At 37.0% G+C, this 115,942-nt stretch overlaps 6 protein-coding genes, 1 long non-coding RNA gene, 4 other non-coding genes and 1 pseudogene across 11 annotated transcripts; 8 read left to right on the top strand and 4 right to left on the bottom strand.

The window, feature by feature from the left end:
- Positions 1–12,287: 12,287 nt before the first annotated feature.
- On the bottom strand, positions 12,288–20,942 carry LOC145780549 (beta-1,3-galactosyltransferase 1-like). Its single transcript, XM_082592176.1, has 8 exons — positions 20,935–20,942; positions 17,663–17,848; positions 16,860–17,053; positions 16,426–16,536; positions 14,932–15,052; positions 14,035–14,121; positions 13,573–13,688; positions 12,288–12,997 (listed from the first exon to the last, which is right to left on the bottom strand). Exons 1-8 carry the CDS (start codon positions 20,940–20,942, stop codon positions 12,852–12,854), a joined length of 969 nt encoding a protein of 322 aa, XP_082448302.1. The 3' UTR covers positions 12,288–12,851.
- A 6,465-nt stretch (positions 20,943–27,407) lies between these two features.
- On the top strand, positions 27,408–27,967 carry LOC145781422 (core-binding factor subunit beta pseudogene; annotated as a pseudogene).
- Positions 27,968–32,774: 4,807 nt separating this feature from the next.
- Positions 32,775–34,928, top strand: LOC145780548 (protein O-linked-mannose beta-1,2-N-acetylglucosaminyltransferase 1-like). Its single transcript, XM_082592175.1, has 2 exons — positions 32,775–34,760; positions 34,878–34,928. Exons 1-2 carry the CDS (start codon positions 32,775–32,777, stop codon positions 34,926–34,928), a joined length of 2,037 nt encoding a protein of 678 aa, XP_082448301.1.
- Positions 34,929–35,441: 513 nt separating this feature from the next.
- LOC145780512 (uncharacterized) lies at positions 35,442–41,645 on the top strand. The gene is made up of 3 exons (XR_014290661.1): positions 35,442–38,339; positions 39,131–39,274; positions 41,255–41,645. It is a non-coding gene; the product is annotated as an uncharacterized LOC145780512 (long non-coding RNA).
- Positions 39,315–69,239, bottom strand: LOC145780511 (E3 ubiquitin-protein ligase TRIM9-like). The gene is made up of 12 exons (XM_082592130.1): positions 69,014–69,239; positions 67,604–68,557; positions 55,299–55,394; positions 53,855–53,977; positions 48,606–48,716; positions 47,619–47,772; positions 47,163–47,305; positions 46,609–46,747; positions 45,171–45,295; positions 42,167–42,345; positions 40,679–40,859; positions 39,315–40,493 (listed from the first exon to the last, which is right to left on the bottom strand). Exons 1-12 carry the CDS (start codon positions 69,122–69,124, stop codon positions 40,200–40,202), a joined length of 2,610 nt encoding a protein of 869 aa, XP_082448256.1. The 5' UTR covers positions 69,125–69,239; the 3' UTR covers positions 39,315–40,199.
- Positions 69,240–73,638: 4,399 nt separating this feature from the next.
- Trnac-gca (transfer RNA cysteine (anticodon GCA)) lies at positions 73,639–73,710 on the top strand. Its single transcript has one exon. It is a non-coding gene; the product is annotated as a tRNA-Cys (tRNA).
- Positions 73,711–74,966: 1,256 nt separating this feature from the next.
- Trnac-gca (transfer RNA cysteine (anticodon GCA)) lies at positions 74,967–75,038 on the top strand. The gene has a single exon. It is a non-coding gene; the product is annotated as a tRNA-Cys (tRNA).
- A 240-nt stretch (positions 75,039–75,278) lies between these two features.
- On the top strand, positions 75,279–75,350 carry Trnac-gca (transfer RNA cysteine (anticodon GCA)). Its single transcript has one exon. It is a non-coding gene; the product is annotated as a tRNA-Cys (tRNA).
- Positions 75,351–77,822: 2,472 nt separating this feature from the next.
- Positions 77,823–77,894, top strand: Trnac-gca (transfer RNA cysteine (anticodon GCA)). Its single transcript has one exon. It is a non-coding gene; the product is annotated as a tRNA-Cys (tRNA).
- Positions 77,895–80,606: 2,712 nt separating this feature from the next.
- LOC145780781 (regulator of microtubule dynamics protein 2-like) lies at positions 80,607–87,771 on the bottom strand. The gene is made up of 8 exons (XM_082592418.1): positions 87,527–87,771; positions 86,708–86,872; positions 86,312–86,398; positions 84,838–84,979; positions 83,963–84,126; positions 83,385–83,536; positions 82,737–82,891; positions 80,607–82,151 (listed from the first exon to the last, which is right to left on the bottom strand). The coding sequence occupies exons 1-8, from the start codon at positions 87,616–87,618 to the stop codon at positions 82,023–82,025; spliced, it is 1,086 nt and encodes a 361-aa protein (XP_082448544.1). The 5' UTR covers positions 87,619–87,771; the 3' UTR covers positions 80,607–82,022.
- Positions 87,772–87,774: 3 nt separating this feature from the next.
- Positions 87,775–92,763, bottom strand: LOC145780782 (YEATS domain-containing protein 4-like). Its single transcript, XM_082592419.1, has one exon. It carries the CDS (start codon positions 90,752–90,754, stop codon positions 90,071–90,073), a length of 684 nt encoding a protein of 227 aa, XP_082448545.1. The 5' UTR covers positions 90,755–92,763; the 3' UTR covers positions 87,775–90,070.
- A 4,983-nt stretch (positions 92,764–97,746) lies between these two features.
- Positions 97,747–109,763, top strand: LOC145780985 (uncharacterized). The gene is made up of 8 exons (XM_082592675.1): positions 97,747–98,481; positions 99,022–99,508; positions 99,982–100,174; positions 100,406–101,073; positions 101,522–101,604; positions 103,747–103,854; positions 104,148–104,342; positions 107,562–109,763. Exons 1-8 carry the CDS (start codon positions 97,882–97,884, stop codon positions 107,742–107,744), a joined length of 2,517 nt encoding a protein of 838 aa, XP_082448801.1. The 5' UTR covers positions 97,747–97,881; the 3' UTR covers positions 107,745–109,763.
- The last annotated feature ends 6,179 nt before the right edge of the window (positions 109,764–115,942 follow it).

Below are 115,942 nucleotides of genomic sequence, written 5' to 3'. Positions count from 1 at the left end.
CCACAATGGCTTCAACAATAAAAGTTACCTTTTTGCAACTGAACTCTGAAATCCATTTAAAACTGTAATTTAGTTTTATTTATAGCTTGATATCTAAATACTATAGATATTGGGAGATAGGGTCATGCGGGGTCAAACGGGACACTTTTTCAGTTTTTTGAATGCCACATATAACCTATGATGAAATTTAAAAAAAAAATATTTACCACAGAGCATTACACCTTTCAGCAATGAAATAAGAGATTTTTCAAAAAAATTGAAAACTTGCAAAAACATAAAAAAATGTGCTAAGCTGGGGTAGGTGTGGCCCGTTTGACCCCATCAGCTGTGGGGTCAAATGGGCCACAACTTCTAAACGTCTAAATGGTAAGGAAAGAACTTTAATTTTGCTATTTTATCACATACCTGTTGGGTGGCATGTATTTTGTTCAAGTGATGCTCAACAATTTTAGCAATAAAGGCCTTCTACGCCTTTTTCAGATAAAAGTAGAACACATAATTTGCACTGCTCTTTTTTGCAACTAAAATTGAACGATATGAAAAAGGAAACATTTTACAAATGATAAATTTTAAACGGGCAGTCATAAACAGAGTAAAAAGGGCCAAGTCAAACAGCAGGGTCTATAGTTGACAATTGAAATAGGATACTATACAATAGGGTGATTCATAAATTGGGGAAAAGTTAAAAGTTTGAAATTCAAGTCTGACACCCTCTCGCATCGTGTCAATACCTGAAAAAATAATCCTGTCAAATTTTTGGGGAAACTGAAAACATTTTTAAGGTTGCTACCTACTTTGAAAGCTTCACGGAATACACTAATAGCAACACGGGATTACATGATAGGAATATAATGACAAAATTACTCAAAATTAATTAGTTCAGTGTTGACAGATGCCCAGAATGTTATTAGTTATAGTTATTGCATCAGTGTAGACTTATTCCTATCTGGATACAGCTGTCTGAAGGTTTAGACTGTCATGAGGAGGAACTGCTTAAAATTGCTCTTTGTCATTGGTGTGCAGAAAATTGTATTCGCACATCATGCTCAAATTTGTATTCGCCACACCACATTCAGTTATGTCATTCACAACTCTCATGCCAAGTAGAATCGATTTTGTAGCAATGTAGGTGTCATTGGGTTCCTAAAGAGTTGGGTCTTGACTCAAAAAGTCAAAATGCAGTTCAATAATTTTTTAAAATCGTGTGTTGTTTGCTGTGATGAAGTCCTGCAGTTCTTCCCTATTGACAGTCATCAAGTCCACAATGGCACGTTTAGAAGGGTTCTCAAATCTTGGACTTTTCAAAGCCTTTACCACTTTCAGTTTTATGCTTTCTATTTTCTTTTTGCTCAAGAAGAAAAGGCATGTCTAGAGCTAATCATGCAACCAACAGCTAAGTCTAATAGTAATAATAGGCCTGTTTACCTAAAAAATACCATATAAATTAAATAGAATTAAAAAAGTTATGCAAGTGAGCTATAACTTGTCAAAAAGCCAATGTGGCCCATTTGACCCCATTTTATTCAAACAGAAAAATTACAAAAAGTAAAAAAGTGGGACTATTAATATTTTCAACATACTAATTCGGCATTCTGGGGTGTATGCTGTTCAGTAAATTTTCATTCCAGCTTAATTAGTTTTTGTGGTATACCAAAGTTTTTTTGGTAAATTTTCAAATTTTAATATTTTCACATTTTTTGGCCACTTTTTGCATCATCTAAAGTATATTTTCCAAATGTAGATCTGTGTTTGTTTTACATGATGCAAATCTATGGGAAAGCAGCTTTAAAATGAGCTACTAACTTCCGATTTTAGAAAAGAATAAGTAGGAAAAAAATGTGATAAGTAAACAGAGTAACAGAATGGCCCGTTTGCCCCCGCGTCCCATTTGACCCCGCTTGACCCTATACAGTTTGGAAAAGTTTCAGATCAAGGTTAAATCAAATTTAATGTCAAAGTCTGAATGTTTACTTTTTAATTATATAATACATTTGTGATAGGTCAGGTGACTCAGGTTACAACATAAATCAGTTTCTGTTGAGGAGGAAACATATATATGTATATATATACTATAAAAAATCTTTCTCATTGTCTAGCACAGTGGTTCACAAACATTCATTGCTGGTAGCGCCCTTTAAAAGCTTATGAACACTCAAAGTGCCCTAGTAAAACAAAAACTACCAAGTGTTTCAAATAAACAAGAAATTGTACTACATTACAATTAATACACAAAAAAATGGGAGAACTTCTAAGGCACCTTTTCAAAATTGAAAGTTTTGCAAATAGTAAAGCCATCAAAAACAAGAATTTTCAAGGAGATACTGGTGTCATATTTATGCTATTAGTCGGTTCAAAATGAAACAAAACCAAATGAATCAACTAAAAAAAAGACTACAACTCTTGTTACACTAATTCCAGTCTTCAAAATTAGCATATGTTTACTTCGGCAAAAACGTTGCCGAGGCCAAACGGCAAAAGTTGAAATTGCCTCGACAATTGCTGTGAACGTTTAATACGAAAAAATTGTACCAAAACATGTAAAACGAGAAGCGAAAAATATACTAGAGTAGTCTAGTGGTCAATCACGGCCGCATTGTTTGATTTGTTGTGATGTAATAATGCCAAAAGTAGTGATAAAGCGAGCAACGCGATACGCACGCTGATACGATAATTCACGTTCTATAACAAGGGGGGGAGTGGGAAAAGTTAATTTTGAGTTGATTCAACTTTCGAGTCAGTACAAATCGATTTTCTTTTTTCGGCGGGTTATATTGCGTAACAACAATGCCCAAAAATAAATTTACGTTTGTTTTACATTAAATCGACATCTAGCGACGTTGAATTATCATAAAATAATGTTAATTGCTCAACCAGGTACCAGTAACAAATTAATAGCTCAAAGCGAGAAGATTGCTTCGACTTGTGTATACACTAACATAGCTCCATCAGGGTGTTGACTAAAGAACAAATCTATGGCTGTGGCATAACGACTGGAAGGAATGTCTAGGACTCTAACCCTAACCTTACAAGCGCTCGTGTGGCCTCGGCATTTTTATTGCTGACACTAATGCGCCATTTATGCATCTGCGTCGACAATCACCTCGGCAATTGCCGAGGCTAATTTCAAAGACTGAATTCTGAAGGAAGGAAAATTGCAAAACTGGCAACTATGGAAAATAAAAATTTAAAAGAAGGTGATTATCTTTGTTACAAAATAATATCCCATGGATGAATGTGGAGCCATTTTATTACATCACAGAATATTTCATTCATTTTCTTATAAAATATACCTAACCTATGCATGGCATGAACTACTGTTTTTTCACAAGTTAACCTTATAAACAAAACAAAACATAAACACAACAGTTTTGACACATTTACACAACTGTGGCAAAACCTTGCAGTGCACTAAAAAAGCGCTCAGTCTGGAACCGCTAGTTAATTCACCATAAGTGAATTTTAACATAAAAGTACAAATTTTGCAATGAATTTGTAAGTATTTTTCATCACTACAGCCAATGAGAGAAACACACTAACAAATCGACGGAATGGCCCGTTTCGGTGAGTCCGATTCGGTGAGTCCGATCCCTTAACGGGGGATTTTTTCAATTTTTTTTAAATTATCGGGTACCGTAGCCTAATTATCATTGCCGTTTTAGGGTTAGGGGTTAGAGGTTAGGAACTCACCGAATCAGACTCACCGAATAGTAGCAGACCCCAAATCAAGGTTCAATTTTTGGGAGGCTTACAGACAAGCTTTGTTTCACAACTACTACGTATTATGTGCAGCTCCTGCGAGCTTTCTTCGAGGTCATCCACCCTTGTTTCGTTAGAATTCTGGAGTCTATGTGATGGGTGCATTGTGCAACACCAGGCGTAAAGCGCACTTGTGCGTTTCGCAACGGAATTCAAAGCACTGGATTATTAAGAATGCTTACACACCCTGGCAATTGTGTCACACATACATAGTTTTGCGGTCTCCTTACATTGTGTGTTCATAAAGAGTGATTGCATTGCTCCCAGCAGTGCATTTTAAATCAAAACTGGGGTTCCTTTTATGTGGTTGCAACAAATGCAACAATGGTATATGACTAACCAGTCTTCGAAATTAGCATATTTTACTTTGGCAAAAACGTTGCCGAGGCCAAATGGCAAAAGTTGAAATTGCCACGACAATTGCTGTGAATATTTATTGCGAAAAGATTGTACCAAACCATGTAAAACGAGAAGCGAAAAATATACTAGAGTAGTCTATCACGACCGCATTGTTTGATTTCTTGTGATGTAAAAATACCAAAAGTAGCGATAAAGTAAGCAACGCGATACGCACACTGTTACGGTAATTCACGTTAAATAACTCCGAGGGGGGGGAGAGTAAGTTAATTTTGGGTTGATTCAACGTTCAAGTCAGCACAAATCGATTTAACTTTCCCGCCGGGTTATATTGCGTAACAATAATGCCAAATAAAAAAATTACGTTTGTTTTACATTAATTCGACATCTGGCGACGTTGAATTATCATAAAATAACGTTAATCGCTCAACCAGGTACCGGTAACAAATTAATAGCTCCCTGCGAGAAGATTGCCTGGATTTTCGTATAAGCTAACATAATTTCGGCACAATTGGGACACTGCGAGCAACACAAAGTCTGTTTGATAAAAAACTAGTCAGAATCGGTATCATCAGATGCTGTATCAGCTGGACGAGATAACGCAAAGCGAGACGCAACAAGGAGTAGATGCTTACAATAATTTGACGTCTACTGGCGTTAAATCAATGCAAATAGGGTGATATTTCTATAAAAGATTCAATTCTCCCAGCTGGGCACGTGTATAAGCGCCGGCAAAGTAGGAAGTAACCCAAATAAAACATCCAGCTATAGTAAGATTGAATCAACATCCTAGTCTGGTGTAGTCTAAGAAAATTAGTTTTTTTTGTAATCTTGTGGTCCTTACTGCTTACTAGCGCTCGTGTGGCTTCGGCATTTTTTTTGCCGACGCTAATGCATCATTCATGCATCTGCGTCGGCAATCACCTCGGCAACTGCTGATTGCCAGCACTAATTTCGAAGACTGACTAACCAACTAACTAAGAAAAACTAAAAAAGTCAGTTTAGACTTCACATTTCAGTAATTTAGTGCAGCATAGCATTGTTATTATTAGTTTCTGGTTTCAAAGCTGTTAGCCTTTATATATATAACTGGTGTTGTCTGTTCAATGTTATAGTTCTTGGATTCCGTTATGCTTGTTGTGTTACACCTTCGTCTGGATTTAGAATTTATAAATGTAACATTGAAAACCACCATGTCCTGATCACCTCTCGACACCATTGTACCCAGACAAGTTGTCTTAACGACGAATGTGTATGAGCAGGCGTCTCATCATGCAGTACGCCATGTCCGCTATGTTGTACGTATTCACAGGACAAAATGCAAGAAACCACTTGCCGTATTACTTTATTATTGCCGTATACTTAGAAGGAATGGATCAGTTTGAAACTATTTGTCAAACTAATAGAAATTCACACTCAACCTAATTTAACATTAACAGTGTAACATTTAGAAATGTTGCAATGACCTGAATCAAAATGTATTCAGGTCAGTGCAACATTTTTTGCATCTTTTAACTTGATTATGATACCACTTTATTCAAACGAATGGTGGGATAGTGCAGCGGGTATGGCATTGGCTTTCCAATAATGCAAACGTGGTTCAACATCAAGCTTAAGCTGGTTGTTGAAAGCATTGTTCACCTTTACCCAGGGTAATAAACTGAATGGGCATAGTTGCTGAATAAAAGGCAGCCAAGAGAAAAGAACTGCCCGCCTGACTCCCATTACTGCTGAAGGTTTAGTGTGATGAGAATCCTATCTTCTCATTCTATGCAGCTCAGTAACTGAAGTGAGTATGAAACCAATACTACCTAAAGTAAATGAGAGCAATTTAACTTCATTTGAATCAGAGATATGAAATTGAACTAATCTTTATCTCACTAAATAAGCCTATATATAACACACATACTTTACAACTTAGTGAAACCTCATTTCAAACAGAAATTTATTTATGAGATTGCCAAAAACTTTTTAATTCTGTCAAAATTAAAAAGGAAATTTGTTGAAAATGAATTTAATTCAAAACAAAAAAGTATTCTTAATATTTTGAAGTGATAATTAATTAATTAAAAATTCAATTTTATTTTTTATTGCTGGCACGAACATGTGGAGAACGATAAAATAAACACACGATTTTGACACCAACAAACAAGAACTTAACAAAACCAAAAGATATAAAATATGGATAAAACAGTGCTTGGAAAACACCATCTTAAAAATGCACAACCACCATAATAGAAAAATGCACAACAGCCAAGATAAAAGGAAATAAATCACTGTGATTGTTTAGCTTTCTATAACTGAATTAGATTATAATTTGATTTAGTTTAGCACTATAATGTAGGCTACTCAAAATTATCCAATATTATATCCATCCCTTTTGTGTTTTTTGTAGTTGCACTTAATTAGACCTGATACTAAACGATAGGACATAGAAATGACAGTAATAATAGACATCATGAGATATGAATTTGTACAAATGCTTTTTTATGTCAGACTATATTGTGTCTTTGCAAAGGATAGCCTACCTCACACTTGTTCATTAATTTAATTATAGTTCTTAAATGTTCTTTTCTTAAATGTTCTCATATAAAAAAGATTTTTAAAAAGTAATCAAAACTGAAAACTCTTGCATTCTTGTTCATGACAAAAACAAAACCAGGCTATCAGTGAACGCTGGACAAGTTCCAGGCCAGTTATCATGTGCAAAGTTCTCTCAGTCTCACTCAGAGACTCGACCAAAAGTTGGTCAGCTCAACTCAACCAAAACGAATGTTTCTTGCCAACGGTGATTCCATCAAAAAAACTAAAAAGGAAAACCTTTCGCCTTGTCAACTACATTTCCGAGATAGTTTTATTCTTATTTACAAATTAATAAAACTGTAAAGAAAAATTAAATTAACATTCTTTTAATACTTGACGTGATTTTTCATCAGTTAAATGGTTGAAGTCAAACGCTTTTTTTCATCCTTGTAAACCATTTGAATAGCAAAACATCAAATATGTTGCTAAATGCCACATGTAGCGCGAGCGCCCGAGAAATCTCTGACGTCATGCGCTTCGCTCCACTGGCGTCAGGTCAGCACCCTGGAATTCATTGATTTGGAAGAATACCGCATCTCGCTTAGAAATTTGAAGAATTGAATTTAGGGGATTGTAAGCACTGGATTTTTGTAAGAATGCCTAACTAATCACATTCTGGCTAGTGCTTCATACACACGTAGATTTGCCGCTATGTTACATTGTGTGTGTAGTTGTGTTTGGCGATTGCAATGCTTACAGTGGCGTTTTCCCAATCAAGACTAGGGTCCTTTTTAAGTAACTACAACGATGATTTCTGACTCACTTTTTAGTCTTTTTCTCGCTTACTCAAGAAGAACTCTTAATGTTTGAAGTCAAGTTGGCAATGTAGGACGACAGAGCGTTGTGTTAATTTCTGGTGGTGGGGTCAGTATCGTTGCGGTGTTTTTTAATTGGTGCTATTGTTGCCTCGATTCTGTCGTTTGACGTCCAGTTTGTTCTGTTGGAATGAATCAATAAACGAATCAATAGAGAAGATCATTGTGTCCTGATCACTCCTCGCCATAACCATGCCCAGGAGTGTTGTCGTCGCATCGACGACTGTATAGGCTATGAACGCGGGCATGCTAACTGGCAACGTCCTCTAGTCTACACCACACATTTAATCGCCGTAGCAAAAACCAACAATATATTACAGTTTCAGTTTGTATTTATTTCTGACCATCATAACAAAAAACAATATAGCCTATGCGAAACAAAGCAGAGCAACTTAACAATTAACATAGCAAAATCTACCTTCAACAACCAGGTAAAGTCGAGAGTCAAACCAGCATTGCATGATTCGAAAGCCAAAAGCCGGGAAGCCGCCCCGATAGCTCAATTGGTTAGCGCGTCACTTCTGGAACAAAGAAGCTTCAAGATCAAGCGGCGCTGGTTCGACTCTCCGGGTGTGCGCTTGAGCAACGCACGTTAAGGACTTCTCTCCATTCAGCGGCATCTAATGAATGGAATAGTTCCCCGGCAACAAGACTTCAACAATCGGAAACTTCACTCTGTCAATCTCGGTGACCGGGCCTGCGTCAGTGATTCAAAGCCTCTACAAGTATGCGAAACTGCCAGGATTAAGCTCTGCAAGAAGCTTTCTTAGTCCGAGGATAAAGATTCAATCAATTAATCAATTAATTAATTCTTGACAAATAAATGACTAGCCTACTTGATTAGACTATTTACCGTTTTTGTGCGAATTTGCCTTAATTTTATTGTGGACCTTGAGTCATTAAAAAAAAAATTGCAAGGGTACCACTACACATTTTTTTTTTGATAAAGTTTGAGAGCTACTGCACTAGCCAATAATTTGTATCTTCTATGATTATATTTTAGATTTTTAATGCCTATGTTTTGTATTTTCAATTCCCAAGTTTTGGATCTTCTATCAACTTGTTTTGGATCTGCTATGTAGGCTAAGCTAGGCTACAAGTTATGCAAAAGCGGTGAGATGGCGCAGTGGATAAGACTTTCGCTTTCAAATCATACAATGCTGGTTTGACTCTGAGGATGAAACAAGCTTTGGATCTCCTATGGCCATGTTTTGGAGTTTTCATGCAAATGTTTTGGATATTCTAGGAATATAGGTCCATACAATGTACTACCTCCTTTTCCCATGCTTTGGATTTCCTTTGTAGCCTATATGTTTTAGATCTCCTATAAAGTAGGCCTATACAGTAGGCTACACATGTTTTTAATCTCCAATGCCTAAGTTTGGATATTTGATGCCCAAGTTTTGGATCTCTTATGCCAGTACCTTGAATCTCTTGTGTAGCCTACATGTTTCGGATCTCCTATGCTCATGTTTTGAATATCCTAAACCCAAGTTTGGATCTCTTATGCCACATGTTTTTCACTACAAAATCACAACAACGCTAAAAAAATCAATATTACTTGGAGGGAAGCATGACTCAATGCCCTCCCCTGCGTACGCCACTGCCTATAGACTTGGTTTAGATCTTCTATGCACAAGGCACAAGTTTTGCCTAAGCGGTGGAATAGCGCAACTGATGGGAAGGCGTTCGCTTTCAAATCATACAATGCTGATTCGACTTCCGACTTAACCTAGTAGGTCAAAAACACAGCTCACTTCTACCCAGTGGCGCCGCCAGACCTTCAACAATGGGGGGGGAAAAATATTGACAGTGCAGAGAGTAGCGTAGTCAGAAATTGTGAAAGGGGGGGTGTTGACGGCCGGCGAGCGATGCCCGATGGCGTGTTCGCCGAAGGCGACACTTAGCGGTGGGGGGTCTGGGGGGCCTCTCCCAGAAAATTTTGAAAAATTGCTTTCAGTTTGGTACATTCTGAGAGCATTTCCAACAAAATTGTGGGTATGAATATTCCTGTACAATAATAATAATCATGCTTTTATTTGCGCCCATTGCGATAACATACAGTATACTGCGATCACAGATGCGATACAACAGACGACAGGAAGCAGCGAAGTGACATATAGTCTTCGAGTCAGCTGCTCCCCTTATTTTGGCTTGCCTTTAAGTGTCTTTCGCCATATTTTGTGTCTTTCTTTTAGTGTCTTTCGCTCCCCTTATTTTGGCTTGCCTTTAAGTGTCTTTTCGTACAATGGTGCTGTCTGGTGGCATAGCGAAAGGATAAAAACAATTGCTGCGCGGAAACAATCGGCCACCCCCACTAGTGGGGAACAAACCGACGATGGATTATGATAAGATCATGTTTTCTTCGGCATTTTTCGGAAATAAAGCTAAGTCTCTATGTTTTCTTATTGCTAATTCCTGGCTGAGATATTTGAATGTTTGGTATTGGCAAAATTCGCTCTTTTAATGCAGTTTCATTTAAAATTGGGCAAACTTTGTTTTAGAGACATAGGTTGATTGCTTTTTTTTGCGAGATTATTACAGTTTTATTATTTATCAATTTTCTCCTTGGTTGATCTAAAAAGCGATCTTTTTCCGGTAAGTCACTAACTTTTATGCTTTAAAGTCAATCCAAAGTTTAGAAAATGTAACGTCATACATCTTGATGAGTGTCAAACAAAAAGCTTTGAGAGAATGAAGTTACTTTATTTTTGATATATTCAAGTTTTGTATAACGAATCGCTGTTTAGATGTTAATCTAGATCGAACAAGCGATCTCATCAGTCACAGATAGCTTGCATCCTTGCACAGTTTGACGTGAAATTACATCACAGGCTAAAGCTTTTCTCGCAAACAATGTATTTGCAGTATTAACATCCGTAAATTCAATTTGAAAGGTTGAAACCCCCAACCCCCCCCCCCCCCCTGGCTACCCCACTGGTGCAAGACAGTGATATATTATTTAATTTCTCTTGTTTTCTACTGCTATTGTCTACTGCAATATAGCCTACCAATATTCCCACATTTTTGACATAATCTGTTGAAAAAAATAAAATTCAAAATAAATCACAGTTTGATTCCGTAAGGGACTTGCAACTGCCATAGCTAGCGAAATTCTGCGTAGCTTTTTTCCAGATTGCAAAAACCATTTTTTACAAATGCACTTTCTGATTATCCAACAGTCTGCTGTTAGCTAAATATGCCTCATGATTTTGACTAGTCTGTTAGTTGACAGAGAAATTATCAAATACTGTACTGAAACGCTGTGAAAACGTTTTTCCATGCTTGGAAAATACAGATGTCAAAACATAGTAGATATATCAAACGCAGGGGCGGTTACATGCGTATTGCGTAGCCTATGACATTGTGAGAATTGAGGCTAATAAAAGTTAATGGAATAAATATACTGTGACGGCTACCGGGCGGAGTTCAATTGCAATAAATACTCAGCGGTGTTAAATGATTTTTTATTCTTAATATTTCTTCTTCCTATCCACGAAGATTTCATCAGGGAAATGCACAATATCAAATGATAAGTTTAAAACACAACATTAGAGAACAATTTTTATATTTCTTATTAAGATGCCACAAATGCAGTATGACGGAACAATACAGTTAAAGTCAACATGTTTCTACGTTTATTAGACGTAAAAACAATCTTCACTAAAAATAAAAATAATCAATTAAAACGCCAACCCCATAAAGCTAAATCTGCTGATTTTATATCGATTCAACGCCCTACAACGTTAAAAATGCACAATCTTGCTTGCGGGACGCATCAAGTGTTCCAATTTAAAGGCAATAAGCAACGCAATATCCTCAGAAATAAAAGAATAAGAAAAGAATTTTACTACAAGTGAAACGTATTTTAACGTCTAATAAACGTAGAAAATATTGACTTTAGTTGCATTATTTTTTTAATATAATTTTTTGCTCATTTTGTGTTTTAAACATTATCGTCATTCTATTGCGCATGAAATCTTCGTGGATAGGATAAAGAAACATTAGGAATAAAAAATCATTTAACACCGGTGGAGCATAATTGCAGTTTAATGGAATAAACTTTAACTAATATTGATTGCTTGATTGATTGAATCTTTAACCTCGGACTGGGAAAGCTTCTTGAAGAGCTTAATCCTGGCAGTTTCGCATACTTGTAGAGGCTTTGAATCACTGACGCAGGCCCGGCCACCGAGATTGACAGAGTGAAGTTTCCGATTGTTAAAGTCTTGTTGCCGGGGAACTATTCCATCCATTAGATGCCGCTGAATGGAGAGCAGTCCTTAACGTGCGTTGCTCAAGCGCACAACCCGAGAGTCGAACCAGCGCCGCTTGATCTTGAAGCTTCTTCGTTCCAGAAGTGACGCGCTAACCAATATAAACAGGACTATAACATACCAAGCTGTTGAAAACTCGACAGGGAAAGCAAAATGTGGCATCCTTAGCTTATGAATACTCCAGCCAGAGATAGTCATCAAGCCACTGGTTACTTACTGTATTACTTTAGTAGACTTCGTTGAGTTAAATCTACATTATATTCTTGAAACATTGAATGACCCACTGCTGCATGCACTGTCACCACTTAAGAACCAAGCAAGAGCCAATCTCCTGAACAGCCGGTAACAATTGTTACGTGACAGGCAGCAGGCGAAGTACGTGAATAGAACCACAAAATCGTAATAATAACAGCAGCAAGAAGAGCAAGTTTAAAATAAAAGAGAAAGTTTTTACCCCCCTCCCCCCACCCCTTGCAACTTGAGTTGACTTCAGGTTGGGATCCAAATATTAAAAAAATAATAACAATATGTAATAATATAAAAAAATAAAAAAATGATGCCCGAAACATTGGGGGGCAGCTGCCCCGCCTGCCCCCCTCTGCCGGCGCCACTGCTTCTACCCAGGGTGCAGATGACTTGGTATAAAGAGAACAAGTTTTGGATCTCCCCTAATAAGTATCTCCTATGCCCATGTTTTGGATCTCCCATGAACATTCACGAAATAAAAATGTATACAAGTACGGTACTACGGTACATCTTTTTTTAATAAACTGTTTTACAGCTTTTGAACAACTTACAAGTCTGTTACTCTGTTGAATATAAGTTGCAACAACATTTGAAGAAGGCAATTGTCCCCTTTTTCTCTCTCTCTTTCTCCTGACTATGCCCTTGCATGTAGGCTACGTGCAGTATGAAAACAACTATGTGCTTTCGATTGGTGTCAAACCGACTTCTCTTTGAATGTTTTCCCAGTGCTCTCACATCTCGGACACACAGTAGAACCTTTCCAAGTCTTTTAAAAATTGTGAAGTATAGCGTAGAAATCCATTGCAGATAACGATTTTTAATTTCTTTTTTCTAGATCATTCCACGCTTCTTTCAATTTGTCATTTGTCGGTTTATTTTTGGGCCATCCCAAATGCTGGCAAAGCAGTTCTCCATTCGAAATTTTTATTGGCTGCAAATCACCGATTTTTTCGCGTAAAATCCCTGAAACAAAACAGAAAAACGTAAGCAAAAATTAGTTGGAAACACAGCTTCAACCTTGAAACATCAAACTTGTAGTCCACAGCAGCCAATGTCTATTTAAAAATGATAAATATGAATGCAATAGAGGTTACAGCTGACTGAGACCAGACTACATGTTGTAGGCAGTGCCGGTCTTTGGGGTGTGCAAACCGTGCGATCGCACAGGGCCCGCAATTTACTCAGAAAATGCAGTAATTTTTGTCATTTCCAATGGAAAAATAGAACCATTTCAGGCTACAGTAATATTCATACCCAGATTTTTGTTGAACATGCTCTCAGAATCTGGGAGAGGCCCTCCACACCCTCCGCCGCTGGGTGTCGCCTTCAGCGAACACGCAGTCAGGCTTCGCCCGCCGGCCGTCAAAACCTCCCTCTTTCCAAATACCTAGCTGCGCTACTGAATTAGATCATTGTCATTCGGGCCCGCAAAGCATATTCCGCACAGGGCCCGAAATACCCGAAGACCGGTACTGGTTGTAGGCTACTTTTTCCACTAGACTTTATTTCAAATGTTTGCCTCTCCAAACTAGTTTTACCAGTAAAAGTTACGTCTTCCAGATGTATGAGATGGGTATCCAATGACGTAAAGTATAAGTCATTGACAACTCGTTGTGACATCACAAAGCACCATCCAAGGCAAGACAATGGATACCTACGTATACATAATAAGACTAGCATTATAAAACGAAAGCAATATGTCAATTACAAAGAAGCAGAAAAAAATTCAAGCCATTAAACCTTCACTAGTTAAGAAAACTATTCAGCATGTTCCACATTAAAGTTAATGTCGCATTATTCCGAAGATGAGTTGGAAGTTTAGTTTTATTTGAATAAGACCTTTCGGATAATTCTACTTTTAATGTGAAACGGGCTGCAAAGATTTGTTAGAGAGTAAGAATGTTATAGTAATAAGTATAGGCTATCAACAAACCACAAATCTTGATAAGAGAAAAGAATGTACTTTTGACGCAACACTGTGAGCACTAACTGATCCTTACTGGTTCCCTTTGTAGTCGTCACGTGACATTTCCCACTTGCCCTCTCTCCTCACTTTGGGCATGAAGATTTTTCCACAATGAAGTGACCTAAACAAGAAATGGTTGGTTGGATGGGCTTAAGTTAAGCCGAAAACGTTTGAATGTTGAACTATTTGTAAATATGTAATATACTGTCGTAATGCTCAACCCTGTGTTATTGTTGTGTCTTGCCTGTATTTGAATCTTTATCCTCGGACTGACAAAGCCTTGATTGGTTATTCCTGGTAGTTTCGCATACTTGTAGAGGCCCTTGACGCAGGGCCGGTTACCGCGATTGGCAGAGTGAAGTTTCCGATTGTTAAATTATTGTAGCCGAGGAATCATTCCATTCACAAGGTGCCGCTGAATGGAGAACAGTACTGAATATGCGTTGCTCAAACGCACACCCCAAGAGTCGAACTTCAGCCGCGTGATCTTGAGCCGGGCGTGTAACCACTGAGCTAACGGGACGGACAAACAATTTATCAAATAGTTTACTAATGTACAATCAATATTGACCCAGAAAATCGTTTATTTCTCCACGTTCAACGCAAAAATAAACCTAATAGCTGAATGGATGGTTTGTAGAGTAAACTCATGCGCGCAAGTAGGATACTGACTCTGAATGGCTTCGTGACCGAGCGGTGAAAGCATTTTCTGAGGCTCAAAAGGTCGTTGGTTCGATATCCATTAAGAACACAAGTTTGTAAGACTCTCAATGACATTGTTCAAAAATTAAAAATACTCAGTGGACAGGTAAGTTGATTTTCTTTTTATTCCGCCCTCTAAGTATAAATCTTCACCACTCCATGCATCAGCCTGGATAAAAAAATTAAACTCTTTTTGCTCCATTGTTGCTGAATAAAATAACAGTCGTACCTTTCCGCAGATTGACTTAGTAAATGCTTCACGATTCCCTTGACATCAGAAAACACGTCATCATCAATATGCATGACGTATCGAGCGTTTGGGCAAAAATACGTCACCCATTTCAATTGTCCTGATAGCAAAAACGTAATATGTAAGTGGAACTTAAGCTATAATTAATGCGAGGCTTTTTTCGTTCTATTCTGATTTTGACAAAAAACTGGTACCTTTGTACAAAAAAAGTTAGGCTATAGATATTGCTCTTATCAGAGAGTCTGAGATCAACGGATGCAAACGCAAGAAAGCTAAGTTATATTCTTTTAGGTTCGTCAGGGATCTATTCAAGACATAGCAGCCTTCTTTCTATGAATCTTTGGTTTTAGAGCGTCGGCCAAACTCTTGCACCACAAACCTCCACGATCGACACCACACTATGGCTATCCTTATGGAACCTATCAAACTTTAAGTGAACTTATAGAAAAGTTTTTTTGTTTTAATTGTGGGCGTTATATTATGACGACAGTGCTCGTAGTAAAACACACAGGTCTGAAATAAAAATTTTGATTTTTTTTTTCTTGAAAGATATTGCAAAGATCACTGTGATTTGAAAGTCGAACAAATTTATGCAGTTGTCCGTTAACAATTTCTTTTTCTGGAAATTGCTTCAGTTTGTCAGTCTCAAAAGATACAAAACTACAGTTTTGATAATGAAGTCGAACTTTCGTTTAGTTAGATCAGGGGTCACCAAACTTTTTTCTCTGAGGGCCGGATTGCTGCAAGATTAACAGCTGCGGGCCGGATGTAAATTGCGAAAAGATATACAACTATTTAGAATCACCATTGACTTGAATTGAGCACAATAAATAACAAAGTCAGCGGTGGAATAGCAAAGTTGTGATGAAAATCGAAAGGTTGCTAGAAAAGTTATCCCCTGCTGTGATACACTACACTTACAGGGTTGAAAAAACATTACATTTTTCCAAATTTGGCCAAGGCTGTCCCCATTTGTGGTGGCCTAATGATAAACAGCAACGTCAGTCCTTTACAAAAAGTCTGGTAACTTTTTTCCTTAACAGTTGTAGTGCAGATGTTATTTCCGCAGCACGTGGCGGGCCTGATGAAATCAGTTTGCGGGCCAGTTCCGGCCCGCGGGCCGTAGTTTTGTGACCCCTGGGTTAGATTAAAACCCTGCTTTATTCATGTGTTTATATATGTTGATTATTCTACGGCTATACACATAGTTGATTTCAAGATTTATTGTGTTAATATATAGTTAGATTAATTGCTCCCATCTATGCATTTTTTTTCTACAAAATTGTTATGTTTGATGCACTTTTGATATTCTTTATTATGATAAGTAGGCTAGTCTCCTTAGAACTTCAGAACAAAGTTGCTACGGTTCCTTGAGTTTTAAGTGTAAGATTTTTATAATTCTCTAGAAAGCTCTCCATGAATAATCTAGAATAATCTCCTGTTTAGAACTTCAGAAAAAAGTTGCTACCGTACCTTGAGTTTTAAGTGTAAGATTTTTATAACTCTCTAGAAAGCTCTCCATCACTATGTCTTCATAATCTTCATATTCTTGCAGAAGCTTTTTTCTCGACTTTTGATCGTCAGCTGAAAATGTGACAAAAAGCATATTAACATGTAAAATTGTAGCCTATATGGCAAAACTTCGTGAGCTTTATTTCATGTAGGTGTAGCAACGCATAACAAACTAGTCAGTAATAGCAAAACAAGACAACACATGATTTTGCATTCTGCTATTGTCATTTAACATAAAAATATAAAAAAGTAAACTAAGCGTTTGCTACTTGACGGCATCCATGGAATCTTCATGCCTTTCAGAGTTGCCAGGGTTTCCAGGTAATCTTACAAGATTTCAGACAGCATTGAAAAGGAAAATGCAAATGAAATGGGATTTCAAGTAGTTCACTCACCAACAAAAAACACATATTTAACAACTTTTCCAAATGGCAATCGAACAGAAGCCCATGTTTGGCGGATTAACTTCCTTCTTTCGAACTCCCAACTGGCACTTGCAACTGTTACTAAAAGATAAATTTCTTCAAGACTCTCAACAAATGTACGTGCTGTGTTTGACGTGCAAGTTCGATGAGGATTCAACAGCCACCTAAAATACAAACAATCTCTTTCTCTCTTTCGAGGTAGTCTAATGTTTTGTAGTTTCCAGGCATAACAGTTCAGTTCTACACTTTGTAGTTAAAAATTTGAATTCATTAAACAAAAAGATAATTTTTGCATCTATCTTGAAGTAGCCACATGCTTTGAATGAGCGTCAAACCAACCTCCTTTCGTGTCCCGCTGACGCATTCGACATTTGGTCACACAGCCCACAGAAAATAATCGTTATAATAGAAATTATTTGAGTTCTTCATGACACAAGATAACCTAGGAAGAGAAATAGACCAAAATAGAAAGCAAAAATGACATTTCCTTGAATAATGCAACTATAACATGAGATAGTTTAACTAATCTTTATGTAAAACTTTACATTTTTTTTCCATTGAAAACTTTTTTGTTCTATCTAGAACCAGGCATACTCTCGTTGGTTTCAAGATTGGTTTAAATGGAGGAAAAGACAAGGAAGCCAATCTTTGTATTCACCTTGGAGTGTGCCATGATGTATCCTCTCAAACACAGACACTCTCTTCTAGAGTCGTACCAATTGGCTTTCATCGCTCGGCTATGCAGCCGACTATGACAACAAAAACTGACTTACTCGTAGTTGTGCTTGGAGATGTTGGATTGCTTTCGAAAAAATTTAAGCGGAATAACTGATCCCTTTTTCTTTTTGTTTTCGAAAACCGGACGCTGCGGCAACGGATAAATTCCGTCACGAGTGATGTATTTTACGTGTGCTACAATTCCGACTTCAACAAACTTTGAATTCAATTTCACATTTTGTCTGCGCGAAAAACATGAGGTCTCTCAATATCCTTTTCAATATCCAATAGACCTATAAAGGCCTAAAAGATCTAAAACATAGAAATACAAGTCAGTTTTAGCTTTCCGATAAATAAGCTACTGTAGTAAACTTAAAAAATTCGGACTTAGAATTTTATATAGCCTACGTCTATAAGCCAGCTTGTCCTGATTTAATTAAAAGAATTTCGTTTTGGGCTATTTTCAAGTTTCATAAATTTTCTAGTTTGGCCTGACAATTTTAGGTTTTTGGCTTAAAGTGTCAAGCCCAATTACAAGTAGCTTATAATTATTATTATTATTTATTTGTGTCAGACAAGGTTGTCCATATTAAAACCAAAACACAAAAAGACAAGACGTAAGGAGTCACTTGGATGACATGTGCAACTTAAAATATGTCGTTTTATAGAAAGCGTCTGAGGACATTAATGCTATGATAAGAGAATTGAAAGATTTGTAACAACGTTGCACAAAGGCATAAACTGTTTTCCGCAATAGAGCATCAAAAGTTATAACATTTGCATTAACTTGACGTTCACGTGCACTAGTAAAGCGAGGCATATTGTGTAGAATTGGAAATGAGTCACTATAGCAGGGGTTCTTAAACTTTTTTTAACGCGGACCCCTTAAAACAAAAGTTTAGTTGGCTTGGGCTCCCTTTGTGGCAATAAAATTAAATTGAATTGGTACCAAATTTATGTTTTATAAAATTTAAGAAATAGCGAATGCAGATTGTTTTTCAATATCTTCGATTTAATTTAATGAAGGAAGCTGCTGTTTGTCTTCAACAAGAACATGAAATTGTGGCTTCGCCTTTGATTGGACAACAGCAACACGCATGTCATCCTTTGCATCCAACCGGACCCGTCTCTTTGTTTTGATACTTACCAAGGATGAAAATCCTGACTCACATAAATATGTAGTCGCAAAAAGGATTATAGCAGCCATGGCTCTCTTTACCAAAAGAGGATATGCTTGCATCAATGAACTCCAAAAATCGCCAATACTTTTCGAATTGAAAGACAATTTTAATGAATAACGTAATAAACGTACGTAACAAAAAAAAACAGTACCGGTAGGCTACAATACGATAACAATTATCCGGAAAAGCCAAATTAGAAATCATCAGCGTTGTTTGAAATTAATCTCCTTTCTGTTGAAAACTGTATTCCATTTTTGAAATTATACACTAAGATTTCCATTTGGCCTTCATGGACCCCCTAAAACTAGTCTGCGTACCCCTTGGGGGTCCATGGACCCCAGTTTAAGAACCCCTGCACTATAGGCAATTCTAATCCGATTGATCGAACAACGGCGATAATTGTGCCAAAGTTGACAAGCATAAAAAGATGTACAGTAAGAGCGAAACAACACATTTTTTACTTTTCGTGAACATTTGCTATATTTATTTTTTAATTTATTTACAGTACAATAAAGAGATTTAACTTGTCGCAGTATGTCCTTGTCATCCGATTATGAGGACGTAGTCATCTGATAATGAATCTGTGGTAGCTAACGTTAGCTAGAATTAAATCTAATGCATCCAATAGCACATTTAGGCTGCTGTAGAATTTGTTTTTGTTTGGGAGTGGGCACCAGAGCATAAAAATGAACAACGATTCTAATCAAAATGAGCCATGAGAAATTTGAGCTATGAAAAAATGCCTTCCTCGATAATTTTGCAAGTAGCCTATATTCATTTCTTTAATAATTTCTTTTCTGAAGAAGCATCTTGTTATTTTTACAAGTTTATGTTTGTTTCAAATGTTTTTCACAGTAGATTTCATTGGTTAATTTAGTTTTCACTTGTTTGTGCTTTTTGCGATACTGAAGAAGTCGTCTTTACGCTGGCGTAAGCTTTATCAATGAATTATACAATTTTCCGAACCTGATTTACTTATTGTTTTGAGTTGCCAAGATGATAGATCTATTTACACATTTTGTTGTAGGCTACAGGCTGGAGTGGTAAGCTTAGGTCAGTGCTCTTCAACCTTTTTGTCTGTGGTACACCTTTTTTCAATTTTTAATAACTTCGTATACCTCACAAATAGCAATGTTTAATTGTGCATAGGAAGTAAAAAAAAACTAATAAATAATTAATTGTTTGTTAAAGTGATCATAGTAGTCTTGAACTGGGCACAAGAAACTACGCATGCAAAAGTGCAAAAAACGTCAAAATTGAAGTTGATTAATGGCTAGCTTGTTGCATTGTTTCGGCAAGTTGGACAAAACGTGGTGTTAGCTCTTTCTCTATTCCTTCCCGCATTAAAGAATCAATGTCAAGTATTTTGATTTAAATCAGTCCGTAGTTCCAATAATTCCTCATCCTCAGTTGATTCGTCATTAAATGGTTGGATAATCCACGAGTTTGCATCCAAACATTGTTCGTTATCTTCACGAAAATACGTACTCAAATTGTCGGCAAGTAATTTCAGGTGTCCAACAATAAAGGCAGACAAGTTATCTTCAGTACAAACGTCCTCAAACTCACAGCTAGACTCTTTCATGTATTGACTTAATACAGGAAAGTCATTGAAGTTCCTCGACAAAGCATTCTCTTTCCAGAGTGCAATTTTCATCTTCAGCGCATTGATTTTGCTAGTTGACCGAAATATATCACCCACTCTCCCCTGAAGACTGATGTTCACTTGGTTCAAACGATCAAAAATCGACGCCAAGTATGCCAGTTTTGCAATCCAGAATATGTCACGAAACTTGGAAGGCCTTGGGTTTCCGTGTTCAATGTAAAATGCCCTTAATTATTCGCAAAGTTCAAACACATGGTAAAGAACTTTCCCTCGCGATAGCCACCGTACCTCTGTTGTGTCTTCCACTATCACAGATCTAAGCTGTATACCCTTCGTATACCCTTCTCCAGCTGTATACCCTAGTTTTGATCTGGTATACACTTGGGTATACAGTATACCCGGTTGAAGAGCGCTGGCTTAGGTCTATTGTACAACGTATCCCACATAAGAAATCACGCTCCGGCATAAATCGATGAATTAACTAATAAAAAAACTATATAAAATTAAAGAATTAGGTTAATATTTGCTCATTTTACCTTACCTTCCCATCTTTATAATTACGATCATAATTCCAAACGGAATCAGCACTGCACAAATCATACGAAAACATCTTTTCAACTGCATTTCAATATTGTAGGCTATAGTCTGTACAAATCTTTTTACTTCTTTTAAGACTTGCTGCTATTGTACATAGTTCACTTCTGATGCTATTACTGTGGGAATCATATTTAAAGAAAGCAGGTTTGGCCTTAAGTTTCAAGCTTACTTTTACACAAGTTCGACTTTACAGCACAACGTTGGCATGTGACCACGCCATTGATATAAGCAAATTAATAACATACAAGCTATCCGCACTTATGGCCACTTTCTGATGTGAAGTTAGCTAACGTAGGTACGTTGCAAAAACATTTACAAATGTTACTCTGAAAGAAACAAACTATGATTTTTCATCTTTTACTGGATTGATATAACATACGCTAAAATTATCTTTAATAGAAAATTGTGAAAAATTATATTTGTCTCAAGCAGTTCCTAAGCTTTATTGTGTTTACAGGCTGCCACGTTCTGTGATTTAGCTTCGGGCGAACTATAGTTCGAAATAATGTTGCACTATTGACAGGTCATATCGAGTGGATTTTTATCGAACTTTTTATGAAAGGAACTTTTTCTCCAAAACGTAAATTACGGTTTACGGAAAAAGTAATAGCTAGGTTGACGTGACGTATAACAGAGGAGAGTATTTCAACCGAAACTTAGGCTCTCCAGTTTAATTTAGTCGTCTTCCTTTGTTTACACTTCCGGCACAGACAATATGGAAAAATTAACCTTTTAGCGAAGTATAGGCGTACGTGGCAAACGCATTCACTTGTTCTTTCGGAATTGCAGGCAATTTTTGCAACAAAAAACAAATACTTCAACCTGTTTTTGGGACAAAGATTAATTCTAACGATAATTTCTGCTATTAAACCTTGTCCAAGACAGGAAAGCAGCCTCTTCCTTTTTTTGTCGTATGCAGGCTTACGCCCGGTAGATAAAAATTTAGATGATGTAGAGGGAAAAGCAAGGAAGCCAACCTTAGAAGTCCCTTCCTGGCAACCTCAATTAAAAAAAACAAAAAAACTTTGATGCTAGACAAAAATAAGGCAGTTGCATCAGAAATGTAGTCACTGGTTCGTTTCAGCCATGTGTATATTCAGGCCCCAGTGATACCTGTGGTCATGTGAATGCTTACCGTTCCCCAAACGGCGAATGCTGCCGTTTTTACACGTCGCATGACGTTGAAACGATGTAAAAACTGCAACTTTTGCTGATTGAGACTTGTACACCATACCTCTCTCAATTTCAGTGTACAAACTTTGTGCACAATCAGATGTTTTTATTACAATTACGACTGAAGTCACAAAATTTAATAACTTATCATAAATAGAGTTAACGATGTCGTCACATAAGCATAGAGCAACACTTACGATTTTTCCAAGCAAAAAATTAGTCATTTTTGGTGTAAAAATGAGTGTGTGGACGTCGTCTCAACGCAAACTTTGGACAAACGCTGACATTTAGCTGAAACATCACGAAACATTAGACCACGTTGTAACCTACGTAGCTTATACACTACAGGCTAGGCTACTTTGTATTGATAAGACACTTAAAGACATTGAGGCGGTCATATGTCACAATGATAGCCCACATTGCTTTCACATAGCCTACACTAAATGTAAAATGTTGGTATAACTCTGTGGTATACACACAGGTTGCAGGTATAACTCTGTGGTATAACCTATGACCATAGGCTTACCACCCAACATATGACGCAGTAAGAATGTCAAATAATGATGGTTAGTTTCAACCGATTGCCTGCTTACTTTGCTATTGGTGATCTTGCTTATCTTCATGATCTATCTAACTGTCTCGATTCGTTGTCAATCGCTTGATTGCAAAAACAATTACTTGGGCTGACCGATAGGAAGTTGACAACTTTGTAACTGTTGTAACTTACACAGGTTCTGTTTGTCAATTTCACTATACTGACACAATTTTACTAATTCTTATCTTTTGACTAGTTTCTGTCAAAGAATTTTGACACAAAAAATTGTTTCCGATATGAGAACCATTTCAATTCAATTTATTTTTCTTTGTCGGAAAAAAACAGCAATGATAAAGTTACCAATAGTTTACGGGAACAAACCAACAAAAGGAAACGGCGGCAAAACCACAGAAGTTTATAACGTGCATGCGATGTAAATTTAAAGCATACGTCGATGAAAGTAAAGTTAAGCACGGCCACCAAACCAAACAGTTTAAAATAGATGAATTAGTTGAAAGAATCAGTAGGCTCCACATACCTAAAGCAACTAGAGGTGTGGCAGTTGATGAAGCCATGCGGGGACGACTGAATCTCACAACCAATATAAAAAAAAGAAAAATCAAAAACACTAGCATTTAATAAACGTACGGTGAGCTTATTATACAAAAAACTATATAAGCCTACAGTGTTTCGTTTGTAAATAAAATGAACTTTTCGCAGCAACGACAGTGGTGTTGTTTTAAAACAGGAATCGATAACTGATGGGTTCAGGAATATACACTAATTATTATTTGAACATTATATTATAGTGATGATCAATTAAAATGGTCTTGATGGCATGCGGGTGACTTCGGTATCGGAGAGGGATGGACTTTCTTGGCGTTTTTCAAATAAATTTCCAACCAAACCGCTGGAGAGTGATGCAGCTTCATTGTTGTAATACCGTATTCTTTACAAACAAATCTATACAACAAAGTAACGAGAGTCAAAAGGTTCTTTGAATAAGTACAATATACGTAGTTCGGTTAATTAAAGGGCTAAAGGCGTATTGCGTTAGTAACATATTAGCATGTAGGCTAATAGTAGCCTATTGAAATTAAATAATTTTAGGTGGTGGTGGCAGACGCACGACAGTGACCGTGATTGTTGTAATAAACAACCACAAGGCTACATATAGCCCAGTGATTCCCAACACATGGGTCGCCACTCGCCACCTAAAGTTGGGTCGCCTGATTATTTTTTTGGGTCGCTTGTTTTTCAGGCATATTGTATCTTCGACGAAAAAATAACAATAAAAAAAATTTAAAACGTGAAGAGATCGATCTCAAAACTGGAAAATATAAACACAAGTCATGAAGCGTTTTATGTCGAGACATCAGAAAGCTTTGTAGCATGATCGTAGTGCATGAAGTTTTACCAGTTTTCGTTTTTATTATTGTTAATATTATTATTAAATGTAAACCCAACAAAAATTTCAGTCTCAAACATAAATTAACTTGCCAAAATTACGGGATATACATTGTAACGTGCACTATGTGTCACGAACACTATGTAGGACAAACCATGACAAATTTTTCCACACGTTGGGCCACACATAGTCTGATGTGGTAAAACGCATCAAAAACAAAGTCCCAAGTGCTGTATGGACTCATTGCTTTCTTCACAGTGAGGTCTTTGCTACAAAAAAGCTGTCTCAAGAGCTGCACGAAGTGTTGAATGATGTGAAGTGTGTAAACTTCATCACAGCAAGTCCACTAAATCGGCGTTTGTTTTCGTCTTTGTACACTGACATGGATTCTGATTAATCTCAAGCATTGCTGCTGCACACAGAAGTGCGATGGTTGTCACGAGGTCGTGTCCTGAATCGAGTTTTTAATTTGTGGGAGGAGATTGCTATCTTCCTGAAGCAAAAGAACTGTGTGAGATTAGCCGAGAAGTTTTTGCAAGAATATTTCAACGCAAAAGTTGCTCACCTTGCCGATATATTTGACTCTCTGAATTCTCTAAATTTACCTATGCAAGGCAACGGTTTAGCGGTGATTGATTGCGCCGCCAAAGTTTCTGCTTACTACAAAAAACTCATATTCTGGAAATGTTATGTCACCAGAGATGAGTAGGCTACGATGTATTTCCTCAGCTAACGCAATATATTTGTGGCAAGGAAGTTGATATTAAGCAAACCATAATTGGACACCTGGAACAGTTTGCCAAAAAGTTTGTGCACTACGGTACTATGGAGAATCTCTAACACTTAGGCTAATAGCCAAAATGATTGGATAATTGATCCATTTGTTGGAAAAGATCTGCCTCAACTTCCCATCCATGTTGCAGAACAGTTTATGAACATAACGACAAAAGCAGCAAATCGTATTTCTTTTGCGTCCTTCAAAGACAAAGACCCCAAAGATTCTGCAAACATCCACTTTTGGGCTTCCATGTAGGCTACAAAGTGTATCCCACAGTTTCACGTTTAGTGATTCAAAAACAGATTCCATTTACAACAACTTGGCTTTGTGAGACTGCATTTAGCGCCATGTGTGTACTGTGTAGGCCTATTGAAAACTAAACAGCGAAACCGGCTGGAAGTTAAAGCCGACAAGTGGCTAAGCAAAATAACGCCTCGATTTCAAAAACTCACTGACAGCAAGCCAGCACAGCTATCTCATTAGTGATTTGATAAACATATTATTTTCGGAAAAAGTTACTGCTTTTGTAGTGCTGTTTGTTTGCCACGCCATCTTGTATGGCTTTTAAAATACTACGACAATTTGTTTGGGTTGCAAGATTTTACCGAACTGAATTTTTTTTTTAAATGGGTCGCCTTAAAAACGAGTTGGGAACCACTGATAGGCCTATAGCCTGCTGCAGACTTTTTTTTGCATTAAAACAATGAAGAAGAGAAACCTTTTCTGATTGATTTTCTAAAAGCAGTGAACCACGTTTATCAAACCATTTATTACTAAAGCAGAAAAGCATCGCAAAACATATGATAGCTAATAGCTATGTCCGAACATTTACCAGTGTTTTCAACGGAAGGTAGCTGTTGTAGGGAAGTGCTGAACCAATCGGACCAAGAGTTTATTTCATTCTTTATAAACTCTGTTGATTCAAATGAAAAACTTTTATTGTTTCTTGCACTATCATCTATGACAATGGTTCTCAAATTTTTTGTCTTGGCGGACCCCTTTTGGTACTTTCGTTTTGGTACCTTTTGATACGAAGCGGTCACGGATCCCTAAAAAAAATTATCTGAAGTGTTGGTACCTTATATCGCATCTCCAAATGGAATCAAATGTTTTATAAATGGAATCAATTGCTCTATTAAGAAAAAATTGCTATGCATTTGTAGAACGTTGCAAAAGATCAATTAATCCACTTTTGCGCAATGTTATGTCTTCTGATTACTACTTTAATTCTACATTTTATATTCACTACAACAGTATTTTGTACGTTGATTGATGTAGCCTGCTTGAGTGCTTGATGTTGTGTTAGTCTGATATTTTGTGTGATGACTGTTAAAAATTTGAATTCTATGGACTTTGAGTCTGATTGCAAATAAATAATATAATAATAATAATAAGTTCCGAGGCGACACACTTAGAAGAATTTGCTGAACGCACAACGCACTTATGACATTGACGAAAGTATGTTGTGAGCTATATAATTATGTTGGCACACAGGATCAAAAACCAGTACCGGTAATGTACCGTCAAAACTCTCCAAAGTGTATAAATGGACATAAGATTTCAAGATTTAAAGATTTAATTTGAAAGATTTAAACCTTTCAAGGTTTTCCCACCTTTTTCCGTTCGTTAACGTGCTGGTAGGTTTATATCGATTTTTGTAGTTAGTATCTTTTTCGTCCCGGACGCGTTAATGACGAAAAATAAAATGATTGATTGATTGAAATATTTGGCAACTCTGGTATGAGCATTTGGGATTAGCGTTGCCAGATTAAAAAAAAAGTTTATGCAACTTGGAGAATTTTAGATTGCTGGAGACTAGAATCTGTGATTGTAAAAATGTTTAAGACTAAAACAATGATAATTAATAAGCTACAGTCTATACTTGTCAAGAAATTGAGAGTCAACGGTTGCAAGGAAGAAAAATTGTTTAAAAATTATGGTCATAAGGAAAAACAAAAAATACCACCAAAAGTGTTGAAATTTTTTTCTTGAGAAATGCACTGCAATGATAAAAGTCTAAAAACAAAAGATTTGGTAATTTTTAAGGTTGCTGTCGGAAGATTTATCTGTAGCATTTGGCAACACTAATCTGCAATTTGCCATGTTTCCATTTTCTAATTTAATCAATGCTTGTTCGCAAATGGTTCAAATCATAAATCCAGAGTTCTTTTGTCGCTGACATACCAAGTTAGTTTTTTATTCAAAATCAAACTTTCATCAGCTAAATTTTTTTTTCTTACAACAGTTTGTCAAACACAATTATTTTGTTATCAGTATAGCTTACTCAGATATACACTGAGGTACCGTAGGCTACAACTTTAGAAAATCTCAAAGATTGATCACAAAAGTACGGTATCCTGCTGTTGCTTGGATTTCATGAGATTGATTTGGACAAATTTGCACAGAAAAAGTATTACATTGAAGGATGTTTTTAAATTTGCTACACTTTTTGATTTACATGTTTGCAAGATAATCTATTCTTTGAAACAATACCGTATTGTTCAATGTTTTGTCTCTATCATTATGTTGTATGAAATGCCACGGCTTGTATCAGACCAGAGGGCTGCGTTCGATTCAAATGACATTTTTCGGCGTTTAAGCGGTGAAACGGAAATAAAATACACTGGGTATAAAGACAGTTCAGAGGAAGAAAGACGTCAAAGATTTACAACAAGTTGTCAAGCTGGAAGAATTGAAATAGCATTTGTAAACTCGGGAACAAATTTTATGCTTCAGTGTTTTCCTTTGAATGTTGACTATACTCAAGGTGTTATTCCACCAAAAGAATATGTAAACTTTGACAGAGAACCAGGTAAAGTACATATTGTGTCTCCATTTATTTTAAATGGTGTATGTGTCTGCTTGAAAGGTTGGATAAGTTTGCACAAACTTGATGGGAGAGGTTTTATTGAATTTGATGAAGAACACGCACAAGAAATTGCACAACTGACTGGTGCACCGAGCCAGCATGTAAGCAAACCTGTATCATCTAAATTACCAACTAATAAACATCCATCTACAAGCGGACATCCTGATCAAGTGGAGAAACGGCCACGTTTGCATTAAGTAGCTTTTTTTTTAATTTTTAACAACACAAAGGTTTTTTTGCTCCTTTTAAGACTTTGCAATCCCTAAATGTTCTGTGATTTTAAATGTCAAAAAGTGTCAAAAGTTTAATGAATATTGTAGTGAAAGGGTGTGCATAATTTTTGTAAACAAAATAATTAGTCCTTATTTTGCTTTCTAATTACTGTTACACCTATATTTGTTTGCTGCATAGCCTACTTAGTGTTTAGGCTACTTGTTGAGTACAACAGTAACAACTGCTGTACAGAACAAAGGGGAGAAAATCATATAGCAGTATAGTGTGTAACATTTTTATGCATGTTTAGAAATTATCATTTTATTTGAACAATATATCATCATATGTGTATATATAACAGATCATTTTGTCATGAAGTGTAAATTTTCAACACTTGCAATGGTGCTTTTTATACTGCTATTACGCTCGGTTAAGTATGGGTTTTTAGTTACTGATCTCTGTTCTAAATCAAGATTTTGCTAACCAGTTTTGATGGTTTCACCAGATTGTTCATGAAAAATAAATATATATAATTAGTTAAGGATTATTTGTGTTTATGCCTGTATCGCAACCAAATTTATCTGTACAGTATTTATAACAGACAGCAGTTTGTATTATTTTGGTGTTTTCTATGTAATTTGCTTACAGATCACTTCAATTAAATTGCTATTATTTTATAACTTGAGATGACAGCATGACACCAAGGTGCTATTTTGTTTTTTGAACAAATTAGTGTACTAGTTTTTGTCTTTGACAGTCTCTCGATTTCTGGACAGAAACGTTTAAAAGTGGTACAATTTCAGCAGTCAAACTTTTGGAAAGTAAATGTTTTTTTATATTAACATGAATCAATGCTTTCACATATAAAGTTTCACACTGTTTTTTGCCGTACGCATAAAACTTTGTTTCCAATTCATTTTCATTCAGTAAAAGTTCCTTTTTATTTGCCTCAGAGGCAAGATGATATGTGTCTCAACAATAATGTACAGGTCTAATAATTTTGGTTGCTGACTTGATGACTATGTGTTACTTTGCTGCTTCCAGTTGCCTGCTGTTTGCGGTACTATGCAGCCTTGCAGTACTATGTGTTATCTCATTGGGAACAAAGTAAAGCTGATCCTTCTTATTGTCGAGCCATATCATGAATAGTGTAAAATAATATTCCTGTATTTTTTGGATATGTTTGAAGGATTTCGGGATTGGCAGAACAAGTGTTTTTGGTCAACCTTATGTTTGCACAATTAGTCATGATTTTTAATAAATTCTGAAAGAAAATCTTCGTTGACACAAATCATTGTTTTAGTCTTAAGTGTTGTTTTGTAGAAGTTTAGAGATTTCACTATTTGACTGTGAATTTTTAGGCTTGATAACTTACTCAGTCAATACCAGTTATGCTGAATAAAGAATTGTGTAAAAATGATTTGATTAGTTATTGGTAATTTGATGAAGTGTCATGTCAACATAAGTTCTTGGTTTTTAATTGTGTTTTGATATAACTGGATAATGGATATGAATATTTTCAAACATATATATAATATACAGTATTTATTTGAGCATATGTTGCACAAGTGTATACTATATAAGTCGTATTCCTAACTTAAACGATACAACATTTCTAACTCACACTTTGAAACTATTCGTGTAAGTCACACTCCATCTTTGTGATTGAACATTTGGTACAAAACTTTGCATCATATACTCGAATAAATAGGGTAACTTATTAACTGCATTTACATGTTTGGAGATGTTTTTTCATTTAAAAAAAGTGCTAGTCACTTTGAGAAGTTGTTTATTAAGTACGGTATAGTTCAAATATCACTACAGGTTTTTAAAAGTTCTACTATTCATATACAATTATACATCACAGTGTTTATTGACAGTATATAATTTTATATGTCATGTTGAATAAAGTTCATTGTTCGTCCTTCTATTTGTGAAACACTGGTTTTTAAAAGCAATAAAAATTGACAAGAATCTAGAATCCTTTATGTGTTAAAAATACTGCAATTGCAACATTTTATATGTTGTAATCATTGTAATATGTTGTGTTCCCTGTCATTATGTAACTACTAATATTGTTTGTTCAAAGTCTGCAATATATTTACTGAAAGATTTTTCCACAAACTAAAATCCAGTTTATTTTTAATGATAATATTAGAGATTATCAGAGATAAAAAAAATTTTTATTGATTATTCTAACAATATAAATTTTCTGTTGGTTATTTTTTCATACCCATAAAAACACAGTGTTAAAAACTTGTTTTATTTTTATTTTTAGAAGAGATTGACAAAATGTGTTCATAGTAACAATTTTATACAATCTCCTGTTTTGTCAAAAATTTAGAATTTCTGCAAATCGATTTTTTTTTATCATCATTGGCCTACTTTATATGGTGCCTTGTCTACATAAAAATGTAAAATATTGGTTTATCAGACTGGATTTTTTACGTTGCCCACACAAGTTTTGCTTACTCATATTGCATACCGTATACAATACATGATGGTGATGTTATATTAGCTGACTTGCTTTTGTCATCAATGCCAACTAAATGCATTTATTTGTTTTCAAAAAAACTTTGCTTTACTGAATTTACTTGCAACCATTTTCAATTGCATCGCAAGTACTAATCATCCGACAGCAGAGAAACTCGTATTTTTGAGTGACTTTTCGAATGAAACAAAGGAAAAAGTGTCTAAAACTTTGTTTTTAGTTGTGCATATTTTCTTTACCTAAATATAAATATTTAAGTATAAAGTTACATAAACATAAATGGCTGTTGCTACATCATAGCCATTGGAAAGCGTAGGATATTTTCTGAATAAAGTTTTTTGCAATTGCGTTTATTAAACATTTTGCAAGTGTACTATAAATGCTTTTTCTATTCTTTTGCCCCACAAGACCATAGCATGTGAGAATGTTACAAATTGACAGTTTTCTTGGTTGAATGTAAATGCCCGCCAGGGCTCTTTGAAATGAATGTTTCTTTGTCTTGTTATTGTTTTGAATTATTTTCTTTTGTTGAGAATTTTCAAAAACTTCAAGAATAATTCATTTCCTTCTGAATAAAAAACAGAAAATATTTATTTCAAATTTGCAATGAATGTTCAAATTTTTTCTTGGCCCTTACAACCCTAAAGAATCATTTAGTCTTGGAATATTCGGGATATCTCAATTCAGAGAACACCTATTCCGTGATTTTTTGAAAATGCAGCGACGGTTTTTGTTTTTTAGAGAATTTGTAGGGATCATTTAGTTTGGCGGCTTTTATGTTTACCTTCCCATGCAAACGAAATGGTTTATGCTTAAACCAGGTTTGTTTTAAACTGCCACTGCATTTTAGCTCAGTTGATTATAATCATAAAGCGCTGTTTGACAACTGTTTTTTTTCGTCGAGATTTTTCAGTGATTTGTCCAAAATCTCTGAAAAAAGGCTGTCTCCGAATCGGAATCTCCAAAACCATATCTGAAAATCATAAATAATGCTTCGAAGAACATTCTTCAAATCAGATTAACAAATTACAACATGCTTTACGCATTTCTTGTCACAGAGTCACTGGGCAACAAAAAACTACCAATTTGTGCCTGTCAAGCATTGCTTTGTATATCTGCTGTAATCTTTGTATAATAAAAAACTGCTGCCGTGCCTTTGAGCTTGGTTTGACACTGTTGGCTTGTTTCAAAGATTTTCAGGGTAAAAGAATTAAATTGATATTGCAAAGTGAATGTGTTACAATGGTGCCATGGTCAAGAACTGCAGTGCTGCAGCTGTATAAAAGCTTGTTGCAAAGAGGCTACAAAGAAATCAAGTACACTGATAAAGATTATTACTTTTTTCTTGTTCAATCTGAGTTCAGGAAGTACAAAGATGTCACTTGTCCTGAAGTGAAACAATTTCACCTTGATAAAGGACAATACTTTTTGGAAAATCGCAGAGGAAAACTTCTGTAGTGCACCTGGAGTCTTTCATTTGCAATTCTCTTGCAAACTTTTAAATTGTGCAAGATATGGTTATATGAAAGGGGTAGTATATCTGCACTGCATGACAACAGTACTTTGTTATACAATATGCAAATTGCTTAATAAACGGTTATCACTGATTTTTGGTTAAAGCATATGATTGCTAGCAGAAAGTTTGTTACATTTTGACAGCATTATTTTTTTGTTTTTCAATCAACAGTCTTCATGTGCTTTGGAACCAAACTAAATTCTTCTGCCCATTATCCAGTGCAGTTCAATATGTGCTACGACCATGCATGTTTTTCTGTATTAAAGTTGTAGATACGTAGTTTGTGAAACACTATCGGGAATTCATCCTAGCTTAACATGACGTGATCATGATCAGTAGTTTGTTTCCTTGTCAGGTTTTTTGTATTATTGAGCTCCAACGATTTACCTTTTTTTTCAAAATTATTCCAAAAGTATAGGCTATTTTTTTGCTTTTTATGTTATGCCACATAGCCTACAATTGCTTGTGTAGAAATATCCTTACTTGTTTTTATACTCCGTTGTATAATAATTATAAGTGGGGTTTTTGTGGCCATGGTTTTGTGTGAAAGTAGCAAACGAATTACTACCGGTATGGTTTTCACAACTTTGTGTATACCTAGCTGCGGATCCTGTTTTATTATTTCACTGAGCTGGTTGAATTTCTCATCTAGTGGAAGCAGCTGCATTCCTTAAATCATATCATGGTCTGCCAGCCGTATTGTGTTGTGCTGAACGTCAAACAATTGCCTACAGTCTTTTTCTTTTTAGGTTGCTAATTACCTCAAACAATTTTATGAAATGTAAGCAAGTTGTATTCATAATGCCCGAGACAAAGCCTTTTATGTCAACTCCGAACTGGGCAAACCCTCGCTATGATGGAAACTCCCGAAGGCGAGTGGATTACTACGAAGATGTGCGACATGCTGTCCTGTGGTTTTACAAGGCATGGCGATACCCCCTGAGGAATAGATCTATCATGCGATTCTTCAAAATTAGCATCATTTTTGCACTTTTTGTTACTTGCGTTATAAATTTAAAGATAGCTATTGAAGCAAAATTAAGATATGAGCAACATAAAATATTATTTGCCGATCCGCTTCACAGAGATGCGAAACCTTTCCATCACACTGAAGGCGTGTTTGAAGAAAAACAAAACATTTACAGCAACATGGAAATTGGTGTTGTGTCAAGTAAAGATTTGGTGGAAATAAAATTGAATAACACCATCATTTTGTCAAAAAGTTCATCTGAAAACGACAGAGGTTTGCATGTGATCACCTTAAATCAACTAACAGGTGCAATTACAGCTTCACAGTTGTTTGATACTTATTTAGAAGGCGAAGATGATGCTCTTTTAACGTTTTTAAACACCATTCAAGATGAAAACAGAATAATTATTATTGCTGTCAAAGATGAAGCATCATTTCATTTAGGAAAAAATGCTAGGGAGCTTTTTAAGAAACTTGGAAGCACGAAGATCGACCAATTGCAATGGAGAAGCATGTGGGCTATAGTAACGGACAAAAGAGGACGTGTATCCGCTGAACGTTTAAAAACGGCGACAGACAGTGCGTCCTGGGCTGATGACGTCAGGTTAAAGATCCTTTTAAACCCTTTTCCTGTGAAGCGCTTCACTTGCTCTTGGCCGTCGACTTCTGAGAACAAAAAACGGGAAGAGTTTTGTACAAAATTTGACGGTTACCAGGCATTGTGTAATTGCGAGATTCCGTCCTTGTTTACCACTGCCAGCAACTTCAGTGATAATTTAGTTTACAACATACCTGTTGCAGTGATAGCAAGCAACAGACCTCATTACTTATACAGAACACTATCTTCTCTTTTATCTGCAAGCGGGGCGAATCCCAGCAAGATCACAGTGTTCATTGACGGCCATTTTGAAGAACCAATGCAAGTAACTAAATTATTTGGTGTGCAGGGAATCTTTCATACTCCGGTTGGCGTCAAAAATGCCCGCATTTCTCAGAATTACCTTTCTAGTTTATCAGCAATTTTTGGACTAAATCCTTCTGCCGAATACGCCATTATTTTGGAAGATGATTTGGACGTGTCGCCAGACTTTTTCAAGTTTTTTAGCCAAACCATCGAGCTGCTGAAAATCGACCCAACGATCTACTGCGTATCAGCTTGGAACGACCAAGGTTATGATCACTCGTGTCGGGATGCTCAACAGTTGTATCGAGTCGAAACATTCCCTGGTTTAGGCTGGATGCTTAGTCGAAAACTGTTTAAAGAAGAATTGGAACCGAACTGGCCCGAGCCAGAGAAGCCGTGGGATTGGGATATGTGGATGAGACAGTCTGAGATCAGGAGGGAACGCGAATGTATCATCCCGGATGTTTCCAGGACGTTTCATTTCGGGACATCGGGAGTCAATATGAACAAATACTTCCACGATTTATACTTCTCTAGACATAAGATTAACAAAATTCGAGACGTAAAGTTAAAAGATGTCAAGTCACTTACCAATGACAATTATGAAAAGCAAATGCACCAGCTCGTGAGACAATCTGCCTTGGTAGACCACAACAAATCTCCTTGCGATGAAAATTTCATGTCTGATCTATCACATGCATCAGAAACCTATGTTGCTTATTTGAAGGTACACACTGTGAAAGAAATCGGAGTTTTTCAAAAACTTTTTAAATGTCTCAAGACCTGGGACTTGGACGTGAGAGGGTTACATAAGTATTCGTATCGGACTTACGTTAAAAGTAGGCACATTGTTTTTATTGGTTACCCTGTTTCACCTTACAGCATATACAAACCTGTTGATGTAGAACCTATTGCAATTATTCTTGAAGATGAAAAGCCTGTGTAATGTGATAACTAGGGCGATTTTTTTGTAACCTAAACAATTCAAAAAAGTAACTTTATTTTTGCGAAAAAGTAACCAAAAAGTAAGTTTATTCAACGAAAACAAGAAAGCAAAAGAAAAAACAGCAATTCAACATAAAAAAAAACATTTAAATTAGCTTCAATTTGTGCTCAGATTATAGTTGCACAGTCAAATTACATATATGTAATGTTTTACATTCTCTGGCAGAAAGTTTCTGTCGATCAAACACTTAAGCTGTTGCAGAGAAAACAAGTGGTTACATATTAGTTAACACAATTTGTTTCATCGAAAAATTACTTTACGAGTTTTCGGGAATACACGTGACACGAACGAGCATGGGCTCGTGCAAACCTAAAATCCGTACCATAGTAGAAGATATACACAAGTCTTGGCATTAGGCCTACATAGAATGTGAATTCATCTCTACAGTAGCGATGAAAGATAAATAAATAAGGAAATTAGGCAAAAAAGTATGCAAAATAAAGTGACCTAACAAATGAAAAGTAACCTAAAAGCACAAAAAGTGACTTTTGGTAACTTATAACTTCTTAAATATTGACCCCACAACTATGAAATTTTGGTTCTACATTTCTTTTGTTAATTGGTACAACTAAAAAAAAGTAACTTTAGTAACAAAAAATCGCCCTAGTTATAACTCGTCCTGTACTGCGATCTTTTAATATTTAAAAGACCTTTAATCACACTTGAACATAATTATGTGCTTCTCGTTGTTGTCTGTCTATTTTTCCTTTATAAAAGTACTAGACGTAAGATGTTTGCCAAACCCAACTTTTGCCAAACCCAACTTTCTTTTCAGAGAAAGTTTAATTTGTAGTTAGATTCTCATTATAGTCAAGAAGCAAAAGAGTAAGTTTGCTTTATTTTAACATCAGTGGTATGTGCCACATGTGAGACATGGTATCTTAGTCTGCATCTTTTGTATCACTTGAAAAATTGTTACCGTTCTGTTGTAGTTGGACATTGTTAGATGCGTTTCCAATTGTTTGCTTCGTGGGGTTCTTGAAACTTCACGAGGCTTCAACATTTCTGTTTTGATTATTGTCTTGTTAAACACAAATCATGTTTTGATTTATTTCATTATTTTACGCTTTTCTTACAATAATATTGCGATGAGAACTTATCATTGCGAACACTAAAACTTGTGTACGGTACGCCATACGCTGGGTGGATCGTCCCATTTCCAGCTGGTAACAGTTTTCTGTTTTATAGCTCCGACGTTAAACCACGTGTGTAAAGCTGGGAGGAAATCCAAATAAGTCTTGCTTTCGTGTACCTTTGAAAATGTTGCTTACTTTAAAGTTTAGCCGATCGCTTCTGTGTCATATCTGATCTGTGCTTCACTTTGCCGCCGAGTAAGGCAAACTCTCACACGCCGACGAGAAAAGTTTTTCAAAAATGTTCAACCTCGACCTATAAAAACTGGAAGACTAGTTTTGCACTACTTGGGAAGCAGTGTAGACTATTCAGGTCTGCTACTATTCGGTGAGTCCGATTCGGTGAGTTTCTAACCTCTAACCCCTAACCCTAAAACGGCAATGATAATTAGGCTACGGTACCCGACAATTTAAAAAAAAAATTGAAAAAATTCCCCGTTAAGGGATCGGACTCACCGAAACGGGCCATTCCGAGACTATTCAGTATTAAAAAGCAACTGCAAAATTTTTCAGGGCCTTGTTTGCGTTGTTTTTACCTGAGCTAGCGCAAACACGGAATTGGTAAACAGATTTAAAAAAAAAACACAATTTATTTTTATTTTGGCTGCCGGGAAAAAGCTCTGGTAGGTCATGCTTGGTAAATAAAGGAGTTTAGAGGCCTGGACAATCACATTCGAACTCACGGTAACACAACGTTCATTTACGTTTTAACTTCATAAAGCACTACAACTTTACTTAAAAGACAGTATGGCGTCTACTAATACTTTCACCACTTTTACTCTCATTCGTTGTACTGTATTGCATTTTTTATACAGTTGCTCATTCTTTCTGTAGTGAGTTTCATAGTTCTTGTTCTTAATCAATGTGATAGCTTTTGAACTGAACCATATCACGAAATCGTTGTTGGGTGCTAAGTTTGATTGCCGAATGTAATAGCGTAACTTACTGAACCAATTAAGCGGCGATTATGATCAATTTATGAGACAGAAGGTTTTGAATGTGTAGCACAAGTCTTTGTTGTGTCAAAATACTCGATATTCTACGTAATTTAGAAACTAAGACAAAAAATTCTTCATATCATTTTATGTTCGTCATTGACTTGTGCTGGAAGAAAAATATTATCTTAGCTACAATAATCGATTTACCAACACACCAATAAACGGGAGAAGTTAAAGAAATTGAGAAGTATTAAATGTGGTCAGACTAGATCATCAGTAAGATACACGTCTGCAGCTAACACGACTAAAATAAAGATATTTTCCTAAAGATTATTGTGCAATAACTACAATTTGTATCAAATATACGTCAAATATATGTACCACATTCATATTTGTAAACGTGGCATTCATGAATTGTATTCTCAGTGTATTTTAACGTACGAATTTGTCTGTTCTATGCTATTGCTAACAGTGCTGATGCCGCGTGTGCTAAGTCAGCTCTGCTAAGATACTGTTATTGACAATAGGTTTTTCTTTGATGCAAATAATTTAAAATTTTATAGGAATATTAATATTATATTGTTGTTGCTAATTGCAATGGTTTTTACTTTCGAAAAGTTATTTCTTGTTGTTTCGTGTTGTAATATCTTTAAATTGAATGAAACTGTCTACCAGATGTCTGTTGTGCTTTGTGAAATATAGTTTGTTAATTTGGACGTACTCAATTCTCACCAAGACAGCAATTCAACCGTTTGTTACATTGATTCAACGTCTTTCCTGCCAGCAATCGTTGCCAATTTCACATCGTTTTACCGTCAAGAAACGGTGAAACCATATAAAACGGCAACTTTACTGGCTAGGATGGAAGCAGGTGATGGATGAGCGATGACGAAATCTTGTTACCACGATATCTACTGTAGTCCGGTTCTTGCACCTAGAACTGTTTGTTGTAAAATATTTTCAAACTTTTACGGTTTTTTGATTTTACCTTATTCATCTTAAAATGGAACACGATCTCTACACACACAGATAACTGCAGCTAACTCATTTTGTCTTACATCATATCAGGGTTGTTCGTTATAAAAGAGGCTCATGAAACAAGGGCTAAACATACATTGTAGTTTAATTTCACTTCTAATAAAATTCTACCTACTTTTAATGTTGGAAAGAAATTTTACTTATTTTTTTACTTGATGTTGTATTGTGTCTGTTAATATCATTACGTTCTATTGACCTAAGAATGTTGTGCTTGTATCATGGCCGATTGGAAATCGTATCGTTAGAATGATGATCTCGTTCCTTTAGATTTAAATATAAACTGTTTGATTGAACTGGTTTTTGTCTTTTGTGTATGTCAAGATGAATAAACTTTGCGGCTTCTGAGAAAGGATCAATATGTTCGCTATTTGGGCAAGGTGAGTGGAGGTATTATGAGCTCCTAATTTGTACTAAGTCCGTCCGCGCATTGGTTGAGCGCCTGAAAAGATCAAGCGGCACTGGTTCGACTCTTGGGGAGTGCGCTTGAGCAACCCATTTCAGGACTAATCTCCATTCAGCGGCACATAGGTGGGTGCATTAATTTGCAGACAACAAAACCTTCAACAGTCAGAAACTTCTTTCTGTTGTTTCTGGTTACCGGCCCTGCGTCTAGACTAGAGCCTCTACAAGTATGCGAAATTGCCAAGAATAATCTATCAGTCCGATGATAAAGATTTGAAACCAAACCGAGCTGTCATGTCTTCACAGCGGCGATTGTAGTCTGAAGACGGAATTGGTAAGTTACTGTACAGGTAAATTCACTGAATTCTTTGTCAGGTTTTAATTTCTGACGAAAGCTGTTGGGCAAATTAAAGTTGGACATAAACGTTTATGTGCAATAACACATAGTTTCTGAACCGGTAAAACCACTGGTCTAAGATATTTGTAAATCCCGAGTTTAATATCCTGGTTTTGATACATGCGACTGTTTTAAAATAGCTGCTGCCATTTATAGACTGGCAGGTTGCAGCTATGCGGCCAAATTGTACATCAGTGCTTTAATCTTGCATGTCAACTTTTGCAAATTATTGAGAGGATTTGTTTATGCTAGGACACATTACTCGAGCCATGAGCGGGACTTTGTTTCAAAGCAGTATGCGGTTATATTATTTAGTCTCGTGCAGGGCGTTGGTTCGACTTAATCTACGGATTCAGTATTTATTTGCAGAAAATCTTCAATGTTGAACTTGCCCTGATTTGTGCTTGAAGATGGACACGAAGTTGGCCTTTTTTTACGTAATATTCAAATTTTTTACGAGCAAGCATAAGCCTGACTATGACGTTGATTGGAATACATTGAAAGTCTCTGCCGGTAAGTGTGAGGTAGATTACTTGATTCTGATTGTGTCCAAAGCATGTCGGTTAGAAAAGACTCAATGTGGCATAAATTCTACGCCAAGAAAATAACTGTCTTCAAAAAAATTTAATTTGAAACGAGTTAAAAGCATAAGCCAAACAATGCCACGGTATAAACGTTTTCGGCTTCACCTCGAGCCCTCGTCAAGCATTTGAAAACCTGCTTGCATTGTACTGAAATAACACGCGGTGATTTATTGAAAATTGTTTTTCCGGGATAATCCCTAGGATCAAGTTTGCTCAACAAATTCCCTCCACTACCATATTTGTATATTAAGCAATAGATTGAGTTTCGCGTTTAGCAGCATGATCGTTGCTTACTGCAAGTCGTTAATATCTATATTGTGAAATTGTAAATTAACCAAGACATTGAATATTTTGTGACGCGTGTAAGAAGCTACACAAAACCGCAAAGTAATTATCCATATTCAGTCATGTATTAAGATCTGTTGCTGCTGAGCAGATTTAAACAGCCTATTTTTGCAAATGTTTGTGGGGTGGCGTATGCAACAAGTAGGGAAATTTCTGTTCTAAAGATTCTGTATATGCCTCAGAGACTATTCACGTCAGCTTGTGTGCCTGTCTTTGCTGTTGGCATAATACTAAATTGACATAAAATTGTATTAAGTTCTAAACGAAGGTTTGAATCGTATCGCACTGCCATAGTGGTGACCATCTAGTTGTCTATAGACATCACATGTACAGCGCATGACACAAACAGATGCAACAATCTTTCTGGTTATGTCCCAGGTCCAATCCACCATGCAGCCTGACTCTTGGCGCTAATCTTCATCCGATGACGCTTCATCGATGATGTGGACACAAACATAATCGCGTATGCTAACTCCACAACATATGTGGATAAGAATGCTTTTCCAAGATCACTTTCGTGAGAAAAAAGATGAAAATCCTCTTCCTGGAGTGGGTTCCGATGTGGTATTGTCTCCATCGCTCTTTTCGCTCACATTCCCGGAGGAGTTCCCTCTCCTCAGAGGGGGTGGTGGGGGAGTCCCTTCTCTAGACGTTTTCATGCCATAATTCGACGCACTTTTCGTCAGTAGCAAAGGAGATCTCTTCAGATTCGTCTCAGCGTCAGGGATACTCTTGGCACGGTTCCTGTACAGCTGCGCCGGGTGCATCGCAATGGGGGAACGAAGACCGGAGTGAAGCGTAACCTGATGTAAATTAAAGATAGACATCGGTAACTGTCACCCAATCATGCGTCATGTCGAGCGGCACACAGCTTTAAAATTCTCCGCCAATGATTAACAATTATAAGTGAACGTTTATTGGCAATGTCGCTCAACCTTTGGTTGCGAGCCGAGTGAGATTTTTTTGTTATCAGCATTACAAGTCTTACCTGCACGTTCTTATTGATGCTCAAGGCCGGATAAAATACCAGCATCAGATTGTTGCTACTTTGCATGTGAAGGAACAGCGGCTGCCCTTGCGGTTGGCCGTTTATATAAAAAGTCACACTTTTTCTGAGAAGATCTAACAATACACCGACCCTTGAGCCAACTTCTAGCCCGATATCGGTCCTGCAAGTTAAACGAATGCATAATTATGATCGATGTGGCAAGTGAAGTTTAAACAACTTTATTGGACGTTATTTTACATTGCGAAGTGCATTAAAAACCACAAAATTTCCATCATAAATGCAGCGAATGGTACTAAGCCTCAGGCGAACGGTTGAACCGCTTTGCATGCAGCTATATTTGTAATCATATTTGTATTAAGTCGCTTTTCATCGTCACCATCGCGGCCTTTCTTGTGAAATGTCTTGTTTTACGTGTGAAATGGCTTAGAGCTTTGCCAAGATCACTAGGTTTTCTGCCTTAAATATTTAAGGCTTTAATATTTCCTGTACATCACACGGCTTTATTTCTGTGCAACATTAAGATAATGTCAAGTAAATGAATGAAATCTTTTTCAGCTTCCAAGGAAAGCTGATAAGGAAATCCAAATATACAAACATTTAAGATATAGATAATTTCAGGGGAAGGCCACGTGGAAGCAAAAAATCTGCGATTAAACTTTTTTGTATGAAAGTATACAAATTTGATGATGTTTTTTCTTTTGTTACTGCTTCTTTTTGCAATAAATGTTTAGAAATATTTTCGTGATAAGTTGAATACTGCCAATACGTACAGTTGTACATGTGATCTTAATATACTTATACACGTTCTACAATACCCTGTGGCTATGCCATAAACATACAGAACTGCTTCATCAATGTAAGCTTGTGCAATTGGCTACAGATTACATGTAAGTGCGAAATTGTGTGTTGCTTAATGTTATTCGATGTAGAAAGATCGTAACGTGGTCACAAATAAATAGAACATTTCCTTTTCAACTGGCTCATCCAAAAACCAAGTTCTTGTTACCCATGTTCAGCTGAGTGGGTGGCAGAATATCGAAAGCGAGTTCCAAATACTCGACATTGCGTCTATAGAACACATGACTACTTTGTAGTTTCGGGAGAAAGTTCACTTTCTTGTATCACTACAGGGTTGAGCATCATAAGGATACATTACCGTACGCATATTTACAAATGGTTTGAACAGTCGAACGTTTTTGTCTTAACCGAAGCTCTCACCAGGAATCTGAAAGTATTTTGAGGGGTCAGTCTAACTCTAAGTCAAACATTCTACTGTTCAAATTATTTGTAAATATGTCTAATGTATTCTTATAATGCTCAACCCTGTTGTGTTGGTGTGCCTTGCCTGTCTGTGGCACATAACTGTTTTGTGACGAATGAGTCACATTCTTGATATGGACATAATCAATCTTCCTTGCTTTCCACTACTGGTAAGCCTGGATCAGAAAAGCAGGAGATAGAACTCACCTTTTAATGTGCTGGCCATCGTGGTACAGCCAATTCCTTTCCCCATCCACGTATATCGCCCACCCTCGACTGTCCTTCCCTAGCATTGAAGTTTTATCGACATCCGAAAGCGCCACCCCGAACGAAGGGTCAGGATGGGCGTCGAAGCGATCGATGGAGTATTCCCAGTAGTGGACCCCCTGGAAAACATTTACATTATATTCATCGCGAAGACGCTCCGGCAGGAGGCAATATCAATCCATAGTTAACTTTTATCGAAACTTCGTTACCTAGGCTACTGCACAACAAAATTGAAATACGTAGCCAACATCTCTATTGGTGCATTGTCTAACAGTGTTCAACTCAGAAAACATTCAGTTATTTGAGAAGTAGGTGCCATGAGGGTTTTCACGCATTTCAACGATCGTTATTATTTTGTGTTGTAAATTAGTTTGCAATATGACGGCACCAGGGCCTCCGAGAGAAATCAGCACTGGTCGGGAAACAATACGAATAATGGGCCCCATAATATTTTTTAGTAAATATTGCGTTGCATGTTCGTGTTTAAGCTGAAATTAGCCTACTTTCTTCAGCATAAAAAGAACTTTGTTCAATATAAAAATCATAATAATCACTGGATTACACTTGCAGCAAAAATGCCATTGAGGCAAACTATTTTGTCTAGAAAGCTTCGTAAACACACAATACAGGCAAAGAAAATAGTTCAACCAAGCATTTAATTCAGGAGTGTCCAAACTTTTTCCCACGCGAGCCAGATTTGATAATAAGTCTTCGCGGGCCAACAGCCACAATAATTTTTCTGAAAACTGCAAGTTGAATTTATATGATTTTTTTGTGTCTGCAGGCCAAAAATAACACATTGTACAACAACAGGCGCGGGCCATACTAAAACGTCTCGTGGGCCGGAGTTGGCCCGCGGGCCAGACTTTGGACATCCCATTTTTGTAGCCTACAAATGGTTAAATTTGTCCCATATGCCCGCAACTGCACAACAGGCATATACGATGAAATTTTCATGGAACTTCAAACTCATCGATGATATGTTTGAGTTTGTTGATACATTTGTCAATTCCAACAACCAGCTATCGAATCCTTTGCAATGTACGGTAGAATACATTTCCTTCGAATGATTCATCTAGTTAAGTGGAGTTATAAAAGCGTTCTGTCCTCAGGAAAAGAAATTCATTTTCTTTTAAATTTATAATTGCCACTGCAACTTTACCTTGCGAGTAGTAGCCTACTTATATCAGCCTTCTCTTACTTAGATTACATCTTTCTTAAATTTCATTAAATTCATCAGTGAATCTTGTTTAAGACCGTAATCCACATAATGCAAAGCAGTCACAAATTTAAAACTGCTAGTTGTAGGCTACTTTAGCATTGACTCAGCTTCCGATCAAGCTCTTGTTCGTTCCAACTTGATGCATTTAAGAAACGTCTTCAGAGCTTCAATTACAAAAGGCAGGGCCTCCAAGAGCCCTGCCGGGCCCCGGTGCAGATGTTGCTGCCGGGCCCCCCAGCGCGACATGTCGCGTGATATCTCACCAATCACAAGCAAAATTTGCGGTGCGCGTTCTTACAAAGGATAAATTAGGTTAAAGTATTAACACTCCATTATTTTACAGATACACACTAGTTATACACAAAGATAAAATTCTGTAAAATGATAAAACACTACATAGTGTAAATATAGCCTCAATAGCGTTGTCAGATATGGAATTCTGCCCTAATTTGAGGAAAAGTTTATAGGCTAGCTGTTGAAAACAAAAACTTGTATTTTGGATATTTTGTTTAGTCCTGGGTTACTCCAAAAATGATAAGACATTTGAACAACGCTGTCTGTAGGCAAAATTATGAATTCCAACTAGATTTAAGCAACAACATCCATAAACAAAACACTCAAATAAAGAAAAAACTCACTATACCTTCCAAAATCACATCATGAGAATTAAGCATGGCCAACAAAAGACTACTTGACCACACGATAACAGCAGATCTTTTAACTATGACAAAATTACATCCAATTGCAGCAATAAGTTAATAAAATCAAAAGTTTTAAAACTGTTCGGCCACACTAAAAGATCACAATTCGGAATCAGCAAAGTTTGCACAGAAGGCAAAGTAGAAGGAAAAAGAAAACGTGGCAGACAACCAAAACGATGGCAAGACAACATCCAATCATGGACCGTACTCAACGTGGCGACACTGGGCGAGCTGGCTCAAAATCGCCACTCTTGGAAGCAAATAACTCTTGTTGATGCGCAATCTGCTGCAGGCGGAGATGATGACTGATGATGATCCATAAACAAAAAATATACAGGATTTACTTTCTTTAATCGTGCTTGGACTGATACCTTTAACTTTCCCAGATAACTTATGTTGGATACAACATCCTATGCCTGGCCAACGCAGATTTTGAAGTTAAGGTTCAGTTGTCAATCAAAAATAGTTCCCGCTTAGCTAAAACAGCACCAGTTTTCAAGTTGAAACTATCAATACAATCGAAACCGTTCAGTAATACAGAAATCATTTCAGCTTCAGATTTTACGTCTTGAATCTGTTCAACATCGCCTACCTTAACGCGAAAATGATTTGTTCTTGATGAGAACCATCGAGAGTGACATTTACAATGATTGAGAAATACTTGGAACTACGCACTTCATTTAAGAATTTGTTGATTATTTAGTTGGTACATTTTTACTTTAGTAGGTACTAAAAATGGGCCCCCTCAAAAGTGCAAAAACAAAAAACTACTCGTTTTTCCTTTACAATGTTTTGCTAGGGGGGAAACTGGCCAGACTTCCCCCCCCTCTCGGAGCCACTGGACGGCACCCAGCGAGAAACAAGAGATGACAGATTAAAGGAGAAAGCACCAGTTCGCCACATAAAATCCAAAACAGATTTTCACGGAAATAAAAGCAAAAACTCATAACTGCGTAAATAATAAAAGAATGACTGGCTAAGTTTATCTCTCCACATCGTACGTGGGATTGAGAAAGCTCACCCTTGAAAATCCAACATTTCCCAAGATCACTCGGTTTTCGCAGCCATCTGACGTAACAGTGTTGTTTCTCGCTGACAGCTTGACGTCACAGTGAGACTGGGCTGCTTCAAACTGGAAAGTCGCCACTGAAGTAAAAAAAATAACAAACGTTTGTTTGTTTTTTCATATATTTACCCTGCATTGCGGGAAAGCAGACTTGAGCGCTATGCATCGGTGTACGCCTTCCGACGCACACCTGACCCACGCGGCAGCCGACGACAATGTCTGTTTCCGGTTGTCTACTCTACTTATGACTTAAATTTGGTACTACCCATTACTCGAAATCGATCACTGGGTAGAGGCAATTATCGTAAAGTTTCTTGCCCAGAGAAACAACAGCAAGTGCGGGCAGGCCCGTAACTAGCTTGGAGCAGCAGGGGGGGCAAAAAGTATTCTAGAGGGGGCCCAACTTTTACTTTCCGTATCATGTACGAAAACGACGTTTGTACACAATGTGGGTATATTTACGCAAGAACATTAATCGTAGGCCTAATACAACGTTTAGATTAAACTAGTTTATCATAGAACCAGTCAGTGGCGTAGCCAGGAATTTTGAAAGGGGTGGGGGTTGACGGCCGACGGGCAAAGACCGACGACGTCTTCGCCAAAGGCGACACCCAGCAGCGGGGGGTCTGGGGGGCCTCTCCCAGAAAATTTTGAAAAATTACTTTGAATTTGGTGCATTCTGAAAGCATTTTCAACAAACATGTGGGTATAAATATTCCTGTAAAATGGTGCTGTCCGGTGGCATAGCAAAAGGATAAGATCATGTTTTCTAGGGCATTTTTCGGTAATAAAGCTAAGTCTCTATGTTTTCTTGTTGCTAATTCCTGGCTGAGATATTTGAATGTTTGGTATTGGCAAAACTCGCTCTTTTAATGCAGTTTCGTTTAAAATTAGGCAAACTTTGTTTTAGAGACAACATTCTACCACACCCTTAAACACACAATGTTTACAATTAAATAACACAAGAAAATTGAGTATAAAACTGAAAAGTCAGCGAACAGAGCTAATTAACATAATTTTTTCCAGGGGGTGCCAACATTTTTGCAGGGGGGGCGAAGCGAAGCCCCCCCTGCGCCCCCCCCCAGTTACGGGCCTGAGTGCGGGTGGCTGGAGTCGAACATGCAGGCTCTCGACTGCGAGCCCAACGCGCTAACCACTCGGCCATTGCTGCCATTGCGTAATCATCCTAGAGTAGCAATGTTTTAAAAACTGCATAAAGTCGGAAATGTGAATCTTAACTTGTGAAAATATACCTCCTTTTCACAACAAACCGTTGTGGAAGAAGTCAAAGTACAAACAGCTCACACCTTTTCACGAGTGACATGGAAATCATGTTTTTTACTTGGAACTATGAATCGCTTCTAGCTGCCACATTGCCACACACATAGCCTACCTTCAGATGTTTGTAAATGTAATAGATCACTATACGGTCCATTTCCGGCTCTGTTGTATGCTCTTACTCTTGCTCGGTAGATGCTGTTGAAATGAAGGCCGTCCACTGTGCACACTGTTTCTGTGCCCGTATATACTTCCTGTGTTGCAAGTGGAGGAAATATTAAGATCTACTTGCTGTATAGGACTAAAGCGGATTTGATCCAACAACCTTCCCAGGAAAGTAGGTAGGCTACCGCAGTGACATAGCTAAAAAGAAAATTTTAATAGAGCCAAAGCATCTGTTCGGGGCAAGCGTCATTCAACATGAATTATAATAGTATTAAGACGTTATAATAGTATGTAAACATATTTTGGAGAGGCGATTGCCCCCTCTTGGGCTACTGTTGCTTATTAGAAACAATCAAAATAAAAATAAAACTTTTAACGAAAAGTAGAAACTAGCTTACATGTTTGCTTTTTCGGTATTTGCCGGTATGCAGGCAAAAACAATTTTGCCCAACGCAAGTATAACATCTTTCTAAACTGTCCCACAAATTTATTTCAGCTCCATACCCTGAATGGTCCATTGCTCCCGTTATCCATTTCCAGCTTGTAGCCCTCCACCGAAGGGATGCTTGCGGGTATGGTCCAAGATAGCGTCACGGTGTTGTTCTTGCTGCCGCATTCCTGTCTTTCGATAGATGGCTTTTCAGGAACTGAAAGAACAATTGTCAATGTGCTCTAAATTTTGATGTAAAATTTTAAAAGAATACACTCAAGGGAGTTAATATTCTGGAAAAAAATAAATTTAACCGAGCTGCATCAAAACACCTTTTTGTGAACCGCTTTTCATAGAGGTTTCTATTACCGTACATGAAGAACGTAGATTTTCAGCTAGGAGTCCTAAATTGAGATAGGACGTTATTGTTGCTTTCCAAATCGCATTGGTTATTGCTTGTATCTGTCAACTGTCGTACAACTAGTGGACGACTGCGGGTATTTTATAAAGATCAACCTTTGACGATTTACCTTTGATTTGAACAAAGTCTAATTTATCCACAGCAAGAGCAAGAGAGGACGACTGCAACTCCAGATCAAAATCGCTTTTGGCGCGAGGAATGAGAGTTCTAGAACTCCATTGCTTCTCTGTGCACGTGACTCGCTCTGTCAAACTCTGGGATATCTGAACATGTGATAAAGATTTTTTAGTCTGCGTAACAGTTTAGCGATTGTAGACCTAAAATGATGATGAGCTTCAGCTCTTCAATGACCACTCCTTTCAGACTGCGCAATGAAGGAACGCACTTCAAAGGTAGCTTTTTGCCCAGCGACCCACCTTGCGGATGGCATAATTTATAGACAATTCGAAAACAAAAAAGTTTACACCGTCAGTCCTGGTATCTAAGCTTTCATCAGTAGTACAAAGCTTCTAGATTCAGTCTATAAGTTTGCGAAACAGCCGGATTTAGGTTTCAAAAAAACCTTTCAGTCTGGGATATGAGGATACTCACAATCTAAGCTTAATATCTCAGGTAGCAAAGTCGACGTTTTGCGTTGTTTCACCGTCTAAAAAGGTTGAACCACCGTCGTATTTGATGGTTGTGACTTCAATGCATCTTTTTGTGCAAGTAAACATTTATGGCAATGTACAAACTGACAATGGAAGCCAATATGACTAGGTAGTTATTAGTGATGTTTCTACTAATGGCTTAATGCCTTATGGCTCAAGAGCAATGGATCTCTTGTTCTAATTTTCTTAATTTGTAGATTGAGTGTGGGAATATTTACTCTCTGACTGAGAAAGCTTCTTTGAGAGCTTAATCCTGCCAGTCTGCATACTTGTAGAGGCTTTGAACCATGCACAGCGGAGACATTACAGCTGTAAATTCAGAAATTTTTAATTTGATAAATCAAAAAATATCGGTTTTCATGCAACAACTCTTGATGGCTGAGTTGACCAACATGTTCACTTTTATACAATACGTGCATCCGCTAGACGGCACTAGAATATCATACCTGCAGAAAAGCAGCCACATCATTGTCCTTCATCACTTCAATGCAATATTCGAGCAATCCAGTCGTCTGCTTCAATTTCAATGTACATTGTTGTAGCTGCTCTCGTACTGCCTGTGAAAAAAATTTCAATTGAAACAATGCATTAAATTCCAAGTCCCATAACTTCTTATTTTTCTGAACAAAAAATTGAAATCGATAGAAAACTTATGTAGCCTGCTCAAGGCTTTCAAAGTCAGTGTGAACTCAAATAAAACTTTCTGGTTTGGATCTCCGGTGCTGTGGAAATGCGGATACTGTTTCAAATTACTGTTAGTTAAATTTCTTTTGTCCAACTAAACTTTCAATAAAGTTGTAAAAAAAAACAAAGCTTAAACGGTACATTGATCGTTCTTCAACTGGCTTCACATTCACAACCGGAAATCAAAAACTTCTTAATTCTATAATAAATCTTTTTAATATATTTTTATGTGAGTTGGGATGAAGCATAAGGATTACTGAGCTAATCATAGTACCATGTTGTATGACGGGATAAATTTATTGTGGCTTAAAAGGAGTTTAAAATTCATATTTTACTAAACGCACGAACAGCAAACAATCGGTAGGCTGCCCACAACAATGCAAAGTAAGCTCCAATAAATTATACAAATAATCTGTAAAATATTTTTCTGAGCCATACATTACACAATGCATATAACATTACTCATACTGTCACCATGGGTGGGAGCTCTGAGACAAAGAATCAGACCAGACGAATGTTATGCTGTCTGTTTTTCTTACAATTTTGGTTCCGAATCAGTTTAAGAAAATCGATTTAAAACCGAATAATTTATCTTGTACAGTTACACAGTGAATTCTATCCTGTTTCAACTGACATTAACAAAATGGAAAGTCAGTTTTCATTTTCTCATCAGAATGATCTTTTTTGAAAAACAATTGTAATGCGAACAGCTTGGCCAATAGAGATCCCTTAATCTGGATTATTGGGGTTAGAAGGTCAGCCTATTCAGTTCAATTGTGAATGAAATGGCAATTTATTAATGCTCGTGGGTATTACAATATCGATAAAGGACGAAGTGCGGACATTTTAGCTACGTTCTGATTGACAAAGTCTTTCTGAAGCGTCGCCATAGCATTAAAGTTCCACACCCACTGTCAAAGACTAGCGACTATCCTCATCTTGTACTTTGGTGTAGTCCTGTAAGTAACTTCTTTTACGTGATGTTTGTTAGTGAGGAGAAGGAGTTTATAAGATAAACATATATGGATAATTATAACTGCAGACAGTGCACAGTGCACACCGTTTTTCCGGCCTCCTCAGTGCAGTAGGTACACTGGTGTGGCCATCAGGGGCGCCGGAAACGGGGGGCAGGGGGGCGATCGCCTCCCCTTCCCTCAAAATTTCTCTGGGGGGGGGGCAATGGAGCCCTTTTAAGGTCATGTGAGCTACTGCACATTTTTCAATATACCGTAACAATTTCTGCTATTCGCTTTTAGCTTGATTACAATCTTTCATTTTTGCCTCAAAGTAATATTCACACACAAAATTCTGTATCACAGTAGGTTACATGATGCCCTTTCGTGCTATTGTTCTTTGTATACCGGTATGTAGTTCTTCTATCATTACTCGATAATGAGTTATTGTGTAGGTCCCAACATAATTTATTGAAATTCTACCACTCTTATGCTTCTTCAAAGACAGTTTTGTCACAACTATGTTTGATGTTACCACCAGCTGTGAAAATCAAACGCCAATGATTCGAGGCACCACGAACGACCGTTTTGCATTGCATAGAACCAAAGGTAGGGCCAGATGGTCGGGATATTGTTGATGGCTGACTTATGAGAAAAGAAAATGTTCGTCGTGGTCTTGATTTTAGTTACAAAAAAGATCTGAGTGATACAGAATTGTAGGAAAGTTAAGGAATGGTTGCCTATAAACGTCTTAGCATAGCAAAAAGTGTGAGAACCTGGAAGTTAAAATTGTTTAGAAAGAAAGAGTAAGTAAGCCGTTATGATATAGCGTCAAATTAGGAAAGGTAGCTGAACCCAGTTTTAATGCCACGAGGCGAGTAAAAATGTGGCTTCGTACCACAATGACATACACAGTTTAAACAACCGAATGTTTGCGACTATTCACAAACAGGTGATGTGCACCATTGACTTAGAAGCTGTTGCAAATGAGCTTATTCGAGCAACCGACGCGCGTAAAATGTAGGCCTACTTTGGATTGGTTTGATATTTTTCCATATACAGTGGCCTATACAAATTATCCCGCGAACACTTTTTATACTTTGCAGCAGATGGTGACGCTATGAACGTGAGATTTATCTTTCGTTTCTTCTTGTTCAAGCTTTTTCAATATATTTCATTCATTTATCTTCATCTGTCTCACATTTCGATTTATATGGCTAATAGGGGGAAAAAGATTAACCAACTGCCCAGCATTATCGCTAGATCTTAAAACTTAAAAAAGTGCCCTTTTTCATAATCTTGCCCCCCACCCCATTCAAAAATCGTTCCGGCGCCCCTGGTGGCCATAGAGATATACATTTTCCCATTTGTGGTACCTAAGTTCCAATAAATATAAAAATAAGAAACTAAGCAGACATCATGCGATCTCAGCAGCAGCCTTTTTGGAGTGAGAGTTTTCGTTTTTAATCACTAAAAACTTCCATACAACATTTAAATATTTAAATGTTGTATGGAAGTCTACGCACTGTACTCATTGTCATTATTTCTGCTCGTAAACTAATTTGTTTCTTAGCAACCAAATAACATTTTTAGTCATTTTTTTAAAGTGAACTGGTGTAAATTTTACTGTACTATGCTGTTGATAAAAGTTGTACTGAAGAGGATTAAATACCCGAAATCGCGCGATATGCAACATAAGAATTTCTAACTGGAAAAATGCAACAAAAGAATTTCAAATTGGACTTTGTCTCACTTTTATGCATGCACCGTACTCTAAAAGGTCGTCGTTTATATTATAGTGTTCATATTTTTCTCAAACATTTAAATATCTTGCCATTGTAAAATATTTATCAACACGTTACTGTAAATGTAGGTTTTATATTCAAGTGATAAACAAGAGTTTGTTTACTTCTGTATGACAAAAGATGTAAAAATTGGGCCCCACTTTTACTTAATGTACATCTGACATAAAAAGCACGAATTGTCGCGGTTGATCTTGCTAGCAAATCTTTTCCACGCTTTTAACAATCAAGAAGAGTCTACTTTATCCCCAGAAAATTAAACATCTGTGACTTGAGATTGTGTGTAAATAAGCACTTAAACGTTTGGGAAATGTATGAAATAAGACGTTATTTCTTCGACGAATTAATGTTCGAGAGCGTGCGGACGCTGACGATAAGCAAGATATTTGCGCAATGTGCGCAGGAAAGCGTTTGATGCCAGGGAATGTTTTGTCAGACTGGATTAATTGGACTAGACACCAGCTTTGTAAAATCCATACGGACCGCTTTGGATGTAAACATTTATCAAAAAATGAAAAGGACCTTTAGTCAGAACGCCCTTGCATTAAAAACTGCTTTTTGCAAATAGTTTAGTCGCGTTTTTGGTGTGCACTGATAAAATGTTTTTTTTACGTACTCGTTGTGTATTATGTGACATATAACCATCTGCAATTACTTGTGAATAATTGTGTGGAAAGGAAATGGGCCATAGAAGTTTAGGAGGCAATAAGTAAAAGTGCAACACATGATCAATCATCACCAGATGATGTTAACAAACGAGAAGAGAAAAAGTTCAATTTGAGCATCACCTGCGCGGGGTGATGATGGAAGAGCAAGGAAAAGTAACACTGCACACAAAGTTGCTAATCACCATTTTAAACTGGAATGTTTGGACAAATAACCTTGCAAACAACTTTAATAGCATTTTTTTGTTGATTTATGCTAAACACACGAAAGTCACAGAAAACTTTTTCGGAAATGAAAAACGTTGACTAATATTTTGAAAGATTGCAAATGAACTAAATCTGCTTATTTAAGCAATTATGGTTTTATAAAAGTTAACTTTTCAAAGCATGGTCGATCAGAGTGATGTTAGCAACCTGATAGCAAGGCTTAGTGTTACAAAAGCAAATGAATAGGAAATGTTGCAATGTTACATAAACACATCAATCAAACCAATGGACAAATATGCCTCGACTTTTAGCATACGCTTCATTTAAAAATAATTTCAAAGCTTAAGCTGAATTAGACAAAAGCTTTTGTATTGTCACATCAAATGCAGTTATTAGGTTGTCTTGTGTTTATAAATGAGAGTCTTTGCCAATGGCAACATTGGAAGTCGAAACTGGACTGGATTTTTCAAATTGTTGGTATCTAAAGGGTAATTTAAATTTTTCTAATTTTTACAAAACCACAACGTAAAACTAGTGAATTTGACAAAAAAAAAAAATTTCTACGACATTTTGCTGCATGTTTTTCAGCATGTGTACATTTGGCTATCGCTGCAAAGTAGATAAACATAACTTTGATTAAGTCAGATCAAGCATAAGCTTTTTCACAGGTCCGGAAATCCAGACTTTTTATCTTGTGTTTATTGCAGATGTTTCAGATATAAGGGAAGTTGGTGGACGATTGAAAAAATTTGTCATATTGCAAACTGCACTTCAAAATGCGAAATCACAGCATATTTTCCTCACCGGGCTGCATTCATCATTTGCAGTCGACAAATACGCTTTAAAAAATAGCTACTTGTATTTCAAACGGATCATTTTCGCATTCACTAATCGCCATTCAAGCATTGGCCGTGAGTCAAATCGATTTGTATGGGATAGTTAACGTTTTGCCAGCGAACTATAACGTATGTTACTCTATTCATGGTAAAAATGCCGAGACTATCTGAAAACAGACAAAAGTTACAGTAGACAAAACGTATTAGGTTTTGAATACAATATGTTTGTAGCAGTGTGCGTGCTATCAAAGATATATTATAGTTATAGTATATAAATATAACGTCCGCGTTTTGTCGCTTCTACCTTTTTTTAGACCTCTGCTATGGTTGGCACATATTGTTTTTCATTGTGATGGTCAGAAATAAAAACAAACTGAACTGCACTGTATATTGTGGTGTTAAAATGGAGTTCGAATTTCATTTGACAAATTTCCATAAATGAGATTCGAAGAAATTAAATAGAGTCTGCAAATTACAAAGTCAATTACAATAGAATGGACCTTTAGAATGGATCATAATAATGTAAAAAGTGCACCCTGCAATTTTACCTTCGATTTCATTTCTTTTTCTCTGGAAACTCTTAAAATTAATTCGTCCCTTTTCCGCTCTACTGCTTCGATCAAGTGATTGCATTGGGCGATAGTCTTAGCTTCTAAACTTTCACTACATTTCTGAAACAGAAAGTGAGACAGCAATGAACATTTCAGATTGAAACATAAGGTTAACATCGCAAATTGTTGACAGAACGTAAGAAAAGCAAAATATTTGAGGTAGTTATAATATAAATAATAGATCGAAGATTGGCAACGGGGAAAATGCTCTTCCTGCATTCCATATCTGCTGATTAAATTACTTTACCAACAAGATGAAATGAAGTCAAAAGTTCAAACTACTTCACCACAGTAAATATCACAAAAAAAAGCATTTAAATTAGAAATTAAAAATAAGCCTCTACGCGTGAATGACCAGCGCATGATTGTAAAGATTATGGACCTCTCTCTTAGCCCAAAAATTAAAATACTTTTTTCTGCATTAATACCAACCATTTTTGCGGGTAGAAATTTTAAGCTGACATGTGCACGATAGTTCAGGGTTTTGAAGGAGCTCTCTGTAAGCTAGCCAGGGTGTGAATGCATCACATAAAATATTTAAATAAAGCACAAGGTCAGACAGATCACGTGGTAACCGCGTCATTGATCATTTTGGTACAATGCCACGGCCGAAGTAATTCTTATATGCATCAAAAGTTATAACCCAGCTAGCTAACCGGGTACGTTGAAACGATGTAAAAAAGGACAACTTTTTCCAAATGAAAATAACCCCTTTGCATCACATCAAACCAATGTTAGATCACAACGTCCTTTACTACGATGACGATGACGTATCACTTGCTGACGTCATCTTTGACACCCAGGTAGCAATGTGTCAATAGAAGTGTTTGTTGTGCTGAGAATGAACCCATTGCAGACAGACCCGATGTCAATCATTTTATTAACTCTTTTAAATCGAAAGCGCAGACGCCCCAGAAAGCAAATCAATCGTTTTTATCTTGATTGAACGTCCCCTATAATCCTAAGGCGTTTGTTTGCTGTACTTGCTGGGCTGATGAAACGAAAAAGCACAGACACAAAGTTGGAAACTGCTTTTTAGGTTGTGAACATGGGCGCCTGCTGAGGAGGATAAGGTCAATTTCTCATAAGAGCGTGTCTGTCTTTCATAATCATTTGTTTTGAAGCTTTTGCAATGCATGCAACAAACCTTTGAGATGATTTGCTGTTTCATGGTTGTTTATTTTAACATCAAACAACAACTGATGTTTTACAACCGATTCAAAAAAAGCATGATTTCGGTGAAACCTGACAAAAATAATATCAAATAACATAAAAGCTTTTTGCAACATCATATGCAGCAAGTGCTTTTTCCTTCCCAAATGAATGGAACTCAAACTAGCAAAGTTTTCTGCAGAAAATTTGAAATTGCGTTTACACTCACCTCAATTTCCTCTTGAGTTTCCCGCAGGAGCATGACGAGGTCCTTGGCTTGTCTGGCTTTGTTCGATAGCGCGCTCATCTGTCCGCTAAGCTCGCTCTGAAAAGTACAGTAACTCCCTTTTAGTTTGACACCGCAAAGTCTCAACTTGATCGGTTGGGCGTTGAGTCAATACGATTATGAAACAATTCTGCACACCGCTTCTGTGTACGTACAAGCTGCAACATTGATTGTGTTAATTTCAAGAGTAAAAATACTTGAAAATCTGCTTTGGTGGTCTTGTGTGTTGAGACCTCATGGGTAATGGACAGTGTTGCGTATTTTCATCAATTGGACTATTTCTTTTTTTTTGCGTGGAAAAATGTTTTGGTGACTTTCTAGTCGGCAAGTCGGTTGTTTACTTTTTATATGGATTTAACGCTTGCAGACGACAGCAAAATCCGTCAGTTAAACCCATGTAAAAATGACGGATTTTGCTATCTGAGTCAAAATACCCGACCAAGTACATTATTTCTCTGCTTCCACGTCTTTACCGGGTGCCAATCAGGAGTAAGGTTCAGTACTACTTTAATAGGTATTTGGTGTGATCTGACAGGGTTTCGAACTGGCATCTACCTATTGTGAGGCTAACGTTTTCAGCTAAGTCAAAGATGCAATGTACAATTGCACATATGGTGTAAAAAGAAAAAGATATCGACCAAAAAGATCTTTCAATATGTAAAAAAAATCAAATTGCAATTTAAAGTGCATTAATAAAATATTTTTCAATTAAAATAACGCGCATAACGGGCAAGTGTTTAAAATTTCTCAATAAGCGAGCGATTTTCCATAAGTTTATGTGAAACACAGGATTAACCTACAGAAAAATCAATGCTGTGTTGTGGATTTGTAATTTGCATTTCAATGCGGCATTCGCTTCCAGTGATCCTTGCTGCCTACAAGTGGCAAATACACTTCAAGCTTTTTTTAATTGTTTTTTTTTCATTTAGTCAACTGAGCTTAACGCTACATCAACGAAAACAAATGCAACAAGTGGTGCTCTAAGCCTAAGTGCAGCAACTTAGAGCAATAAGCGAAACTTGAAGTGCAGTTGTCGATAGATTTACTCACAATTAATGTTTTGCTTGAACGTTTGCTACCCCCCACTTTAGCGGCAAAACGACAAGTCACTTCAAGTGGGCACCTACAGCCGCACGTTTTCAACTAGCAAAACCCGTTTTTTTCACATTGTTTCGATGTCTGCAAGCATGTACTCAATAAAAAAAGGTTTGGTTGGCTGGGTCATATAAAGACAAGAACCCTTCCTTTAACATTAAGCCAAACTTTAAACAACCTTTTATGTGAAGAAAGGTGTCGCTACGGACGGGCGTGCAAAGTGTAAAAGCTGGCCGAATGTGGCACTTCAGAGGGCTCGTCACAAAATGCAAAACAGTAAATTTTTACAGACTCCGCTCAATTTGTGACCTTATTCATAGACATTGTTCACATTAAACCGAGAAGTACTTTTTCTCTGCTTTTTAAAAGACAATTGAGATAAAAAAAAAGGCTTGGTTTTGTTTTTATTAACCCAACAAATAGAACTAATCTTTCCAACACCAATTCAACGTCTACATACGTTGCAGTAATAAAAATGTTTGTTTGTTACTTTGAACAGACGGTGCTTTCAATTGTTACATGGACTATTTTTGTTTTTTATCAAGGTAGTGAAATGGCACAGAATTCCTCAATATGTTGCTTGATAAGAGAAGTAATTGTAGCCAGTAAACGAACCTTCCTAGACAACAAATCAGTCGATTTTTACATTGATTCAACGCCTGCAGACGTTGAATCAATGTAAAAAACAACCGATTTGCTGTATTCGTTAGACACCGTGATGAAACAATAAATGGTTTGTTAGCGATGACACTTGCCTTCTCTTTGGTCATTTTCATCACACTGCTTCCAGTTAAAGCAGAGGTGACCAAAATCCGGCCCGCGAGACGTTTTTGTATGGCCCACGCCTGTTGTTGCACAATGTTTTATTTTTGGCCAGCAGACATACGGAAATCACCCAAATTTAACTTGCATTTTTTTTTTAATTTATGAAGACATTGTTTCTCAGGGACAAATCCAGGCGAAAAAAGTTAAAATTATTGTTGCGTCATAATCGCAAGATCAATCTATTATTGCTTGAGAGTGTTGTAATAAATGAGTGGTACAGTCGAACATTCAGCAACAGCTTTTTCTCGCGTCTTTTATCAACTTATTTGTGTGAGCAGACGTCCTCGTTTATGAACTTAAACAAGAACGCTTGAGATCAAAGCTGAGGGACTCCCACCTGCGTCATATTTTACACTTGTCTACCATTAACCTCGAACCAGACTTGACCTGGATATAGAAATCAAGACGTCAGTTTCATCCTTGACAATAACATAGCTGTGTTTTACTAAGTTTTTGAATGTGTTATTATCTGATTGAAAAGCAAACAACTTATACAGCCAAACTTATGATATCCCGCGATATGTAGGCCTATAATATAAACTACAATCAAATATTTAAACCTGCTTATCGTTTTGCAGTATGAAAAAGACATTAAATATTACAATATTGCTATCTGTACATCTTTCTTTACACAAAACAAGGTTGTCGGAAACTTTTGAGTCGAGGGCACTTCCACATTATCAAATTTGGCCCGTCTGGGTAAAAGTTTGGACACCCCTGAGTTGAAGGAAAAGGGCACTTTTACTTGACCAACCACGGCATTAGGAAGTTACTGCAAAAGAACTGTGATCTGCAGCAGTCCAAGAATGATTTGAGTTTCACAAGTTTTGCGATTTATGACAAAAAAGTGTATCAGAAATTGTTTCCTTTCAGTTCATTTCTTCATAAAAAAATTTTCGTGCGCATACATACTGAACTACAACGTATGGCTGAAAAGAATAAACATAAAGCATGACAAAGATACGCTTGTGAAGGAGGCCATTTAAATTGTCAACACACATCTGGCTTATCAACACCCAGTTTGCTATTGTAATGAGGTGACGATTATCTTAAACGTATTAACACTATCGTGTATAAAATTTATATTAAGTTTGTTTGCAGGAAGACCTTAGCTCATAATATTTAATTTGTGTAGGTACACAAACAGGTATTTTCTTAGATATTTTGTCTGACAAGGCAGATGTTGGTACTTTATTGGAGGCGGTTGTGGAACAGTTCAAGCCATAGCTCTAAGAAGGGCGTAATTTCTTTCTAGAGCAGCGTACTTTTCATAATGGTGAAAAAATCGAGGGTTACAGTCGGCGGGGGGGGGGGGGGCACTCCGCAATCAACGGCATGTCTTTAAAGTGTCTTACAAAAACCATAGCCCCATGCTTTTAAGCAGTGTTGAACCAGCGCTCTATTGAACGTCGATCCAAGGCTCTCACCAATCGGCTATGCAACCGATCTATGTGTCACAAAAAAAGCAGCATAACGTCTTATTTGCAAAAATTGTCTTCTTACATTGATTCACCAGCTGCATAGATAAATTTTGCTGGCTTGCTGACCGTGTCATAGCGACTACACTCGCAAATGCGGCCATGTTTGGCAATTCAAACTTAAACTTGCTGAAGCAGGTTTGTTTTACACCTGCTTTCTTTTCGCTATACTCAGACTAAAGTGTCTTATTAAAAGCATTTAAATAGAACTGCCACCTTCAAAGCCAAAGTCTAAATAATTATTTCATTAAAAATTTAAGCTTTTTAACTTCGCTGGGACCAATTGTGAAAATTAGTCTATTTTTAAGCCTATTTTTGTGTTGCTTTAGCCATATTTCGACGTTGAAAGTTATTTTAAAATGGAAACCACGTTTGTTTGCGGTAAATTAAAAATAACTATTGAAATCGAACAGACATAAACGCTTGGGACACTGAACGACGCCTTTTAATTCATAGAAAAATTATTATTATTGATCTAGCAATTTTATCGATGGAGATCTGTTAAAACACTTGGACATAATAATTAACACAACTTAATCGGCCGCATCGAGAGAACATTGAAATATGAATAATACATGATCGACGCACAAGCTATCAATATAACACGTATGCTGTTATCGCTGTCTGACATTACTAATCCTTCACGGCTGCAAAGGCTTACTTGAATACACACAAGAAGTATCACTTGAGATGTGAGTTTTTGTTGACAACTCAACTTTGATTGCTGTGTTGAACGTTGATGCAACGTAGATTTGGCAAAAAATGAATTGTTTTTATTAACTTCAGCGCAAAACAATGCAATTACAAGCAGTGGATGTTGTGCGATAAATTCCTTCCTTATGGGAAGCTCAAAACTGATCAAAGACAAAGGAAAGCCAAAAAAACCCAGCAGAAACATTCATGCGAAGGGTTCGATCTCTTACAAAGCACAGCCCGAATGAACTGCGACAGTTGGCTTAAAATCGCCAATTATGGAGATTCTTTATGCTACTTTCCACCCAGCTGGTGTGAAATAAATTATTATTATTATGGAAAGCTCATTATTAAACTTTGGAAGTTCAGCCATGTTTGTTTGCTTGACACAAGCCTCCAGTTACCCACATGGCAGCAAACGCCGAAAGAGAATACCAAGATTTATGGTCATGTAACGTTTGTTCAAATTATTATGATTTTCCTGACATAATATCGCCAACTTACAAACTACATTGCATATTGTAAATTTCTTTTTTTTAGTTTTTTTTCAGTTTTCTTTGAATTATTTTAAAAACAAAATACACCTATAAGCTACATGAGAACTAAGTGAGTATTTACCATACTATGCTTGATCAGTGCCTAGTGGTTACCATAGCTTGTTCAGCCAATTCTATTTTAGTATAGAAAGGCTTCGTTTTTGGTGTCTTGGCTACGCCCAAGGAACTGTACGCAGCCTCTTGGTTTGCGATTTCACAACTCTTTTGTTTTATGATATTTCATTCGAAAGCGAAAACCCTTTGTGATAAAACAATGATTAAACAAAGCTTCACTGTTGGCCTAATTGTATCATCACTGGATCGTGCTAAGTTACATCATAATCTAACAGTAGCTTGCGACAAACGAAAGACCATATATAATTGTTCTCTTTTCTGATAAGCATACAATTGATACTTTGCGACTTTAAATCAACATAACTCTACAAAAAAATATCGTAGAAATGAAAAAGCGGAAAAACTCAACCAAGGAGTTTCGGATATCAAGATGTGGTCAATATTGTGTGAAATTTGATTCGATTGTATTAGAAAGTTCTGTGTACAAAGTTGTGTAGCAGATGTACCGATTGGAAGCGAACAAAGAGTACGGCGTTTCAGTATAAACAGCAGCTGGTGTCAAATTGATGGTTTGCGTACAACACAAGCCTGAACAACGTCATGCAGAGAAGGAAACTTATGTTCTTCAATGGTTACATTAGTGTGGTAAAAAGTGATATTTTTGGCATGGTTGGCACACTGCCGCTGCTTCCTTCATGGAAATGTATTATTATTGTGTGTGAAATGGCTGTTTAACCTAAAACATAGTGCTTTTCAACAAACTTTTCTAGCCCCTTAGTGAATGAAGGTTTGAACCAAAATAAGATTTTTGCAAACTTCTTCACCATTTTGTTTTATCTTTGAACGGGTTTCTGGAGAATTTTACCTCGTGCCAACCAAATAAAACTTCTTTACAACACTCCTTCTCCCTTTTATTATTTTAAAAAACAATTAACACTTCGCCAATTAACCTTTTACAGAAGGAAACACTGGTGCACGAGTTAATCTGACGTCATAGCCTGAAACAAGCTGTTGGCAAAAGCACTATTTTCCTTAAGGGGCTACAAAATCAATACAACAGTGAATCAACAAAATTCGAACTTAATAAAAAAAGAAAAGCCGATCATTTTCCTAGAAACCCTTTCAACTAACCAATAAATTTACTGGTTATTGATTGGAATGACCGGCTGTTGAAACAAAACAAATGGCCGTGTGGTTCACAAAGTCATTTTTGATTTTTTTGTAACCTGTCATCGTTTTGCAATGTTGAATAACCGTCAGGTTCGGGAAAAAAAACTAACAGTTCGAACATTTTTCTTCTGGGGAAAAATTTACAACGAAGATCTTTTAGTTTGACAGTGCGAAAAGTCGTAAAAAAGTTGTTAAGCAATTTGTTTATTTGTTTCCAAAGCAATCACTATCGATCATTAAGTATATTGGTTTGTATATGGGTCTACAGGCCGATTAATCAAACAAACGATTTGTCCTTGTACATGAGCGTGTCACAAACAATGAATATGTTGTATACCAAATACTGCACTTTGCTTGTTTCGTCTCGTCGTTAATTGCAAAATAACGCCAAACAAATTGTTCTAAAACAAAACCACAAGGCTTTATTGATTTGCACTCAATCGATGCCATCTGAATAAAGCTTCAATTGACAGAAGGGTCAGCAAAATTCATCTCTCGTTTGCCCAAGTCTGTTAATTGAAAACGTTTGTTTGATTATTCCAGCTTTGCGCAGAACGCTTATGCAGTGTTTATCTGACATTTAGGAAAATTAATTCAATAACCAATCATCTAATTTGCCATTTTCAAATATTTTAGCTTCACATTTAACCGAAAGTTATTGAATCTTCTCGTTATTTTAAGGTACTTCTCACATCAAGACATTTAACAATCTTTGAACAGACTTTTGTTGATTCCAAATGTCTGGTTATTATCAATAACAAAGATACAAATGAATCATTCCACCATCTGGGCCCACAGAATCAAGCCAACAGCAGAATAACAGAAAAAGGTAGTTTTTCCCTCATCCACTGAGCACGAAAGAGTACCTTACCTTAAATGACGTCAGAATTACAATTCCGACAATTCAATTAAAAATGGAGTAACAGCAAGAAATAATAAAATCTAAGGTTCCTTAGGGAACTAAACGTGGACAATCGGTTTATGGCTTTGACACGTTAACCCTTATGGACAGTAACATCCTTGATGACATTTGCAGACACGTACATTTTTGCGAGTGATTATTATGGTGGCCTTTCGCCAGTAGGACAAAAAGATAATTCGAGATAACAATGCATCAACATTGTAAAAAAGCCACAGAAATATATAGGCTACCACTAAAACATGCAAAACATAATTTGTCTAAATTATGACCGACATAGTCTGGAATCGAACCCATACATACAGGAGTGATTGCAATAAACCGAGCACTGCAACTGCGCTGGTGAAGACCTTGTGTCTGTGTGGTTAAAGGAAATGTGCTGACCGGTTAGTGGTGCAATCGATAAATAAAAAAGTCAAACTCAATTATTCAGAAATATTTTATGGTGGAGACAGGGAAAATCGCATTATGCGGAAAATCATTAATCGTTCGTTGGTCCCATCCAGTATGCAACTGGCAGTCATTAAACAAAAATTTAAAAATGACAAATAACAAGCAGAAAAACAACAAATCGGAACCTAAATATCTGAAACAAATATCAGCCTCGTTTGCAATGAGTCTATGCAGCATTTTCATTGCAAAAGCAGATATATGACAGTCAAAATTGGGAGTCCCTTACGTCGCTTCAGCCCTGTAAATGTGACTCAATCAAAGTAAAGACTAAAGAATAAACCAGTGAAAAAGACTTCTGGTTTTGAAATCAAAAGTGGAAACCCTTTTGTTGAAATACAAGGAAATCTTGAGTCAAAAGCACGTGACCCTGGTGTAATACATTTTTAATGACAAAACAACCAGGCAGACAGCAACCGGCAGTTGCCTTAACTACGCCATAAACACAGGAGTCTTAAGTCGTGATCTTAGGCGGAACCAAAACTGTCAATTTGAAAAATTTTGAAAAAAAAATAAATGCATTTTAAACTCGTGGTGTATGGGTTGCCATTGGTAACAGTTTTTGTTTCAAATTCTTGAGTAGCTCGTTTTCTCTTGAGGTATTTTTAAAGACCAGATTTGAAAACATTACACAATAATCACAGCTCACAAAGTGTACTATGATGTTTTGGAAACAAGAAATGCATTAATTAACCTTTCCCGTTCTAAAAATTGATGTTGGCGAATTAGCTGCATTAGTTTGTGGGAAGCTGCAACACTAGCCTACATGAGAGCAGTGCATACTGTATGCTTTAATGGCGATTAGAAAATAAGTACAAGATGGCACATGACACTGCTAGCTGGCCGAGAATGGCGAGAGCGAGATGCAAACGAGCAAATTTGAACGGCGTTTATTTTAATTGCCGACCAAAGGACGTGGCCTGCAGGATCAAATTCCAGTACAAATATTAATAAAATATCGGCCAACCCACTGCTTAAATCAAACAGTTAATTATTAGTATCAAGACTTTTATCTTGGAAACACCGCAACACTCTCTCCACACAGTGACACAAATAACAAGAAAATTTTAAGGGAGCAAAAGCAACTTGAGGGGAAACGTTATTCAACATGAATTACAAGGGTATTAAAAGATTGTAATAAGTGTAGTATAAAAACATTTTTTAGGAGCAAGATTTAGTTTTGGGGGAGCGATTGTCCCCCAAAGGCCATACCCGTGGCTACGTTCCTGTTTTCACAATGCTCTACTCTACATACGATGCCAACTACCAAGGTAGAGGATGACATGTTCCGCAAGATGTATTAAACCTCACTTTGGTTAGGGAACATGTGTCGAAATACCGCAAATTACAAGACAAGTCAGATTACTGAGTAATCACACGTGAGGCTACACTTTCCCTTCCATAATGCCAATGCTTGTTCGAGCCCTTATCTAAATCAACACAAAAACACGAAAAAAATACTACTTGAGATATGCAAAGTAACAGAAAGAACTGATCAATTTCAAGTAAATATGACGTTATAAAACTTTGTTTCAACATCAAAATATAGATATAAAAAAAGTTTCAATTGCAGCAATCATTTTACTCTTAGTCCGACTTTCCAGCAATGAAAAAGTAGCCGGCATATTTTTTGATAAACAAATTCCGAAAATATTCCTAAAACAAATGCCTGTAGATTAACAACAACAAAATAAAGCAATCTTGCATCGACTTCTCAGATAAAACTCAATCGAAACATTGACTGGCTAGAACTAATACACAAAGCAAGAAGGCACACGCATACGGTAATGGATCGTTCAGTGAAACTTTCGCAATTAATCTGTTGAGATTCCAACTAACTGCTTTCTGTCAACCAAACAACAGGTAGTAAAGGAACACACAGATAGCTGGTCTAGATATTACCGCAGTTCACAAAGGACATGGAAAAGTCAGTCTCTTCCAGCGACAACATGACAAAATGACAGTGTGTGACAAAATAATTAATTTAAAATTTCTCGTTTTGATTAAAGATATCTTTAGACCAATTCCGACCACACAATAGGAAGTAATTTAATTGATTGGAAGTCACTGTGGTAACTGGATGCTCATTGTACGATGAAAAACCAAAGACCAACTTTTGCAAAAATGTTGATGAGACATTATAACACTTTGTGAAGTTATTTTTTGAATACAATCCAATACACCAATATCGTGCGAACAATATTGTACAGTAGAATATTTACTGGAAGTGTTATATTTTCAGCACCCCTTCTTGAAATACTGAAGTTTTACGATATAACGTATAACCATTAAAGGTAATATTTTGTGCCAGTCAAACGAAGAAACTCAATATATATGATCGCACTTTCCACCTGCCTTGAGATCTCTGGAGTAGCCGGTAGAGTCAGAAAAGGTTTAATCTTAGCTTCTTGGATGTCATTAATTGACTAGTCATTGAAGATGTAAATTGGAGATAATAAAATTTACAGGTTTAAATTTAAAACCCTAATTACCCTAATAAAAGTCAAGACTTAAAATACCAACCTAGATTAGCAAAGCATGGATCAACTGAAGTTCTTTTACGTAGAGACTTTTTTTATTCAAAATGAAAGGTGATAGGCTATTTTTGTTGGTTTGACTGCTGTTGACTGCTGTTTGACACATGGTTGCCACTACGCTTCATCTCCGCTCAAGTGTGAAGTAATTTTCATCCAGAATATTTTTCATGAGATTATTCACCAACTGGCAACAAAAGCTGCCGGGGATAATCATAGGGAAAGTAAGTAAAAGGTTGCTAATGTTTTGATGTGCTTAAGCTTCTTTGAAGTTCAATAGCAGTTTGACCGGCGAGTGACCAAATATGAAAGAAAAGTTGTCAAAAACAAACTTACCGTTTGAGTTTAAACTTAACAGCAGGCACAATTATTCGAAAAAATATGACACCAGCGATAAGTCAATAAATTTAACTTTAAATAGGTTAAAATAACAACATCATTAAATAGAATCCTCTCTTTTGCATGGAGCCAATGACGGGAAAAAATTTTCCATTCTCTTTCACAATGATAATTTTTAAGTTAACTAACTGCAAAATGTGGACCATAAGGAATATTTTTACATGATGGCACAAAATTCAAGTAGACGTCTTTGGGAATTCTGCTGCAGCATTTAATTTATGCCACTAACGCTTCGGTTCACCAAGCCTACACCTTTTGCAATGACATTAAACCAACATCAAAACACGTTGTTTGACCATCTGAAAGAAAAACAATGGCCAGTCACGGGTCAAAAGAACAGTTGCTACAAAGAAATCATTTCGGTTGCCACCCTTCAACCTTAATAAGACTTTGTACTCCAGAAGTCACGCTCAAATTTCAATCCGGTCAGCTGCGTAGATTACAATATCAACAAGTTCAAGAGGCGTACTCAAACGAACAAAATGATTTGTGGTTTCACGCAAGTCACACACAATACAAATATAAAAAGAAACAATCTTCTCCCGAGTGACAAATTTCTAAAACACTGGGAGACTGACAGCGGATAAACCAAGCAGGGTGAAACATTTCTGTCACAGCAAAAGATGACTTAAAATTGTTAGTTTTATTCCGTATCTGTCCTAAGCAACGCGAAGGGAAAGTCCCACCAACACGAGCTGGTCACATTTATAATAAAAAAATGTCGCATTTTTGAAGCAAATGAGAGAGATGTTTGTTTTATTTGCCTTCATAATACGAGTCGAGAAATAGAAATACAATTACATAAAAATCAAAATATAGCAATAGAAAGGTCTGACAGCACCGGCAGCACCAAATGACAAGAAAATATGAGCCCTGTTGCAAGAATTAGTGTAGCAGGTTTCGGGGAGTTTAACTCCCTACCCAACATGTCAGTTTCACCTTTCACTGTGATGAAACCAGGAATACGGTTCACTAGAAATGAAGTTTGGTACCCGCCACGTAGGCGAGAAAAAAAAGGCAAGAAAAAATTCTTAAAAAGGACCCACACAACAGCAAAATTTCACTTAGGAACCTAAAACCCTCATCACAACACTGAGTAACTTCATCCGGCACTCTTTTGTTTGAAACGTGACCCACGCTTCAAACCTCACAGGAGTTATCAGAAATATTGCCTTGGTTGCTGACAAAACAAGGGCCATTGTGATGCTGTCGCCAACTAAATCAAACCGACCGTAGAAAATTACGTTACTTTAACATCGCTTTACGTTGACCACGCATCTTAACAGTGCAATTAAAGATCATCACACTTCTGATGTTTCTTCACCAACAATAGTCTTTTACATTGAATAAATTAAATAACCTTAAGGGCATTAAGTTCTTTGGATGCAGATTGCAAACGGTAGAAAAGAACAACTATTTCAAATCATATCAACTTTCTAAAGACAACAAAATCCGTCATTTTCACGTTGATTTAGCGTCTACAGAAGTTGCCTACCAGCTAATGTAACGACCTACAGCGTGTGATGAATCGTTGAAAAAAAACCGTTTCACTCAGGAACCAGTCCTTTTTATATTGATTTAACGTTTGCAAACGTTAAATTAATAAAAAAAGAACTGATCTGAGAAGTGGGTTATGCAGGGTTACTTGAATTGACAACAGGATGAATGAGATGGTTGCTATCAACGACAAAGATTAAGACAATTTGATTAGAAATTTAAAGACATTTTCAAAGAAGTGTCGCTTCTCAATGAGGTAATTTTTCAATGAAACATTGTATCCAAATGACTCTTTCTATGTTCAGTATCTATAAGGCTCGCAGATACACAATGAAGTAAGCTTAAAAATTTAGTACTAACGTGCTAAAGGTTTAACTCAATTTTTTTCTTTTTTACAAGCTTATTTATAAATCTCACGTATTAAAATCTTCTTGACAATAACATGACTGCGTGAAAAGCTTAAAAATGAGGTTCTTACGAGAGTGGCAATTTCATTATTTGACAACTTTATAACAACAGCCAACCGCGTTGCAAAAACGTTGTTTTGATTTTGTAAAAAACTTTTCACAAAACTTACCTTTTGTTGCTTGAAGAGAGCTCCAATGGCTTTGACGTTGTGTGATTTATGTTTCCCGTCATCCTGGCATTGTACGCAAAGTGATACTCGGCATGTCTCACAGTGCAAACTGGTTTTCTCAATGGGGTGCTGGCTGCAGGAAGCCAGCTTCAGGCCGCTTTTTGGGGATGGCTTATTGGGTAATGGGGGATATTTATTGCGGCGATAAACATTCGGTTTGTCGGAGTCATTGAAATATGATTGTGACGTAACAGATTCCTTCAAGCTCACCAAGTTGTGTTTCGCCAATGGACCGCGTGATGGGTGACACTTTTCTCGACAGGAACCGCAGTAGAAAACCTCACATTGGACGCATTTGACTACAGCTGGATCTGCAGGCTCTTTATCGCAAAGCTGACATTTCGATGCATTGCAAGAGTTAGTGTGATTCAGTACAGGTGCACTTTGCTTCGTTGGTGATGAGATTGGCGATTGTGTTGTGATTTTTGTTTGGAAATTTGTTACCACAGGTTGTGTTGTTGTAATCATGGGATCACCCGACTTTGCGTATCTGTCAACTATGCTTTTCATAAGAGTGTGTTTTGTCAAGCCATCAGCTCCTCTATCATCGAGAAATAAAGTCCTATGACAAACAGGACAGGTGAGACATTTCACTGATTCTGGCATCGTAGGCATGTTTACACCGTTAGAAGGAAACCGATTCAACCCTTTGCCGGTTTCTCCTCCTTGATACTGGAAGAGCTCCACCAAACCAGACACACTGGATGCAACGACTGGAGGAGCATTCCTCTCATTGCTTCCAGCATTCAAACAGCCAGAGTTTCCAGAATAGCCGCTGTCGGAATCACTGAGTACAGTATCGCTAACAAGACTAACTTTATCAGCTTCAATTTTCTTGTAACGAGTCTTTTCGATTCTGTACGGATTTGAAGTCTCATTACTGAGGTTGCCATTCTGAAAAGTTAAATCAACATTTATTGAACATTCTTACCAGAGATTGATTCTTACCGATAGCAATGTACTTCCATGAACGGTGTACTTCAGCATCGACTTTAACATGGTATAATGTAATACCATTACAGAACAGTGAATAAAAGATGTCTCACAATTCACGAACCAATGTGAGAATGTTAATTTAAAATTTAGACAATGATACATAACAACAGCCCCTTGGTCTTCTTATGACGACACCAACTTACAAAACATTGTTTACAAGATCTGACCTAGCATAGACAAAGGCGTGATAATCATGAATGAAGTATTGATACACTTAAATATAGTATACCATTTCTGGTCTAAAAATGCGATTAGTTTTTTTTTTATATATCAATATTGCAAAGAGTCGACTTTCAGTAGCCTACATAAATGCGCTGTTGGCAGCTGAGTAAATGAAAATCTCTTGTAACTTACTTTTAACATGAGAGTCTCTGCACACTTGAAGCAAACATTGTGTGAACAAGGCAGGATCACCGGGTTGTCGAACAGCTGAAGACACACCGGGCATTGCAATTCTTCCTCCATCTAGAAAGCTTCTTTAATCTGACACGAAAACTTAGAGAAGCCGGATTGTCCAAAAGCGAAGAAAATTGTTTTGCTCTTAAAATCTAGCAAATAGCCTGCTGTTACAAAAACAATGCTTTCGTCTTTTAATAACAGAATCTGCAAGAAATGAAACATGTATCTATTGCAGCCTAACCTAAAATAGACTTATGTAAATTCCATAGTGATGCTTACTGAACTCTCTCTCGAAGAAACATTTTCTGAATGGCTACGGTAACTCCTTAGACCTCATGCTAAGTAACCTGCTATTGTTGCGTTCTGAATTGATCAATTATTTCACATACCTTGCACGTTGCTTATAAGCTTTAGCAAGCTAGATCATTTACAAAAGCCCCTGCATTTAAAACCAGAACAAGTGCATTTGTTATGATTGAGAATGTTAAGTTCTTTTTCATCTTGGATCACACTCATCAAAAATCCTGAAAATGTTTACTTGTTTTACTTTTGCTTATTCTAAAGTCAAATAAAACAATTGTGAAAGTGTGCTAACGCTAACACTGTCTTACGGTTTTGTATGTATCAAATCGCTATTATATTTTACGCGCCAATTTCATTGACCAGGTCAATTAGCAAGGTTTAGTTGTTCTTGTCCACTGGCGATAAGCTGCCATTGTGGTTGGCTCCACTGAGACCCTGTGCGCGAAACTGACAACAGAAGCCACTTGTTCGCTGTCTGGCTACTGACTGGCATTCCCTTTTTTCTCTGTGCCATCCATCGGCGGCGGGGAATTCGAAGTCGCTTTATTTTTGCGAGCAACACAAAGCGCTGGAAGCATCAAACATTGTTCTGGAGGGCATTAATAGCTCAAGTCGTCTGCTTGCTTCTGGGCAACATTTGAAAACTTCCAAAAACAAACCACGAAGAAATTCGATCCAACACACTTTCAGCATTCAACGCGAGATATTTGCGTTTTTTGCTCTCAAATCATTGCGTTTCTTATTATTACTTCAATAAAATACAATAGGACTACATACATAGCATACAATGATTTGAAATCTGTATTATTATCATCATCATTTTTAGTGCCATACTCACTTGGAGATTTAAAGGTAAAAATTTTCCGTATTCTTCTATCTTTGTTATATTGTACAATGGAGCTATTCAATGGTTGATCAATGTGAGGTGAAGTATAAGCTACCATCTTGCAAGCTTGTACATTATGAAGCGTTTATATTTTTAAAGCAGATGATTTAATTACTGAATTTAGCCTTAAAACTTTGCAGTATAATGGCTTTATGCACATTGCACCATAGAAGAAAAATCAGTTCAAGATGCTGAAAACACGGTCAATATATGACACAAAGTTACTTTTTTCAATGCTAAGTACGTTTTAGTGTGAGCAAAAATAATCACAATAAAAAAACGCTTGGTGTAACATGACAGAACGTCGAAAAACAGCAACTGACAAGAGTGGTCTTGATTGAAAACTCAAAGACCTGCGCTGAATCAATGTAAAAACAAGTTGTTTTTCTGATTGAGAAGATAGAAAACTACCACACTCACGAGTCAAATGAAGCCAGTGTGTTTACAATTTGCTTCAAAACAATTTTTTATCAGCATCAGAGTGGTGCGTAGGTGACCCATCAAAGCAGTGGTATCTCTGAAATAAGCATCCATGTACATAATTGTCTATCAACTCAGGATGCATGTTTCAACAATTTGCTTGTTGTGCATGTGCAGGTTTATATTTAGGTTCATCGTCAACATCTGAGACATTTGTTTACCCTTAAGCATATAACTGCATCATATTATCAATGCATTTTGCTGAACAATGTGCAATGCTTGCTTGTGCAATGCCCATTTTCAAAACGTTAATGGGCCAAATATAAATCGAACCAGACTCTTTGTGAATCATCTAACTATACTCTTTACCGCCATCGTGCGAAATGCTAAAAATTATATGTTTGTCACTCTATGTCTAAATTTTCATCAATGTGATCAATCAGTTCAATTCAGTTGGTTTTTATTTCTGACCATCACAACAAAAAACTATATATGCTGTGCATATCAGTCATCAGACGTCTAGAAAAAGGTAGAAGCGACAAAACGCGAACGTATTAGCACGCTTGATACCGAAACAGGATAAGTCAGTGCTTCTCAACCCCTGGGTCACGACCAAACACTGGGTCGCCGTTTCATTTGGCTGGGTCGCTGTAAGATGTGGTGAATGGTGATAAAAGATAATGTCCCTTGAGCAAAGTTTAAACTGCCTACCACTACTTTAGTTTTCGTAATTTCCACTATTCAAACTACGCCGCAAGTTTCACCCGACGATTTTACCACACACATTTTGCGGTGGAGTGTAGCCTACACACTAGACTAGGGAATTGTAACAATTAAATGCTTCAAAAACCACACCAAAACTTGATCTTCGCAAAAGAAGATTATAAAATCTTCGCAAAAATTATGCGAAGATTTTAATGCAGAATACAGACATCTGTTGTACTTTTCTAATGTGAGATGGTTATCTCGTGGCAAAGTACAGGGGAGATTTGTAACTCTGCACAAGGAGGTGAAGGAAGTTTTGATAAACAAGAAGCATAGCTTGGCAGAAAAGTTTGCTGATTAAAGCGGCTTTTGTTTGTGGCGTATCTTTCTGATATATTTTTGCAACTGAACATCTTGAATAAATCTTTGCAAGGACCAAACATAATGTTGGTCGATGTATCTGAAAAACTGATTGCTTTTACGGAAAAGCTGAAGTTGTGGAAGAGGAAGATCGCGTCCCAGAAACAGCATCATTTACTGTTTTAAAGTTACTGGAAGATACGGAGTTAGGCTTTGACGATGTCTAGCTTGTGGGTATTTGGGTTCATTGATACGAGAATTTGACTTGATTATCCCTAAAAATGCAATGGGTGCGCAATCCCTAAAATGGGTGAGCAATCCATTTGCTATTGATGTTCTTCTTCTTGCGTTTGAGGCCGCCACAGATCACGTTGTTACATCCAGGCGCAGCAGCCAATGGATTGTGTATTCATCGAGCGTTGTTAGGTCCACACGTCTATCTTTTGGTCGGTATACAGGACATTGATAGATAATGTGGTGTGCAGTTTAAAAATCTGAGCCACACGCACAAGATGGTGAATCGGCGAGGCCCCACTGGAACATGTTGCTGCTGAAACGGCCCTCTCCAGTCCGCAGGCGATTGAGCTTCACCCAAACACATTGATGTTGATACCTTGCCTGAAAACTACCTTAGCATTTTTGGGTTTCAAGAGGAGTTTATTGACATTCAATGCGACAGTGTATTGATGAACTGTTTTAAGAAAGAAACCCTTAGTTAATTTTGGAGAAAAGCTCTCCTGCCATATTTTACTACCTGCCTGTGTGAGAGCGGGTTTTCTGCGCTTACTCACATCAAAACAAAGGAGAGAAATTGTCTTCAACCTGAAGATGACATGAGATTGGCACTGAGCAAGATAACTCCAAATTTTGACAAACTTTTTGAAACAATACAAAGTCAAAGCTCGTATTAATTAAATTCGACATTTTGTTGTTGTGTTTAATCGAGTTATATGTGAGTGTGGCTCATTTTTCATGCTTACAAAGCGTTGTGCAAAATGTAGTTTTGGAAATAGGGTCGCCAAATCTTCGCTATTAATTTAACCTTAATATTTGGGTCGCCACAAATAAAGGTTGAGAAGCACTGGGATAAGTAGTTTAAAATATGACTCGTTGCAACACCTTTGATCGTCCTCATCGATGATCGGCCATCGTAACCACTCAGTGAATCTTTTGCATTTGTATTTTGCTTTAGCAGTAACAACCGTAGCCTAATATATTCATTGAGTTGTAATCAAATGCAGGATTCGGTGCCTAGAGCTGTAACGCAAAGCAGAGACTGGTCTTTAGGTTTCAATAATTCACTTACATTCAACTTTCCACTAATGGTGTTACGTTAAGCTTACAGACTACAACATAAATGCCGTAGGAATTTTGGAGATGCGAACAAAATTTGCCTAAATTTTGTCTTTGCAAATATATATTTTAAGAACGCATCACTTTATGATCTTTTACAATTTTCCCAAATAAGTGGACATTTTCGCCCAAATTCGCAATATTTTGTATAGCGGGAGAGCGACCGCCCCCTTTACACCACTAGCTTCTAAGGCTGTGAATAACACAGCATCCCATTTCTTCACAAGCATCAGGAATCAGAAACAGAAATGACGATGAATACCCAACAAGCGCAATGCATCATAGAAGGCTGTTTGATCAGCTGACACTTGAATGGAGCGCCCTCAGTAACCGACCAATATTGGTCGACTAATACGTGCATCGGCTGGTCTATAAATAGATTCTGCGCTTTAAAACTGGAGCTACTCAGACTCAGGCTTTTGTGCTGATTTCGAAAGCTTTGAACATCGAACTGTTGTGAAAATAATCTATTCTGCTTGCGGGCATTTCCCACGCACGATTTGACAAATAACCACTTCGTATAAGAGATATAAATTTCTTTTGCTAAATGTGTGGGGATATAGCTCAGTGGTAGAGCATTCGACTGCAGATCGAGAGGTCCCCGGTTCAAATCCGGGTGTCCCCTGTTTTGAAATAGCAAACGTGTAGGATCCAGGGTGTTTTTTTTTACAAAAATACAATTCCCTGTTTTTGAATATTTTTACTCGCAATTTGTTTGTTCAGTCACATTTCCTTAATCAGGAGAAACAACACGCGAATGTTCAGCTGTGTGTATAGACTTAAGGGAAATAATTATTTTTACTTGCCCCTTAAATACTTAAAAAAATAATGCAATACTTCGAAATAAACACATTGCTCATTCAATCATAGCGTAGTAGACTACTTTTCATAAAATGAATATATTTCTTGTAGTAAATGTGCGGGGATATAGCTCAGTGGTAGAGCATTCGACTGCAGATCGAGGTGTGTCCAAATTAAGGTGTTCTCTTTTCTCCACTAGCAAGGCAGTAAGATCCAGTGTGTTTCATGCCCAAAAAAAACATACCATTGTGCTGTTTTAGGGAACTTTTCACTCGCTTTGCTCCTTCATTAATTGTTTTCTTATATGCCCTGATAAAGTTTCCTAAATCAGGGCATAGGGCACGCGTGCTTACTGCAATTTATTTAAATAGGAATAGAAATCTTTTTATATGCCCATCAAAGTTCAAATACTCAAAAATTAAAGCATAATTTTGGAAGAAACACATTTTTCAATGATCTAGTCAAAAATTGAATAATCTACTCCAGTGTTTGAAAAAGTAGGTAATAAGATGAAACGTGCCTCATATTTTATAGCAAAAGATGGGAAACATCTGGTTTGGGATGGATTATCGAAATTTCACGGAAAGACCTTTACAAAACCTCGTCAATAAATACATTATTGAAATACTTTTGCACTTATGAAAAAATGATTGGAATTTTAACTTTTTTTTTAACCAAAACTTGTCACTCCTAGTCTCCAACTTCTACAGAAATCTAGTTTGCCTTTAAAAAATTTGTCTGATAAACCTGCACAAAACGTGTGGCTCAGATAAAAAAAAAAAAAACATAAGCTATTAGGATACAATAGCAAAAAAAACGACCAAAGCAACGTCCAGTTTGTCAAAATATTTTGAGAACCAGCTCCTCACAGCCAAATCATTATTTTTTGGATTAAAAATGTTTCATTTTTGCTTCGTAGAAACTCCGTTGCCCCCTATCTTTTTTGAGAACCTCTACCATTGTAAGCCGAAATCATGTTGTTTTATAATTGAAAAGCGATCAATCTCGCACTCATGAATGGATTTGAAAAATAATGTGGTACTTTGTTTAAGATGAATATATTTCTTTTAGCAATTGTGAGGGGATATAGCTCAGTGGTAGAGCATTCGACTGCAGATCGAGAGGTCCCCGGTTCAAATCCGGGTGTCCCCTGTTTCGTAAACAGTATTTTTGTGTATAAATAATTTTAATTTATTCCGTACATGGCAGTGAGTATAGGCATGGGAAGCGACGTCAGAAAACGTAAAAACGATGTACGGAAAGCTCGCAGGAGCTACTTAGACTTTAAAAGTATCACTGCTGCACTTCTCACAGAAGTTTATTTGAATAAGTAGCACTGCTGTACGTAGTATTAATCATATAAGAGGTATAAATTTCTTTTACTAAATGTGCGGGGATATAGCTCAGTGGTAGAGCATTCGACTGCAGATCGAGAGGTCCGTGGTTTAAATCCGGGTGTCCCCTATTTTGAAATAGCAAACGTGTAGGATCCAGGGAGATCACGTGTTTTTTTCTACAAAAATACAATTTTGCTGTTTTTGAATTTTTTTTTATTTGCTTTGTTTGTTCAGCACATTTCCTTAATCAGGAGATACAACGCACGGATATTCAGCAGTGTGTATAGGCTTAAGGGAAATATTTCTTTTCACTTGCCCCTTAAATACTTAATAAGTAGGCTAATGCAATATTTCGAAATAAACGGTAGCCACTTTAACAAGTCGAAATTCTGCCTCTAAAAATGACTAGAATGAAACCACCAATTGTGCTGTGATATAGTTCAATGGTAGAGCATTTGATTGCAGATCGAGAGGTCCCCGGTTCAAATCAGGGTGTCCCCTTTTTTCCACTAGCAAGCCAGTAGGATCCAGTGAGTTTCATGCCCCCAAAAAAAACATATTATTGTGCTGTCTTTGGGAACTTTTTACTCGCTTTGCTCCTTCATTAATTGTTCCTTCTGGTTAATTGTTCCTTATTAACAGAGGTGGGCACCCGCTACTTTTAAAGTAGCGCGCTACCCGCTACTGCTACTTGGGCCAAAGTAGCGCGCGCTACCCTCTACCGCTACTCGGGCCAAAGTAGCGCGCGCTACCGCTACTTTTGTCTAAAATGACACTAGGAAACACTCAAGTCCCTAGTGACGCAAAAATGACCTTGAAAACGAATGTTATCATTCGTTTACGCTGTCATTTTAACGTCGTTATAGAAAACACATTCTAACGGAAATTTATTGTTACGCATCTTTCAAAAACACGAGCATTTCAAAATGAGAGTCACTAAGTCCTGCCTGCTTTCGCTTAAGCACATCTTTTCCAACAGAGAAAAGTCTCTCTACCGCACCACTGGAAGGAATGGGGGTGTTGTATTTAATGAACAGATGTTTTAACTCGGTATTCGAAAAGCTCAAGGACTTGCTCTTGTCCGAAAAAAGGCGTCCACAATTGCTGCTTCCTTCTGCACCGACGTTTCACGGGATGGCGCAAACACTCCAAAAAATACATCCTCGGAGTCATGACTGGTGTTGGTGTCACTCCTCTCGGTATCAACCTGGCTTGATGTCTCCCGCAACAGTCGAGTTACATCTGTCTCGACTTTTTCTCGCAGTGCGTCAGCATCATCCGTGGAAACGTAGTGCAGAAATTGTAGCCACGACGTCTTGAAGGAGGGATGAAGACATGATGCCATAACGCATTTCATGTTGTTGAAGCACTTGTTGAATCGTTTCTTCACCCCTTCAAGGACTTTCACTTTAACTCCTCGCAGGTCACAAGATCACTGATCTCGGTCAACTTCTTCCCGCAAATTGTGATGGTTGGAAGCAAGACTCCGTAATATGCCTTGGACTCGCCCTGGAGAATGTCTAAAGCCTGACAGATAGGCTTCATTACACGGAGATATTCGCCGAAGAAGTTGACGTCAGCTAGAAAAGACCGAAACTTTGCAACCAAACCGATTATATAGATGCTTGACCACGCCAGTATTGCAAAAAAAAACAAGCATTTTTTTCAATTTAAATTAAAAAGTAGCGGTAGCGGGAGTGCGACTGAAAAAAAGTAGCGCTTTTCCCGCTACTGCTACTTTGGAATAAAAATAGCGCCGCTATTGCAGCCGCTACTCCAACTAAAAAGTAGCGCCGCTATCGCTACTTTTACTAAAAAAGTAGCGCCGTTAGTAGCGCCGCTACAAAAGTAGCGCGCTACTGCCCACCTCTGCTTATTAATTGTTCCTTAGGGCACGCGTGTTTTCTGGAATTTATTTAAATAGGGGTAGAATTTTTTTATATGCCCATCAAATCCTGAAAAAATAAAGCATGATTTTGGATGAAACACATTTTTTCACTGATCTAGTCAATAACTGAATTAATCTACTCCAGTGTTAGAAGAAGTAGATAATTGGATGAAACGTCTTTTATATTTTATAGGGTTTGGAATGGATTTTCGAAATTTCACGGAAAGACCTTTACAAAACCTCGTCAATAAATAAATCATTTGCACTTATGAAAAAAATGATTGGAATTTTAACTTTTCTTTTTAACTAAAACTTGTCACTCCTAGTCTCCAACTTCCACAGAAATCTAGTTTGCCTTTAAAAAATTTGTCTGATAAACCTGCACAAAACGTGTGTCTCAGATAAAAAAAAAACATAAGCTATTAGGATACAATAGCAAAAAAAAAACGACCAAAGCAACGTCCAGTTTGTCAAAATATTTTGAGAACCAGCTCCTCACAGCCAAATCATTATTTTTTGGATTTAAAATATTTCATTTTCTCTTGGAATTTTTGCTTCGTGGAAACTCTGTTGCCCCCTATCTTTTTCTACCATAGCAAGGCGAAATCATTTTTGTGCAAATAGTGGTGTATCATCTCGCACTTTTGAATTGAATTGACAAATAGCATTGTACTTTGTTTAAGATGAATATATTTCTTTTAGCCAATGTGCGGGGATATAGCTCAGTGGTAGAGCATTCGACTGCAGATCGAGAGGTCCCCGGTTCAAATCCGGGTGTCCCCTAATTTGTAAACAACATTTTTGCGAATGAATCAGTTCAGTTTATTCCGTAGCCTACATGGCAGTGAGTATCAACCCGCAACAATAGGCATGGGAAGCGACGTCAGAAAACGTAAAAACGATGTACGGAATGCTCGCAGGAGCTGCTTAGGCTTTAAAAATAACACTGCTACACTTCTTACCGAAGTTTATTTGAATAAGTGGCACTGCTGTACGTAGTATTAAACGCTTTAATAGATGACATAGATAGGTTTTATTGTCTTAATTTTCCCTTGCTTCAAATTTCCAAATACCCTACGAAGCTAAACATTAGCTTTAATTCCATAACAAAACAGCTTTTCTTATTTCGTAGTTTCGATCGTAAGGTATTTCATTACTCGTGTGGTGATAGTCAGAAAGAAAAATTCAAACCAGATTTGTGCATGTTTAATAATTATGGCAGTGTTACGGACAATTTACAAATCAAACGTCACATAGAACCGTTCAGGTCTACTGAATCTTGGCGTCTGACGTAATGGACTATTGCTAGAAATTAGCAAAGATTGCATCACCTCTGTAACACCTGTTGAAACATTACATCATCGTTAAATCTTGAATTACGAGATATGGTGTAAGTCAAAGCCAACAGGTGCTGGAATAGCTTCATAATGCTTATCATTATTACGTCACACAAGATGTTTACGAGCGTTTGGAAGATTGCAATCTATTTTCGTCATTTTAAAATTGTTGCTTGAAAAGTTGGTCGCATATTTAACTGTTTTGCTTAGTGCTTACCAGCTGGACGAAATTTCCGTCGTTATCTCAGTAATTTGTATTGTAGTGACAAGTTTTAGTGGTGTATCGCGTTGCACCCCAATTTCGACAGCCAGTGGGCTATTTTTACACAAATACAATTCTTGAATAGACGTTTTCAGAAGAGTGTTTCTTTCGGTCATTGCATACAGACGAACGGATGCGGGAATCTTATGTTACAATTTTCCCACGAAGAGATTATGGCTTACCGTTGTGACCAGGCAGTAGCAGAATTTTTCCAATTCTTCATCTCGTGGGCATTAAAAAAGCACGAAGAATTACCAACCGATCAAAAATTAATAGGCTAGCCTACTGACTCCAAATTTATTTTTACTTCATTTCTGTTTGGCGTGTTATTAAAGCCATTAGCTAATCTTGTGACATCAAAGCTTCCCTGCAGGGGCGTTGTCTAGGTGGTACTTTTGGACCCAGGCCCGGAATATTTATGGGGCCGGGATTTAAAAAATTTCCAGCGACTTCAAACATTATCAAGATCTGAATATAATCAGATCTAAAGGAATTGCCATCAGAGGTTAAAACAGCCACTTCAGCCATCAGATGGTAAAGTACCGGGCCCCTTTCTGGGTACCGGGCCACTTCAGCTTTCTGGTGGTAAAATAGCCACTTCAGCCACCAAACAGTAAAATAAGAATTCAGTCTAGTATAGTGATTTCCCTAACCACAAATATAACCCGAAACACAAGTTTCAAAATAAACAGGCTAATATTTGTTCAAACTAAAAAACTGAAATGGCACAGGTAAGAAGATTGCTATCCCTTTTTCTGCAGTAAAAATTAGACCAAAACCGCTTTTCAGATTGCAGCATGGCATTGCAGCAATCAGCAAATGTTTGACCTAGGCCAAAACACCCTTCCCAAATCAAAAACTTTCTGACTGTCTGCACTAATTAACTTTGCTGTAAATTCTCTTCTGGTGAGCCTAGAATGACCAGTGAAACATCAGTGGAATCGGAAGTAATACTCTCGCGCCATGTGATAAATAAAAGTTCAAAAAAGCAACCGCTAAATAGAAATAGTAAGTTTTGCGGTTTAAGAAATTTTAAGATTGCGCAAGATTTGTTAAATGACCATGCTTAAACGACATCAATAAAAGTTTGTACACAACCTTTATATTCATAACATTGTCGATGAAGGGGGCCCGAAAATAAATTGGTACCGGGCCCGAGAAATTCTGTCAACGGCCCTGCTTTACTTGAATGCGTTTTTGACGTCGATTTCCTGTAGTTTTGCTTTGGCAATGATCCATGAAAGAAACGCAAAAATCGAACCGCTACACGGGAATGAAGCTTTGTGTGATTCTTCAATCGTTTTACTTACACATTTCCATGTAAAGGTAACATCATAAACAGCCTACATGGTACAACGCCTGGATGGAAAAACGTGGCAGCTACCGTGTCATTCGAAATAGACAGTACCCTTGATAGGGAGGTCCAGGGGTGATATTAGGGGCCCTTAACCTTTCCAAGGGGTCCAAGAACTTGAAGGAACCACCACATATTCTATGAATATAGCGCACTTCTCTCAGAAGTGTCTTGATTTGAGGCCCGAAGATCTCATTGGTACCGGGTTCTAATAATTCTCTCAACGGCCCTGCTAAGAGATATTTATTATCGTCTTTGAGGGCGCTTTTAGAACGCGCCCCACACTTAGCCAGTTGTTGCTGTGACGCGATTTCTGCGGTGACGGTTTGATCTGACAATTACCGATGTTGTTCGTTTGGAATCTTACACGTGGAGAATATGTCCACGCTGCAGTATTCAATAAAATGCTACAAATACTGCTTGAATATGTTGGCTGAATACCGCTGCGAAATGACGAATTATGCGGACAGAAATTTCTCTGTTAGAGGTAGGACATATGAAAGTGACAAATTAGACAAACTGAAATGTCAACTAACCATGGAAGAATTGATGAAAACAACAAAAATGTGACGAATTGAACTGAGACAAACTCCCGAGTTAGACAAGAAAAACTTTGTCGATCAACAATTAAATAAAAAACTGCCTATCTAAAAGTTGGCGACAAAGCAATAGCTCGTTACATGTTCGCTTTTGCTGATAACTGTTCTTCATATTACGTTTATTTCGCAGAGAAGACTTTTATGCTAAAGTTATGTCAGAATCAAAAATCAAGTGTCACTCAATTAAAACAATGGAAGGTACAATTAAAAAATTCAAATCAATAAATAAATAAAATCATTATTTGTCATTGTAATCAAGGAAGACCTCTCATCTTGCAAATCAATCCATTTTACACCAATTCAATGTCTGCAGGTGTTGAATTAATGTAAAAACAACAGACTTTTCCTGCTGGATTTAACGCGATGGGCGTACGACGCAGAAGAACCATCAGCCTACGCCTGTGTCAAATGTGATATTCCAACTAACGGCACTGGTCCGTTCCCAGATAACAAAATCCGTCATTTTTACATTGATTCAACGTCCGCAGACGTTGAATCAATGTAAAAACGACGAATTTTGCTGTCAGGGTTTAGTTAGATTGATACGACACATATAGACATCGAATCAATGTAAAAAGGACAAGTTTTATAACTTTAATCTTTTCTTGAACTCAGCACGACACAAAGCAATTAAAATCCTGTTTCGGAAACACTTTGACGTCAGATTTATAACAAATATTGAAATAGCCGACAACAAAATGATGAACTTATTACAATCTGAGAACATTTTCATAATAAGCCATCAAAAGGCATAAAACTAGTAAGAAGTTCAACAGCTCTTGGGTTTATTAACTCATCTCAGAAGACGGTACACAGCAATTCTATATAGAACATGAATTTAAATTGACTAGTTGCAGCTAATTTGAAGAGGTTTTGATTCGCTTTTATCTTTTTCTCGACCTTTGCCATGTTGACGTGTATTGTTTTTTGCTATGATGGTCAGACATAAAAACAACTGAACTGAACAGGTGGCTTTGAACTCCCCAAATGGGGAGGTATCAGTTTAACTAAGGAGACGAAACTTGTTAGTTAATGCATAACAATTATGTCTTTCACTTTTCTTTTCAAAAAAACAATAAAAATGTTAAAAGCACGTTCAGATATTCGTCTGCAAAATATAAAAGCAAATGCTAATCTAGTTCAAGTGGCGGCTGATCTTTCTGATCGCAATCTCTTCAATGTGATGATCCAAAACGCGTTTGTTACAAGATTGATGACTAATTGACTATATAAAACAACGCAAAGCAATGAACACAAGATGAATCAATAAAAAAAAGACTTCCCACATTGATTAGACGCAAGAAGAGGTAACACAGACGTAAAAAAACCTAATGTTGCAACAAAGTATTGACTAGGGCATCACAATTTGTCTAGTAGTTGCTCCACTTCTTTATGAGTGTCTCTGTCATCCTTGTTGACGACAGGAAGAGATCGTGCACTCTCAAGCCAGCGTTTCGCTTCGTCGTAGTTGCGCATGTCATTGTAGCACTGGTGAAAAATACGTTATTAAGTACAATGTACAATTGGACATGAATAAGTAATATTAATATTCCATATGGTAACTTATCTACTACCAAACTATCTCGTTAGCTTTTATGTTTTATGAGTTATACTCATGTTAAATCAGTTTATTTTTACTGTAGAAAAATCAATTCTTGGTTGGTTCGGCTCTCAGCTGAAGCAGAGCACAACAAGCAGGTTTTCAAACAGCACTTAATGGCTCAAAGAACACTTAACGCAATATCATCAGCGCAAGACACTAAAAGGCATGCCTGAAGGTGGACAGGAAGATCGGCTTCCTTGCCTTCCCGTCCACTTAATCTAAATCTTCAACCACCGGGTGTAAGCCTGGATGCGACACACACTTAATGGATGAAATTATAAACAAACAATTTGGCGCCACTGTCATCTGGACTGCGATGACGGTTCAAAGTCAAAAGGCTTTCAACCACCTAAGTAATCCCTATCTCAGTGACACTATACGCAAAAGTGCGAAGATTAAGCTTCAAAAGTGGCTGTTTCAGTGTGAGGGTAAATTATTTTCAAAAACATCTCATATACAATATCCCATACCTTGGCGAGGTACAGCTGGTTGGCTTTATAGAATCCCGGATTGAGTTCTTCGGCTCGGAGGAACGATGTGATGGCGTCCTCCAAGGTGGCGGTTGGAGGAGTTGCGAACAACGTGGCCGCCAGCTTGCGTTCTATCCACGTCAGCATATATACACCTGCGCCGGGAACCATAGAAAATAGAAATTAACCATAGAAATTAAGAAAATACATTCTTGATTGTTTGCTTACTACGCTCATGACGTCAGTATATGGATTTTCATTGAAATAAAGCCCTTTTTGCTAACGATGAGAAATAAGATTTTTTAAAGAGTTTCAATTGCATTGATTAAACGACTAAATGACCTGCGATGCATATTGTAAGGGTGCGTGGAAGGACAAAAATTGTTTCAGAAAAATCCGTTAAAATCGACTCACTTTCATTTTACGGACTTTTAAACAAAACTTTAAACTGCGAAATTGAACTCTTTTGTGCAGACACCACGAACATTACATTAATTCTGCGTTAAAAACTTTGAAAAAAAACAAAGTTATTTGTTGAAGGGCAAGTCAATGAATTGTCATCATAAAAATTACATTCAAAGACATAACTTTTTCCTTTTTATTCACAATCAGTAATTAAATTTTTTTTTTAATATTTGCGATTCTTACCCCAGCACCACCTCCCCTTCATGAAGTGCAATGTCGGTTCATCGGGCTTCAACGCGATAGCTTGGTCGATGTGCTTCTTTAGGTCGTGGCCACATTCTATCTTCTCTTTCGTTCCCACGAAATCAGTGGTGGCACCTTTGCTTATGGCGTACCTGGAATACCATTGCCACCTCAAATTATATTTGCTTCGAAGGGTAATTTCTCTTTGTTTTTGTTCATTTTCAGGTTCACAGATACGTGACGTATTTCAAACGTTTGCGGTGACGGTAAAAACGTCATAGTGACGTATTTTAAAGGTTTGTGGGAAATGCAATGTGTTATGACGCGTATGTTTTTCCAGCTTTTGTTTTGAGGAGGTGACAGCCATAGATGTTTGCTTTTATATCTAAATGGCTATTGAATTGATACAGTGCTTAAAATTTGACAGACTTTGCAGCTTTTGTTTATTCATTGGCTTGCTGGTGGATCGCATGCGGTAGCCAAAGCTTCATTTTCAGTCTCAAAACATCAAACGCTTTTAGCTGCTATAAAACAAACTACATATAACCATTTGTTGACTTCTATACAACATCCCTCACCATTTGTGAACCTGGAATGAATCTTCTTTCAGTCTGAGGGCACATGTGGCGTATTCCAAGGCGGATGTTGCGTGTAGACACCGTACGTCATAATCCTCCCGGCTGCTGTAGATGCTCACATGGGCACGGGACAGTCGCCAAAGGAACTCCCACGATTGAGAAAACTGAAGAAAATAAAAGATCACTTCGATGTTGACGACCAAGACACTAATTGTGTGGTCGAACGGTGAAAGCGCTGATATCGATTCTATTCCCCACAAGAGCCCCGGTCGTCGTTTTCGTTAGAGCCTCTGAAGCCAATGATATATTCTTTCACCACCGTTTAAAAGACGATTTTTTCAGACTACTGGAAAGCAATCAGTCTTTGGTTTTATCATCTAATTCGGATAACGGCATAGTCTGCAATCGCTTTCTACGCACTACATTCTCAGAAAAAGACCCTTCCCATTGGTGCACGGTTGAGCGTCTTCGTTTGAGCTTCTGAGGCCGAGAGTCTATCTTTTTAAACCTCGAAGTTTGTCGAGACGCACTCACGCCTGTCCCTTTAGAGACGAGCAGATGTTGATTGCCGTCAAAGGTAAAGGAGCGGAGTCTGGTTGTCTTGGCAAGACGCTTGTTTAAAAATAGGCAGCAAAATTGGCTTCTTTGCCTTTGCGTCCACTTTAACCACCAGCCAAACGAGTATAGTATTTTTCTTAAAAAATTTTTTACACTTCTTTCCAATTACAGGTTTCACGCTTTCTTACAAATACTTTTTGCAGTTTATTTCCATCCAACAAACTAAACATTTCGACAATTAGTTTATTGTGAATCTATCATCAAATAGGTGATTGCAAGCTGATTAAAATCAGCTTCTTTATATCATTGACTCATACATTGGCCTCGTTGTCTTGTAAAAGTCTCATTGCTTCTTCTTTGTCTTCATCTGTGCCCTCTTGCAGCTCATCTACTCTGCTGCAGATTTCTTTCAGAGTGATCGGGGGTCGATCTTCAATTTCAAGATGATCAGGAGGAACACTGAAAATATAATAATAACGTAATGGTTTATTTATTGTCGCTCTACAACTGCTAGTGCTAAGGTCTTTTAGCGACAGGGCTCGTTTTAAATTTTGTAGCCTATCAGGTTTAAAATGTTATCACATTAATACCTGACTTAACCTCACTGCGATATGCAAGAAAGAATACAATCGGTGCCGTTTATAAAGTCCTCGGTATCACTCGGCCTGGAATCGATCTCAGATCTACAAGCACTGCAGTCGAAGGCGATAACTACTCGGCGACAGCTGGTTTTACTCAAAATGTTGCGAGTCGAGTAATCTCAGCTGGCAAAATCGTCTTTTCTCATCAAACAAGAATCGTTTGTGAAATAAAAAAAGGTGCCAGCTAAAAATACCTTCGACAGAAATTCACCTAACTTGAGTGCTAAGAAAGTTTTAAAGATATGTTAGGACCTTGCTAGAAAATCCTCAATGATATCTACAGCGCCATATGCCGACAAAAAGCATGGTTTACTTTTAACCAAGTAACTTTTTTGATAATGTGAAAGATTCTGATCACCTAAACATTGTGAAAAACAATTGAGTTTGTTTTCAAGCCCGTGGGTATTGCATGAGTTTGAAAGTTATGTTTACGAAATGCACGCTTGGACTATTGTCCACACTCCACAACCACTGTGTGATGAATGAGGAACGCGGCAAACATTTTAACCAGCACAGTAAACTTAAGAAAACACGATATAGGTTTTCCGAGGGCAGCAAAAAGAAACAATGATGAGATACTAATTTGGTGACTGACAGAGGATTGTAAGATTAGTAGAGCTGCAAGTAAAGCCAAGAATATTAAGGACAAATAAAAAAACAAAAAAGAATTAGAATAACAATTTCTTGAGCAAAAAAAAACAAGTTTTCATGTTATTCATTTTAGGTTTAGTAAATGCGTTTGCATTTCTGAGTCAGTCTAAACTATAATTTTACAAAAACAGTATGATGTGATGAGTGATATTGGGCCGCAAATTCGAAATCTGTGCAGTCAAATAAAGTAAAGTCAGCTAATTGTATGAAAAATAAAATAAAGTTCCAAGTATCTCGCCTCGTATGCTTTGCAAATATCTGTATAACCGAGCAACAAAGATATAACCACAATCGATGTAAAACATTTCTTTTAAAAGATAATGACGAGTGGTTTTAAGGGAGGTCAGAGAATACGGCAAACATGAATATAACGTTTCTGTGCATCTCATTTAATGTTATTCCTTCAATCCTTCTTTTCAAGCGAATTGTGGCCTCACTATGCAAAAGTTGAATACTTTGCTCTCGTATCTTTATTATAAAATAATGACGTCATACTTACATAAATTCATCGTCAGAAGGAAATTCATCATCACTCCATGCAGTCCTGTATGTCCCGGTCGTCCGGTTGGACATAATGGAACGGCATCTGCAAGCAAGTGATGGTGATTTAGTCCAGACTCCAGAGAAGCGCTTGTGTTCAATAATTAAGGAAAGGAGAAGGTTTTTGTTTCCTCAAAATGTTTTATTTTACTAAAAGGTGAATGATGTAATTTTAGAGCAAATACTTCTAAGCAATTATATTCTAATTTAGAAGAAAAAACTTGTTTCATTTTTAAGCAGTTCTATTCAATCTGAATCAAACATGACGCGGCAGTTTTCAAAGCGATCATTTGCATGTATATACGTAAACGCTGAGTCATGAGAGAAATCCTTATTCTTTGATTCTAAAATTTACTTCTTCCTAGTTACTGCTCCTCTGATTCCGTCCAACTCTCTACGAAAGTCAGTCACAGCCGTGGTGAGTGATCCTTTGAGAGTGACAATTTCCTGCTTCAAATCATTGATTTGCCGTATCAGTTCTGGATTGCGCTGCTGTGCTGGTTGCCGAGACTTCCAGTAGCTGGAATATAAGTATGGTGTACTGTTGAAATAGCAGACTAGCAAATCAGCTGCTTCAGAACGATTGTGTGTGCTAGAACATGACCAAATTCTGAAGTTTCGTCAAGCTGTTTGTAGTTTAGTCATTTGCCTCGTTAAAAACGCTATTTTTCGGGTATAATTTTATTAATATTTAGATTATTATACGTGAACGGAACCATCACTACACTGTCCAAGTGTCAACGTCTATAACATGACATCAACTGCCGCTGACTTTCAAAGGTCCATTGTATACAACAAACATCAAAGAGCTTCAAACAAAAATGTTCGAGTTTGTTAATAAAATGATGACTATCAAGCTATGCACAGCACTAATGGACTGCAGTGGTCGCTATGAATATGATAACGCATTGCCGGTGCTAATGGCCTAGCAAACATACTCAAGCCAGTGATGCTGGTATCACGCTACAGTGCCAGGCTGGCCGGCATATTATCACGTGCGAAGCCCCAGACTCCATGCGTAATCATTCTGTAAACAAATGCGACCAGCAAAGAATAAAAGATTGGATACGTTTACTGTAGTGAGTATAAAAAATTAGCTGCGTAAAAATTATACATGGCAAAGCGTTTATTTTTCTAACCAGATGCGCCTACTTTGAGTAAGTGAACTACTCACCAGAAAAATGCAAATGAAGCAAGACCTCCGCCAATAAATATTGACACACCGATCCCAAGTTGCTTCAAGGCAATGTTCTCCGATAAGCTCATTATGAGGAGCTTTATGGATGAAAATTTAGCTTCTTCTGGGCTTGCCTCTGAGATTATTCATCAAATAGCACCAAGCAGAGAAGGACGAATCGCAGAAATACAAACAAAAACAAAACAACGTCTCCTGATTACATCTCAAACTTGGTCGAACTGAACTCTACAAAAACAAAGACACTGTAGATAAAAGGCACTAGGCAGTAATCAATGACTTATGATCAATCGTATATCACAGCATAAGTTATCAGCTGACGCTAGCAGGTTTCAAAAAGAACTACTTATGGTTGGCAAAACACAAGCATAATTTACATTCAGTAAGTTCAAGCAGCGCATTTTGTCTATTTGAAAACGGTGCAAGCTTTGTGGTGAACATAAATCCAGCAAACCACAACTTGATTAGAGTAATCCCCTCCGATGACAAGCTGAATGCTGAAATGAAGCTTCTACAAATATTCAGCAACATTCCTCTTCTAACTCAGTTAACATGATACAGTTATGCCACTGGTTTTGTTGGTCTAAACACATTTATAGCTTGTTGCAGCTTTGTATGAAAGATGAAATGCAAAAAGCCCATCAAATAACAAACCAACTCAACGCCAGTAAATACACTGCTTATCATGTGTGACAATATCTTTGTATAAAAATCCTTAAAAAAAGTGGGATTATGGAAGATGTTTCTCTCAAGAAAGGTACAACTGCCCAGAATAATATAAGATATAAAAAATTTTTTTAAACCACATTCATTCTAAAAAAATATGTTTTAGTAAGATATATTATTCACAGGTCAACCCAAAATTTCAAAGAATGAGTCTACCAGTAATCGAAACTTCATTACCCAAAGTGTGAAATCTTATAACCTTTTCTGTAAATATGGATAACACTATTTTCTGCAAAATGGTTTTGATTCATTTCAAAACGATCAAATATGATTGGGTTTTTGTAGTCAATTTGGGACGAAACACAAAATAAAGTTTACAGCAGAAACAATTTTTTCGTTTATTTGCAAAAGTAACCGTTACATGGGAGTTCAGTTTGTTTACCAAACAATTAAATTAAAAATATGTGTCAATTTATTTTGTTTACATTCATTGGGGTCCAAAAGCTGCTGTCATAAAAATTGGAGACCACAATCAACATAATATAGTTTTGGGAGAGAGTTTGCTTTTTTATACCAAAGGCAGGCAAGACACAACAATAACACAGGGTTGAGCATTACAACAGTATATTACATATTTACAATATATAGTTCAACATTCAAACGTTTTCGACTTAACTTAACTTATTTACAGATTCCTGATGAGGACTTAAGTTAAGTCGAAAACGTTTGAATGTTGAACTATTGTAAATATGTAATATATATACTGTTGTAATGCTCAACCCTGTGTTATTGTTGTGTCTTGCCTGCCTTTGGTAATCAACATAAAGTTAAGAACCACTGTCCTACTGTGAGATAAGTCAATATTCATCTGGTTGAATCCAAGTTGTTAGATAAAAACATTCATTACAATCAGACAATCGAAGAAACAGCAAATATAAAATTATCAAAAAAATTTTGACTAGATGAGAAAGTCTGAAAACATCTGGGGCATGGCACTAGATTAGGATAAGCATACAAACAATGTGAGGTTCCAAATACAATGATCAAAGTAATACAAATGGGAGAGAGTAATAAGCAGCAGTTGGAGCCAGTGGTGTAGCCAAGGGGGGGTTTTGGGGGTTACAACCCCCCCCTTTGACATGCGTGTGACGTCACAATATTGAGAATGATGCTTTCAGTCTAAAAAAATTGCCTAGTTTTAAACAAAACTGCATTAAAAGAGCGAGTTTTGCCAATACCAAACATTCAAACATCTCAGCCAGGAATTTGCAACAAGAAAACATAGAGACTTAGCTTTATTTCCGAAAAATGCCGAAGAAAACATGATCTTATCCTTTTGCTATGCCACCGGACAGCACGATTTTACAGGAATATTCATACCCACATTTTTGTTGAAAATGCTCTCAGAATGCACCAAATGCAAAGTAATTTTTCAAAATTTTCTGGGGGAGGCTCCCCAGACCCCCCGCCGCTGGGTCATCAAAACCGCTCCCTTTCAAATTTCCTGGCTACGCTACTGGTTGGAGACATCAATATTATTTATCAATGACAACAAATAAAACAACTCTCCTCTTGTTCAATAGAGCATGTCAATGGCATTTAAAGATTAAAATTATGTGAAGTCATGGACTCATGGATGATAAGGGAAGTCACCCAGTGACCCAATCCTACAACACACATATTTAGATATCATTATGTATCTTGTTGAGACACGGCCAGTCGGCCATGTGCTCTCAACAGACATAAAATTGACACATTTTGGAATAAAAATGAAACAATTTGGTCATGCAATAAAAAAAATGTTCACTTGGCAACGTGATCAAAGTTTTTAAATCAAAAATTGCAAAAATGTTAATATCAAGAAATTTCCATATTCTCCTGTTCTTTCTCTAATTTTTTGATTTCTTCATGAAAACTTTTAATACTTTCTCGACTTTTTTTCAGTTTTTCTTTTATGTCGGATATTTCTGTTTGAACTTTTTGCTTTGCAGCATTCAGTTGTTTAATCGTCTTTTGCTCTCTTTCTTCAAAGTCAGTTTCATGTTTATGGGCACCTAGCGTTAATTGTCGATTGCTGGTAAGCAAAGAATGCATCATAACCGTGGGATCTTGAAAAATCATCTCATCATATGTCTCTGAAATAACATTTTTCTTCCCAATAACGATGTTAGTATCAGATTGGAACAATTTCAAAGGATGGTAGATGGTGACTGGCCGATCATTTGGATCATGGAAGAATATCTTGATGACAACTTCAAACTCTCCCCAACCAGTTTCTGTTACTTCATAGGGAGGCTTTGTGACTACCCGAATGGGGTTGGCGTAACTTTCATGGAGTTTAAACTGAATTTTCTTGACATAGACTGACATATCTTCATTGTTAAAAGGTTTCAAATACACTGTCCAAGAATGTGTGTGACCATCTTCCTCTCGTTTCTTGTCAAAATGACGAGCCGAATTCCCATAAACTATTGGTTTCACAATACAGATCCCCTTTGTACGACCACCACCATCACTACCAAAGTCTGAACTTCTGTTCATACTCAATTAGTATGATGAGCTAATAAGCTTATTCCTTATGATATAGAATTTAAACACAATATCTATAGCATTAAAGTTATTACAAGTTTAAAAAAAGCTAAACAAGCAATATTGTAATTCAAATATTGTGTTAAAACTTAAAAGCACAGCTCTTTTGGTCAGCTCATCTACTTTCAGAAAATGAATATTGTGAATTTACAAAACAGTCAGTTCACTGACAGCAAACATCAGCATTGAAGGATTGACATTTATGCTTCAACAGACAAGTTCAATAAAAAAGCAGTTTGAACATGACCATAGTAAGAATTAAAGTCATGTTTTTTCTTGATTTGAATACTTACTTGCTGTCTAGGAAACTACAAACTAATCTATAAAAACAATTACACACCCCCCTCTTTCAAATGTTGTAGCGCTCATTACATACCAGTACCACAGCTTGCACAATACATTTAAAAAAGCACTACTAAGAATACGGTTAATAATAACAACACAATATATAATACAGTGTCATATTTGGTTTGTGAAACAAAATATAACAAAAAAGCAAAATAACATACAATCCACTGTACAAACCAAAGTATTAGTGCTTAATACATACAGAAACGACTTTCTAAAATTGCCCTCTGGTAATAATCAAGTAAATAGGGTGTTCTATTTTTCTCTCGATCTTTTCAGGGTACGAAATGGGGTACAAAGTGATCAGGGTACGAAATGGGTTGCATTTAAGTAAATATGACCAACTTTAAGCCAATCTAAAAAATTAAAAGTTCATTGGATCTTATAAGAAAGTTAAAAATACAGTAATGGCAAAAATACAAGCACAAGTCATGCCAAAAGCTTTTTTGTAACTCATTTACTTTTATAGCCTATGTAGCAAGCACCAAAAACAACATTTTTGGCTTGTGATATAGCCTACTTAACTCCAAGGATTATCACTTCCATGTGTGGGTTTTATAAAATTAGCAAACTCTAAAATAAAAAACCTCACCTGTGATAATACTTAGATCACCTATGATTGGCCAATTTTACACTTAACATTTAGTATACTTAGTCTAGTTACTGTAATATATATTCATAGTATTACATACAAAACTAAGTAACACTAAATTATTCAACAAGATTTGTTTTCCAATTCAAACAAATGTCAAGAACTGATTTGGCAATTTCTGGCTTTTCTGAAGCTTTTATCGAAAAATATACGTACCATACAGGTACATCAAAATTAACAAGATTTATAATTCATTGCAATCAATCAATCAAATGGTATCCACAAACAAAAAAACTAGCATAGATAAAACAATTTAATCAAAATCATGCAAGTACGGTGTGCTAAAAAATCGTTTCAACCTCTCTATTACATTTCCATCTCCAATGCCGGTTACACCCTTACCACCTATAGTTAACTGATTTCCCAACCAATCAGTGATATTATTCATCCATTCAAGTGCCTTGGGTTTTAAAGAGGGCTTTTTTATAATAGTAAATATTATTGCTGATATTGCAATGATAAATAAACACAATTTATATTGAGGCTGCCCAGACTTTTGCTTCACCATTCTCCAAGCAATCTTTACTAAGTCTTTGAAGTTCTCTTGATCTGCAACTGTATTCGCAAATGAACTAAACTTGGAGAAAATGTCCATCCCTGCTGTATCTTTCGTTGCAATCACAGGCAAACGAATTTCAATTTCTTTGAAAACTGCTTTTGCATCATCTGTGTTTTCATATTTTGTTGCATTGTAAGCATCATGCAAAACAAGTAACGTTATTGCTTCCACAGACATATGATTGCTGAATTGTTCCATATTTCATTAGATATTAATACATATCAACTAAATTTGTAATAGTAACTTACAAATATTTTTGTCACATATTCTACATCACTTAGCACTGAACAAATCAAACAAGGCCCCTATAACAGCAAGAAATTTGGAGAATTAGGCTAAATCAAAAAATATGACTTGGTGTTTGGTCAACTAATTTTATTATTTCAATTTGCTTTTGTTTTTGACTAGGCAATGAAGGCAACATAAATAAACCGTCTCAGTCTAAAATAAAGCAGATAATAAAAAATAACAGTGGTGAGTCACGTGGTTTTAATGGTAAGTTATGTATGCTTTTGAAACTTAAATTAACCAATCCCAAGAACAATTTTTCAATAAAATATTTGGCAACTCTGTGGAATTTTGACAGCAGCAAAGTTGCCAGATAAAAAAAATCATTTTTTGCCAACCAAACCAAGCACCAATACGACGACAAGTGTTCAAATTTCAAAAATCAGCCAAATTTTCAAGGTTGTTCTAAAAAAGTGTATTTCTATGAACGTATGTGTTGTAGTATTTGTAATAATATGCTACAACCACTGCTTGTTGCAATCAGGGCGAGGAATGTCTGATTCTCCCGAAGCAACATTCCTGCGCTGACTGCAACGTGTTTGTTTATTGTTCAGTTTAATCAGTTCACCTTCGGCACTAGTAGAGAGTACATGCGTAGTTCATTTTCCTCAATTAACTTTACACATAGGCGTAGGAGCCAGGGGTGCAGACTTTTTAATTAGTCGAAAATTTGGGCAAAAACTTTCAGCATGTTTCAAAAACTTCATTAAGGTTGAACTTATTTTTGATTTTTTGCTCAAAATTGATTATGCAAATGTTAAACAAAGTGAAACTGCACCCCTTTACTATTCAATTAGTCAAAAATTTCTCAAAATTTGATAAAAACTTGGAGTCGTGCTAATGTCAAATAAAATGGAACTCGCACCACCACATTATCCAATTAATCAAAAATTTACCAAAAATTAATAAAAATTTGGCCAAGAACTTTCAGCATGCTTCAAAAATTTCATTAAGATTGACCTTAGTTTTTGATTTTTTACTCAAATAATCAAAATTGTGCCAGACTATTGAGAGCAGTAGGCTGAAGAAGTTTTAATCCAGTGGTCCATGCTTTGTCGCAAAAAATATTTCGGCGCATTTAATTATATTTGGGCAAGAATTTTTTCGCACCCCCAAAAAACTAACTTTCCCCTACGTCTATGACTTCCCAAATAAAAAATATTAAACAGTATTTTTTTATTAATTTGTGTATTTTCCACCATGCATTTTTTCGAATGATGGATGTGGAAAGAAGTGCATACAGTAGCTTTGTTTTGCAGAAGTCGTATCGAAGTTTCTTGGGCATACTATAAAGATCCTGACTATCAGGAACATTGTGGAAATTATGTTGATTCATAGCACGAGTTTGTAAGTTTATTTTTTACACGCACACTTGGACAGTAAAGAACACGCTAAACGCTTTCACCAGAACATTAAAATTGAGGAAACACGGGACTAAGGCCAATGGGGTGGAGCCATGATGGCAGCAGACCACTGTTGGTGTGACTGAAACGGAACTGTACAAATAACGATATTTCAAGAAAAGTAAAAAAAACAACTTATGCCTCAATTCAACAGGAAAAGCTATATGCAAAGTTATTTGAATGAAAATTTTATTAAAAAATAATTTGAAATATGTAGGCTAGGCTAGTGCTATTGTAAAAGCTCAGTTCAGCTCAGTTGATTTTTATTTCTGACCATCATATCAAAAACAATACACGTCAACATAGCAAAGGTCGAGAAAAAGGTAGAAGCGACAAAACGCGAACGTTAAAACGTGCTTGTGACCGAAGTAAGTTATTGAGTTGAGAAATTTGGCACGGTCGCAACACCCTCAGTTAGTGCGTTTGAGTAAACTTTAAAATTAATTTTAAAAATTAGTTAAGTTCAGTTCAGATCAGTTCAGTTGTTTTTATTTCTGACCATCATATCAAAAACAATACACATCAACATAGCAAAGGTCGAGAAAAAGGTAGGCGTAGTATAGCTTTACACATAAGCTCTTTTGTAGCCGTAAGAAAGAACTTCCCTTCAGATTAAGCTTTGGAGATTCCTACGTTTTATTACTTTTCAAAATACTATTGATTCCTTTTTTCACTTCCTACATCTAGCAGCTTACCATAACTGTTTTAGCAAATTCATGACAGATTATCTCCAAAAACCATTAGCCTACTTGAAATAATTACATTTTAAATTGTAGTCTACCTTGATGAGTTACATATCATATTTCATGCAGCTGAGGTCAATACACTGCGGACGTTAGCGGTGTTTATTTTTTGTTGTAAAACTAATGTGTCTCAAAGAGCTAGTCACCTAAATGTGTTGTCACGAATTGTAAAACCAAGCGAAATAGATTTCAATTTTGTGTTTTGCTATTTTGTATTCATCAAATGCTGGCATTTGCACAACAATCTAACCTCTTCGGGTAATTTATTAAGAATCGATTTCGCTATAGTAGGCTAATAGCATCTTCATTTTTTTTTGGTGGGGGGTTTTCTTGTAAAATGACTTAACTGATTTATTGAAATTCTGGCGAACAAACATACTTCCCTTGTAGGCTAATCATGTTTTTTGTAATGGCAGATTTTGTTGTACGCTTATTATAATCGAATTGTCCGCCCCTAATCAAATTACTTAGGCTCTGTCTATATTGTCCGCCTCGTTAGCTCAGTGGTTACGCGCCCGGCTCAAGATCACTCGGCGCTGGTTCGACTCTCGGGGTGTGCGCTTGAGCAACGCATTTCAGGACTGCTCTCCATTCAGCGGCACCTAGTGAATGGAATAATTCCACGGCAACAACACTTCAACCATCGGGAAACTTCACTCTGCCAATCTCGGTAACCGGCCCTGCGTCAAGAGCCTCTACAAGTATGCGAAACTACCAGGAATAACCTACCAAGGCTTTGTCAGTCCGAGGATAAAGATTCAAAAATCAAAACCAACCAACCAAACCAATCAACATCGGACAATAACAAATTCAAGGCTAATACAAATTTTAAAAGTTTTATTGCGGCATTATTTGGTCATCATTGCTGCGGCATGGGTCATTAATTTTCACAAAGAATCCCAACAATATTTTTGGAATATTAATATATTTTCACAACTCTTCGTGCGATGTCAATGTGATGGAGTGCGATAATCGATCGACGCTTTCTTTTTTTTTACATAAGAGAATCGATTTCCACAATCATGGTTAAAAATTCGGCTACTCAAGAGAATATTTCCATTGTCGTTTGCTTTTGGTCAGCAAAACTTCCCAGGGCAGATTTGCATTAAAAGACAATGTTTGGTTCTTTAATTCCAGCTGGTCGAAATAAAAAAAACGTTGGTCGGCTATAGCCTACTGTAGGCTACGTATGCCTTGTTCCCGAATAGCTTACGTACTTCTAATATATTTCTTATTTAATCTTCAACTGATTTAATTTAACCGCTTTACAGCATTGCAATTACATTTCGAAAGCATAATGTCTGGACTTGATCTGAAAGGCAAGGAAGTCCATCTTCGCGTCTACTTTAAAAACATACCAAGTGGCAGAAACGTAGCCACGGATCTGAAAATGCCCATCAAACTTCACACGACTTCTAAGCGCCACCCTATTATTGTGGCGCCATTTTATTACGGGCGAGAAACTCGTATTAATGCATCACAATCTCATTGTGACATTGCCTATAGTGCCTTATCACAATAGCAACCTTGGAAGACAATTGCGAAAGTCAGTTCTTCAAAGATTTTGCTTTTCAGCGCTTTTTGAGAGTCGGTGCAAGATTTTTGTTCTCCAGGTCCAAGTCGTTCCGTCTACTTTTTTTGTTTTTACAGTGTTTTTTTATTACTTTGTTCTTAGTACTATTTCTTTTTTTTGCGATTTACGTTCTTGACGAGTTTTTGCTACCTCTTTTATTGCCTCCTTACTGTGCTGTGCTTATTGAACGACGATGAACTGTATTACTAACATCCATAACGTATTGGTACAAAAGAATTGAAACTACAAGAGGAGCACAATAAACATAGCAAGTAAACAAAGAAATGGCCTGCTACAACCGTGGCAGCGGGAAGCGGTGTGATTTTGGGGTGGCGATGCACCCAGGGAAAGGTCCACCATCTTAGGTCGCGGGGGCCAGGCTATGGAGTTGAGGTGCCAGTGGAAGGAGAGGGTGGATCGAACATTCGTGAACTGTAGGACCTGTTCGCAAAATTTAGAATGGTGGAACGAGCCAGAAGCTTAACTTTCCGCTATGCAAAAAGGTATTGCGGCCCTCGCGTTAATTCACAAGTTTTTTTATTTGGCCCTCAGACCAATTTGAGTTTGAGACCCTTGCAGTAGAGCATTTCTAAGCCAATGGCGTGAGGCCTCATACCATTGATCACCTTAACTCGCAGCACAGGCGGTTGGCTACGATGTATTTAAATCGCAAAAGAAAAAAAGGAAAAGAAGAAAGCGATTGCAGACAAACGTAATGATTAGATATAAAGATGTTCAACGCTTGTTCTCCGGAATTTAGAATGTTTAAAAGCAAGAAATTGCAAAGGGTTTTCATTTTGTTTATTTTTATTGCAGCAATAAGTGATACCTATGCAAGTTGTAGGCCTACCCAGATGGTAAAATCCATCATTTTTACATTGATTCAACTTCTGCAGACATTGAATTAATGTAAAAATGATGGATTTTGCTGTTTGGGTAGGCGGCGAGTGATAGTAACAAATCATTGATGAACGAAAAAAGGATAAATCATTGCCAAATTGCTGCTAATAAATAGTCCATCATACTCCAGCAGTTGCGGCATAGCATATCCTTCCAAAGAAAGATGTCAGAAGTAGTGGTGCGTTATAAATGTCGAATTGAAAATACAAGGAAGGATTAGTTTGCGAGCCTGAGGATAACGAAGCAATTTTGAGTATTTGTTTTATTTTTGCTTCATTTTTAAATTTCTCAATGTGATGCGACCGTGCTAAAATCCTTGTATTTAGTGAATCACTTCTCTCTCGAGCACGCTTTGACGTTTACGTTTTGTCGCTTCTACCTTTTTCGAGATCCCTCCGATATATTATTGCAAGTGATATATTTTTGCTTGATAATCTGAAATAAAAACATGAAACTGAACGTGAATTGATATTAAATTATCTTCAAAAACATTATAGGCCTCATAGAATTGGCTTAGCTACATGTGATTGCAGTGAATTGTTGAAGAATTCCTTTAGAATTATTAACAATAAATAATCAAATCGACAGAATTGGCAGAAACAAGGGAAGACTTATGGTTTGCAATGTTGTACGGTGGCAAAAAATAAAACATGATTATTATTTTCATGATTCTTACTTTCAAAAACTGTGTCCGATTAATTTAATTCTTGAAATGATTTCTGAAGAATATAAAACTTCTTCAAACCGTTCGTATTCCTACGTTTTTTCCGAAAATCCAATGACATCAAGTTCAAGGGACTGGCAAAAGACCTGGGACTCCCCGCACACACCCCGAGATGTTTCGTCGCTGGATGAAGATCGCGCTGCTCTTTTTTACCAGAATTCGAGAGCCAACGAAACTACTTCACAAATATATTACGTTGATGATGATGATGATGATGATGATGAAGCAGAGTCTGAAGCATCCACTGCTCTAAACCTTTCTATTACAAATTTAGGCAAATGGAGAAACACAACTTTTAAAACAACAGCAAACGGTAAAACTGTGTTTACAAAAACGAAAGAAAATCTTGGCAAACGGTGCTCTGACGAGGTGTCTCATTCTGGCGTCATCAACCCACACAAATCTGATTGCATGAACCCCAAAACCAGTCGCTTTACAAAACAATGGAAAGATATATGCGCTGCTGGGTATATGGAAAGTTATAAAGGGGTATGTGAGATGTTTAACATGTTTAGCTGTTTGTTTTTTTTTTAATTCAATCTATGGTTTTGATAGACCTAAAGATGGTCTATATGACCTAAGATTTGTGCCATGAATTTATTTTCCAACATCCAGATTACATTGTTGATTATCTTTATTCTCGGACTGAGAAAACGTTTTTAATAGTTTCAACCGGCAGTTTCGCACACTTGGAGAGGCTTTGAACCACTACCACAGGGCCGGTAACCGAAGTTGATAGAGTGAAGTTTCCGATTGTTGTTGAAGTGTTGTCTGTAAGTTAGTCCGTCAACTGGTTGCCGCTGAATGGAGTGTAGTCCTTGGAATAGGTTGCTCATGCGCACAGCCCGAGAGTCGAACCAGCGCCGCTTGATCTTGAAGTTTCTTCATTTGTGAAGTTAGGTGCTATCGGGGACATGTTGTAACGCAATAGAGTCAGGACGCTAATTTGAAGAAAGCGGTTGCTGTAATAAATTATTGATAGAAAACGCAACATTTGTGAAGAAACTGAGTGACCGTTTTTTTCTGCAGACAAAAAGAGGAAACTCTGGCAACTTGGTGTCAACCAACGTAGGCGAAACTTACCATGGCAACGGAAGGGCTTGGGCTAAGCGAATCCGATTCGCCGATGACGTCAGCACTGACAACGTGGTCGGCCCAGATCACAGAATAAACAACAAACGTCACAGCCAGGAGGAAAGAATTTTAACCGTAGCTCCACCTCTTCAAATAAATAATGCAATCAATTCTGGAGAAGAGACTTACGAAGGCTTAGTGAAGTCGATGAAGGAAGAGTTTTTTTCCGTTCTTGAAGGGGTTATTGAAAGCGTTGCGAAAACAGTGGTTGATGAAATGACAAATTGCTTGGCCAAGAAAAACATTGTTCGTTCCGAAGTTGTTGAAGTTGATGACCGCAACGAAGCTGGAGTCCCTGTGGTTTGTTACACAAACTCAATATCGCCACTCTGTTGTGACAATTATTACCCACCTTCTTCAAAGACAAGTGATGTCCTTTGCGGTGAGTTCTCACTCAATGGTTATACAGTATAATAATAGGCTTAGTCATGATAAGGGGCTGAAAGGCCTGCCCTGTAAATAAAAATGCAGTTCATAATTGTATCAAACCTGGTGAGCCGTAAAGGAATCCCAATTTTTGTTTATTCGTCCTTGCATGGAGTTGGATGTCATTTCTTGCTAAAATTAGGAAACAGAACAAATCAAAATCAATCAGTATTCGAATGTGTCTGAACTATTAAAAAAATTCTTGGTTCGCACTCATAATACGGTACACAATCAGACAAAGAAGGAGCTTCTTTCTAATCTCTTTCTAGTGCTTTCCAAAATGCGATATTTCAAGCCTTCGGCGCCCTACAACATTTAAAACTGAAATATGACAAACAAACTTAAATTAAAAAGGTTTTTAGTTTGTAAAAATATCTGTTTTGGTTCTCCAGTAGTAGACCAGGACTAACAAAATAACAAAAAATGCAGGTAATATTCAATCGCGTTTGAAAAGTGTCTCCGAGAAAAGCGAAAGTTCACATGGAGGGAACTTTCTTCATTCTGTGACTGGATTCAGCTCAAATGCTCAGCCATTCAGTCCAAACCAACTACTTGAAAGAGACAAACCAGTCAAGAATGTAAATATTTACTCTTTGGACAGAGATACAAACAACTTGTTCAGGTATTCGCATACGTGTTGTAGCTTAGCTATGAACTATGGTTGACATATAGGGTGTTTTGGTTACTACATTTATGGGATTTATCCAGTTTACAAGCCGGTTTTGTAACGTTAAGAAATGTGCAAGAACCTACCACCGGGTAATTAAGTGTTTGTGATGTTTTAAAGTTGTGACACTGTGCAAATTCGGGTCTAAGATTGTTTGTTCTTTACCTGATAAAATTTTTGTTTCAGCGGAACTTTTGAAGAAAAAAAATACGTAGAAAAGGACCCTTGCTCATTGGTCAACTGTGATACCTCTTTTTCTTCTCAATCACTAGTATCTCTCTCTTTATCAGACAGACCTGCTCCTTTCGTGTCACTCACAAGATCTTCACGGAAAGCTGAGGTGGCGTCCTTCACAAAACGTTCACCGAATATCACAGTTGTATCTCGTCAAAAACATACCAACAACGATACCACTGCCACCACCTTCAGTCACATTTTTTCGTCACCACACACTTCCATTGGGAAATGTAACAAACACAGCAGTTTTGAAGAATGCAAAAACTTTTCTCAAAGCCACAGTCTTCCACCACCTTTGAAGTTTGGTAAATTAAACTTCACCACCCCTGAGTCTGTAGCTGTTCATGAAGTAAAACCTGCCAAGCCAATGCACCTTGTTTCTGAAGATTACAACTCATGCACAATGTCGACAAACGTTTCAACCACCACATTTAAACCTTCTTCCATGACCTCTTCAACTTCACAGAGGCAAGATTTGGGTGCCAACCAATTTTACTTTGATGACAAAACTGATGTAAAGATGTCTAAATGCTTAGATAAAAAACAATCTTTGTCTCAATTTGGTCCAATAAAAAAGCGGCCTATTATTGTTGAAGGACAGGAAACATCAAAAGCAAGTAAGTCAGTTGTTGAGCAATGAAGTACAGTAGATGGTAAAGGTATCTTCCATACTCTCAGATACTGTTAACCACTAGGTAGTAGCCTCAATGGCAAACGTGTTGAAGTCAGTTCAGTTTCTTTTTATTTCTGATTATCAAGATGAAAACAATGCACCCCTAACTTAGCAATGGACTAAAAAAAATTAAAGCGACAAAAGCGAACGTGAACATGGGCTTGGGAACGACATGATATGCTAAAAAAACAAGCACGTTTAAAACGTCTTTACGAATTAAAGAAAAGAGCAATTGTAAAAAATAAAATAAAATTATTCAAAAAATACAATCATTATAAAATAAAGATTATTAAATACCACATTGAAGCATTATATTTTTCAATTTTCAGTTACACTACTAGTAGTATTCTGCAGTTTCTGCAAATTAACATCATAAGTTATTATCATTTTAGAACTGCTGAGAAGTAATTTGCTGAAAATGGAACGCTTGATCAAAGAGATGGGCCACAACAATTCTGTTTTCGTGGTCAACAAGATATCCTTTTTCAAACTCACTTTTAAAAAATAGATTCTCAGAACAAATAGCAAGCTAAGGCTTAGTACCACAAAACGATAGTTTTGTCATCAGGAAAGATAGAGGAAGTTCACCAGAATTCTGGAAAAGGAAAGCAAAACCACATTTTTGTTGAATTTTCAGAAACAACCTCCTACGACGTTGTTTTCTATTGTCTTATCTCTTCTTGACCGCTTCGTTGTTTACCCGGCAATCAAAACTCGATCAATTTACATTGATATAACACCTGCATTCATTGCATTAATGCAAAAATTGAAAATAATTGTTTTTTGATTTGGCCAGTTGTAGCACCGCGTTGTCTGCAGGAGTTCGTTTTGCATTGTAAGAACAGCATTTGTCCCATGTTTCCTCGAAAAATATCACCTTCTTTAACTTTATAAGCTTATCAGCTCATCTTTTATTACTTGGAACCTTGGAGTAATGAGACTTTAACCCAAGACATTCCGCAGACAAATGACTTAGCTTTGAAGCAACAACAGTGCACAATCGCGCGTTTTTAAAACAAAGGTCATATCCTTGTCATAATCCAACATGTATGAAAGCTATTTAATGAAACATTTAGTGACGCACTGAAAAAACTTATAATATAAAACTTGCATATCCATTTGAAAGTTGATTCAAAATTTACTCTGTTTCCCGTTTTTGTTTTTGGTTACGATGTGAAAAAATAGGTTTTGTTGAGAGTTGTTATTCTTTTTTTAAGCATTGGAAAAATGTTTTTCTAACTTGCAACGTTTTTTAGACTCAAACGATGCAGGCTACTAAATTTTCTCGGTATGTTTTACTATTAAACCACCTTTGCTGAAATACTCAGTAATTTTTAAATATAGTTTTGCTCTGTGCAGCCAAGTATTAAACAACTTTCATGGTTTAATTATTTAAAGTCTATCGTTAAAAAAGCGATAAAAAATACAGTAGCTCAGAATCAGCTTTATGAGAATCAAATCATAAAAACGAGCAAGAATAGGGGAAGGTGGGGCAAAAAGGGACGCGGGGCAAAGAGGGACATTCAAATTTCTCTTAAAATACAAAATAAAATTAAAATATAAAGTTTTCATCGGAAACTCTGTTTGAATGACTGGCGTGAGATGTAATTTGATTTACAAAAAATTATTTGAGTTAACAGCGGTTGTTGATAGTCGGTTTTGCACCTAAATTTTAAAAAGTTGAAACAAAGCTTTTTGAGTTTTATGAAGTGTTACTGGGCGAAATGTTTCAAATGACAATGGCCAGTTATTACTGTAATATTTGAAGTTTGTGATGATATGTTTTGTTAGGTCATAGGTTTGAGACAAAGCAAGCTAAGTTAATTTTTCTTAATGGACTAGCTTGGGGCAAAGAGGGACATGCAGAATCAGGCAAGCAGGGACAGTTAAGGTGTATGTATATTTCCATTACTGTTTTAATATAGACCCAAAGTCAATCTTGCCTGTGGCAATACTTAGGCTTATCAATAAATAAATTTACTGAAGCAGTGAAGTGATTGTTTAATGGCTTGGTTGCTATCGGATGGTTGCTGTTGGAACACCCAAAACTACATTAAAAAGCATAATGTGCTGAAGAGACTGTATCTCAGGATTGGCTGTTAGGTCAGCTAAATATGAAGTTTTAACAAATTTCTTGGTTTTGAGCCCTCAATATTCAAAAATTTAAACCTCAGGGTAAAAAAAGAAATTGTCCCTCTTTGCCCCGGATGGGGGGCAAAGAGGGACAATTTTCAAAAAATAAAAAATTGCTATAACTCAGCCATTGCTCAGAATTTTTTGATAAAGTTTGATTTGAAACATCTATGAGTTGTTGCAGACCTGTGTATAAAAAACAATCGGGATTCATTGAGAATTACCTAAAATATGGCTATTTAAATATTTTTGTCCCTGCTTGCCCCACCTTCCCCTATATTTCATTTGACCTGACGCTATAAATTGCTATCCGTTACTAATGACAATATATACTGTAGGGAAGCTGCTATGCAATTTGACATCTATGTATTATCTATACATTCAGATATTTATTTTTTCAGCGGCTTGTTTTATATTTTATGTTTTTGTGAGGCACATCTGATACAACTATTGACAAAAAAATTCTCCTTAACCCTTTTCATACTTTCAAGAAGGTTTAACCCCCGAGCATTTGCAGAAGGCAAAATGGATGTTTTTTTACACTCGCTATCCATCTGTCCACACTCTCAAACTATTCTTTCGAGATGTAAAGGTAAGTATCCCAATCGTCGATATACAGTGTACGATTAAAATTTATTCGTTACTTTAAGATTGGGTTAAAAACTGTAACTTGAGACATTGAGTTTGTAAGAGCAATATGAATATGTGACTATTCTGTAGGTTAATGGTGAAAAGGAGCCAGGGGTAATGAAACAAGGTTCACCCAGTTAATCTGTTACCGATATTTTACCCTGTGATGATAATACAATTATTGTAAACTAAGAAAAACGGTGGAAGTGACATGCTCATCTTTATGTTTTAGCTTAAGTATTTTTTTTTTATCAGTTCACACGGGGAACAACATCTCAAATCAACAAGTGGTTCACCAACTTCCGCGAGTTCTATTACATTCAAGTCGAGAGGTTTGTTCGGCAAAGTATTAAAAATGGAGTGACATTGATCAGACAAGTTCGAGTAACCAGAGAGTCGGATCTAATCGAAATCTTCGACCAACATTTCAACAAAAGCAGCGAGTTTGAAGTAAGCTCTTTATGACACTTGCTTTAAACTAGAGTTCATCTTTTTCTACCCAAGAAGTAGGCTAACACGACTATGATTAAGTTACTATTTTAAAAGTCTTTATTACACCCTGACTTAGAATTGAAGGCAAGCCTACTCAGGGCATTAGTGAAGACATTAGCTATGCCATTCAGTTGATAAAATAAGTGGTAAAGTATTCTCCTATCTCTCTTCACACTCCGCACTCATCCATTCTAGAATAGCAAAAGACGCCCCACGTTCCGCCTTTGTTTATTAATCTGTGTTTACGAGAAGACTTGTGTTGGAATAATCGATATTTGAAGCAGGTTTGTATTTGGAGAGGAGGAAAGCGATCGATATGACAAACCACTTGAAGATTTCAATATTTTGATTCAAATATCAAAGATTGTTTCAGCAACATTGTGATACTGTAGATGCTTAAATTCTTGCAGCATCTGTAACAGCTTAGTTAGATGAAACAATGGGGTGTGGGTCTGAGCAACGCAGTTCAAGGATTGCTTTTTATTCAGCGGCTCACAGTGCATGGAATAATTCACAGACAACAACATTTCAACAATCGGAAACTTCACTCTGTCAAAAAAATTTAGTGATCAGGCCTGCGTCAGTAGTTTGTACCCAGACAGCCACTTTGTCTGGTCCAGATCTTTACCCGATAGCGTACGGATCTGACCAGATCTGGACCAGATAAAGTGGCTGTCTGGGTAGCCTTTACAAGTATGTAAAACTGCCAGGATTAAGCTCTCAAATTATCTCTGGTTGGTTTGGCTTTAAAATCTTTATTTTCGGACTGACAAAGCCTCTGATAGGTTTCTTTAAGTTTGCAGCCCCATGGAAAGATTACGGGCCCCTAAATTCACCCCTGACCCGGGTTCAAAGTACCTCCTGGACTCCCCTGTCAACACTACTTCCTACAGGCGTATTGTCTTGCTTCTGTGTATTATGAAACAAAATCAATTGACTTGACTATGAACTTTACCAATCCATCTTCTTTAGTTACAAACCATTAGTTGTTTTCTGATCTATTTTATCTGAAGATGAAATCACAATGTAAAATAGGTCTACCCGATAGAGAGCCAACTCTTATACATGGCAAGTCAATGTCTTTATTTAATACGATTTTTAAGGGCAGAAAACCTTTAATTTTATAGGTCTTTCATTTACTTAATGCATCATTTGGACACTGCCATCTTGAATATGACAATTCTCAAAATGTAATACAGAAGTATAGACTTTACCGTGACAGATTCAAGTTTTTATTTTGCTTTTTCTGGCAGCGGCTGAAAACAGAAAATCAATTCTTATTCCAATTCCCAATACACAGCGTCTTTAAAAGCTCATTACTGTCGATTAGTGATGCTTTATTGAAACTTGTTTCTTAAAATCTTGAACGTGATGGAAATTTTGAATTTGTATCGGTTGGCAGCGCATTGAGAATGAAAAATTCTCACAAATCATGGATAAGAAATCTTTAACAAGGCTACTAATTAAAATTCAAATTCTAAGTACCGGTAATGGTTTTCTTAATTACAAAACAAAATATTTCCAGTCTTAACCCTGAACTTTAATGGCAACTGCGAAATACTTTCTCAACAGCCAATTGTAGAAAGAATTGACAGCGATAGACACGTGTTTCACCACCAGATGAAGATCATCATTATAGTACAATTTTGGAAAAGAGATGATTTTTTGAACCATATACAAATTAATCCTAACAACCAGACGGCATTTTACATATGAAAATAAACTAAAAATTACAAACGTTTTCGGCCATACTCATGTTAGCCCTTTTCAAGTAACCAACTGACTGATGTTATTCATAAATTGAAAGTACAAAACTGATCTACATGCACAAAAATCGAAAAAAGAAACGCATAAGAATGAAACTTTGCCTCTTCTCTACCTTGCCGGTTAATTCTTATGCGTTTCTTTTTTCGATTTTTGTGTGTGTAGATTGTAAATCAGTTTTGTAATTTCAATTTATGAATAACATCAGTCAGTTGGTGGCTTGAAAAGGGCTAACATCATGAATATGGCCGAAAGCGTTTGTAATTTTTAGTTTATTTTTATGTTATTATGTTAAATGCCGTCTGGTTGGTAGGTTTTATTTGTATATGGTTCATCATTATAGCATCACTAATTCATGCCACAGACAGAGTTGCTAGCTTTTCTTGTGTGTAGTCTATTCAGTGTTGACTAACAAGGGTATAATTTTCTTTTGAAATTGCGACAAAATGCAATCGTATTTCATTAAAGCAGGACTAATTTGCAGATTTGCAAAATCTTTTCCAGTGCAAAAAGAATTTCTTCCATCGTTTTCCACGTTTTTTCGCCGAAATCTGTCTCCAAGCAGCAGGTTGGAAACGTTCGTAGAAAATCATTTGCCTACTCAGAAAAAAAAACTTCAGGCTACAGATTGGCTTATCCATTGTCTTCTGGTTAAACTATTGATAATGATTCCACCGCAAAAGATGCTAAGTTTGTCAACAAGCGCAGAATCTTGACCAAAAGTCTTGCATTCGTTATCTTTTACATGATGTTTACAAGTGTATTTCCATTATTGGGAGTTTCGACAACCAAGACAAGCTGAATTCTTGCTTGAGACTTACGCAGACAGCAAAATCTGTCATTTTGACATATCATCGTCGTTTCTCACGCAAACTTTCTTCTTATATTCAAGCCGAGTAACGAAACGACACTACTCAAAGTTGGCTTTCAATCATCTATTCTAGTCATAGGCCGTTCATCTGCAGATTATTATCAATTATCATGCAATAATACTCGTATTTTAGTTTAATTGATGTAAAAGTGAGTAATCATATATCACAGAAAATCAGATTCGATAATAATTATAAAACAACAAATAGGCCTAGAAATATACATTGAAATCCAATAGCTTGGTCGGAGAGAGTGTGAACTCTAATTACAACTTCATCATTATATCATATTTTGTCACTGACGTCATTATCGAGGAGAAAATGACGTCACCATACTTAAATCAATAATAACAAAAAAAAAGTATTTTTTATTATTGATGCAATTATTGCGACGTTTCACAATTGTCAAAGATTGAGATTTGGAATTTACGACCCCGTTTTGACTACGGTTATGTTAAAAACAGTGCAATACTTTTACTCCACAAAAAATATCAATATCATCAAGTTTTTTTCATAAAGCGATTGTTTTTATGTTGCTTTTCAGCTGCCAGATAAGTTTGTAGAAGTGACTCTAAGATGCTTTCAAGAAATTTTCATGTCAATTCAAATGAGGAAAGACCGGCATCCATCTTGGAAGAAATCTATTTATGAAGTTGTGAGGCAGCTTGACCAAGTTATCCCCGAAGCTTTCAAAGCACAAAATCCGCTTCAAAATCTAAAAAAATAAAGCTATCGTATTCAAAGTTTAGCAATGTAATTTATATGTGTAGCCGAGTGGTGTGAACGTCTACGCGGCGTTCAAAAGGACGTCAGTTCGACACCGCTGCAAAGCACGCGGTTATATGTCTCGGCAAAGATATTTCAGGCATGCCGAAATAAGGGAAGCATTTGATCCGAACTCTACTGTACATATGTGTCTTTGCTGCTTCCTGTTGTGTTGCTGAAATGCTATCGCTACAAACATGGTTATTGTTATTATTGGGCCTACATGAGGCACCGCATTATAAAATTTCTTGCGTTCTTCTGGTGAATGCAGGCTAGGCTATCACAGGATGATAAAAATCATAACCAAGTTTATTTCGAGTCACCTGCAAATACAGGAAGAACGCAAGAAATTCCATAATTTATTTTGTTGTATTGAACGCCCTTTTCATTATTTACGACACTATAGCGTAAACAAAGATACAAAGAAATACTTTCGAGCAACAAAGAATTTGTAGCTCCTGCGAGCTTTCTCTGGCGTCACTCTTGCCTCGCTTCAAAATTCTGGAATCAGTGCCGGTCTTAGGGTATTTCAGGCCCTGTGCGGAATATGCTTTGCGGGCCCCAATGACAATGATCCAATTCAGTAGCGTAGCTAGGTATTTTAAAGGGGTAGGAGGGTTTTTTTGACGGCCGGTGGGCGAAGCCTGACGGGGTGTTCTCCTAATGCGACACCCAGCGGGGTGTGGGGGCCCTCTCCCAGAAAATTTTGAAAAATTAATTTGAATTTGGTGCATTCTGAGAGTATGTTCAACAAAAATTTGGGTATGAATATTACTGTAAAATGGTGCTGTCCGGTGCCATAGCAAAAGGATAAGATCATGTTTTCTTTGGCATTTTTCGGAAATAAAGCTGAGTCTCTATGTTTCCTTGTTGGTAATTCCTGCCTGAGATCGGGGACGGCTGAGATATTTGAATTTTTCATTAGAAATGACAAAAATTACTGCATTTTCTGAGTAAATGGCGGGCCCTGTGCGATCGCAAGGTTTACACACCCCAAAGACCGGCACTGCTGGAATCTGTGTAACCCGTAGACGTACAGCGCGCTCTCACGTTTTGCAATGGTATTTATAGCACTGGATTTAGAATAAATCAGTAGGCTACATACAACACTGAAGACTGCTGTGTCCTGATCACGTTTCGCCACCATCGTGTCCAGATATGTTGTCGTCCTACTGACCTAACGACGGCTGTGCATGAGCGGGCGTCTCATCATGCAATACGCGACGCCCGCTAGAGATTTTTATTGTTTTTGCTTGAGCGCTGTTTTGTTTAGTTGCAATTGCATGCTGTATACTCTGTAAAATAGCCTACTAAGTTCAAACTACCGTACCTTTTTTTCTTGGGATATGCGAAGAAACGGAGGCAAGTAGGCTACATACCCTACTGTGTACTCCACTGTATAATGTTTTGCAATCCTACTTCAAATAAATAAATATGCCTAACAGAATCCAATGCACCACTTGAGCGTAACGCTTGCCAAGATAATGTTTTATCTTATTGATCATTTATATCTTATTGTTGATGTGTATTTTTAATATTTTTTCAACGTTTTGCTCCGAGTATAACCTATTGTTATAATAAGCTTAATAATGCCAATGCCAAGACACGGCCGTGTAAACCGCCCCTGGTTTCATCCGGCCGGGAGGGCACAGTTACTGAAGGGCCTATTCAGTTTAGTCTGTTTAATGTTTTTTGTCTGTTTTAAAAAAGAAAAAAATTACTACACAAGCTCGATAACCAATAGCTTAGGGCTAAATCATACAAGGCCCTATTTACTGCTTCCCAAACCCCGACTGGGTGCCCACCCCTTTCTAAGGGCCCACGCATCTACTTAGTTTGTGCAGCATTTTTCGGCTTGTAAGTTATTTTTTGATTGGATTAACTAGGCGTTCCAACCATTTTGCTCCTGAAGTGTCTTTTCTACAAACACTTTCGAAAAATTATGACGTAGGCTACAAAAAGTTTTCGTACGAATAAAAAAATCTTCGTATGAATATTCGTACGTTTTCTTCGTAGCAAAGACCATGGTACACCAAATTATCTAACCGTCCAGGAGCTACCGTAACTTTCAGACCGCTTAGGCCAGGGCTTCCCGATTCGTTTATCACTCCACACCCCATGGGATTGATGAAGCCAATCTCGCAGCCCCTGTTTTGAAGCGGAGTGGTTCTCACAAAAAATTCGAAATACGTGCGAAAACAATCCAGAAAAGCAGCTCGGGGCCTTTATATGGCAAACGAATAGGAAAAAGGGCAGCCTTCAACAACGCAATCAAACAAAATGCAAAAGCGAAGAAATAACGTGAACTGAGAACATAATGGCGTTAATCAAGATCTTTGACTTTTCTCCTGCCTCTGCCATTCCTTTATTGCAAGGGCCACCGGCGTGTAATGCCAATGGCCAATCAGCCCAACTTCACTCACTCAAATATACAGAAAAGCCAATTCAGTTGCTAGTCAGGCCAATATCAGTTCTGTTTTTAGCCTGACTAGCAGCTGACACTTTCCTTTTCGTAAGTCAATCCACAGTCTACAACGTGAAAAACTTGGTTCTCGTTTAAAACGCGTTCTTTCCCAATGTATACGATAAGAAATTGCCAACAATGAGCAAATTGCTGACACAATATTATCACATTATCCCGCCACCAATCACGTGACGTTCGGACTGCGTTCGGACCACAGCCTTTTTGTTATCAGCAACTTGTCGGGTGGTATTTTCTTGTTGTTGTGCATTGTGCTGTATAGGCCAACATAGAATGCTCTGAGAGATAATCACCACCTCCCTCGTTAAACAAAATCCATCTCTATATACGGTATAGCTCTTCTTCATCGGTGGATTCTCGCACCCCCAGCAACAGCTACTCGCACCCCCAATCGGGAAGCCCTGGCGTAGGCTATACGCAGTTCAGAAGTTACCGTCAAACCAGAAGTGACCAAACGAAGGTGGTTGCAGCAGCGTAAAAAAATAAGATGGAAGTAAAACAAAACCTTGTGACAAAAATCATCGTTGTATTTGAATAAAAAAAATGTTTATAAAACATCGTTTAGAACAGGGGTCACCAACCTTTTTTGCATGCGGGCCACTTTGGCACTAAGGAGAGCTGTGGCGGGCCGCACTAATAAAATGTTAGGTAGGTTGACTCTTATGCTAGAAAAGAACGCATTTCGTACCCAGTATTCAGCGTTACATGTTGTTCATATTTATGTTAGAATACCGCAGCAACAAATTTAATCGAACAGCGCTACTGCCAGGCCAAGCTCCTTTTACAACACTTTTGACTTTTTTAACAATGCCTAATAAACGAGGCCGCTTGTTTTGCGCGCTTATAGCGAGGCGAGCGGTTTCATCAGAATATTCATCGCCAAGCAAGAGTGGTGTTGCCACTTCGCTTCACAAAAGATATCTTGCAATTAACAATTTCAGTAAACATGGAAATGTTTGACACATCGTAATACAGCAAACAATAGTGACCTGCAAACATATCAGCAAAAAATAGGCTCCAATAACAAGGAAAAAGAAACCAGGCACCATGAAACAAACGCTTGTGAAAATCACCGAAAAATCGTAATTCTATCGTCATTCATGAACAGTCTTCCCTCTAAAAAAGAAATGAGTTGGTTTTTCATTCTTTTTGTGAAAGTCTATAAAACCGTCTTCCATATTTCTTTAAAAAAACATTTTGCAGTAGGCTACTAAGCTAAATATTTTCATAATACATTCAGAAAAAGTCTTTAAATTTATATATAGCCTAATATTTTGCCAATTTATTATAAATTGAGTTGGCACACCGACCTATTTTGCCAACAAAAACTTGCATAAAGAGAACGCTGCTCGTAAAACACAATAACGGTGAAACGCACACTAGTGTTTACAATTTACATGACATTTGCAAACTTAAAATAAGCAACCCTATGCTCACAGACAATTTCAAAATTCGAAAACAGACGTTTTAATCAACCACTGGGACAGTGTGGCTGGACATCGCATTGGAATAACTTTAAGCAACCCCCACCTAGAACTATAATAATCAGATTGGTCGGTCGGTGGAATCGTATGCAAAGCGAAAATATGCTTCCCGGAAAGTATTTTTTGCCTTCGTGCTCAACTCCTCAAGAAAAATATTTTTGGTTATACTTGTACGCTGATACCTTCCGCGGGCCGCAGCGATACAGCGTGGCGGGCCGCATGCGGCCCGCGGGCCGCCAGTTGGTGACCCCTGGTTTAGAATGTTTAAATCGTGACAGTCTTCAAAACAGACCTCGTGCAAGCTTTTTAATTTGATTAAAGACAGATTTGTTTACGTTTGGTGACGGGCTAACTTGTAAAAGTAACCTGCTTGTCTGAGTTGTAGTCAAGACGATCTCTATAACAGGCCTGGACACCGTGCGCCTCCAGTCGAAAACTGGAGGCGGACGGTTCAAGCGAGGTTTTTAGCTATCACACAAAGTGCTTTTAATTTTTGCGAGTGCATTGTTATCCAGGGAGCTAAATATGCTTAATAACAATAAATTTAAACTAGGCACTGCAGTTTTTTCAGAGAATTTGAGGTTTTTATGTGTGAAACTAGATTAGCTTGGCAGTAAAGCTGCAGAGGCCAGCAGGCTAGTGTGTTAGATATGTTTAGTACATGAGTTAAAATTGAATCCAAGCTAATTAGTCTAAGTTGTGTGCTTTTGAAAGTAACAAATATGTTTCGTAGTTTAGAGACACCACTAGCCCTAATGTGGGCAGAAAGTGTTGTGTTACTGGATGTAGATCCGGTTACAATGGAAATAAACAAATTTTAATGTATCACTTACCCAAGGATAGTGAAGAGAGAGAGCACTCTTACTAGAATTGCATCAAAAGTTAATAATATGCAAGCTTTTAACTTAAAAACTATTTTAGATACATTGCAGAGTCGCCAGAAACAAGTAGGCCTACGGCATTTCTTTTGATAACTGAAATATAGGCCTATGTCAAGCCTAGTATGTCTTACCACAGAAGAAAGATTTTTTGGAAAGCTCAATATAATTCTAAACAATTAGCAACCACTGTTCTAGCAGTTATGGTTAAATATTTTTGGCGGTCCCGAATTCTTATTAAAAATGATACCGGTACCAGTTCATCATTTAACAGCAGACTTTAAATATGATCAAATCATCATTATTATCGATAAACTTGAGCAGTGCTGTTCACATACGGTATTAGTGATACAATCTGTGATCGAAACCAAGTCAATAGGTATTTTTTCAAACATTTTGAAACAATTTCAAACAAACCTTGGTTGACAAAACACAAAAATAAGTTCATAAAAATGTTTCTTCAGTTTTGGAAAATTGTCAAGGTGAAAGGGTTAGGAGCTAATTTGTGCTTTAAGGATCCAGTCAGAGATGTTGTAAGATCTGACAATGACATTCAGCTGAAAATTTTAACACAGTTGGCTAATTCAGTTGAATGTATGGATAGCGTTCAAAGAAAACAAGTAGCCTACAACAGTTGTCCAGTTTAACAAGCTCAGCTTTTTATCATACCTGCTTAGGTCTAGTTGATCTTGCTCGAAGCCTTTGATCAGCAGATCATGAGTTTGTTATGTTCAGTGAGTTTTCGACAGATCCTCTTGAGAAATTATTTGGCAAGGTTTTGGGGGAACATATTTTATAAATGTTCAGCAAGGTCTCCGAAAAACTGTCAATAAGCAAGACCAAGCTTGCTTCGCATCAGGGCATTTACATTTTTTCTGTATGTGCACCAGCATGGCATGTTTGCAATCTATGCTCATACAGAATGGTTTTATCAGAAGTGGAAGTGTTTGAGGGATTGCTAAATATAGAAAAGAATTTATCATTTGATGAATTGCAAGCCATTGTTTACTTACTTGCATAATGGATATGTTATATACAATGAAAGAGGAAATTTGTAGTGACGACACTTTCTTTTACTATGAAAAATGTGGCTCTTATACCCAGTACTTGAATCGGGGAGGATTAAATGTACCAAACGATGCAACATGTCAGATTGTCAGTAGTGTGGTTTTTGCTATAGCTTATTTTTGTTTGTAAAATTAAATGTTTGCCAAAAGTCACTTAGCACAATTTGCAGAATATATGTAAGTGATTTTTATGAATATGACTTCATTACATTGTATATACTGCTTTGTCCAATATTTTGCTCAATAAGTTATGCAAAGGAAAGCAATGACTCCATTGTTATGCAAAGAACCATCTCAGAAACTGTTAAAGTTGCAATAATCATAATATACAGTAGCCTACGCTACTAACAAACTGTTCATTCTGAAAACTTGTGATTCTAAAAACACATAACTTCTAATGTTGGCCTCGTATTTGGTAACACAGCAACCCCCTAATATGTGTGGACCCAATTGAATGCATATCATAAATCGTTGCTCAATCACACCCAACAAGGCCAACATGTATGTATAAACATTAAACAATATTGTCACAACCTAGCTACTGTATTTAAGTGATTCCCTTGAGAATTGTATATCAAATGTACAAGTTTGGCCTAAAAAGGCAGAAGCTGCATATCAAGTATGTGTTAATAAGCATTAAGCAATGTTATATATGTTGGGTGTTTGAGGTACGAAGTTTGTTGCATTAATTAATAGGTGCTTGTGTACTGAAAAATTTGGTTGTTCCTGTTCTATGTGGAATGCAATAAGCTGAGTTACAGTAGTTTCAAGGTTTTGTGTTATTCTATGTTTTTCTTGTGCTGCCAACAAGCAAGGCACATGCATTTACAAGGTACATATATATTATATAACTGCAGACAGTGCACACCGTTTCGACCTCTCGGTCTCATCAGTGCAGTAGTTACACTGGAATAATGGCCATGAAGATATATATATCTCCATGTGACATTTTCCCATTTGTGGTACCTAATCAGTAACCAAAAATGGTACTACTGCCAACCTTGCCAAAGTGCTCAAACTGCAAGCAGTGAGCTTTGCGCAATGCATAGCAAGGTGCCTCCAGTAAAGTGCTCAATTGGCATAAATTAATTAAAATTAATAATTAATACTACAAAAAGTGCTCAATGCTAAGCAAAAAGGCAAAGCAGAACGAATTAAATCAATTTGATTTATATATTATATAAATGCATCAATGTAAAAACAAAATATGATATCATTATGATGTCTTAAACAACCTGCATCATCCCCAAATAGTTGCTATGGACCCAAGCTTCGCAGAAAATATATTGACTCCAAAAATATGTAGTCTTATTGAGGAAATGTGTATTTAAACCATCCGCCTCCAGTTTTTGACTGGAGGCGCGTGGTGTCCAGGCCTGTTATAGAGATCGCCTTGGTTGTAGTTGATAAACACAGTCTAATTATATTTTACATAATTTTGTATTACTTTTTTTTTGTCTCTGGCAACATGCAAAATATCAACAGATTTTGGTATTTGTGCCAGAACCATAGACATGCCAGAACTCATTAGATAACCTGGCAACACTAGAGCAAGTGAATTTTTCTAAATTTTGTGAAAGGTAAAAGTCAGGGATATCTATAACTACGGGATTAGAAACTCTTTTCAGTGCTATACATCAGTAGGGTCAACATATTAGGCCTACTATGACTACAGAAGAATTATTAAAATAAAACACTGTTTGTATCAACTAAAGAAGGTATAAATTCAATTTTGCAATAACAATATAAAATGTAAGCTACACTCACATCAAAACTTATTTGATGTACAAAAGTTTAAAACCACGAATCCAAAAAATAAAAAAATAAAGGAATGCAAAGAATCCAAAAACTCCCTGATTGTTCTTTAGCATTTTGCGTATTACTAACCGGATCAGAAGTAAATGAGGAGTGTTCAACTAGGAGGAGGAGAAGGAGGAGAACACCAACACCAAAGTAGTAGGCTAATAGATATCCCTGATTTAGAACACCAATTTTTGAACTAGCGTTTTTTAGAAAAAATAGAGTTTTGAATTTGGAAAATGGAAATCATTTAATAATGTAACATTTTATTATTATGGCAAAACTTGTTTGTGTGGAGCAGAAATGTACGTATAGGCTACGCCGCAAATTCTACGCCGTAGACTTGCGGCGTAGACTTTTTGTTTGCGCTAACGCTTACGGCCACATTTTTTTTGAATAGTTGTCGCTTGAGGCTACGCCGTAAAGTTTTCGCGGTTTTTTAGCGTATA

This window comes from Aplidium turbinatum, chromosome 12 (assembly GCF_918807975.1).
Source record: "Aplidium turbinatum chromosome 12, kaAplTurb1.1, whole genome shotgun sequence".
In the NCBI taxonomy this organism is placed as follows: Eukaryota; Metazoa; Chordata; class Ascidiacea; order Aplousobranchia; family Polyclinidae; genus Aplidium; species Aplidium turbinatum.
This window is presented reverse-complemented; position numbering and strand designations above follow the sequence as displayed.

Bases quoted from the DNA above. Each gene is read 5' to 3' on its own strand.
- LOC145780549 (XM_082592176.1), bottom strand. The intron at 16,537-16,859 runs GTGAGTGAACTA...TCACATTTTCAG, and splicing joins TAAATATGTGTTTTTTGTTG to CTGACGATCAAAAGTCGAGA. The intron at 15,053-16,425 runs GTACGGTAGCAA...TTTTGCTATCAG, and splicing joins TCTTACACTTAAAACTCAAG to GACAATTGAAATGGGTGACG.
- LOC145780548 (XM_082592175.1), top strand. From the start codon at position 32,775: ATGCCCGAGACAAAGCCTTTTATGTCAACTCCGAACTGGGCAAACCCT. The intron at 34,761-34,877 runs GCAATTATTCTT...CCAAAAAGTAAG, and splicing joins CTGTTGATGTAGAACCTATT to TTTATTCAACGAAAACAAGA.
- LOC145780511 (XM_082592130.1), bottom strand. From the start codon at position 69,124: ATGGAGGAAGAATTGCAATGCCCGGTGTGTCTTCAGCTGTTCGACAAC. The intron at 55,395-67,603 runs GTAAGTTTTGTG...TGTACTTTTCAG, and splicing joins CTCTCTTCAAGCAACAAAAG to AGCGAGCTTAGCGGACAGAT. The intron at 47,773-48,605 runs GTATGATATTCT...TCACATGTTCAG, and splicing joins ATGTGGCTGCTTTTCTGCAG to ATATCCCAGAGTTTGACAGA.
- LOC145780781 (XM_082592418.1), bottom strand. From the start codon at position 87,618: ATGAGCTTATCGGAGAACATTGCCTTGAAGCAACTTGGGATCGGTGTG. The intron at 86,399-86,707 runs GTAAATTTTAGA...ACTTGCTTGCAG, and splicing joins GGAGCAGTAACTAGGAAGAA to ATGCCGTTCCATTATGTCCA. The intron at 82,152-82,736 runs GTATGGGATATT...ATTTTTCACCAG, and splicing joins ACCAGCTGTACCTCGCCAAG to TGCTACAATGACATGCGCAA.
- LOC145780782 (XM_082592419.1), bottom strand. From the start codon at position 90,754: ATGAACAGAAGTTCAGACTTTGGTAGTGATGGTGGTGGTCGTACAAAG.
- LOC145780985 (XM_082592675.1), top strand. From the start codon at position 97,882: ATGGTTTGCAATGTTGTACGGTGGCAAAAAATAAAACATGATTATTAT. The intron at 103,855-104,147 runs GTAAGTATCCCA...TTTTTTTATCAG, and splicing joins TATTCTTTCGAGATGTAAAG to TTCACACGGGGAACAACATC. The intron at 104,343-107,561 runs GTAAGCTCTTTA...GTTGCTTTTCAG, and splicing joins ACAAAAGCAGCGAGTTTGAA to CTGCCAGATAAGTTTGTAGA.